The sequence below is a fragment of the Cupressus sempervirens genome, chromosome 3 (assembly GCF_028749045.1).
Source record: "Cupressus sempervirens isolate cs-2001-9-10 chromosome 3, ASM2874904v1, whole genome shotgun sequence".
In the NCBI taxonomy this organism is placed as follows: Eukaryota; Viridiplantae; Streptophyta; class Pinopsida; order Cupressales; family Cupressaceae; genus Cupressus; species Cupressus sempervirens.
The window spans coordinates 885372919-885517097 of record NC_143120.1 but is presented as its reverse complement, the minus strand read 5'-3'; the positions used below and the strand labels follow the sequence as shown (position 1 = coordinate 885517097).

At 32.2% G+C, this 144179-nt stretch overlaps 1 pseudogene; it reads right to left on the bottom strand.

Moving 5' to 3' along the window:
• Positions 1–98362: 98362 nt before the first annotated feature.
• On the bottom strand, positions 98363–129349 carry LOC149569633 (cell division cycle 20.2, cofactor of APC complex-like; annotated as a pseudogene).
• Positions 129350–144179: the final 14830 nt, after the last annotated feature.

The window sequence follows — 144179 nt, the reverse complement described above, 5'->3', positions numbered from 1 at the left end:
CCAAAAGGATACTAACAAGAATACTAACAAGACTATTCATCTTTCTTTTCAAATCCTCTTCATCAATCATTCTCCCATTGATTTACCTCAATGTGCTTTATGTAGAACTGTCATTTCATGTTGTACTTCTTTCAAATATTCTATACTTGTTCTTTCTTGTCTTCTCCTCATGATGTTCTCATGATGTTTTTCATGCCAAACTTCTTTGCCATTGACATCAATATCAAAGGTTTCAGCAACCATCAACATTCAACAACAATTGGTTCTTACTAGCTCAAGTGTCCAAAGACACTGTTCAAAACAAAATTCAACAAGAGTCATAGATGAATTTGTCTATCATAGATACTCCCCCATATAGGGAGCATTAGCATCAATCCAAACAAAAATGGTTGTCTATTACACTAGACTGATGCACTCTTGCATCTTCTACTCTGATGTGGGAAGGGGCATAATCCCTAGCATACCTCACAAACACTCAAAAGTCTCTATAGGAAGAGGCTTGGTAAATATATCTACAATATACTCTTTAGTGCTCACATATTTCAATCTAATTTCCTTCTTTATAACTTTCTCTCTCAACATGTGATACTTAATACAAATATGCTTGGTCTTCAAATACAACACTAGATTATTAGACATATTTATTGTGCTTCTGTTGTCATGATGTATGAAAATAGGTTCATTTATTTCTATCCTTATATCATTTAGCATCTGCTTCATCCAAACAAATTGGTTGCAATTGTTCGTTGCTACAAAATATTATGCTTTTGTTGTACTTTGTAATATACAATCCTACTTCTTTCTTAGCCAAGAAACTAATCTTCCTCCAAGAAAGAAAGCTCCACCACTAGTGATCTTTATGTCATCCATACTACCTACCCAATCAGCATCAATATAAGCACTTAGAGTAAAATCATTAGATTTGTCATACCACAATCTGAATTCTAATGTTCCTTTCAGATATTTAAATATCCTTTTGACTGCTACATAATGTGCTTCTCTAGGATCAAATTGAAATCTTGTAACAATTTCAATTACATTTTCTATATCTGGCCTTGTGTGAGTCAAATATTGCAATCCTCCAATCATAGATATATACTTCTACTCAACGATTGGTGTCTCATCCTTTATAGATAACTTGTTTCTAGTTATCATAGGTGTTCCAATAGGTTTACATGTTTCCAAACCAAAAAAATTTAGTAAATCCTTCAAATACTTAGTCATAGAAATAAATATTCCTTCTTTATTCTATACAATCTATAATCCTAGAAAATATTTCATTTCTCCTATCATACTCATCTCAATTTTTTCCTTCATCTCTTCAGCAAACATGTCACTTTCATCATCATTTCCTCGAAATATGATATCATCAAAAAATATTACCAAAATCATCAAACCATCATCAATTTCTTTCCAATAGAGATTAGTATCTACCATACCTTTGCTATATCCAAGCTTTGTTAATGCTTCTCTGATCTTGCATCCCAAGTTTTGGGTGCTTGCTTCAAGCCATACAATGTTTTCTTCAGTTTGCATACTATGTCCTTATCATCTGTCAAAGGACAACCTTCAGGCTTCTCAATGTACACTTCTTCTTCAAGTTCTCCATTCAAAAATGTTGACTCGACATCCATCTGATATACTTTGAATTTCTTTTATGCCGCATAAGCTAAAAATAATCTTACTACTTCTATTCTATCCATAGGAGCATAGGTCTCATCATATTCTATTCCTTCTTTTTGTGAGTAACCTATACATACCAATCTTTCCTTGTTCCTTACAAATTTTCCTTTCTCATTCATCTTGTTCCTAAATATCCATTTAGTTCCTATCACATTCTTGTCTGCTGGTCTAGGGACCAATTCCCATCTCTCATTCTTTACTATTTGATCCAATTCCTCTTTCATAGCATGTTTCCAATAATCATCTTTATATGCTTCATCTACATTCTTAGGTTCAACTTGAGATATCAAACATAGTTCCTCGTTGACTTTGCTTCTTGTTATCACACCTTTATCTTTGCTTCCGATGATCTGCTCAGATGGGTGATTCTTTATCATATTCTTTCTCAAAGTAGGAGTTTCTATCTCAACTCTTGGATCTACTAAAGGTTCCGAGCTTTGTTCCTTCGTTAGCTCTCCTTCATTCTAAAAATCATTATTAGTCTCAAGAAATACCTCATCATTCCTTGGTTTAGTAACAACATCATCATTAGAATTATAATCAATTATTCTCTCTTGTATCCTTAATTTCTCATCAATTCTCACATTTGGACTTTCCATAATGGTCTTAGTTCTTAGATTATAAAATCTATAAGCTCACTTTTCTATTAATAACCAAGAAACATACCTTCATTAGTTCTAGCATCAGATTTATCAATATCATCATCTCTTTTTATATAACAATTACTCCCAGAAATTTTGAAATACTTAATTGTAGGTGAGTGATCAAACCATAGTTCATAAGAGGTCTTGTTTGTGTCTTTCTTGACTTGTACTCTATTCATAGTGTAGAATTTTTTATTCATAGCTTCTCTCCAAAACATCTTGGATACATCATTCTCTACTAACATAGCTCTCATCACTTCTATAATTGACATGTTCCTTCTCTCTACAATTTCATTTTGTTAAGCAGTTCTCAAAGTTGATAATTGTCCTTTGATTCCATTTTCTTCACAAAACATGTTAAACTCATTTTAATTAAACTCTCCTCCTCTATCTAATATTAAACATTTAATCTTCATACCAAATGCATTCTCAACTCTATTCTTGAATATCTTGAACTTATCAAATGCCTCAAATTTCTCTTTAAGAAATGCAACCCACATCATTCTAGAAAAATCATCAACTAGAATCATAAAATACCTTCTACGTGTACAATCTCCAATTTTGTTGTAGTGGTAAACTTCTTGTAGGGAAAAGAAGTTCTGTTATGCTTTGCCAACACACATTCCTTACAAATTATGTTAGTAGGCTGTACAATCTTAAGAAAATATCTAGCTACAAACATGCTACTAGTCTTCAAAATACTATCAAAGTTTATATGAAAAAATCCCTTATGTCATAACCAACTATTATCTACATTTACAACCAAACATGTCATTTTAGTACGATTCAACTAAAATACATTACCTCTAGATCTAGTTCCTATTCCACTTACCTTTCCATCTTTGTCTCTGATCATGCACATGTTTTCTCTGTGAACTGCAACTCATAACCTTTGTCCACTAGTTTTCCAACACTCAAAATATTGTGCTCCAAACCATTAAAAAAAATATACATCCTCAATAATAGTTTTACCATCAAGAGTTATAGATCCAATACCTTTAACTTGGCATTATGCATTGTTTCCAACTCTAGCAATGCCTCCATCCTGACTTTTGAAGTCAACAAACTTGTTCATATCAAAAATCATATGATGTGAACATCCACTATCAATTATTCATTCATATTTATTTTCAACCTGTGACACTAAAGCTACTTTCTCTAGAATTTCTTCTTTAATTGTCACAAATCCAATTTCATCATTGGTACCACTTACTTCTTGTTCATCAGAATCATTTTCTTCATTTGTATACAAACACTCTTTATCTTTTCTAGTTTTGTAATTTCCTTTATAGCTTTTCTTTCTTTTAGGACAATTAGATGCATAATGACCATATTTATCACAAGTCCAACATTTAAATATTTTCTTACCTCCTTTTTCTCTTCTTACCAGAAGGGCTACTCCTTCAATCTTCCTATCCTCCTCAGATTTGTTGCTACTAGAAAAATCTCCTCTAGCATTTGTGCTCCTTGATTAACTAGGTCAAATATTCAAGGCACTAAAAATTATCTCTATTCTGATTAATTCTTCAGACTATCTAAGCTCATTCTAAACTACTTCAAGTCTTCCAAGCAATGTCTCCTTTGTAAAATATTTGGTACAAGATATCAATAACTGCATCATTTGAACTGCTATCTTAAATGGTGGTGTTAAGCTCTTCAATATCTTCCATATAACCTCATCATCTTCTTTGGTTTCTCCTTGAGATCTATTACCTACATTAATTTTTTATATTCTGCCTACAAATGTTCTTACAGATTCATCTTCCATCATTTTACCATCTTGAAATGTATAAATCCAACTTTGTAATCTCAAGTTCTTAGAATGTTCATCACCTTCAAGACTAGTTTACAAAGCTTTCCAAATCAAATGTGAAGTAAAAAGTAACTTTACCTAATTGTATTCAATTTAAGGAAGTGTAGTCAACAGGGCTTCTCTAGCTCTCATGTCACACATAAAAAGATCTCTTTCTGCCTCTATACAAGTTTCCAAATCCTTTTCATCAATGATTGTCTTCATTGATTTTGTGAAGACCCAATATCTTGGACCCATACACAATATATTTGTCTTCATTTTTTCTTTCCAACTATCCTAATTCGTCCCATCAAACTTTAGACTATCTTTCTTGAAGATGCTTTCCATGGATCTCCTGAACTTTTTTAACTTTATCTTCAAGGACCTAATACTCTAATACCAATTGTTAGAAACAAAAGTCCACCAAGGTAATTGGAGGGGGGTTGAATTAGTTATCCAATAGCTAAAACATTTATCTTCTTTAAATAAACTTAACCATTCAACCAAAGTAGACAAAAATCATAATAAGATGTGCATAGACAATTACACTAGATTTGTTAATTAGGGAAACCCTTGATCAGAGGGAAAACTCTAATGGGAATGATGCTCACATGATGATATATTGATATATAAGTTCCTTGTTAGAGGATAGACCTTTCTAGGAGTCTATTACAACATTCAATACATATGAGTCCCTGTTAGGAGACTTTGAATCCCTATTAGGATATTCCAACCCTATTAGGAGGTGTAGTACAATGTATACAAGAAGAGCCCACTGCCCAAACATGCAATTTCAACTACAAGAAGAGCTCACTGCTCAAACATGCAATTTATTGTTATGTTCTTCTTTCCTTTGTTCTGTCAATTGAACTAAACACTATTAGACCTTATAGACTAGGCCACAAACCTCAAATCCAAATATCAAACCTCAGATCACTCAGCAAAACCTTTACAATGAAGTTTCCTTCACTTTGCTCTGCTCTGCTCAACTCTGCATTTTGCTCTCTTTTGCTTACAATCACTTTATCATCTGCATAACTTTTATGATAAAGGAAAATGTCCTTCCTCTATAGTAAGTCCATAAAACAATTCCTTGAGTTTTCTGCTTGACCTTCTAAATTAATTATTATAGGACCACATTAAGAACATGTTACACTTAGCGATAACATTAATCATCCACCTTGCAAATTAAATATCTTTCTGTACACATAATATTATGATGAAAAAACTTAGCCACATCATCACCAACATATCTTCTCTGTATCCTCAACCTCCATTCTCAGAATAAGAATTCTACGAAGAGATATAACAAGTTTACCAAAACATGCTTCTATAAACTCTATCTCAGAACAAACATTACCAAAACTTACATAACTTCTTCTAGACTTATCATTTCTTCATCCAACATTAACTGCATATACTATCTATACTCAGAAGTATCTCTCATAACCTATGATAGTGAGAATACTCAACTAGCCATCCATACCAACTTGTCTTTCTATAGTTCTTATGTTAGATACCACAGGAAATTGCTATGTTGACATCAATGAAAAACTCAATCATGAATGTAAAATATCATCATAGTAACATATCTATAATACTCCCCCATCGGAATATCATCAACATTCATGCTTCCAACAATTATAGTCTACTTAAATTTTCATAGAGTGATGATATATTTTAAACTTGTAATACCCTATTTTCTTCAAACCGCTTTGAAGAACATATCACCCATTGGTTTACTGAAGATCATGATTATTTTTCTAATGGATTTGTCATTTAAACATGAAACAAAAGACATGGTAGTTATAGTGGGTCCTAAGAAGATAGAAATAGAGATAATGTATGAATTGTTCTATTGGTGTATAGGAATTATGTGGTCTTCTCTGTATGCTAAGAAGTATCTTATTTCAAAAATAATTCCTTGGAGTGTATTGGACAATAGTTCTTTTTGATCTAATCAGCGTAAATGTATATAGATGATGAGGCCCTCCATTTTAAATGCAACTTAAATCCTAATATCTACTTTTATGTTTTGGAAACCATAATTTTGGTTATTTATTTTGATGTACCCTAAAATAAATTTAACTAGTTTCAATGGCCAATTGTGGATGTTGTGCTAGCTTGTAGGTGGGAAAGTTCATCTTATGCCCATTTTCCATTGATGCACTAATGACATGGTATGATGGAAACATCACATCTCATATCTACCATGGGACCATTATACATCTTCCATGATCTGATGCATACAAAATATGATAAAACCCAAAGTAGATCACTGCCTATATATGCTAATATTGGATATCTAATGAACTAATATTTTATGAGAGGATAAAGGTGTCATGAAATTGAAATATTTCTAGAAACATGCAATATCTAGATCGCAAAGCTAGAGGAAGAGGTGGAGAATGGGCAAATAAAAGTAGAGGAACCTTTGAAGGGACTAGAAAAGATATTCCATGATCTGATGCATACAAAATATGATAAATCCCAAAGTAGATCACTGCCTATATATGCTAATATTGGATATCTAAAGAACTAATATTTTATGAGAGGATGAAGGTGTCATGAAATTGAAATATTTCTAGGAACATGCAATATCTAGATCTGAAAGCTAGAGGAAGAGGTAGAGAATGGGAAAAATAAAGTAGAGGAACCTTTGAAGGGACTAGAAAAGATGCTTGACCAACATATGTTTGTAAAAATTCAACTAAATGTAAGAAAAATGCATATAATCAATTATGTTCCTAGAGATGAGATGGAGAACATCTCTTGATAGTTCTTTATTTCGACCTTTGTCATTTTGTACATCCCTTCATTGATTCTGTGCCTACATCAAGTTTTCCATATGGCATTGCATTTTTACTATGATCAATTCTAGACTAGTTCACATTCTCTTGGCCCTATCCGACCACCACACATCATCATCTATATAAGTCTTCTAGGCATTTGCTAATAGGAATTTTGAACTTCTACACAAGTTTTAATCCCCATATACTCATGTCTTGTTATGTGGAATGCCAAGCAAGTTGTAGTTTGCAAACATGTATCACAAAGTAACCCATGATTTATGTTGACCATTGTGATCTTTAGGTGTTTTGTAGTTGTTACAAACCATGGTTGCTAGTGATATCATATATTATACTTATTCTTATTGGACTTCAAATATAAAAACAATTGTTCGGCAATTATTCATAAGTTTACTATTATATTAATGAAGAGGTTGAGATCATTGTATGTAGTAAGAAATGCAACATAAAGACATTAATTGGGTTTCTTACAATTGAGTCTTAGGGCGGTGACATGAAGTTTTCCATTCACCAATAAAAAGATTTTTAATAGTTTCCTTATCAATATGATAAAATCCTTTACAAATGACATAATATTCATCTCATAAGTAAGCTTCTTACACATGTTTAAGTCTTTATGAGAATTTCATTAATACAAAAGGTTGCAACCAAACCATATACAATACGGAAGAAAATTGCAAACAAAGACCTGCAAATAAGATAATTGGAAATTTCTCCACTATTATGTCAACAAACTTTGGAATATTGGCAATTAAGTTTTTCAACATGGTTTGGAATTAGATATGTATTGTCTCGAAATGACGGACATTTGACATATTAAATATGATCTCATGCATGACGATGAATACAGAAATATGAGAAATTGTGAACGAACCAGCACTCACGAATAAAAAAGGAAAATTTAGTACCCATCTATTTTTTTCAATTGTTAAAATTGACTGCAATTGGGCGCATGAAACGAATCTTCACGAATCTACAACGTGAACGACCATAATTTTAGGTCAAAGAAATTTTAATCCGGCATAATCATTATGAAGATTGAATTCGTTTGACTCTTCGAATATTTAAAACTTTCAAAAATGATAATTAGGATATAATTGTGTAGAAAGAATTGGGATCTAAAATTTTGGCTAGTGCGTTGGTATTTAGTAGTGGAGCTAAGTCAAGGTCTAAAATTAATTTATTTCTTCTTAATATTGACCCACTTAATTCGTTGGACTCTCTGAATTTAAAACTTTCAAAAATGCTAATTAGGATATAATTGCATGGAAAAAATTTGGATCTAAAATTTTGGCTAGTGCGTTGGTATCTAGTAGTGGAGCTAAGTCAAGGTCTAAAATTAATTTATTTCTTCCCAATATTGACCCACTTAATAACACTACAAGGAAATTGAGATTAAATTCGACTCTTTTATTATTTAAAACTTTCACAAATGATAATTAGGATATAATTGTGTGGAAAGAATTTGGATCGAAAATTTTGCCTAGTGCATTGGTATCTAGTAGTGGAGCTAAGTCAAGGTCTAAAATTAATTTATTTCTTCCCAATATTGACCCACTTAATTACACTACAAGGAAATTGAGATTGAATTCGTTTGACTCTTTGATTATTTAAAACTATTAAAAATGATAATTAGGATATAACTGCGTGGAAAGAATTTGGATCTAAAATTTTGGCTAGTGCATTGGTATCTAGTAGTGGAGCTAAGTCAAGGTCTACAATTAATTTATTTCTTCTCAATATTGACCCACTTAGTTACACTACAAGGAAATTGAGATTGATTTTATTTGACTCTTTGATTATTTAAAACTTTCAAAAATGATAATTAGGATATAATTGAATGGAAAGAATTTGGATCTAAAATTTTGGCTAGTGCATTGGTATCTAGTAGTGGAGCTAAGTCAAGGTCTAAAATTAATTTATTTCTTCCCAATATTGACCCACTTAATTACACTACAAGGAAATTGAGATTGAATTCATTTGACTCTTTGATTATTTAAAACTTTCAAAATGATAATTAGGATATAACTGCGTGGAAATAATTTGGATCTAAAATTTTGGCTAATGCATTGGTATATATTAATGGAGCTAAGTCAAGGTCGAAAATTAATTTATTTCTTCCTAATATTGACCCACTTAATTACACTAGAAGGAAATTGAGAACTTATGCCCTCTAAGTCAATCAAATAAGAGAGAGAATTGTGTCATTTTTCATGTCCTAATGTAGCTTCTTCTTTCTTTAGAAGATATATACATACAAGTCATTGCTCTAAGCAACTCGCAAAGCTAACAAAAATTCCAAGTAGTACAGAAACTATAAATGTATGCTCATTGAATTATCTTTAAAAGAATAGTCTTTCCATTTTTTCTTTTTTTCTTTTTTTTTGAATATTACAAGATAATTTATGCACCCCCTTCACACAGGAGAAGTTGAACTAAATTTTGATAGATTGTCTATTGGAAAACCTTTATTAGTTGGCAGGAGGTGGTCTCATTAGAGATATCAAAAGGGAAAATGTTTGTCGCATATGCAACTAATTTGGGACAACAATGCCCTCAACATTATCAACATTCTTAATGGGAAGGCTAAGCTAGGTTGGCAGGGAAGCCATGTTATCAGGAAAACCTTGGTCCTCCTTGACATGGTAGAAGACGTTAGATGCCAACACACTTTACAAGAAGATGATAAAGTTAAGTTTTAGGCATGTTGGTTTCAAAAGGAAAGTACACCAATTATTTAAAAGTTTGGGATGATCTTGAGTCAATCCCTAAGGAGGCTCATGTGGAAATCTCTCATAATATTCAAATATTTGTTTATTCCATAGGGCCACCTTTAAACATCACAAACTAAAGAAGAAAAAAAAAAAGTCAACTTTGACTATTTAACACTTTAACTTAGGAATCAAGCCTTAGTGCATGATGTTTAAACCATCTGGTCCCATAGTCATTGTAGTATACTACAACTAGAGTTGACTGGGCTGAGTCAATTCACATCTCATCCATAGAATTACAAGGGAAAATTCTCATTACACCATGACTCTCATCTTGATTATAGCTCAAATTAGAAACATAATTTTATTGTATGTTATATGTCTTTTATTGTTATTGGAGACCCAGTTGAAACACATTTATGTTGGTCTCAGATTGGTTTTGAGAATTGATTGTCAACACACTTAAGAAATTTCTAAGTTGATGCTGAGTATAATATAGATGCTGAGCTACAGTATGTGTCGAGCTAGAAATTCAACAGGTGCCAATTTATTCAGATGCCAAGTAAGTTTCAAGTGCTAAGGGACAATTGATGCCGAGTCAGTATATGTGCTGAGTAAAGTATAGGTGTCAAGCAAAATTGAATTACTATAGGAACTGAGCAAGACTGAATTACTATAGGAGCGAGCAAGACAAAATTCCTATAGATGTCGAACAAGACAGAATTCCTATGTGTGTCGAGCATCAGTAATCAGTAAGTGCCAAGTAACATAGAATCAACATAAGAGTTTGTGCCCTCACAAACTCATATGTAAACTATTTTTGAGCCAACTCAAGATGAATCTCAAAGGATCTAAAAGATAAGATCGAATCTTTTTTATTCCCTATGAAATCAACATGCAACCAATTAGAAAAATGGAAAGAATTGAATGGGAAAGATGGATGAATCTCAATCATAGATTCATACCTAACCCTAAGTCTCAAAACCTTTTTAAGGAGGTTGAAACCCTATAATTTAGTATTGTATGGAATGCATGAGAGAATGCTAGCAAAGTTTGAAGGGAAGTGAAAGTGGAGAGAAGACTTAGAAGAAGGACAACATTGAAGAATCAATTGATGAGAACAAAGCATCAACACTTCAAATAGAGTCATATCAGATTAAGAAGGATTAGATCAGATTAGATAGAACAAGGATCTAAAATCAGCAATTGAAGATTGTAAGTCATCAGGTCAACACAATCTACAATACTTTCTAGCCAGAGAATAAAAATCCTATGAAGATAGGTTGGTTTAACAACCATAATGTAAATCCTTTAACAGGGTGACATTCCAAGTGAGTGTTTGTAAATCCTTTAGACAAGTCACATTTAAAAATGTGTTGGAGACTTTAACAAGGTAGGCCTTTCACAAGGCAGACCATTGATGATGGTCAAACTTCGTAACCTTAACCAATTAAATATTGTTGCAGTGATAAGTTGTGGGTGTCATCCCCATCCTAGTTTTACCTTCTCATTTTGGAGGGTTTCTGGGTGATCAAATCTTGTGTTATCTATTTTCATGCATGTCTTTACTTTCATCTAAATTAGATGTGTTACATGCATGTGATTGATTTCAGTTAAAAGTTTTATAGCTTAAAATTTGGTACTTCTAATTCACCCACACACCCCCCCCCCCCCACACCCCCCCCCTTCAAAAGTAAATCTTCCCACTTGTGAATTCCAACAATTGGTATTGCAGCTAAGTTCTCACAAGGAGAAGCCTTATAGCTTGGAGAAAAAGATTTGGAAATGAAAATCTACAAACTAGGGAAGATCAAAGAGAACTAGGAGATTGAGATACATCTCATTCTAGATTCTCTAGAAGAAGCAAGGGAAGAATTGACGAAATCCTTAAAAAGAAGAGAGATTTCCATAACTGAGAGTGATACACAGTACAAGGAGATTGACACCTCAAAAGTGTTTGCTAATGGAGATTCAAAGGAGTTTGATACAACAATAGAAGACTTGATCGAGAAGAATAGAGCTCAAGCAAAAGAGATTAGAACTCTCAAGATTTAACAAGGATCACAAGCCATGATGCTTTGTGAAGTGGCTGAACAAAAGAAAAGAGCCATTGAAGATAAAGCTATGATAAAAGATGATAAGAGAAACCTTTCCAACAGATTGGAGGAAAAATTAATTAAGCTTGCAAGAATTTCCAACATGCAAGTAGACACCCTAAGCCACATGATGAATGCACATCATGAGCTGAATGTCAAGGACATTGAGATCTCCACATTGAAGATGCAAAATGAACTACTACAAAATGACTTGAGAAGAGAGAAGGAAATTGTAGAAAGCTTCAACAAAACTAATGAAGCCATCAAGTATTTTGAATAGCTACTAAAATCATCAAGATGCAATAATGACACTTTAAGATTAGGATACACCAGCACTGAAAAAAGAGAGTCATCTAAGACTATAGAAGAAAGAAGTGACAAAGGTAAGAACACTAAACCCACTTGTCATTTTTGTGGTAAAAAGGGACATACCTCTAATGTGTGTAGGAGCAAGAATGCTAATCAGCATGACAAACCTAAGAATATGGGTCACTATCACAAGTGCAATAATAAAGTTCATCAAGCACATGACTGCAAGACCAAAACCATTAGAGCATGAAGATTTGAAGGTCACTACTATAATTGCAAGAAGTATGGACATAGAGGTTTTGAGTGCAGATCAAAGCCTATGTGGACATCTAACCAACCAGCAAAGACCAAAATTCATGGACATCACTACAATTGGGACTACAACACCAGGAAAAGTTGTTACTACTGTCAAGAGTATGGACACATTCCTAAAAACTACATAAGAACACATTTTAGTGGCAACTACAATAGATGGTTGAGCCAAACTACATGCTTTAGTTGCTTAAAGACTGGTCATATCAACAAGTATTGCCCAACAAGATCAAAGGCACCCAACTTAGAGTTTAACAAAGGAAAAGGAGAAATGAATAAAACATGGAAGAAGAAAGAAGGAGGTAGCACATCCAATGGATGGATCACTTCACCCAAAGGGTCAAGTGGTCACACTTCATCCAACTTAGCAAAAGATGGTATGTGGAACTAATATACAATGCTTTATCATACATTAGTTCAAAGACAAGTAAGTATTGAAAAGGATAGGTTAGCATGAATAAAGATGCAAAGTTAAAAATTTTGTAGTGTTGTCAAGTAAGGAAAGTTTCCTTTAGATGCCGAGTAAAATCCTAGAATATGCCAAGTTGTCTATCAAAGTCAGTAGAAGTCAAGTGGTTAGTTGTTGTCAAGTAAAATTGTGCTAGTTAAAGTTGAGTAAGTGAAACTCCAGTGTATGCCAATTGATTGGGAAATTAGTGGAAGCTGAGTAAAGTAAAATTGCTTAAGGAGCCGAGTGGATAGATGTAGAAGCACTAAGCATTAAATGCTATGAAATGAAGGGTATATTGTCGTGTTTTCGATCATTTGTCATTATCGCGAATACAAAGCAAGAGCAAGAAGACTATAGAAATGGTTACCAAGCATAGATTCAAGAAGATTCCAACACAAACTGGACACCATTTCATCAATTTTAAGGTATTCACACTTGTGTCGAGCTACGTAGTTTCTCTATTTCTATGTGTTAAAACCCTAGATTGGATAAATGGCCTCTAGCTCTAAGAACCAAAAGAAAAAGAGTTGTTTGAGGTTCAGTTAGTGAGTAATAAAGTCAAGCAACCTAACTTTAGACCAATCCCTAATATTGCATACAAAAATGACCCTACCGAAGCTTTATTTGTGATTCCAGCTAAAGTGGTGATGGTCCAAGATGTGTGAAGATGTTACAATTACAAGATTGGTGCAATAGGTGATGTGGAAATCAAGGAGGCATATGAAAAATTGTGTGAGATTAGAGTTTTGAAGGAGGAATTTCAAATTGTTGAAAGGAAGGGCTTAACCCGTGCCCCAGTTTTTCCAACAGCATTCAAGATAGAATGGGTTAGAATTGTATCGAGTTGAATTCATGATGGAAGCCTTTGGTTGGAAGATGGACATGTTAAAATATCCAAAAGAATTATACATAGGGTGACCAGGTATCCAACCCTAGAATGGCCTAAAACCATAAGGAGTGACTCTAAAGAAGCTATAAGAAGAACACTGGTGCAAAATGGAACAAGAGAGGGATGACCATTGACACCATCAAGGATCCTCTTATTGAATTTTTAGTTAGATTCATATCCCATAAATTTTACCAATCAAGTGTACTCAATAGTGTTCCCTTTATTGTAGTAGATGTTGACTACAAACTTTTCAAAAAGGATCATACTTATGATCTAGTTGAACTACAACTACAATAGATTATGGAAAATTTGCGAGCTATAAGAAGAACAATGGGATCCCAATGCAAATTTGGAGAAATTTTTATATGTTTATTCTTTTATGTTCAAAACAAATTCCCTTCTTTCGGAAAGGTAAGCTGGAAGACAAATAGGTCAATGAATACATAGAGCAGATGGGGGAAAATTTTGAGACCATAATGACTAGCTACTTTGAAGACTTCAAGAAGTCTATGAAACAGAGACTCTGGATACCTATTTCATTAGTTGAGCAATACATTAATGACATATGTTTTCTAGTGGACATTGATTATACATACATCCAAGCAATAGTACCAAGGGTAAGATGGCTAAGGCCACTTGGATATGAAATCAACATAGATGAAGCATCTATAACAATCATTGCTCTGCTTGCAGAGGAAGTAGATAAAAGTGTCGAACCCTTTGGCACTTATCATGTTGTAAGATCCAAGGTGAACATGGAATTGAAGACTACCTCAACCCTCAAGAAAAAGGATAGACTAGTGAAGAAACTAAAAGCTAGATTTGGAGAAGGGGTTGCAGAAGCAGAGGAAGAAGAAGAAGATATGTGGCACCTCCTAAATCAAACAAAGAAAGAACAGATTCTGGTGACAATGGACAATTTAGAGTGGTATGTCACACCACTAAATCTGATTTAGAAAATATTTGTGATAATATTAGAGATAATGCAAATTTATCAAGCTTACAAAGCATTGACTTTAATTAGTTAAGTAGAGAAGAACAAAACATGGTGGAAGAGTCAGTCTACACCATGATGGCAAAGTTGAAGAATACTCCACTTGAACTTGAGAATACAATGCCTAAGGAGTTATATTCAATTATAGAGAATAAATGACATTATTGCCTGAATATGGAAAAGGAAATAAGAGAGTCAACATTGGCTCATGTTATGCCTAAACTTACAAAAGGGAAAATAAGTAAGGCAAATAAGAAGCATGGGAGAAAATTTGAACCGAAGTATAGAGCCTTCAATATACTTCAAAATAAAATTGAAGATGTTGTGAAAAATTCCACACAAATGTGGAAATTGATTTATGGGCTAACAAAAGTGAAAGAAGGAGAAGTAGATCCCTTTGAGGGAAGAAACAATGATGAAGAAGAAGAGTAAAATGATAAGGAAGAAGAAGGAGAAAAAGAAAAAGAAAATGTTATAGTGGAGAAAGAACCACAAAAGGCTAATATGGCAACTATTGAGGAGCAACAACAAAAATAGAGTGTGCAAGATGCACAAATGCCACCACCAAGTCCTCCACATGTAACTCCCACACTTGCAGATAGAGTAATTGTATAGGATGTTCCTGACAACTCTATTCAAAACCTCAATCCACTAACTACAAAGGACCTTAAAAAGATCCTTCACCAAACTACTTTGCAATCATAGTTATGTACTAACCCAGTCTTGGTGAGTGTGGAAGGACTACAGAAAGCTATGGTTGATATCAAAAACAAGAATGTGAATCCATAGGAACCACCTTCACATATCCAAATAGAGACAAGTGGACAACTCTAAGAAAAAGTTGCATAAGAGACACTAACTAGGTTTGACTCCACAGTTACATTCACAACAACTGGCAAGGAGCAAGAATAAAGTTCAAATAGGATAGAAGGATACCTCTATTACTACTACACAATGACAAGGTGCACCACCTCAGATCAAAATAATTGATCAAGGTAGGAAAAAAGAGGAGACCCCTAAGGAGAAAGAATAGGAGGCAATAAAAACAGTGATAAACTTGCCTACAATAGGGACTCCTACAATGCCTCAAAAGCCTAGCACTGTTGCCATGCCATTGCAAATATCTGCATTAGGCTTGAGCTCTATAAGAGTTGCAAGGGTACTTCACTATGGAGACCGTACATTAGATGAGAACATAGTCATTCCAAAATATGACTATGAAAATATGAACATAGATAAGATAAATGAAGTGCAAGAGGCACTCGAGAGGAAGAAAAAGCAAAAGATACTTAGAAATGAGTATAAACAAAGGTAAGCTTTGATTGAGATTAAGGACATCTTTTTAGATGCATTTAGCTTGTAGGTACCTAATAGAACCAAGCCAATTATGGAGCAATTAACCAATATAGTGGACCAAGTACAAAATGAAGACCTTGATATTAATGCCAAATTGTTAGAATGGTCTAAAAAGAAGTTCCAAATGAAAGTAAATGAATGAATATCAAGTGAGATAGCACTATCTCGGGTGGAGCTGGCAAAGAAGGTTGAAGAGGTAAAAGTAATACTTGAGAACATATCTTGATTGTACTCCAAACTATGTGATCCATCAATTTTCACACAAGAGACCAGCCAAAGGATAATGAACTTGGAGAGGAACTTGAAAATATCAAGCATACAACTATCCAAGGATCTAGCTCAGAGTGAGAAGCATTTTTCTACTATGCTTCACACTTAGAAGGAATGAGCTATACTTATAGCAAATGAGGCAAACATCAAAGCCAAGATAATACAAATTCAATCTGCCATCACCCCTCACATGGAAGTTTTGTAGAAGGAATTGACCTATGTTGAGAATGTTTTAAAGAAAGACCCCAATCTTTCTACATTGGAAGGCCTAGTTCACCTTGTAACTAAAATAGTCATCAAACTTAAATCACTAGAAATTGCACTAGACAATTGTGATGCTACTCTAAAGATTTTTATGGAGGTAAATAAAACCTTTTTGGAAAAGTATTTAGTTAATGTTCAGCACCCTTTGACATAAGTATCAAAAAAGGGGGAGATTATAAAATAAAGGGGGAACTAACATTTAGGGGGAGATAAGAAGATAAATTTTGAGAAGCCAAAAGGATACAATAACTACATGGAAAAATGTGTGAAAGGGGGGGCTAAAATAGAGTAGATAGAATAGGAAAGATAAGGTAGAATGATAAGGCAAAGCATAATCAACATGAGAGAAATTTAGCATGAGAAGTTTTGGGTACAACAAAGGCACATCAGCTCAGGGGGAGATACAAATTTTGAAGTATCTTCACAAAATTTTGAACAATTTTGAAGTTTTTTACATATGCCAAACAAGATGTATATTATACTCATAGAGATCAAATTCATAATGTTTAGTTTAGTGTTTTTGACACTCATGTGAAAGGGGGAGATTGTTGGTCTCAGATTGGCTTTGACAATTGGGTGTCAACACACTTAAGAAATTTCTAAGTCGATGCCGAATATAATATGGATGTTGAGCTATAGTATGTGCTGAGCTAGAAATTTAATAGGTGCCAAGTTATTTAGATGCCAAGAAAGTTTCAAGTGCCGAGTGACAATTGATGTCGAGCCAGTATATGTGCCAAGTAAAGTATAGGTGTCAAGAAAGACTGAATTACTATAGGAGCTAAGCAAGATTGAATTACTATAGGAGCCGAGCAAGACAAAATTCCTATAGATGTCGAGCAAGATAGAATTCCTATATGTGTCAAGCATCAGTAATCAGTAAGTGCCGAGTAACATAGAATCAACATAAGAGTTTATGCCCTCAAAAACTCAGATGTAAACTATTTTTGAGCTCACTCAAGATGAATCTTGAAAAATCTAAAAAATAAGATCGAATATTTTTTATTCCTTATGAAATAAACATGCAACCAATCAAAAAAATGGAAAGAATTGAGCAGGAAAGATGGATGAATCTCAATCTTATATTCATACTTGACCCTAAGTCTCGAAACCTTTTTAAGGAGGTTGAAACCCCATAATTCAGTATTGTATGGAATGCATGAGAGAATTCTAGCAAAGTTTGAAGGGAAGTGAAAGGGGAGAGAAGACTTAGAAAAAAGACAACATTGAAGAATCAGTTGATGAGAATAAAGCATCAACACTTTGAATAGAGTCATATTAGATCAAGAAGGATTAGATCAGATTGGATAGAACAAGGATCTAAAATCAGCAATTGAAGATTGTAAGTCATCTGTTTAACACATTCTATAATAATTTCTAGCCATTGTATTAGGAGAATGAAAATTCTATGAAGATAGGTTGGTTTAACAACCATATTATAAATCCTTTAATAGGATGACATTCCAAGTGAGTGTTTGTAAATCATTTAGACAGGTCACATTTAACAGTGTGTTAGAGCCTTTAATAGGGCAGGCCTTTCCAAGTGTAGACCATTGATGATGGTCAAACTTTGTAACCTTAACTAGTTACATATTGCTGCAGTGATAAGTTATGGGTTTCATCCCCATCGCTGTTTTACCTTCTCATTTTGGAGGGTTTCTAGGTGATCAAATCTTGTGTTATCTATTTTCATGCATGTCTTTATTTTCATGTAAATTAGATGTGTTACGTGCCTGTGATTAATTTTAGTTAAAAGTTTTATAGCTTAAAATTTGGTACTTCTAATTCACCCCCCCCCCAACCTCAAAAGTAAATCTTCCCACTTGTAAATTCCAACAGTTTATGCATGGAAGCTTCAAAAATTGAAAATTTTCTCATTTCATCAAGTTGTGTGTATAGCATATGTTGTGATTGGTGGTTCATAGTGTTATAATTTGGGAGGTCTATTGTGGCATCTAGTTATTTTCCACAAAGGTCATGGTTTTCTATTTGGAGTCTTGGCATCTTTATTTTCTTCAATGGATTTTGAATGAGATGATATTGAAGTTTTGGAAGAGGGGTGTGGATGTTAATACAAATGAATCTTAAGGCATGAACTCTATGCATAAAAAAATCCTACAGACATATTTTATTTGGGTGAAAGCTCCATAAAATAAATGTCACCTATCAAGTGGAATTCCAACAATGTTCTTGATGTCATCTATATACTTTTCTTTTAAAAGAGTTTCAATGGAAAATGAAAGATTTATTATATCTCAATGAGATACTAAAAACTTTTTGTATGGAAAACTCAAGACTAGTTGAAATCCTACGGCTACAAGACATAAACTTTCAAACAATGATGATTGTAAAGAGGCAAACAAGATATTGCACAGGTCAATGATTAGAAAACTACAGTATACAACTCATAGTAGACCTAACATTGCATTAGTAGTTGGAATAGTTGCAAGATTTTCTACTAGTCCTAAAGAGAATCACATGATGACTATGAAATTGATACTAAGATATCTAAAAGAAATAGAAGAATATGGCCTATGGTATAAGAAGAATGATAAATTTGAGCTGAAAGTTTATACTTGTGTAGATTGGGATGACAATGTTGATGATGGAAAAAGCACTAGTGGAGGTGTTTTCTTTCTTGGAAAGAGACTAATTTTATGAATAAGCAAGAAGAAGAACTGGATATCTCAATCCACAACAAAAGTTGTGTATGTTGTTGAAATAATTAATTATTGTAACATTATTTGGATCAAGCAATTGTTGAAAGGTATGAAGTAATAGATTACTAATCATGGAGTAATTTATTGTGATAATAGAAGTACTATAAACATTTCAAAGAATCTTATGATGCATACTACGACAAAACATATTGAGATCAAGCATTGTAAGAATTTGGTATAGCTCTGATACCATGTAAGAATTTCTCTAAGGAAAGAATAAAATGCCAAGATCTAGAAGCTCAAGAGCTAGCACAAGGGAGACAAGATATGATCAAATAAGAATGGATTAATAAGATAATTGGATATTTATCATAAAAATGCCTTTCATATAAAGGCAACTAATATTTCTAGGAGTTATACAAGAGATAAGAATGATAACTAAGCACATGTCCACCAAGAGTGGATTATCCTCCATTGTGCATGAATGTACATGCAAAAATGAGAGGATAAGAATACAAAGGTATATCTCATAAAGAGATGTAGTAGACAACATGTGCTCAATTGGAGTGCAAAATACTATGTTGTCAACATGACAACTCATATGAATATGCAAACTCCTAGGTGTCTACATGACAACTAATATGAATATTCATTAACCTAAATAAACTTAAGTAAAGTGTAAATCATAAATACTTATTTACACCATCACCTCCCCTTAAGTGCAACTTAGGAAAATTTACTTAAGCTCAAAAAAGCTAGATAATAATGCAAGATGGGTCCCAGCTACTAGGCCATATTAGGTACCAATGTACAAACTACAAGTGCAAAAGATATGGCATGCAATCTCTTATAAAGTGGACAGAGAGGGAAAACCACATGAAAAACCCTCCCCTAAAAAGAGAGAAGAAAAATAAAGTAAGATGCATGTATGGTTGGAGTAAACAAGATCCCCCTATTATGACATATATCATTCATATACAACAGAGAATCCCTCCATAAGAAAGAAATAAGGAGAAATGAAATCCCCCCATAGTGAATGATCTCCTACAAGAATGATGAGTTCTTGAAGACAATATAAAATCTAATGCCTACAAACAACATTTCTCCCTTTGGGAAGAAAACACACAAAATACAAATGCAAGAAAGCTTCCCATTGTTGATAGGAAGATGGAAGGGGAATCCATATGTAGTATGTTATCTCTAAAGTTTGAAGATGTGTCATCATGTCCTTAAATAATGAAGATGTCACAAACCAATTAAGATCAAGTCTAATATAAGAAGGTGACAAACAAGGAACCAATGGCAACTACTTCGTATAGGAATGTGGATCAAAATCCAAAGACCAAGATGCCTCCTCAAAAGAAGTAGGAAGAGAAACAAAGAAGCCCCCTCTTAATGTATAAACTACACCCATGAAATATGTTCCTGGATCAATGTAGAAGTTTCACCATGAAAATTGAATGATATTTCTCACTTGAGGAAGAAATGGTGTCATGGGTATACAAAAGAATCCTCCCCAATCAATACAAAGAATTCTTAGAATGTAATTTGTCTCAAGAAACTAAATAGGAATCTACAACACATGAGTATGATTAACAATACAATCTAACATCTCAAGTAAAGTTTGAGATTCATGTAAAGCAATGTCCAAAGAATCAAATGTCTTCTGTAAAGTGAAAGGGACCTCCTGCAAATATTGTAGGAAAGTATCCACAATCATGTCAAACTCAAAAGAAAGATCAAGTGGACAATCATGAGGGTTAGAGTGTTCCCTTGCAACAATTGAAGAAGGATCATCCTCAATCAAGAGAAGATGTATATCATCAATAGTGTCTCCCATATCCTCAATGTAGGACTCCACAAACAAACCTACAATGTTTGTCAAGAAGTCACCCCAAGGAACTAAGTCTAGAAGACAATGAATATCTTGTTGCATTGAATTACGTGAATCTACAACTATGTAAATACAAGCATCATCAAGAGTAATCGTTAATGTAGTGATATCAAATAGAGAGGATGTAGCTACAACTAGAGGTAAAAGATATTTTGGAAATGGAGGAACATGTAGATCTCCATAAATCTCCCAAAGTTAGATCCAAATATCATAAAAATCAATTGAATTCATCTCATCAAGTGAATCCATAACCTCTATATCCATAGGTAGATAGTGTGCATGAAAAATTATTGTAATAGTGCCACCATTGTATGAAAGTCCTTTCACATATAGAAATGCATTATGCTCACTAAGATAAGTGAGAACTAATTCACTTTATTGTTTATACTTTTGCATTGTCAAGGTAATTAAATTATCCTCATCCATGATGTACTAATCAATGCAACCCCCAACCCTAACCCAACCACCCCCCCCCCCCCCCCCCCCCCCAACCCCAAGATAGATTTTTGGCACTTTATAATAAGTGTGTGTACAATTGGCACTTGTCAAAATGAACCAAAGTGGACTTCTAATATTGATAGTTACAATAGAAAATATGAAGCTATATATGACTCATAAAGATAAGACACAAGGTCTCTCAAGTATCTAATTAATTACAAGTGCCAAAATAGGCCAAAAATGACCAAATATTGAAAGTACTATGTCTACTCAAAATTACTCCAAACTAATACCAGATCTGGAAAATATACAAAAAAATAGACACTTTCAAAAAAACTAACACCTGAAAATGTGTCCATATGAGCCTAAATGAAGTCTCAAAATTTGTAAAATTTGGTATTTTCTATTTGTAGAAAACTTCATGAATAGAGATCACAAACAACTTACACTAATGTGTAGATCACAAAATTCTACCCCAAAACAAAACAAAACAAAAAATTCTTAGAAAAAGGAGTTTGTATGAGGGAGATATCATTGTTTCAAAATAACCTCTATAATTATTTTTCCTGAATTGTTGTCGCCACACCTCTAAAAATCAAATGACTCTAGGTTTTTCCTTAGATGTGTGGTCTTGATGAAACAAAAGTCAAATTGGGGGCTTTTTGACTTTTAACTATGATTCCAACATCTAATTTGCACCAACAAGCTCCAACCTTTGACCTATCAAAAAAATCTCTCCAATGGCTATGCAATGAAACTCCTAAGGTTCTAATACCATGTAAGTATTTGCCTAAGGCAAGAATAAAATGGCAAGATCTAGAAGCTCAAGAAATAGCACAAGAGAGACAAAATATGATCAAATAAGAATGGGTTAATCAAATAATTGGATGAATACATCATAAAAGTGCCTTGTATATAAAGGCAACTGATATGTCTAGGAGTCATACAAGAGATTAGCATGACAACTAAGCACATGCCCACCAAGAGGGGATTATCCTCGATTGTGCATGAATGTATGTACAAAAATGGGAGGATAAGAATACAAAGGTGTATCTCATAAAGAGATGTAGTAGACAACATGTGCTCAATTGGATTGTAAACTACTATGTTGTCAACATGAAAACTCATATGAATATGAAAACTCCTAGGTGTCTACATGACAACTAATATGAATATGCATTAACCTAAGTAAACTTAAGTAAAGTGTAAATAGTAAATACTTATTTACACCAAAAAGTATCATTACTTGAGAGAGTTGGTACAAGACAAAGAACTGAGGCTTGAATATGTGAACACAAAGGGACAAATCACTAACATATTTACTAAGGCATTACCTAAGGAAGAACATGATTACTTGAGAGATAATTTAGGGTTTTTTCCCCTCTGAAGCTAACTAAGGAGAAATGTGGCATTGCATAAAATGTTATTATCATAATATCATACACATTGATATAGAAAATCACACTTTAGGATATGCCTAAAGGTGTGAAATGATCTGAAGAGATGATCTTGAAGATAAAACTAATGATAGAGGGAGAAAATCTACAAGTGGGACTATTGATATCTATATGGACAAGATGTATGATAGTGTACTTGATGTTTTTATGGTCATTGAGATGCCTTTGGCATTGTTGTCAAAGAGGGAGATAATGAAGATAGTAGACAATTATCATAGAGGGAGATGAAGATAGTCTGGATGACAATCAGAATGAAGCTAAGGATACTACTAAAGATTTACCTATTATACATAGAGGGAATAGTGCTTTTGAATACTTAAGGTGTTGTATTATTTTTGGATTGCATAGTAACTTGAAGGTTTTGTCATCAATGCCAAAGAGGGAGATTGTTGGAGCTACAATTGTTGAGAGTCTAATTAGAACAATTGTTATATTGTCATTATGTCAAACCTATTAGTAATACAAGTGTCAAACACACTCAAGAGATATTTATTAACAATGTAGAGTGCCATATCATTTGATTGATGAAGAGGATTTGAAAATAAGAAATCATGAGATGACCTAGTGAAAGGTTGATTTGAGATGTGCTAGAAAGATGGCATTAGAATGGGCACTTGATAAGTTAGAGATAATGTGTTGTTCATTCATTAAGAAAAAGATTAGTTGAAGAAAAAAGGAGATCGATATTGTAGACTTTATTATAATCTTGACTGAGTATTAGTTTTGCATGGTCAATAAGGAGTTGAAGCAGAAGATTGAGCATTTCTGAGAAGAACAGTACTGGCCGAGTATCCATGTTGGACGAGTAATAGAGATTGTTGAGTGATAAATATTTTTGAGTGACAAAAATGACCAAGTTTAATAGTGACTACTGAGCAAGATAATTCAGTGTTAATAGAGTAATATAGTAAAGACCAAGGAGAAGAACATAGTGATGACTCAATGAAAGTAAAAGAATAGTTTATGAAATAATCAAGACATATGATAGATAGGAATATCTGAAAGAACTAATTTAATTGTTTTCATCCTTCATGATTTAGTTAACCATCTCCCTTTTTAGCTACTCATGATCTTGCCCACTTTATCTGAAATCATATCCCAAGCTTTTCTATTCTTTGCTCCTTTCTCAATTTTAATACCAATGTATTTACATGGTAATGTTCCTTTTTAGAACCCCATTATACTACACATGTCTCTTTCCATTTTCTCTTTTGTATTAATAAAAAAGATCTCTAATTTATTAGCATTTACCATCTAACTTGAGGCTTCCATGCAATTATTTATTATTTGTTTATAACTTTATATACTTCTTCCAAAAAACTTTCTCCTAGTAGTATTGTGTCATCCACAAACTATTAATGGGTTACATTTGAGATTCCATTTGCAACTTTTATACCTTTAATTTTCCTATCTGACTAGGGTTTTTTAATAGATCTTCCAAATGCCTTAGCCATTATAATGAAGAGAAATGGAGATATAGGGTCTCCTTCTCTTTAATTCCTCTAGAAGTACTAAAAAAAAATTCTAGGGAACCATTGATTAGAAGGGAGAATTTAGGAGATGAGATACAGTTAAAAATTAAATTGATCCATTGATGAGAGAAATCGAAAGCTTCTAGAGTTTTGCATAGGAATCTCCAATCAACTTTGTCCTAAGCTTTTTCAATGTCTAATTCAAATTACATGCAAGACTCCCTATTTGTTTGTACTAAATGGATAAATTCTTGAATAATGATAATACCATTGAAAATTGATCTATTTGGTACAAAACTAGTTTGTTCCTCAAATATAAGTTTAGGGAGAAATATTTTTAATCTATTGGCTAGGGATTTAAATAAGATTTTATAAATAGTATTACATAATGCAATGGGTCTAACATCTCTTGATCCCTCATAATCAGATTTTTTAGGAATTAAAGCTATGAAAGTGTTATTAATTTCAGAACGTGAGTTCCTAGTTGCTTCAATAGCCTTCCATAGATCCTCTCCTATTATATCCCAAAACTTTTGAAAGAAGAAAGGTAGAAAATTGTTTTAGCCTAAGATTTATCAAGATTGAGTTGGAAGATGACCTCTTTAATTTATTCTTAAGTAAACTTTTTATTTAGGTTATTAATTCACATTTTAACATTATATTGATCTTTTATAATGTAGGATATTTATATTTTTTATAAATATATATGATGCAATATATACTAATTACTAGAATAATTATAAGACATATAAAAATATTAAATTTCAAAATAATGTTCTTGTCAAAATGTTGGTTGCTTTTTTTTGTTAAAGAGATTTTTGTAATAGACTATTAGAAATAAAGGTATATTTAGCTTCTTTTGTACTTTGTTGTAATACTTAGCCAATAAAAAATCTACTTTGATTATTGCTTATTCCAACATTATAATTTTCTACAAAATAATTTATGTATGTATGTATATACATATATATACATACATACATTATATATATATATATATATAGCCAATAAAAAAATCTACTTTGATTATTGCTTATTCCAACATTATAATTTTCTACAAAATAATTTATGTATGTATGTATATACATATATATATATACATACATACGTTATATATATATATATATACACACACACACACACACACACACACATACATACATACATACATACATACATACATACATACATACATACATACATACATACATACATACATACATACATATATATATATATATATATATAGAGAGAGAGAGAGAGAGAGAGAACATTACGAAATTGAACAACTATAACTAAGAAGCTATTTTGTCAATTTTTTAAAAATACCTTACCAAAGATAGATTAATTAATTATTTAATAAATTATATCTTTGTTAATTAATTAAAAATCTAAATATAACATAGTTTCACTTTTAATTAATTATTAATAAATATGTTACGAATGTGTATTTGATAATTTTCTTATAAACTATTCTACAAATTTGGTGAGAAGATAGGCATGCAATAAAAAAATAAAACCTCAAATTCATCTGATTTCAATAAAGTTATGCTCATTTGAATTTCCTTAAAATTAGTTATTATTGCTCCATTTATTTTAACCAATCAAATCAAAGATAAATATTTCTATAAATTGGAAAATTTAAATATTATACATTTTACCTTATGAAATATTAAAATATGATGTAAAAAAAAAAAATGTTTGAAATTAAAAGAAAATATAGGACAAGGAAAAAGCCAAGGAGGATCAAACAACTAACAAACTTTACACCGGTCCTTAAATTTTATCACAGATCAACATTCTAAGAAGTGACTAGCAAGCAGGTTGTCTTAATATCCAACTGTGTATCATAATTTTCTTTTTTGAATTTTCTATGTAAGAGGAAAATATTGTCTTTCTTTTAATGAATTTATTTTGTGTCTGATACTTCCCTATAAATTTTATTTCATATTATTTATTTTTATGTTGGACATTTTGTATATGGATTGGGTTTGTATTTAGATTTGAATTTTCAAAAATTTGAGCAGTAGAAAGAGAAATGGGTATGACTACATAATTTACATCTCTCCATTTCTTTCACAATTCTAAAGGAAACTTTAAGCACCGCATAGTAAAAGAAAATTGATTTTTTTAAAAGTAAGTTAATTTTGATTATTTACTACTTTTAACTTAGGAATCAAGTCTTAGTATGCAATGTTTAAGTCGTTTATCAAATTATCCCTTGTTTCTTCCTATATATGAATTTAAATATTCATGCTTATTGCACTCAAGATGACTTGTACTATAAATCCTCATGTTCATCCACTTCATTGGTAGGTCAAAGGTTTGAAACCCTTTTGGCCAAATTGATCGAGTAGTCAATGTCCTCAATAATAATTATAGATCTCTCATTCCTTTGTATAAAAGGATCATGGATGCCCTATAAATAAAGAAAGAAATAATGACTCCCTATTTCGATGGTCATGGGTGCATTTACTATCGAAGATTCAAAGTTTACAATATTTGGAGAAGATTGAAAGAGAGTAATTTGTTTGTTGGAGAAGACCACAAAATCTAGAGATCCAAAAGAGATCTCTGATTTACATGCATAAAGAGATTATAAAGAAGTCGCTCATGTAGTATATGAGGATTTAAAAAGAGAACTGCAAATTGCATAAAGTTATCATATTTTGAGGATAAAATGAATATCATGTCAAGGCAACTATAAGTTTGAATTTGAGTTAATTTCAAAGTTCCTTTTGTTGAAGTGAGATCACCATCATGTGTAAAGAAGTATCTATGTTTGTTGATATCATAATATTTTGTGTGCATTATTTTTAGCTATTTATTTTTTCTATTTTTAAAAATTTACAAAAGAAGTTTTCTTGTTTGAATTAGTAGGTCAATGAGTTTGAGTCAAAACTACATATTCGAATCTTGATATTAATGTAAAAATAAAGAAATTTCTCCATTTTAAGTTCCTCTACAATCTGATTTTTTTTCACAAGTTTAAGTTATACAACATAGAAGAAAAATAGGAATTTAATTAAATTCCATGTTTGAAACCACACAATCAAACTACAAATATAAATGGTGAAATATAAAGCAATATTTCTAGAGGATAATACCAAAAACATAGAATCAGTAAATTCAACCATAATAATTGTTTCCCTTTCAATAATTCCCACTAAATATATATCTTTCTAGTTATGAATGGCAGACATGTATTGCCTAATTGTAAATTTCCTTCAATATTGTTTACTAAATTTAGTTGATGGTCACATTATATCTACCCCTATGTTTTTATATTTTGTTCTATTTCTTTTTACCCTGGTGTATATTGGCTTTGGTATGGGTTTCCAGCTTAAATGATTAAGACTAGTTCATTATTTATGAGATGGTCTTTGTATGAAAATGATCATTGTAGTTGCTAAGATTTAAGATTCAAGCAGGTAGATGATAGGATAGTTGATTGATGTTAGATTATGAATTAGATGATTTGACTAGATACTATTTCATTTGATAGGATTAGTTAAATGTTTTGATGATAGGAGGATAATTAGATGTCCTCGTAAGTTAAAATTAGGGTCATGTAGAAGAATATGGGCATATTCTATTGTAGTTGCAAATATTGGTACATGTGATGAACAAAGTTAGTTTGTCCCTATTTGATTTGATGCAAAAATTTTATATCCTTATGTAGCATTGAGCACTTGATGCATCAAACATGTGACAATGTACTTTGGTTATGGGATAAGTGCACCAAGATGGCATGCAATAAAGGAGATATAAGTAGGCACTCTTTTTTTTCAAAATAAGGTAAATGTAAACTTCAAAGAGAAATTTGAGGGTCCATATGCAATAAAAATTAGAATTTGTGTGAGAATAAGAATTGTGTTAATTTGACTATATTTCTAAACTATTAATGACATTTTATATAAATGGATAAGATTAAGAGGGTCAAACCTACCATACATAAAAAACTATTCTTAGTTTTTCTAGAAAAATATAACATAGTTGTTTCTATGCACTTCAATATAAAAAATATATAGTTAGATCTTGTATTTTGTAAAATCATTTGGTAGGATGATAGGTGAGAGTTAGATCTAGATGATGTGTATTTTTTTATAATTTTCTATTGAGTAATTTTTAATATAATATTTTGAAGTGACCACATGTTGAAATTTTGTGACATGTTCATGCACTAGGAATAACTTGCATCAAAAGAATAAAAAATGTAATTTTTTTTTAATAGTACATAGAATCAAGTGTAGAACAATGATATACTTTTTTTTTTTGTAAAATTTGTAAATTATATAAAAAATTATTGAGAAAATGGAACATATATATCTTAGAGGACTATCAAGTCACATGTAAACAAAATTATAGTTTACTATGCTAATGTTGTCCAAAAATTTCTTCACATTCAACTTCAACTTCAATAAGATACTCTTCTTCTTTCTCTAGTTCCATTATGCTTAGTTTGATCATCTATTTATTAGGATTCTCCACTCAAATAATTTTGTCAACCTTTTGTTTGTCTTGAAAGAAGGTCTTGTCTTAAATCAAGTATTTCTTTGATGTATTCTAACATTAAGACATGTTCTATAAATTCATTGTCTTGTTTTAATGTCAACTTTCATCTAGCCTCTACTTTATATCATATAGTGATGTCAGTATTTGGCCTTGTAAAAGATATTACAAAGCCTCTAAGGATACTATTTTGAGTAGTGATTTCAACTTAATTGGGAATCTGATATTTCAATTACAAGGGTGTTTATGTAGAAATACATGGATCTAATCTCTAAAGCTATATGTAAAGAAATATTATTGGAATATATTTTCATCTTGGTCTTTAATTCCTTAAAGCATTAAGTTCTCTGCTTCCTAGCAATATCTTGTAGTCTTTTCCATATTTTATCTCTAATTGTTCGATTGTAATGTTGTATGATCTTAAAGATTAAAGTATTCTCATGATTTTCCAATACAAATAAGGCTTTTAGGTTTGGGGAAAATCTAGGAGTATGAAATATCATCAAGATTAATAGGTAGAATTTTGAAAAAAATCAAGACTTTATTTACATTGTAGAAGAAGAAAGTGGAATCTAATAACAATCTTAGTTGGATGGTTTAGAAGATTTAATAGGTAATATAAAAGATCTCATTATGAAGACTTGTGCAAATAAGTACAAAGATCACTACCTTCAACAAACATGTTATTCTTAGAAAAGGATTAGAAAATATGAATACTTTCTCAATATTAACAACTAAAACTTAGTTGTAAGGCTATTTCTTAATTTGGATATGTAAGAGGCCTTAAACCTTAAACTTATAGCACTTATTAAAAGTGGATTATATAGTTAATGTACTTGTGAGCTAAATTGATTATTTCTAGGAAAGAATCTATGTTTTCTTTGCTCTATTCACTACTACATAAAGGGAAATTTAAAGACATTTATTCAAGACAAAATTAATATTTTGTCTAAAATATACAAATTATTATTTTAAATAAAAAATGGAAATCATTCTTATGATCTTCATTTGAAAATTAAGATAGATAACATGTATTTTCAATATTAGGCACCCAATAAATAGTAGAGAAAGGTACAGGGGTAGAAGAAGGGTACATGAGGTAATTTTTCTCATAAAATATTGGAGATTTTTGAATTAAAAAATATTTTTAAATCATGTGAGCACTATTTCTTGGGCTTCTTCTACTGTAACATTGACTATGAGGTCTATGTATTCCCTTTTTCTTTTGTTCTTGTTCTTCTATATTTTATTTTCACTTATAAAATACAAATAATTTAGTTTCATTTGTTTGTCTGCTATTGTGAAAACCCTAAGCAACATTTACTTTTTTTAATACCATTTTATTACATATCCCAATCTCCAACTCTATTGTTTTGATGGTAGATTTTGGCTTTAAGAATAGGGAAGACAATGGTTAGACTTGAAAATGTCACTTTTTGTAAACATTTGAAACACCCATGGTTGAAAACTTCTAAATATATGACTCCAAGGCTTTGATAAATTTAGGGTTTCTCCACAAATCCTAAATCCTTATAAGCATTATTAAATATTATATTTTTAAATAAATAACAACATTATCTCAAGGATCTGATTTAATCTTTACAACTATTTCTATAGATCTTTAAACCCTAGAGTACATTTTCATCAGACCCCATTACAAACTTTGCAAATAAATTGTAGAAAAGCTATTTACTAACCCTAAAAAAAAGTGAAATATAAAACCATTGTCCAAATATTAGAAAAGACTCCAACCTCACATGAAATAGAAGTGATTGACATTATAAACCCCAAATAATTTCTTAAGATGAATTTAAATGAGAGAGATGAATACTAGGGCCATGAGATAATATCATTAGAAAATAAATTTAAAATACTTTCAAGGCAAGATATTTCTAAAACTATCAATATTTTTCTGTTTCTACAAGTGGATGGACTAGATGAAAGCTAAAAAATAGCCAAACTTAAAGATCATCCCTCCATCCTTGCATCATTTAGATCTTTGTTTGATCACTAAACCAAACCCCAAAAGTAAAGTTGGGGAATATTTGTAGTTAACAACATTATCCTTTGAAAAATATGATTACAATAAATACAACTATGAGGAAGAGCTTTCCTATAGGGTATGGTAAAGTCTCTTTTGATGCCATATTTTTTGGGTAGTACTAGAAGACATTTTCTATAAACAAGTTTGAAAATATTCATACCAGTCTATTTTGTAGGGGCAAAATCAGATCCAAAGCTTTATTCAACATTGGCATTTCCTATGCATTAATTCGAGGTATGAAATAGTGCATGGAATAGCAAGTCCCATAGTTAAATGACTTGGCAAATTTTTATGTACAATGTTGATGTACATTAACTTTTGATAAAATGCCTTGGAGAATTGTGATCTCAAGGAATGCTTTGAGCGCAAGATTATAGAGAATGGTTTTGTTGGAAAGGATTCAAAATCCTCATGCAAATGTTTCTTGAAGGCTTGGAGACAAATTTCACAACCCTTTCCAACTGCCGATCTCTAAGCCCAACTTTCCTATTAGTGTCTAACACTTAGACATTTTCAAGGCAATGTTGGACATCCATCACTAAGACTAAGCTATCTAGAAAAGGCTAAGCTATAATGAACTTGTTTATATTTTATCATATTTCAAGCAAGTCAAATATTACATGCACCCTAGTAGAGATTGAATCAGCATACATGCTGAGTAACATAGAAGAGACCAAGCATTTAGAAATTCAATTAATCCTAAGTGATTCAATTTATGTTGAGCGTATAGAAGCTAAGTGGTTGCATGAATTTTAGTTATGACCAAGCATCAAAACATTCAAGTGTTGAGTAAACTAGTTTTGACATATGAGTTTTTAATTGCACTAAAACTTATGTAAATCATTTTTAGCCAACTTCTACACAACATTTAAAGATTGTAGAGATATTTAAGGAGAAGACTACATGTTTTTTCAGAAGGCATTAATCCTAAGAAAACAAGATTAACCAATCAAAAAATCAAAAGGGTAAAATGACAAAAGGATGAAATATGGAGCATTGATCCTAATCTAGGACCTTCTATTATTATCTATTTAAGAAAGGTTCCAATCCTAGGATCATAATGAATGAAGAATGAATGAGTAATGAATGATGAATGATGAAGTGTGAAGGATGAACGAGTTCAACAAGTTAATTATAGAGTGAAGGAAAGCTAAGTCTGAAAGGAGATCAGAATGAAAAGCCTAGCAATGAAGGACACAACATAGCATATCTAATAAGGATACTAGATTGAGATTTTGAAGAGAGGAGATCCATAATTAGCTTTTAGAGAAAATTGAAAGATTAGATATTGAATCAGTTTTGAAAGATTGAGTCAAGGAAAATCTATTAATAGACGGGTTTTAACAGACCTATATAAATATCCTAAAAAAATCCTTACTTTATTATAAGTGTAAAATCATTTAATAGGGTAAGACTTAACAATATTAAACACTTTTAATAGAGTAGACCCCTCATAGGGTAGGTCATTAGAAGTGATCAAATTGTAGCCCTAAGAGGTGAAATTTGTTGTTGTAATAGTAAAAAATTTTGGGTTTCATCCCCACCCTAGTTTTACCTTCAACTTGAAGTGTATCTGGGTTACCAAAATAATTGTGTTATGAGTTTATGTTTTCATGGATGTTATGCATGGACAGATTTTGTTTCAGCATTACAAGTTCATGATTGTATGGTATCAGATCTAAGATATGGGATAGATTAGGTGTCAATATAGCTAATTGTTTTATGAGTGAAAAAAATTATAGATCCTTATTTAGCCCCCACTCCCCACCCTGCCCTCTTAATATCTTATATCCCATTAAGATTTCCAATAATTGGTATCCAATCCTAGTTCTCTTGAATTATGTTTAACATCTTGAGAGCACAAGATCTTGAAATTGAGGAATACAAAATTAGAAAAATCATTGAGAACCAGATTATTGAAATTCGGATCATATTGCAACAACTTGAAGAAGCAAAAGATAAGTAAATCCTTAAAGAAAAGGAAAGATATGGATATTCAATAGAATGTCACACTATAAAATGAAGTTAATTTCAAAGGATTTCTTAACAGTACAAATAGTGATGAAAGTGATGTAGAAATAGCAAATCTACTGGAGAAGAACAACATTCTAAATAAAGAAGTCAAAGAACTTAAAAGAAAATAGGAATTCAATCAATAAGATTATGTGAAGTTACTAAGGAAAAGAAGAAAGTTGAAGAAGCCAAAATCATGGATGAAGAGGATAAAAGACAAATTACTACCAAAATTGAAGAAAGATCATTTGATGTGGAAAAGATTACAAACAATTAGTTGGACACGATGAACTAGCTGTTAATTGCAAATCAGGAGCTAAACAAAAAGGACATGGAGATCACAAATATGAGATTACAGAGTGACCAAACAAGGAATGAGTTGAGATATGAGAAACAATTTATGACGAGAATGAACAAACCAAGTGAAGCTATCAAGTACTATTAGCCATATTTTCTTTCTTGCCAAAAATTGAGATTTTTCCTGTCAAGCATGGCCAACAGTCATATCTATTCAAATATTCAAATAATTCAAATGACATGAGGATATATTTAAACTTTGGCTTATCCCTTATTTTCCTAATTTCAAGTTTTTCATGATTTACCCCCTTTGGAGTTCTTAGTCGTGACCATGCGATTATCCTTCATTGCCTAGTCACTATAGTTTATGGCTTAACCATCAAGAGAACTACAAATGTGTGACATAATATTTTCAATGGGTAGCATGGCTTCATAGTTTAGGTGGCTAACATCTAGTTATGAGTGGCAATGTAGTACTTTCACTTTATTGCTCGATTGTAGGGTTATGATCTTGACTCAAGATTTAAGTTCCAATGTCATGACCCTTCCTCATTCACATAATCACCAAGAGTTAAGTGTTAACCATGGTTAGGATGGAAAATTCATGAATCACCTTGTGTGCATGGTCACTGGGGTTAGTGATGGATTAAAGAATCAAGTTGTAAAGCAATGATAACATGAAATGTGTAGATCAAATGGTCATTGTAGCTTCACTAGAGTTATGGCTTTAACCATAGTTATTACTACGATCATGCATCTCTTCCTATTCGCATAGTCTTGATGAGTTAAAGATAACCTCAGATTAAAGTTGTGGCATAGCACCATATGGACTCTGATGATGTGGCAACATTGAATTGGTCAAAAGCTCTGACAAGGGTGGTAAATTATGGTTTTACCTTGGTTTTCTAATCTCCCAAGATCAATGCTTGTCATTATGTCTCTAAGAAAAAGTTTACAACAAAAATACATAGCGAGATAGCAATAGTGTGACACATGTCTCAGTGGGCCTTGGTGGAAAGTAAGAAGTGGTGATTAAGTCCACACTTTCATTGGGTCACAATTATTTTATGTTATATCAATTTCAAGTTGACCAAGGAATTTTAGTGACCTCACATCGTCATAGGGTTAGAAAACTGTTAGGCCTAAACCACAATGACAATGCAAAGGGATAGGATCATGTAGTTGTCGAGTCACAATAGTTAATGAAAAATGGTGAAGAAAATATATGAAGAATTGATATATATTCAGTCATAGTTTTGCAAGGAATAATAACTAATGAAGGAAGGTAATTGTGAAAGTGTGATCATGGGTGGTCAATAGGTCAGCATAAGATGGAAGAATGAATGCATGGCAAAATGATAGAATATGATTGGTTCACATGGTGAAGCTCAAAAATTGACTCAAGTTTACTAATGGCATGGCTAACTTGGCATGTTGATAACAAAGGAAGAAACTCTTTAATTGTGAATCTAATCTTTTCGATCTCCTTCAACCTATTTCATCATTCTCCATGCTTGATAAATACAAAGGACACTCCATCACTGCCTGGTTATCCATCTACCTAGTCTAAGTGTTAATGGCCATTGTTTCTATCTTCTCAAGGTCTTTTTTGGTGAATAATATGGCTTTCCTACATTTGGATGTGTGCCATGATCATATCTTTCCTAGATTTGTAGTGATTGTTCTCTGCGACCATAAATGCAGTTGTTGAGTTTTGCCTTAGGGTAGAAGTTATCTAAGTTATGCTTGCACTATAAAATTAGATATTGTAACCCTTCTTAGGATCAATCTTTTCTCTAATTCTCTAGCATTATATGTCTATGCATTGCTACTATAATTTCCTTTGCCTCTAATTTAATACACTCCTATATCGTATATCTTTCAACTATTAATATACTATGCAATATATTCTTTCCTTTGTGTTAATGTATTGTCTTTATTTCTCAATTGTATGCTTGTATCCACTTGGATTTTCAAATGATATAAAGTGAAGTCTCTTCCTTATAGCATTCTTTTGGTTTCTAATCTACATATGGTTGTTGGAATTAAGAAAGGATTGAATTTGTATACTTTGAGGTTATATTGATGAACTATGCATTCTTGGGTAGAGATAAGGTTCAACATATTATTTGGTGTATCACCTCCTCTTAGATTAGATTAAATAGTTTTCTTTCATGTATTGCTTCTCCCTTTTCCTCCCAAGAAATAGTTAGGTGCATCTTGATAGTAATGAAGCCATCCTTCTCCAGAGGCTCAATCTCAAGTCACAAAGTCCCACACTTTCAAGATTGTTTCAATGTTACACAAGGTTTCCTTTAGGTAAGACTTTAAGAAAAGGTGAAAGCTTTTGTGTCAATAGTTTTTGGCATGCCCAGTGGGACTAACATTTGAAGTATTATAAGTTCATTGGTGTCAAAAAAGAAAAGATCCAATACATGATGAGAAGAAAGTGATGCTCTTAGTATTTTTAGGCCTTCAAGAGGCTCGTTTGCAAGTACTTGGTGACTCTATTCTACAATACATCTATTTTCTAGAGCATGTTGTTGTGATTTATGCCCAAAGATATCACAAGGGCATCTTCTAGAGGTAATTTTCAATACACTAAGCTTTCATTTTCAAACTCTAGAATAAAGAGAAGTATATTATCTCTATCGCTAGTTAGGAGTGTAGTAGTAGTGCATACACCTACAAGATCTTTATCCACTCATCATGTTGATAGATCAAAACCTAGGTTGCCATCTTTTTATCTAAATAGATCATTTTTCCATATGACACAACCTAGAGCACGTGCACTTTCCACCTTTTATGGTGGAATTCATCTCATATTGGCTCAAAGACATGATATTCTAGTATCAGCTCTCAAAAGTATACCTAATTTCATTGGTGAAACTTCCATCTCTCCTATAGATTATAATGTCTTCAATATAAATGGTATTACAAAGGATGTTGTTTTTGTTAGGCTTCTAGCTTCATCCTTAAAGGGAAAAGCATTACAATGGTATAGAGTTTTTCCTTATACCTCTATTACTAATTGGGATGTGTTAGGAGTAGGGATTTGTATAAGGTATTTTGAGGACAAGAGTGATCACCTATCAGTTTTGGAGTAGTTGACAACTATCAAGAGAGAGCCCCATGAATATATGATAGATTTTAATTATAGATTTTAGAAGACATGGGATAGAATACCTACTGTAGTAAAGACTTCCCTTGATAATGCATTCTTGTATTACCTTAGAGCCTTTAATAGTGATATGCTACTGCTCCGTAATCTATGGTAGGAGATACTTTGCCTAATGCCTATGAATTTGACATAAAGGAAGAAAACATATTGATACAAGGAGGAAAGTTATTTCCAAGGCCCCCAATGCCTTTGTTTCTTGACATGCCCAATCATCAGCCAATTGTAACCCCTATCCCCACCACATCAACAAGTCAACCCCTTGCTATTGTCCCTTTAGCCTCCACATCTTCAAATGGAATAGATGAAATTAAAGATATGATGTAGTCTATGATGCAAAATATAGACAAGAAGTTTCAAGATCAAAAGAAGAAGCTATAGGATAGCTTCTCAATGATACAAAAGATGAGTAACAAGGTGGTGACCCTAGAAAGGAAACAAGCTCAAAAAAATAAGCCTCCCCAACTTCAGTATCAAGGTCCCATACATAACAAACCCCCAAACTAGAGTCATATCCCCTACAACCATAATAGACCTATTGATAATTCCCCTACTATGAATGCCAACCTAATTTCACTTAGCACTAACTACACAAGAACAAGTAGTGGAGCAGCAACACAATCCTAATTAGCCTACTAATGCTTCTCATCTACAATGGCAAGGTAATTATTCTTTCATGAACCATCATCCAAAGGAGCACTTCCATGCTAATCATGATGCTATAGCTCATAATACTAGAAGTAAAATAAGAGTGATTGAGGATATTTTTCCTCCATTGATTCAAGCTTGAACTTCAAAAGTTGCTTTTCATATACCAGTGATGAATTCACAATCCAATGTTACTGCTCAATAGAGATAAGATACGAGCAACAAGAAGTCTACTGAATCTTTGACTTCTCAAATTCAGCCACCTATCCATGTAGTTCTTAAAGCTTCAATAAAAGCAGATAATATTCCTTTAAAAGTGGTAGATCAAATGAAAAAGACTAATATTAATATCTCTCTATAGCATGTTATTGCTAGTATACTATCATAGAAAAAGCTACTGCATCAAGAGCTAGAGAGCATAGAAGTGAAAGACCAGCCACCTAGAGAGGAAAATGCAACAAGCTTGATGCAACCAATAAAAGGAGAAACAAGTAAGAAAAGTAGGCCTCTTCTTTTCTATCTTTTTAATCATAGGAGATAAACTAGTCCATAATTGTATAATTGAATTAGGGGCTAGTAGTTCTGTAATGCCTAAGTGTGTAGCCTACCTCATGGGTATTAAATATAAACCAATGGTTAGGGATGTGCTCCAATTAGATGTTAGCTCTATCAAGATTGTAGAAGTCTTCAAAAATATAGAGATAGCATTGCATGCATTCCTTGGTTGTACTGTTACACAAGATATATTAGTAACTAAGGTTAAAGCCCATTTTTCTATCTATATTTCCAAAGACTTCACTGCACAAATAAGTGACTATATTTCATCTGACTAGTCTTACATATTTTTTAGAACAAGATATGAAAAAAAAGCTTCCATAAGGGTAGAGCCTCTAGCTCTCAATCATATAGAGGCCTATACTCCAAGTCCCATAAACATGAATTGCACTATCTTTGAAGAATAGGATAAGGACATAGCAAAGGATCTTGCTACTTCTTTAACAGAGGTTCCTAACTACCTTTTGGATGAATGGACCACTACTTATCACTTTGATCGGATACAAGATGTTCTAGAGATAGGCCTTGGAACATATTGCATACTTGAGAAAGAGGCCCCTACTCCTAATCTCATGAAAACAAAAGAAAACATAAGTGTGTTGTGGAGTTTGTACTTTAACAGCTCAAGGAATAAAATGGCTCATGCTCATTTCCCCTGAATTGGAAAAGTAGTATTTCTCTTATAGGATGCAATTCAACTACACCAATAATGTAGCAGAGTATGAAGCATTGATTCAAGGTCTCCAACTTACACAAAGGAGAGGAATCTAGGCTCTAAGGGTCTTTGGAGATAATGATTTGGTTGTTTGTCAAGTTAAAAATTAGAATGCTACAAAGAACAACCTTCTCAAAACATACAAGCATAGGATTTGAGATTTACTTGAGGGCTTCCAAGCATTCAACATCTAGAGCATCCATAGGAGAGAAAATAAACATGCTGACATGCTTGTAGCAATTGGTGCTTCTTATGATATACCAGAGCATGTTGCTGATGAAAGGAAGCAATAGATCAAAAAAATTGTAAGGCCTGATATTCCTAATAATTGCACAAATCGATAGGTTTTTGACTCTGATGTGCAGATTGTCAATTTCTTGCAAAATAAAGTAGAGTTTTCTACTAAAAATTAATATAAGCTCCAAATTCGGTATGGGGATCAGATTTTCAGCTTGAACTCCAAAAAATTGTCTAAAGTTCTAGTCACCTTGGAGGGCATTTTCAACTCTAGTGATCAAGAAAAGGGCAAGGGTTCAAATCTAATTGCAAGCAAGGATGATCACACGCTTGTCATTATTGATAATGGAAGGACTCTCAACCTAGGAAAGGTATGCACTAATATTGAACAAGAGGTCTTCATTAAATTATGTCAAGAATTCATTGATGTTATTACTTGGACATATGAAGACTTAAAGGGTTTTGACCCAAAATTATCTCAACACACCATAGATTTAGATGATAACTCCAAGCTTGTTAGGCAGAAGTAGAAGCTAGTTAACCCTAAGATTGAACCACTAATGAGAAAAGAATTGTAAAAGCTCTAGAGGCCAATATTATTTTTCCTATCAAGCCTCATGGGTGGCTAACCTTATTCCTATTAGAAATAAGAGTGGAGAGATTAGACTCTATGTAGACTTTAGAGACCTTAATAGGGCTTCTCTTAAGGATCACCATCCCCTTTAGTCTATGGAACAAATCCTATATAAGATTAGTGGTTCAAAAAGGTTTTCTTTCTTAGATGGTTTTTTAGGCTATAATCACGTGTTAGTTTAGGAGTCAAATAAACATAAGAGAGTATTCACCACTAACTTGGACACCTATGCTTATTGTAAGATGCCTTTTGGACTAACCAATGTAGGTGCCACATTTCAAAAGGTAATGGAGATGGCCTTCAAGGGTGTGTTGGGAAAGTTTGTGATAGTGTATTTGGACATGATATAATGGTCTTTTCAAAGCATGAAATAGATCATTTTGATCATCTGAGATAGGTATTTCAAAGATGCATAGAGTATGGTGTTTCCTTGAACCCCAAGACGTGTGTATTTTCTACTAACCAAGGAAAGCTCTTAGGGCATATTGTGGCAAGAAATGGGTTAACAATAGATCTAGAGAGGATAGAATCAATTCTTTCTCTCCCACTTCCCACCCATAAGAAAGGATTGTAGAGTTTCTTTGGTGGAATCAACTTAGTAAGGAGGTTCATCCCTGATCTTGCTTCCATGGTAAAGCCTCTCATAGCTATGTTAAAGAAAACCCTAGTGTTCACTTGGACCAAAGAGGGAAAGGCTAGTTTTGAAGAAATCAAGCAATCAATTGCATCAGCCCCTACTCTTTTCAACCCCAATTTCAATAGAGATTTCATCCTCTACTCCCTTATAGGAAAGTCAAGCATTTCAGCAATTCTTACAAAGTTAAATGATGAAAATTTGGAACAACCCATTGCTTTCTTTAGCAAAGGGTTTAATGATTATGATGAAAGATATAGTTATGTAGAGAAATAGGTCCTTTCTATTGTGAGGGTTCTCAAAAAAATTAGACATCTCTTGTCTCACAATAAAGTGTAGCTTTTAGTTCCACATGCAAGTGTAAAGGATTTCCTCTTGAAGAAGGATATTAATGAGAAGAAAGTTGGATGGATTACCAAAGTCATGAAATATGATATTGATATTAAGATCACCAAGTTGGTAAGAGGTAAATGAATGTGTGAGTAGATGGTTTCATCTTTTGAAACACACGCAGAGGCTACCCTCTTGATCCAAAATGAGCAACTAGTGGAGAATGAAGATTAGATTGATTGGTTATAGGACATGACTGCCTTCTTGATAGAAGGAAGATACCCCCAAGGCCCAGATAGAGCCAAGAGGAGATAGTTCACATTGTAGGCTATTCCTTATGTCTTGGTGGATGGATTATTATTGAGAAAGGATTTTGATGGAGTCCTACTAAGGTGTATATAGACTTATCAGAGTTCAGCAAGTTGCTGAAGGAATTTTATGATGACCTTGTTGGTGGTCATTTCTTAGCCAGAGTCACTGTAATGAAGATAATGAGGGCTGACTATGATTGACCAGCCCTATTTAATGACTACCGTAAGTGGGTAAGGAAGTGTGATAAATGTGCTTTCTTCTCAAGAAAGAAAAGATTGGCTTCTCTTCCCCTCCATCCCATTCAAGTTTACCAACCTTTTACCCAATGGAGTTTAGATTTCATTGGTCCAATAAATCCACCCTCCAGTGCTAGTCATTAATGGATCTTGGTAGCCACAGACTATTTCACAAGATGGACTAAGGCAATGGCTTTAAAGGATGCAACAAAGGCTTCAGTAGTTGAATTCCTTAATGAAATTGTGAAAAAAATTGGTGTTCCCTCAACTATCATATCTGATAATGCCAAATCTTTTGTTGGAGCTCATATATATTCTTAGGTTCTAGAATATGGGATATATTTGAGCTCTTCCTCAAATTATTATCCCCAAGGGAATGGCTTGGCTGAATCCTATAACAAGAACCTCATCAAGATCATGAGGAGAACAATTAAAGACAATCAGAGGAGTTGGCATGCAAGTTGAAGACAACCCTTTAGGCTAACAAAATCACATCTAAGAAAGTAGCTGGGAACTTTCCTTTCATGTTGGTCAATGGAAGGGATGCCAAACTCCCTATTTCCCTTTAGTTCCCCTCCCTTGAATTATCTCATCAATTGGAGAAAGTTGAACATGATGCCATGGCTATCAAGATGGAAGAATTAATGGAACTAGAAGAAAAGAGGCAACAAGCTATGTAAGCATTTGAACTTCATCAAAAATAGGTCAAAAAGAGCTTTGCAAAAGAAGGCCAAAGGTAGGGTTTTCAAAAAGGGAGACCTTGTCCTTAACTGGGGTGCAGATAGAGCCAAACTAGGCAAGCACTCTAAATTTGATGCTATTTGGAGTGTACCTTATGTTATGACCAGTTGCAAGTAGACCAATCCTTTCTAGCTATTCGGGCCCAATGGTGATGTTCTACTCATTCCAATTAATGGGATGTACCTAAAACCCTACTTCTAGAGAGGGTTAGGGTTTTTTTGTATATATTAGAATAGTTTCTAGTTTTCCAAGAATTTTTGAGCACAAGTTATCTCTATATAAGATAACCAAGTTTTGAAGTTTTGTAGTTTCAGAGAAGTCAAACGTAGAGTTATGGTTTCATAATGCACAAGATCTTAGTTTTTTATGACTCCATAGCCCAATGGATGCTTAAGGTCACTAGTCATATACTTAGTAGGCTAGTATCCCCTCTAAGTCACCAAAATTGTAAGCCATATTTGTCCTCCCACCAAAAAATTGATTTTTTTCCTATCAAGCATGGCCAACGGTCATATCTATTCAAATATTAAAATAATTCAAATGACATAAGGATATATTTAAACTTTATCTTATCCCTTGTTTTCCCAAGTTCAAGATTTTCATGCTTTACCCCCTTTGGAGTTCTTAGTCATGACCATGTGGTTATCCTTCATCACCTAGTCACTATAGTTTATGGCTTAATTGTCAAGAGAGTTGCAAATGTGTAACATGGTATTTTTAGTGGTTAGCATAGCTTTGTAGTTTAGGAGGCTAACATATAGTTATGAGTGGATACATAGTGATTTATCTTTATTGCTTAGTCACAGGGTGATGATCTTGATTTAGGATTTAAGTTGTGATGTCATGACCATTCCTCATTTGTATAATTTCTAGGAGTTTAGTATTAACCATGGTCAGGATGGTGAAGTCATAAATCACCTTGTTTGCATGGTCACTAGGATCAGTGATGGATTAAAAAATCAAACTGCAAAGTAATGATAACATGAAATGAGTAGACCACATGGTCATCACAACTTCACTGGAGTTATGGCTTGAACCACAATTAGTATTGCAATCATGCATCTCTTCCTATTCACATGATCATGATGAGTTAAAGATAACCTTAGATTAAAGTTGTGGCATAGTGGCATATGGACTTTGATGATGTGATAACATTGAATTGGTCAAAAGCTCTGACATGGGTGGTAAACTATGGTTTTCCCTCAGCCATCCAATCTCCTAAGATCAATTCTTTTCACTAAGAAAAAATGTATGAAAAATATACATAGCAAGATAGCATTAATGTGACACATGTCTCAATGGGCTTAGATGAAAAGTAAGTAGTGGTGGTTAAGTTCATAGTTTCATTGGGTCGTAGGTATTTTATCTTATATCAATTCTAAGATGAGTAAGGCATTTTAGTGACCTTGCATCATTGCATGGTTAGAATATTATTAGGCATAAACCACAGTGATGGTGAAAAAGGATAAGATCATGTAGTCATCAGGTTGCAAAAGTTAGTGGAAAATGTTGAAGACAAGCTACAAATCATCAATAGATAATCATTCATGGTTTCATAAGGAATAACAACTAATGAAGGAAGGTGGTTGCAAAGCCATGATCGTGGGTAGTCAACAGGTCAACATAAATTGGATGAATGGTCAAGTGATGGAATGATAGAATATGATTGGTCCACATGGAAAAGCTCAAATATTGAATCTAGTTGACTGATGACATGGTTGACTTGGCATGATGATAACAAAGGAGGAAACTCTTTAATGGTGGATCTGATCTTTTCAATCTTCTTCAACCACTTTCATTGTTCTCCATGCTTGATAAATGTGAAGGACACTCCATCACCACCTGGTTATCCATCTACCTAGTTAGAATGTTAATGGTCATCATTTCTATCTTCTCAAGGTTTTGTTTGGTGATTAATATGACTTTCCTATGTCTGGATGTGTGCCATGATCAGATCTTTCCCAAATTTGCAGTGATTGTTCTCTACAACCTTAAATATAGTTCTTCAGTTTTGCCTTAGGGTAGAATCTATCTAAGTTATTCTTGAACTATAAAATAATATTTTGTAACCCTTCTTAGGGTCAATCTTTTGTCTGATTCTATAGCATTGTGTGCCTATGCTCTGCTACTATAATTTATTTTTCCTCTAAGTTAATATACACTCCTTTGTTGTATCTCTTTCTTCTATTAATTTACTATGCAATACCTTCTTGCCTTTGTGTTAATTTATTGTCTTCATTTCTAAACTATATGATTGTATCCACTTGGCTTTTTGAACGATATAAAGTGAAGTCTTTTCCTTATAGCATTCTTTTGGTTTCTGATCTTTATACAATTATTGGGATTAATCAAGGATTGAATTTGTATACTTTGAGGTTATATTGATGAAATGTGCATTCTTTGATAGAGATAAGGTTGAACATACTATTTGGTGTATCACCTCCTCTTAGATTAGATTAGAGAGTTTTCTTTTATGCATTCCTTCTCCCTTTTCCTCTCAAAAAATAGTTAGGTGGATCCTAATAGTGAGGAAGTTGACCTTCTTTGAAGACTCAATCTTAAGTCACAAATTCCCACACTTTTTAGACTTTTTCCATGTTACATGAGGCTTCCTTTAGGTAAGACTAAAGGAAAGGGTGTAAGCTTTTGTCTCAACAAGTACTTTGAAGAGTTGATGAGATCACCAAGGTCATCCAATGATACTTTTGGTCTAGGACATGTCAAGAACTCTTCATCTACTAAGGAAGAAGTGTCATCAAAGAGTGGTGAGAAAAGAAATGCAAAATCCAAAGTCAAACCTACTTTTCATCATTGGGGTAAACTTGGACACACTGCTAACATATGTAGATGAAAAAATGGTATGCAAAATGCTAAACCTAAGTTTACTAGTAATTTTTTTAATTGAAAGAAACAAGGAGACCAAGCACATGAATGTAGGTCAAAGAAAAGTGATGCACCTACTTCACCTAGATTTAAAGGATGTCATTATAATTGTTACAAATATTGACATAGAGCTCATGAATGCAGATCTAAGGAAAAATCTAACTTGACATATAAAAAGCAAACACATGCACCTAAGTAGGGTAACTATTACAATTGGGATTACAACACATGGTATAATTCTCATTATTGTGGAGAGTATTGGAACATTATAGAGAATTTTATTAAGACACAATTTAGAGGTAACTATAAGAAATGGTTAAATGGAAACCTAGTTTATTTTAGTTGTCTTAAGGTTGGACATGTTAGTAAGAATTGTAGGACCTGAGCACCAGCCCCAAATAGTGAAAGAAATAATGGAAAAGGAAAAGTTGAGATGAAAAAAACATGGAAAGAGATAGTAGAAGATGGAAGTGGTGGAGAAAGAAAAGCTAGGATCACCCAATCTAATGGATCAGGTGATCATATTACATCCAACTAAAAAAAAGGGTATGTGAGGGAGTATACAATTAAATGTAATATCAAACATCAGTTCTCGATAAGAAAAGTGGTTAAAAATCCATATCAGTATGAATCAAGATGCATTAGGACAAATTCGAGAGAAGTATTGGGAAAAGGAATATGTTTCACTATCAAGTGTTGTGCATCAGTAAACATAGTTTGTATTGACCAAGGATTGTAATATAGACCGAGAGCTTACATTAACTGAGGTAATCTATTAGCCAAACAAATTGGTATTGACCAAGCAAGGTGATAATGACCATGTATGTGAATGAAATGAAGCATGAACACAACTTGTGAAGACCAAGATAGTTGTTGTGCACCTACTTAAGTATAAATGCATTTGTTATAGACCTAAATGGATAGATTGAAGGTATATATCAAATTTTGGCATTCATTTTCATTTTACAAAGAAATCTTCAGATCGCAAGTGATGTAAAGGTGATTTCAACAATATAGAAAATGAATCATAACATGCTTTTGGAAAATTGAAGGATCACAGTAAGTTAAGTTTTTAGTGCTGAGTAAGTTTTTTTCAAAGTTATTGATGTAAATTTGTTTGAACCCTACATCTACATCTACATCTACAAAAGAAATGTTGAAGGAGAGAAATGCATAGATTGTGAAGAGCAATTAGTTTCCCCCACCAAATATTAAGGAATATCCAAACATTGCATTGAATGGTGATGAATTTGGCACCTTCTTGTCAATTCTAGCAAGGCTATTAATGGCTCATGATGTACAGTCATGTTATATGTGTAAAGTGGGATAAACTAGAGACTATGAAATTTATGCATCATATGATAGATTATGTGATAATGGAGTGTTGAAGGATGAGCACAAGGTATTTTCAAAGAAAGGGTTGATCCATGCCCTAACATTTTCAAAGGTTTTCAAAGTGAAATAGATAAAGATTGTGTTGATTCATGTACATTCCATGAAGATATGGTTAGAAGATGGACCAATTAAGATTAACAAGGCCATCATATGTCAAGTTACTAGTTATCCTACTCTGGATAGACCTAAGTCAATAAGAAGTGTCACAAGGGATGTTGTTGAGAAACAAACAAAGGTAAAGTGGAATGGTTATGGTATGTCAATCAATATGATGGATAAACCTATTATTGATTTTGTAGTTCATGTGATTGCACACAAGTTCTATTATTTGAGCTGATTGAATAGCATACTTTGCATTGCAATGGACCTCAAATACAAAAATGTGAAGAAAGATCATAGTTATGATCTTGTCGAGATGCAATTGCAACACTTGTTAGAGAATCTTGGAGCAATAAGGAAAGCAAAGAATACATCTTGTAATTTTGGTTCCCTACTTGTTTGCATATTATTATATGTACAAAATTGATTTCCTGCCATTAGCACCATAGCATGGGATAGGAATAGACCCAAAATAGAATAGATAAGTGACTTGATAAGTTAATTAGGAGAAAATTTTGAGGCAATAATTAATAACTATTTTTAGGAGTTCAAGAATAAGATGAAGAACCAAATGAGGATACCCAAGTTAGTTGTAGATAACCATTTTGATGAAATATGCTTTATGGTAGATATAGATGTTATATATATATATATATATATATATATATATATATATATATATATATATATATATACATGCAGTAATATCGAGGGTTGCATGGCTAAGGTCAATGCAATATGAAGTGAATATTGATGAAGTGACAACAACAATGACTGCACTCCTATCTAAAGAGATTAATGTAAATGTCAAGCCATTCGATACATATGACACATTCAAGAGTAGAATGATGTTAGAAACAAAAGTGTGCAAGATAGATAGGAAAAGAAAGAAGGATCTTGAGGGAAAACTTGGTGAAAGTAAACTTTATATCACTGAAGGAAAAAGGAGAGGATGAGAAATCTAATTATGAAGTTGAAGGTGAGTCATCAAAGGGCAAAGAGCTAGTTGTTTCTGAGCCCAAGGAAACAAAGCACAAGAAAATAGCGATTGTCAATCTAAAAGTAAAAGAGGGTCTAAAGAAAGCTTTAAAGAATGTTTTTACACCACCTAATCTAGAGCCATAGTGCATGTGTCCTATAGTGTGTACACACTATTGGACATCACATAAAAAAAAATCAACCCCTATTCTCTCTCTCTCCCAATCACAATCCCACCCTCTCCTATGCCCTACCTATGTCCCTCTCTCTCTTTCTATTCATCCTATCCCATTTACTCTTTGAACCCCCATCCTGTACTCCCTATGAATCTTTCCCTCTCTCTCTCCTATCCACTACTTTCTCTCTCTCCCTCTCCCCCCTCCCTCTCCCCCCTCTCTCTCTCTCTATCTCTCTCTCCCTTCTTCTCCTTCTCTACCCCCCTCTCTCTATATGCTTATCCCAATCCCACCCTCTCCTATTCCCTACTCTTTGTCCCTATCTCTCTCTTTCTATGCATCCTATCCCATGTACTCTTTGAACCCCTATCCCCTACTCCCCCCCTCTCTCTCTCCATTTATATATATATATATATATCCCTCTCTCTCCCTCTCCTCTCTCTCTCCCTCCCCCACTCTATATATCTCCTATCTCTCTCCCTGTCCCTATCCCACCCTCTCCCATCCCCTACTCTGTGTCACTCTCTCTTTGTATGCATCATATCCCATGTACTCTTTGAACCCCATCCTATACTCTCTCTCTTCCCCTCTCTCCCTCCATCTCTCTCTCTACCTACCTCTCCTTTTCTCTCTCCCTCTCCCATCCCCTACTCTATGTCTCTCTCTCTCTTTTTATTTCTCTCACTCTCCTTACTTTCTCCCTCCCTCCCTCCCTCTCTACCCCATCCTTTCTCTCATTCTTTCCATCCTCTCTCTCTCTCTCTCTCTCTCTCTCTCTCTCTCTCTCTCTCTCTCTCTATCTCTATTTGTCTCACTGTCCTCCATTTCTCCCTATCTATTCCTTACTCTCTCTTACTATCTCACTCAACCTTAATCCTCTCTCTCTCTCTCTCTCTCTCTCTCTCTCTCTCTCTCTCTCTCTCCTTAATATCCCCTACTCTCTCCCTCTACATAATATCCCCTACTCTCTCCCCATCCTCTACTTTGTCTCACTCTCTACCCTCTCTCTTTCTCCCTCTCTATCTTTCCCTCTATCTTTATCCATCTTCTCTATTGAAACCTTACAAACTTTGTGTGCACTATTTAAGCCTTGAATTAAAAAAATCTTTAAATAGTGTGCACATACTATAGTGCATACATGCTATTGCACACACACACTATCTAAAGCATTGGATATCACCAATCCTAATGCTTGGATTTTCCTTGAGGATTCAACCCAAAGGTTTGGAGGCTCTAAACTGGTCTGAAACATGTTTTGCAGCAAGCATACACAAAAATGTTTGATTTTTCTTCTATGCTCTCCTTCTAGTTTTCCTATGGTTAAGAATCAATAAAATTAGGTTACATGATATTATAGGTATTTGTGTTAGCTATATAACCATATAGTTTATTTCAAATTCATATTATTTCAAGCCTTTCAACTATAATTTCTTTTGAATTTATGTTAATTTCTGTCAAAAACCAACATGTACTAATTGGGGTGTAGATTTTAGCTCGTCCATCAAATTTTGCATCAAGCTAGTCTTTTAGATACTAGACTCCATTCTACACACTTTGAAAAAAATAAGTTTTGATTTTGGATTAGTTTTCAATAATTTCTAGGGGAAGCACATATATAATTCATGTTTTTGGGATGTGTACACTTACAAAATTCATTAAAAAAACTACACATTATAAAATTACCCTAAATTTTTGGGATAAACTATATGGTGTTAGGTAACTTTTGACTAGAGCAATTTAATTATTTTTTTTTAAAGTTAAAATTTAAGGGGGGTCACACTCTACACTATGTTATGTTTTTTTTCTTAAAAAATAGTACCACTTTCTGTGGGCCCCTTTTTTGAGGGCCTAAAACTAAATAATTTTGAAAAACAATTAGCAGTTTAGAAACTAGATTCAAAGGACTACTGCTTTTTCTTGGTCATATCTTAAAATTTTAAAGGTAACAACCTTCAAGTTCTTGTTGAAATTCAGAAATTACTGATTTCAAAAAAAATGTGGCCACTTATAGCCCCCTTTTTGGTACCACAACTTTGTGCACTTACCCTACAAGTACAAGGCTATCAATGGATTGAGAGTGAAAATACTAAACATTTTAATGTTACATCAATTACAATGGTTTCTGACATGAGTGTCAAGAAATAGGGCAAGGCAATAATTGTGCTTCCACAATTCACACATGTCATAGATGTCAAAACATATGAGAGTAAGGTAGAAGTAGAGAAGGGGGCAAAAAAGAAAGAAAAATCTAAACAATAAGAGACTAGATCAAGTTCTTATACAACTATCAGGTGTCACATGTACATAGATCTTAAATGTTACACTTGTAGAATAGGTTAAATCAACTCAACAATAGAAGACACTTGGATTGAGTGCAAAGGAAAAACAACTGTACATATCACTACCTATTGATAGCACCCCTCGATCTCAAATGATGGATCATGAAGATGATACAACAAAGTAAATAGTGAGTTTAGGCAAAGTCATACATTGTATGTGTATGAATTGAACAACATGACATTGGAACAAATGGAAGAATTGAAAACCTTGTTGGGTTGCAAGACAAAGCAAGAAAAATTGAGAAGAGAACACAAAAATAAGTAGGTATTGCATAACATAAAGGATAATTTTGTTTATGCATTTGATATTTCTAATGCTAATATGCAACATCCAATTTTGGATCAATTCGTGTACATAGTTAATAAAGTTCAAGCTAAGGATATACAAAGGAATGATAAATTGATAAGATGGTCTAAGAATAAATTTTTTCACAAATTTTTGTAGAAAGTTTCAATAGAATTTGCAATTAGGCAAGTTAAACTTTTTAACCTTAGCACTCAGTTGAAAGGAATTTTGAAGACCATTCATTCTTTGTATATGAAACTTTGTGATGTTGAGTTCTTCATGTTGAGAATCAATGATCTATTGATAAGATACAAGAAGATATGAAGCCATGTACACATTCTTTGAGTAAGAACACAATTTTAAGTTCACCTTGGTATAATAAGTTGACATAAATCAATAGAGATTAGCCAAGTTAATGGCTAGAGAGAGTGGCATAAGAAATAAATTGATTCCAATTCAATTCATGCTACAACCCCACTTGGAGATAATTTAGAGGGAATTATCTATAGCTTAGAATTTCACAAAGAAAGATACACGTCTTTCTACTATAGAGAGCTTAATTGATCTAGTGGCTTAGCTAGATATTCATATTCAAGTCATAGAATCAATAAGAGATAGATGGAATGAAGGACTTGAAGAAATTTTGACATGTCATCAAATATTTTTGGATAAATACAAGCTAACCCCTACAAATCCCTAGCCATAAGTGACAAAAATAAGGGGGAAATATTTTCATGACATACATTACAAGGGGAGAAATAAAAATTAGAGACAACATTATCAGATGAACTAGCAACATTAGAAGTTATAGACATGTATACACTGTATAGAAGAGATTAAGTTTTTAAGACTATATTACAGTCTCAGAGGGAGTATTATTTTTGCATGGAAAGCTAGTCATGACAAAGTGTTTTTTTCACTAATTTCAAAGGAGGATATTTTTTATCTCTGAGCCTAAGTTTCCTATTAGTGTCTAACACTTATTCCATTTCCAAGCCAGAATTCAAAGATCATCACTATGACCAAAATATCTAGAGAAGGCCAAGCTACAGAGGACTTGTTTATATTTTATCATATGTTGAGCAAGTCAAAGGTTGTTAAGCACCCTAGTAGAGACCAAGTTAGCATACATGTAGAGTAATACAGAAGAGATTAAGCATTTAGAAAGTTATTTAATGCCAAGTAAGTTGGAATATGTCAAGCATATAGAAGCCAAGTGACATCATGAATGTTAGTTATGATCGAGCATCAAAATATTCAAGTGCTGAGTAATCCAATTTTGACATACGAGTTTGTAATTGCACAAACACTTATGTAAATCATTTTTACCCAACTTCTACATGACATTTAAAGATTCTAGTAACATTTAAGGAAAATATTACGCAATTTTCAAAAGGCATTAATGCCAACAAAAATAGATTAACCAATCAGAAAATCAAAAGGGTAAAATGGCAAAAGGATGAAATATGGATCATTGATCCTAATCTAGAACTTTCTATGATTATATATTTAAGAATGGTCCCAACCCTAGTATTACAAAAAATTAATAATGAATGAGTAATGAATGAGGAATGAGGAAGTGTGAAGCATGATGGAGCAAGCAAGCTAAGTACAGAGCAAAGGAAGGCTTAGTCTAAAAGGAGATCAGGTAGAGAAACCTAGTAGTAAAGAACATAACAAAGCATATCGGATAAGGAGATCATATTGAGATTTTTAAAAGAGGATATTCATAATTATTTTTCAACAAAAAAAAAAGGATTAGGTACTGAATCAGTTTTGACAGAATGAGTCAAGGGAAATCTCTTAATAGAGTGGTTCTAATAGACCTATTTAAATACCCTAATAGAGTCCTTACTTTATTGTAAGTGTAAAATCTTACAATAGGGTAAGACCTAATAGTCTTAAACACTTTGAAGAGAGAATACCCCTCATAGGGTAGATCATCAAAAGTGATCAAATTGTAGCCCTAACAGGCAAACTTTGTTGTTGCAATAGTAAAGATTTATAGGTTTCATCCCCACCCCACTTTTACATTCAACTTGAAGTGTTTCTAGGTTACTAAAATTGTTGTGTTATGATTTTATGTTTTCATGGATGATATGCTTGGATAGGTTTCATTTTAGCATTATAATTTTATGATTGTATGGTATGAGATGGATTAGGTGTGAATACAATTAATTTTTTTATTAGTGAAAATTTTTAAAGATCCTAATTCACCAACCCTGCTTTCCCCCACCACCCTTCCCCCTCTCAATATATTTTTCCCCATTAAGATTTCCAATAGCCAACATCTTGGTTTTCCTATGAAAAATTTAAGGTTGAAAAGGAGTATAAACAACAAAAGTGCACTACTTGATATTGAAAATACATTTTTTAGAGTATGGAACTTATCATGGTTCAATCATTATTTTATCAATGATGTCAAACCTGTTACTTGCTGGTGAGACAATTGCTTTTTGGTTTGAATGCTATCACTTGTTTGATTGAAGAAGAGGATTTGAAAAGGAAGGATAATAAGAGTACCTAGAGAAAGGCTGAGTTGTATGTAGTATAAAAGGAGCACTAAGACCAAGTAACAAGGAAAACAAAATGAGTTTGTTAAGCTTTGACCAAATGATCAGTTGGAGTCAAGCGATGTTATTTCAAGTTGAGTATAAAATTAGATAGTGCTAACAAAAGTGAAGAAATAGTATATGTCAAGGGAATTTAGTATGTGTTGAGTGATGGTAAAAATATAGTAAGTGCCAATTAAATTTTAGTGGATGGCAAGCAACCCAGTGAATATCAAGCATCAAAAGCTAGTTGTTGCTAAGTGACAACAATAAGAGTTTGATCAAAGATTCACTAAATATGGGCAAAAAAATTTGATTTCTTGGATTATGTAAAGTATGTGGAAGATAAGCTTGATGAGTTGGTGGCACAAAATTCAAGATAACCCATTTTGAGGCAATTTAAAAGAGGATTGTAGAAGAAGTTTCTAGAGGGAACAAAATGGAAAGAGGGAAGATTCAATGAACCTGACCTAGCCCTAAAATGGATGATTATAGTTGAATGAAAAATGACCTAAATTCTCTTTATAAGAAAATACAAGGTGGTAAGAAACTTTTGTCATGTGCAAGAACCTAAGCAAGACAAGAATTCCCTAGTGTTGCTTCATATGATGGCCAAATAGAAGAGTCTATGATTGGCATACATAGAAAGAAGGCTTAAGAGGATGAATTCTTGAAGGGTGAACAAACTATCAAGGATGAAGAGTATGAATTCCAAGTAGAATGGAGGACTGAAACAAAGATCTATAATCTATGAGTGAGTCGTGATTTGTTATTAGATCAAGTCTTACTCTTACTTTCTAATCATTGTATCAATTTGAATAAATCCTTTGGATTAAGGTTGACTTAACAGTCATTTGTAAATCCTTTAACAAGGTGACATTCTAATAGAATGTTCTAAAGTCCTCTAAGAAGGATCACCCCTAATAAGGTGATTGAAATCATTTAACCAGGTCGCATTTAATAGTGTATATTGTAACCTTTAACAAGGTTTTCCTTTCATAGGGTATCATTTCATAAGAGTGAAAATTAGTAGCATGTTACTAGTGGTTTTTCATAAATTAGGTTTTCACATAAAATCCTTGTGTCAAAATGTGTGAATGATTTTGTAGTGTTTAATGTTTACATTTTTTGCAATGTGATTTTGACCTAGGATAGTGATCTACTAAGTTATGGAATTATTAGATGCATGCATGATACATGATAAGGAGATATATGGATATGAATTCGTTAAGTGCTAAAAAGTTTTATCTAGACATTTGGACCTTGGATAAATTATTCACTCCCCAGTTATTCTAAAGTATTCCAACAATTGTTATCAGATCAGTGGTGCTTCTTAGGAATAGTTTGAAGGTACTAGAAGCTAAAGATCAAGATGTCCAAAAGAGAGGTACCCAAGCTTAACAAGGAGAAATTCCTTGCATGAAAGAGTTTGATGAAGCTACATCTAGGAGGACTTGGATACTATGCACAATCTATCATTATGACTAAGCATGTTGACCCTGTTGGAACCCCTACTACTGATGATTTGAAAAAGAAGAAAGAACGCAATCAAACAATGTTGGAGATTTCATCTTCCCTAAGCTACATTGAGTTTAATGACATCAAAGGATGTGATTATTCTAAGAAGATCTGGGATGCTATAGAAAATATTTATGGAGGAGATAAGAATTTGTTGAGATACAAATATGAAAGTCTCAAAGGTGATGAAATGAGAATGCAAGAAGGTGAGAACATAGTCTAGTATTGTGCTAGAGTAAAAGAAGTTGTTAATGCTATCAAAGGAGCAACTAGTATTATAGAAGATGAAACTATGATTAGAAAATTATTGAGAACCATGTTGTCTATCTATGTTATTAGAGTCTCTTCCAGACAAGAACTAAGATGTACACTTGGTAATTATCTAACCCTTGAAGGATTGATGGGTAGACTCACTGCTTTTGAGCTTTAAAATTTTGACAATTTTAAAACTAAAAATATTGAATCTAGTTTCATAGCTAAATTGTCACTAAAAGAATCTAAAGGAAAGAAAAAGAAAAAGGTCAAACATATTTCTAGTGATAGTAATACAGATGATGATGATGTAGAGGATCTTCAAGTATTGTTGGCTAAGAGATTTCACAGAGGCAAAGGAAAATACAAAGGTAAGTTACCTATCATATGCTTAAATTGTAATGAGGTTGGTCATGAACATTGCTACAAGGTGTTTTCAGAAGAAGAACAATAGTCCAGTGGGGACAGATATAAAGATAAAAGAGATGAGAGTAGAAAAGACTATAAGGATAAAGGAAATAATGTCTACTACATTGATGAAGAATCTAATGATCATGATGATGAAGTTGTCTATGTTGCACTGAAGGATGATTCTAATGAAAATGAGGCAACTACATTGGTGTCTTATGTAAACAATAGTGACAAATAGATAATTGACACTAGTTTTTTTAATCACATGAATTGAGATAAAAGTAAGTTTAATTCTCTTATGCATTATGATGGTAATAGTATTAGGTTTGCTAATGATGCAGCATGTCTAATCAAAGGAAAATGATCAATAAAATTCACATATAAGATCATATGTGACAATGCTTACTATCTAGAAGAACTTAACTATAATCTATTATGTGTCTCATAATTGAATAATTCTAGATGTAAGGTTGAATTTGAAAATAGAAAAGGTAAGATTTATGATGTTGATGGAGAACTAATTGGAAATGGTGATCAAACTAGAGGTAGTCTATTTTTCCTTAACATGAATGATGCTACTTGTCTTGTAGTAAAATTTGATGATGTGTGGCTATGGCACAAAAGACTATGTCATGTAAATTTTGATAATCTAGTTAGTATGAGTAAGATGAAGAGCGTCATAGGTTTGGCAAAACTAAAGAAACCAGATAAGGTAATTTCTAAACAATGTCAATTAGGTAAGATGGAAAAATCTAAGTTTAAAAATAGGATTTGCTCCTTGAAAAAAATTTTGGACTTAGTTCATATTATTTTATGTGTACCAATTAATGTAAAAAGCTATAAAGGTGACAAGTACATTATCCTATTTGTTGATGATTGTTTTAGGATGATGATAGTTATGTTTTTAAAACAAAAATTTGATGCATTTAAAATGTTTATGTGATATCTAACAAGAATTAAGAAGGAAATTTGAAAGAGCTTGAAATGTTTGAGATCTGATAGAGGTGGGTAATTTACATCAAATGAGTTTGAAATATTCTATAATGATAGAGGAATCAAGAGATGAAATTCTACACCTAAGACCCCTCCACAAAATGGGATTGTTTAAAGGAGGAACATATCTATAATGGATTGTGCTAGAACATTGATGATGGAGAAGAATATTTGTTTAAAATACTGGAGAAAAGTTGTCAATATAGTTGTCTATACCTTGAACCAAATACAAGTCAAGAAAGGTGTGAATTCCACAGCTTTTGAACTATGGTATGGATACTCACCAAATGTAAAATATTTTAAGATATTAGGAAGAAATTTTTACATTCTCAAGGACAAAAAAAAATAGAAATTGATGCTAAAAGTGAAGAATGTATATTCCTAGGCTATTCCACAAGAAGTAAAGTTTATAAGTGTTTAGATACTAAGACTAAAAAAGTTGTGGAAGGTGCATGAATTTGAACCTATGGAGGAACCTGAAGGCTACAAAAATTTTGTATACTTATGTGAAGACATGACTGATGATGAAGTTGTGAACCAAGTTGTTAATCAACAACAAGTTTTAGTGACTGTTGAGTCACATATAATGAATGTTGAGTTGCATTTAGAAGTTGAATTGCATCTAGAAGCCAAGGTAAATTCTAATACTAAGATTAGTTCATATAAAAGGAATGTTGAGTTACCTAATAGAGAAGTGTACAATGATTTTAAAGTTGAAAGATCCATTATAGAAAGTAGAGCAAAACCAAGATTGTCAAAGTATGTCAAAAGACATCACCCTATTAAACAAATTATTGGAGACAAAGAAGCTAGACTAATGACAAGGAACAAGTTAGAAGTGATAAATTTTTTCTAAGAATGCATGAGCCTAAGTTAGTTAAGGATGCATTAGAAAATGATGACTAGATTCAAGCCATAATAGAAGAGATTGATCATATTAAGAAGAACAAAACCTGGTCACTTGTACCTAGACCATAGAACAAGAATGTTGTTGGAACCAAGTGGGTATACAGACACAAACCGGATGAGAATGATGAAGTCACATGGAATAAGGAAAGATTATTTTGCAAGGGGTGTGCTCAAGAAGAAGGAAGTGATTGTAGAGAATCATTTTCCCCTGTTGCAAGATTGGAAGGATTAATAACTCTACTTGCTTACTCTAGATACAAAGGTTTCAAAGTTTATCAGATGGATGTGAAATTTGTATTTCTGAATGGCATATTGGAAGAGAAAGTCTACATTGAACAACCTAAAATATTTTTTCATCCAAACAACAAGAACATGGTGTGTAGATTACACAAAGCTTTATATGGTTTAAAGCAAGCTCCAAGAGCATGATCTAAGAGGCTTCACAACTATCTTGTGAAGATTGGTTTTAAGAATATTGATGATAATAGAAATCTATACTTGAAGACTAAAGGAGATAAAGGTATTTTACTAGCTGAAATTTTTTTTAATGACATCGTATTTGGAGGACAAAATGCATTGTGTAAGAAATTTTTTGATTAAATGAGGAAATAATTTGAGATGTCCATGTTTGGAGAGATTATATTCTTTGTTGGTTTGCAAGCGTATCAAATGAAGTATAATATTTACATTACTCAGTCCAAGTATGTGAAGGAAATATTGAAATTTTTTGGTATGGATGATTCAAAACTAGTTAGCACACCTATGGTCATAGGACACAAACTATCAAAGATTGATGCTTTTGCTGAAGAAAACCAAACATTGTATAGGTCTATGATTGGAAAATTACAATATGTAGTTCATAGCATACCTAACACTACATTAGTTATTGGGATTATTGCAAGATTTTCTACAAATCCTAAGGAGAATCATTTGATGGGTGTCAAGAGGATTATGAGATGTCTTAAAAGGACATAAGACTATGGTTTACACTGCAAGAAAAATGATAAATTTGAATTAAGAGCCTATATAGATGCTAATTGTGCTAGAAATATTGATGACATAAAATGTACAAGTGGTAGAGCATTTTTCTTATGAAAAAGACTAGTCTCATGGACTAGTAAGAAACAAAATTGTATATCACAATCTACTACTAAAGATGAATATGTGGTTGTTGTAGTAAATTGTAAAAATGTGGTATGGATCAAACATCTACTCAAAGGCATGAAGGAGGAAATTATTGAACTTGTGATACTCTATTGCGACAATACAAGTGCTATACACATACCTAAGAACCCTATGGTGCATAAAAGGACAAAGCACATTGTAATCAAGTATCGTTACTTGAGAAAGCTAGTTCAAGATAAAGAAGTGGTAATGGAGTATGTGAATACAAAAGAATAGCTAGCTAATATATTCACAAAATCTTTACCGTAGGATGTTCATGAGTGTCTAAGAGGTAAAATAGGGGTGATACCCTTGTCCAAAGCTACTTAAGATGAAAGAGTAGTGCCCTACATCAACTAAGCTGATTGTAATATTCTAAAATCTGATGTAGTGGATCTTACTTTAGGAGCTTCCTAAAGTAATCAAGGAGTTGGAACAAAGGATCAGTCACAAGCAAGGTGAGAGAGGAAAAACTTGAATTATTCATATCTACATGTTGAGATGACAAGTCTTTGGCATTATTTTTGAAGAGTTAGAGATAACCTAAAGAGGGAGTAAGTTAGAAAGTCAAAGGGAGATAGTCAAGGAAAGATTGACAAAACTCATATTACCCTATGTAGAGGAAGGACACATATAGATAGAGGGAGAGATTTCAATTCAAGGTATTAATTTTATTTTTGGTATTGTTGTTGGTATTGATTTTCCATCAATTCCAACAAGGGAGATTGTTGAAAATAGATTATTTGAAGTATGGAATTTATTAGGGAACAATCATTATTTTGTATTTGATTTCAAACCTACTACTTTCTAGTGAGACAATTGCTTTTTGGTCTAAATGCTATCATTCATTTGATTGATGAAGAAGATTTGAAAAGGAAGGATAGCAAGAGTACCTAGAGAAAGGTTGACTTATATGGTGAATAAAAGGAGCACTAAGACCAAGTAAGACATGGATGATATTATGTATTATTTATCTACTCAAAACTAAAGTTGATGGATATACTAGCTAAGTCTAGAAGAAGGAAAACAAAATGTGTCTGTTAAGCTTAACCGAGTGACCAGTTGGAGCCAAACAATGTTAGTCCAAGCCGAGTAGAAAATTAGTTAGTGCTAAGCAAAGTGAAGAAATATTGTATTCCAAGTAAATTTAGTATGTGTCAAGTGACAGTAAAATGACAATAAGTGTTGAGTAAATTTTAGTGGATGTCGAGCAACCCAATGTGTCCCGAGTATCAAAAGCTAGTTGTTACTAAGTGACAACAATAAGGGTTTGATCAAAGATTCCCTAAATCTAGGCTAACAAAGTTGATTTCATAGATTATGTAAAGCATGTGGAAGATAAGATTGATGAGATGGTGTTACAAAATTCAAGATAAACCATTTTGAGGCAAATTCAAAGAGGATTGTAGAAGAAGTTTCTAGAGCAAACAAAATGGAAAAAGGGAAAATTCAATGAATCTGGCCTAACCCTAAAATGGATGAAATTGTAGTTGAATGGAAAGAAACCTAAATTCTCTTTATAAGGGGATATAAGGCCATAAGAAATTTTTGTCATGTGTGAGAACTTGAGGAAGACAAGAAGTCTATGGTTTTGCTTCATATGGTGGCCAAAAAGAAGAGTCTGCAATTGGCATACAAAGCAAAAAGGCTTAATAGAATGAATGCTTGAAGGGTGAACAAGCTATCAAAGAAGAAGAGTATGAATGCCAAGTAGAACGGAGGATTGAAATAGATTTTTGTAATCTATAAGTGAGTTGTGATTTTTTATCAAATCAAGTCCCACTATTACTTTCTAATCATTGTATCAGTTTGGATAAATCCTTTGGATTAAGGTTGACCTAATAGTCTTTTGTAAATATTTAAACCAGGTGACATTCAAATGGAATGTTCTAAAGTCCTCTAACAAGGTTCACTCCTAACAGAGTGATTGAAATCCTTTAAGTAGGTCACATTTAACAATGTGTATTGTAACCTTTAATAGGGTTGGCCTTTCACAGGGCATCATTTCATAAGAGTGAAAATTAGTAGCATGTTACTGGTGGTTCACTGGTGGTTTCTCCAAATTAGGTTTCCACATAAAATCCCTATGTCAAAATATGTGAATTATTTTGTAGTTATTAATGTTTACATTTCTACAAAGTGATTCTAACCTAGCACAATGACCTACTAAGTTTTGGAATTATTAGATGCATGCATGATACATAATAAGGATATATATATATATATATATATATATATATATATATATATATATATATATATATATATATATATATATATATATATATATATATATATATATATATATATATATATATATTTTAAGTGTTGAAAATTTTTATTAGGACATTTAGACCTTGGATAATTGACTCCCCCTCCCTCATTTCTTCTAAATTATTCTAACACTTGATAAAATGCTTCATAAATAGATCAGTTCAAAGAATGAAATAAAAGTATTGTCGATGTTACAAACACATAAGTGTATTAAAATTTTAGTGAATGAATGATGCAGGAGTATCCTGGGAAGGACAATCTCACATCACCCAAAAATATTTTATTTTTAGTCTTTTCTATTTTAATAAGGACTAGTGGACAAGGTGGTTACTATTTATGGGAACTTACTATTTTTAGTAAGTTTTTCATACAAGCTCAAAATGTTCTCACTTTCTACTGAAAAGTTCATTTTAGAGTTATAAGCCTACCATAAAAATCTCATTTCTCAAGAATTAGTATTAGAGAAGTTATTGAATTTTTTGGTGGAGAAATTTGCATAAAAATCTTTAGGTTCACTATTGGATGCCTTAGAGTGCCCAGATGAGGTCCAAAAACTCAACAAAAGGGTGCTAGTGCAATTATGAGGTTGTAGATCAGGAGCTGGCGTTTCTAAAAAGTGGTTACAATAGCCAATCGGAGCAACGGTTTGTGAGTTATGGCATTCAAAAATTGGGCTACAAAAATTTATAAGATAATTTGTCAAAGATGTATTTCACTAACTCTATGTGTATTGTTAGGGTTTGTCAGCCCTAGGTACTAAATTTGAGCATCTAAAACCTTCCCAGGCAGCATAAAACTGCCTATTTAAGAAAGGCCCAAACATTGTCTAGGACAGTTCTGGGTGATAGTTTGTAGCTTGTCTTACAAATTAATACACTGAAGGCACCCATGTGGGTTAGCATATTGTACTTATGAATTCTATAATTCTACATTTGTGGTGCAAATAAGATGTCTATATTATGTTCTTGCATTTTCTATTGTTTCTATGTTTTTGTTATGAGTTATGGTATTAAGGGGAGTTCCCTACAAGTGGTATTAGAGCTAGAGTTTTTGAGTGTGTGGATAGATCACCAACTATGAGGTAGTTCACACCAGGACCATGGTTTGGGCTAAGCATGTAGATAGATCATTGACTATGAGATAGTTTGCACTAGAATTTTAGCGGAAGAACAAAAATGCCTCCATGAAGAGAGCATGGCGGAAGAGCTATAGGTGTTACACCTAAGGGTTTTTGAGCCCTCCAAAGACAAATGCAAGCATTGGAAGAACAAATGTGTAGAGGAATGAATCTTCCCATAGGAGATGAAAGTGAGGATGAGGATGAAGTCGAAGAAAATGCCAAAGCAGAGGAAGCTCTAAATCCAGAGGAAGAGAGGATTTTTAGGGCCATCTCCAAGATTGGAAAAGACCTAAGTTTGAGGTTCCCACATTTTCAAGAAATCTTAACCTAAAGGAGATAATCAATTGGATCAATGAACTAGAGGAGTACCTTGAGCATGAAGATATTGATGATCCTAATAGGGTCAAGTTTGTGAAGGCAAAACTAAAGGGACATACGAAGATCTAGTGGCAAGAGGTTCAGTTGGAGAAAAATAGAAAGGGAAAGCACAAAATCACCAGATGGAATCAAATTAAAGATAAATTAAAGCAAAAATTCATTCCCGTGGATTATGAGCTTGATTTGTTGAAGAAAATACAAGGGTTAAAGCAAATAGGAAAATCTATTCAAGAGTATAATGAAGAATTCTATTGAGTTCTCATTAGAATTGGTCATGTAGAAATTGATAAGGAGAAAGTCACTAGTTATCTTAATGGGTTAAGGTCAAGCATTTAGGATGAGCTAAGTCTAGTTCGAAAGAGTAGTATTGAGAAGGCATACTGGTTTTCCCTAAGAGTTGAGGAGAAACTAAGCAAGAAGTTTGATAATAAAAATAGTAGAAGAGGTCGTGGTGGAAGAACTGGTGGACGATCTTATGGTGGTCATAATGATGATCAAAAGAATAAGGATGAGGTAGGAAGCAGTAGTTAGAACTAGAGGGGAAAAAATTTCAATTATTTCCATGATCAGAACAATAGAGATTAGAGAAGAAGAGGCAGAGGACAAGGATCTAGAAGAGGAGGCTTCCATGGAAAATGTTTTCACTACAGAGAAGAAGGGCATAGAGCATTTGAATGTACCCAACACCAAGGAAGGTAGATCAAAGAACAAAAGGTTAGGAAAGAGTTGCACATGTTGATGAAGATGCTAAATCCTCACATTCTAAAGATGCTAAAATAGGAGAAGTCCTAGTAAATTGAAGAGTCTTGCTAAGTGGTGAGAATGAACCTGAATAAAGAAGGAGCTTGTTTCACACAAGGTGTAGATGTGAAGATAAGTGTTGTGATGTGATCATTGATAGTGTAAGTCTTGCCAATCTAGTGTCAAAAATGATGGTCACCAAGTTGAAGTTGAAAAGGAAAAAATACCTGCATTCATACCATATTGCTTGGGTGATAGATGACCATAAGGTCATGGTCAATGAGAAGTGCTCAGTGAAGTTCAAGATTGGAAGATACCAAGATGAGGTACAATGTGATATCATACCTATGGACATATGTCATATGTAGTTGGGCAAGTCGTGGTAGTTTTACAGGCATGTTGTACATGTTGGGCAAGAAAATACCTACACTCTAACAGAGGATGGAGTGAAACATAAGTTGAAGTTGTTGAAGGATAAAGAAGAAAATGTATGTAGTGCTACTAGAATATGTTTTTTTGATGGAAAAGAGTTTCTTAAAGGTATGAAGCATGAGCATATATGTTTTTCTATAATTCCTAAAGATAGTAAAGAAGAAGTGGAGGAGGTAACTATAGAAGTTGCAGATATGTTGAGAGAGCTTTTTGATATAGTATCAAATAATGTACCTGAAGGATTGCTCCCAATAAGGAAGATTATTCACTAGAAAGATTTGGTTCCAGAAGCTAGTTTGTCAAACAAGCCAGCGCACAGAATGACAACAACAGAGAGTGTAGAGTTGAACAAGCAAGTTCAAGAGTTTTTTTAGAAGGGGTTGATTCAAGAGAGTCTAAGTCCATGTGTTGTACCAGTAGTATTAGCACCAAAGAAGAATGGAGAATAGTAGATGTGCACAAATTCTCATGCTATCAACAAGATTAAATAAAGTATAGATTTCCATTGCCAAGGATGGATGATATTATGGACTATTTCAGTGGAGCTAAGTATTTCACAAAGATAGATTTAAAGAGTGGGTACCATTAGATTCATATCAGAGAAGGTGATGAATGGAAGACTACTTTCAAGACAAGGAAAGGACTATATGAGTGGTTAGTTATGCCTTTAGGGCTAACCAATGCACCAAGCACTTTCATGAGGCTCATGAATGAGGTACTAAAGGATTTTCTAGTTAAGTTCATCATTGTTCACTTAGATAATATATTGATCTTTAGTAAGACATTAGAGGATCATTTGATTCATATTCACAAGGTGTTTGATAAGTTGAGGGAAGAAAAGTTGTTGACAAACCTGAAGAAGTGCAATTTTGTAAAGAAAGAGTTGGTGTACCTAGGATTTGTAGTCTTAGGAGAAGGTCTAAAAATGGACCTAGAGAAAGTGAAGGCTATCCTTGAATGACCTACTTCAAGGAGTGTGATAGAGGTAAGATCTTTTCATGGATTGGCTACATTTTACAAAAATTTCATAAGAAGTTTTAGTAGTAGTTGTGAACCCTTGACTGAAACAATGAGAGGGGATAGGAAAGAGTTTAAGTGGAATTTAGGAGTAGATAAGAATTTTTAATCTATTGAAATAGAAAGTTACTAAGCAACCTATTTTAGCACTTCCTAATTTTAACAAGGTGTTTCAAGTAGACAGTGATGCTAGTGGTACTACAATAGGAGCGGTTTTGAGCCAGGAAGGTAGATTTGTTGCTTATTTTAGTGAGAAGTTGAATGATGCAAAAAGAAAATATTCTATTTATGATAAGGAATTTTAGGCTATAGTTCAAGCATTGAAGAAGTGGACACACTATCTTCTTCCTAAGGAGTTTGTTTTGTATATTGATTATCAAGCTTTGTAATATTTTAATAGTCAAGAAAAATTGAACCAAAGGCATTTAAAGTGGGTTGAGTTTTTGTAGAGTTATACATTTTTTTTGAAACATAGGAGTGGTAAGTCTAACAAAGTTGTAGATGCTCTTAGTTGAAGACAACTGTTGCTGACAAAAATGCAGATAGAGGTAGTTGGGTTCAAGAAACTCATCACATTGTTGATCCTAATTTTGCAGATAGAGGTAGTTGGGTTCAAGAAACTCATCACATTGTTGATCCTAATTTTGATGAAGCATGGAAGGCTTGTACAGAACCTGTTACACTTGATAGGAAAAAGTGGTTGGATTTCATGATCAAGGATAATATGTTTTTCAAAAGAAGCTAGTTGTGCATTCCCAGAAGTTCAATGAGAGAGAATCTCATCAAGGAGAAGCATAGTGAAGGATTGGTTGGACATTTTGATAGAGATAAAACCATAGCTTTGGTTGCTAAAAATTATTACTGGCCACAGTTGTAGCAAGATGTGATGAAATTTGTACAAAGTGGCAAAGTATGTCAAATGGCAAAAGGAGTGAAGTAGAATACAAGGTTGTATCAGCCATTACCTATACTAGAGAAGTTATGGGAGGATATCAGCATGGATTCTGTTCTTGGATTACGAAGGACATAGCATGGGCATGATTTTATTTTTGTGGTGGTTGAAAGGTTTTCAAAGATGGCACATTTTATTCTTTTCAAGAAGACTAGTGATGTTGTTCATGTAGTAGAGTTATTTTTCAAAGAAGGGGTGAGATTACATGGTTTGCCAAAGAGTAAAGTTTCAGATCGAGATACAAATTTTTTTGGGTATTTCTGGTGTACGTCATGGAAGAAGTTGAAGACAAATTTGAATTTCAGTTCATCACATCATCCACAAACTAATGGATAGACAAAAGCTATGAATCGTGGTTTGGGAAACTTGTCAAGATGCTTGGTTAGAGATCAACCAAAAGGATGGGATATGATTATACCACAAGCAAATTTGCATATAATAATTCTATCAATAAGAGTACTTGTAAATCACCATTCCAGATTGTATATGGGAGTAGTCCTAGATATGCTTCTGAACTGAAGCAATTGGATAAAGGAGAGATAAGTAGTGCTGAAGTAGAAGATTTTGTTGAACATTTGAAGAACATCCATGAGGAGGTGAGGGAACACATCATAAAGATAAATATACAGTATAAGGCTAAGGCAGATGTGAAAAGGAGATATAAGGAATTTTAGATTGGAGATGAAGTCATGGTTCATTTGAGAAAGGAGCATTTTTTAGTGGCTACATATAATAAGTTGAAGATGAAAAAGTTTGGACCATGCAAGATAGTGAAGAAGCATGATTCTGGAAATGTGTATGAAGTGGAGTTGCCTACTGAATTGAATATTTCACCAATATTTAATATTTTAGGCTTGACAAAGTATTGTGAAGGAGGTGATGGAGATTAAGTTGCAAAAGCGCAGTGGAACATTCTAGCAACTAGTTCGGCTACAAAAGAGATTGAGGAGATACTAGATAGTCATGTTGGAAAAAGTACCAAAAATAGAACTTATGAGGAATATCTGGTCAAATGGAAAGGGAGACCAATGGAGGATTCATCATGGCTAGCAAAGGAGGAGGTTAATTGTCTTAGTTTTTCTTTGAACATGTGAGACATGATGGGGTCACTTCTCAAATTATCACCCAAAAATATTTTATTTTTAATCTTTTCTATTTTAATAAGGACTAGTAGACAAGGTGGTTACTATTTATGGGAACTTGCTATTTTTAGTAAGTTTATCATACAAGCTCTAAATGTTCTCATTTTCTATAGGAAGGTTCATTTTAGAGTTGTAAGCCTACCATAAAAATCTCATTGCTCAAGCATTAGTATCAAAGAAGTTATTACAAATTTTTGACGAAGAAATTTGTAGAAAAATCTTCAAGCTCATCATTGGAGGCCTTAGATTTCCCAAATGAGGTTCCAAAAATTGATAGAAGGGTGCTAGCACAGTTTTAGGCCTATAGATTAGGAGCTAACATTTCTAAAAAGTGGTTATAATAGCCAATTGAAGAAACGGTTCATGAGTTATGGCCTTTAGAAGTCAGCTACCAAAATTTCTAAGATTATTTGTCAAAGATGTATTTATCCAAGTCTATGTGTATTGTTAGAGTCTATAGGCCCTAGGTATTAAGTTTGAGCATCTAGAACCTTCCTGAGCAACACAAACTACCTATTTAAGAAAGGCTTGAACATTGTCTAGGACAACTCTAGGTGATAGTTTGTAACTTGTCTTGCAAATTAATGTACTAAAGGCACCCTTGTGGGTTAGCATATTGTACTTATGAATTCTATAATTCCACATTTATGGTGCAAATAAGAAGTTCATACTTTGTTCTCGCATTTTATGTTGTTTCTATGTTTTTATTATGAGTTATGGTATTAAGGGGAGCTCCCTACATCAATGAAAAAAATAAAAATTGAGGACTTCTATTGTTACACAAGTTTTTGTGGTTTGTGCAAATTTCGGTCAAATATGATAGGATGAAATGCTTAGTAAAAGTATATACAAAACATGGAAGAATACTCAAGCACATAGACTATATGATAGAATGCACCACACTCTTGCTTCATAGAATATAATGACCAAATATTAGGGCACAAAATATATTAAATAAGGGATTTTAAAAAATTCTAAAATGCAAGTAGTGAGGTTATTTTTTGTTCAAGGTTATAAAATTCAAAATCTCTAAGATCTTATTAATTATAAGGGTAGGTACTATGTTTTTGCAAATCAAAATAGATCATAAGTAGAATGATTATTTCAAAATGTAAAGTGTAAAGTGCAATAATATATTTTTGCAGACTAAAAAAATCATTTCACAAGGATGTTATATAAGTGGAAAAGAGAAAGGCTTAGTAAAATGAATGTGAACAATTTTCTTACAGAGAAAAAAAAATCATTGCAAAATGCAAAGTAGGAAATAACTTAATAGTGAGAATGAAAAACAAATCCAAATTTTGCATTGGCTCATCGTGACTGAAAATTACAATAAATAATGTGATTTTGGGCTGGTTTAGATGTCATTTCTTAGTTATTTTCATGAGTAATAAATTATAAAGAAGATGATAAGGAGCTGAGAGCTTTCTTTTGAAAATTTTAATTTGCTTTCTTTAATGATATATACATCATAAGAAATATCTTGTCATATAGACTTAATGTGATTGCTAGCTTTATGTATAAGTGCTCCATTAGTTTATTTTCAATGTTTGCACAAAATATAACTAATTTTTTTTATTGTATACATAAAATGGATTCAAAATATCTTCAAGGAATAATTCAATTTGAAGTTTTATATGTATCTTAGATGATTTTGGTTTGATTAGGAATTCCATAAAATAACCACTAGTCTCCTTATCTTTAAGTTATTTTCATATCACATTTCATGATGTAGCACCTAGATTGGAGAATTGTAAAATGTCTAAAATGTTTTTTTTTAAACAAGGACTCACCCATTCAAATAATAGAGCATGGGTGTGACAATTTTCTCTCTAGAACAATTCTTTCATTCTGATAATAGATTGACTTAAATTTTGATGCATATAACAATTAAATTATAATTAATTTTGAAATAAAATAAAATATGGCAATTATTGTAAAGCACTGTCAAATTCCCATCAATAAGCATTTTCTTTTTCTATAATTGTTCTATATAATTAGATTAATGTCATCAAAACTAACATGGTTGGAGTCAATTATAGGATTAGATTTTTTTTCAATTTTCTACAATTCATAAATGTATCATATAGCTACTTTTGAATTTGATTATCTATATTTTATTGTTTTAATATTTCAATTTAAGTTATGACCTCTCATCAAGTTGTTAGAGAATGTGAGGAAATGTAGGTATACAAGGGTAGATGAATATCTTGTGGTAATTAAGTCATTATGGTTGTCATTCACTCAAAAAAGAAAATAGTCATCCATAAGTTCTCTAGGTGAATCTGACTTGGAGCTATTATGTCACAATGACTCTCTATAGCATCATTTTTCATGTTCAAGTTAAAGTGAATACGACTACTATGTCACAATGACTTGCCATTGTCTATCTTTGAATCCACACAAATAATGTACATGCCTTTATGTATGTGTGAATACCACCAAAGATATTTGGTAAACATTTTCATAGCCTAAACCTTTCATTCTGATATATGTAGATGTCATTTCACACTATACTCCATATTTGCATTCAGTATGCCACACACACTTCTCTTGATTGCATTTATCACCCTCTTAAATCTTCATTGCATCCCCATTAAAAGCCTCCAATTTGAAATGAAAGATAGAAGACACCAACTACATCAACCAATGCTAATTAAAAACCTAGATAATAATGAGTACCAGTCTTAATCAATGGGGTTGTTTATTATCATGGCTAGAAAATTTATGTCAGCCTTATGTACTAATAATTGCAACTTTAGTCTTTGAGACTCATTCTAGGGTTCTTTATACTCATTATTAAAATTATGATTTATATCATTCAAAGGTTGATGAAATAAACATTTAAAATTTTCTGATTCTAAATTCTAGAACAACAAATTATATTCTTCATTCTTAATTAAATTTCTAACAATCTTGAACATTTACAAATTATTTGTTATAAAGTTGTTGCAAAAGTGTGATAAATGGTGTTGTGACTGGGGATTATAGTGTGAACTCCATTGAGTAATTGGGATGTGCTTCATTCCATCATCACGGGCTCATTATATAAAAATATGCATCAATGGAGACTCTAAAAATCAAGGTTCCATCAAGGTGATTGGTGGAAAATCATGACATGTTCTTTGATGAAGGTAATCTAATTATCCTTCGTTTCATATAATTGGAAATCTGGGTTGTTGTTTTGCAATGTAATTATTGAGTTATTGGTGCAACCATTTTTTTAGGTAGACCAAATTGGTTTTGGGATTGAGAGTATTGAAGCTATAAAAAAACATGCATGCACTTGCAGATTGAGAAGTACTGAGAAGTCATTACAGGTATTGATTGAAATGTTCTCTTATGTTTTCATTGTTTGTTTTTTGTAAAATGGAAAATTTCTTCATTTAAAAAAATTTTAATTATGTTCAAGGAATCATTTTTTTATTGTGTTCGTTATAAAATGGAACAAGTTAGAGCTAAGCAATACAATTCTCTCAAAGAGATGCACTTCAGATATTATATACCAGACTTGTTTGGATATTTCTTCAAATGCATTTTCAATGCTCTTCTTTATGCGTTAGTTTTTTAATTTAATGTGAATGATCTATATCTTTCCCTAATTTTTAAAACTTATAAAAATTGCCCACTTATAATTAATTTGTGTTTGCTAATAATTAATTTGTTTCTGTTAATTAAACTTTGTATTGAATAGAGTGCTTTGAAAAATTAGAGATAAGTAGATTAACATTTATTGTAATTTTATAGAGTCTCAAATGGGAGTCCAAGAAATTCATGGGAAGTTATGGAAACTAATAAAGTGCAACAATGACATCTTTTATCACATGGGTATTTTTCTTATAGTATTCTCAATTCACTATGAATTTTTTGTACTATTGTTAGTTTATTTTGTATGCTATGCAAATTAGCTTTCTATTATTTTATATTATTATTCATTTAGGAGTGGGTTGTGTTATAACTCATTTCTAGAAGTTCTTTAATTTTAGGATATTTTGTTAAAGTTTAGAGACATGCTTCACAATTATTGTAACTCTTTTTTATGTGAATCCCTTTATCATTGGCTTAAATTATGTGACTTAAAACTTGTTCAACAAATCAATTAAGATGTCTAAAATTCTTTGGTAGTAAAAGCTTCAACTGTAGGAGAGGTAAGTGTATTCATTTGTTGGAGACCATAAATATGTATTTTTAAGATATTTCTTGACTCCCCAATAATTTTTTATGGTTTTGGTAAATGTGTGTAGGGCATAGTAAATGAGAACATTAATCCAGTGGGTGTGGATTATAGAGAGAACCCAGCCTATAAACAATGAGATACATTGTGTCATGCCTAAAATATTGGGGCAAAAACACAGATTTTTTTTTAAAGATATTTAATTAATCTACTATGTTAAAACAAGTCATCTAAAAAGGTTATGAGAAAGTTAGAAATGAACTCCAATTGTGATTCAACACCATGCAGATTTGACATCTCAGTTAGAGAGTGATATCATAATTGGGCAAAGCATTAGGTTCCTAAGTTCTTGGTTCATAGTTGAGTTAATATGCTCGACTAATTACCTAACTCACATTAGGTTCTAACATGATTCCAAGTATTCATTTTTCAAGTTAAAACTATAGGTGTGTTGAAAAGCATACATAAGTTTCCCTAGCAATACCTTAACACTTTATCCTAGTTTATAACTAATCAAGTAGGATTAAATCATTACATTTAAATATTTGCTTATTTAATCAATTTTGACATCTATTTGTATAACATTAAAACCTATACCACTTTCATTTATTTAAAATAATAATTAAATATACAAACCTAAACTAACATTAAACATATCTAAAACATTTCCTACCTACTAATTACTAATCTTAATTAGTTGATTGCTAAACCATAACATAATATATTCCTCCAAAAATAAAATTTAATATATTATAATCTATTTATATAAAACTAAAATAAAATCAACTAATACTAATTATAAATCTAAAACTTTATCTAACACCAACTACTACAACTAACCCTTACTAACTAAACACCCTAACTAGTTCAATACTTATATGACATAAACACATATTAACTAAATTAAATTAAACTAAAACATTACTAATTAAAAATGCTAAAAAGTTATTTCTAAACTAAACAAATCCTAACTATTACTAACACCAATCAAATCACAACCACTTTCACCTAACCTTACCCTTGCCCCTTACTCTAACTCCATCCCTAACTAACCATCCAACCCCTACCCCTAACCTCCCTTCACGTCCTTTCATCCTCACATGAGCCAAGACCCAACCATGATTTTGGCTACCCAAGAAAACAACATACTAGCAAGATGACATGTAGGTTAGTCTTGGGGAAGGAATAAGGTGTTTGCAAACAAGACTATAAAACATTCCAAACCTACTTTATTTCACTTGGCCACTTGGCCACCGATCTCATTAACTAAAGGTCTTAGGGCAGCCTCCAAGACCGTTCCACACTTCCCAAGATGCAGCTCATTGCTCAAAGCATTAACCTTGTTCTCCCTCCCCCCAACCCCCCCTTCTTGAAATGCATGGATCATTAAATGGGGTTTGTGTTAAATTCTTTCTTTTTGGGATAAAGGTGGGGGGTATATGCTATGTTAGTTATAATCATGACATTGCTTCCCCCAAGTCAATGTATCTTATCCTATTGACCCATAACACATGGCAAAGAGGGGGCTGTGATGTGGGCGTGACATCAGTACTAGAGGATGTGTTGGGTGCATGAACCAAAGATAATGTGAGTGACTCGCAAGGGAGTTGAAGGAGGATGTTTTGGGAGGTTTATGCTTCCCCAAGTCAATGTGCTAGCAAGTTGTCCCTTATTACAAGGAAAGTAGTGTGTCCATCCAACGTATGGAATAAAGAGGATTGCACTTAGGTAAGGAGGTTTACGAGATAAAGTTCTATTGGTGGGCTTAGAATATGATTGATTTAGATTTATTTAAGTGTTTATAAATTTCAAAATTTTATATATTTATAATTTAAAATGTTGCAAGAAGATTTTAAAAGGGAATCTTCTAAGAATATTTCTTGTTACCAAAAGGCAATTAAATATTTATAGACAAAGGTATAGAGCATTTTTTTCTCTAAAAGGATAAATTCTTAAAGATCACTTTTTTCTCACCAAGTGTTGAGTTTTCTCATACAATTTTAACATGGCATATATATTACTAATATTTTTTTGTTTATTTTCTAGGATAAATTATAGTATAGATTTTTTATGTTGTATTTATGCATTTGAGTAGGAGTGTTTTTTTTCATTAATTACTAACAATGAAAAATGAAGCAACAACCATATAAATCGATTTTCTTCTAACAACTAATCACATTCAAATTGCATAACTTCATGTAAAGTCATTGTATCTAATCATAATTGATCATATGCATACAAAATGAATTATAAAGAATTCCATAAGAAAGGAATTTCTCTTTTTTTCAACATACAAGAGCTAGCCACTTCATATTTATTTTATTGAAAAACTCAATTCAAGGACTCAACTGGGAAAGAATCAGGGAAGAAAAGCCGATATTGTTGTCATTACAAATATAAAATTAACAATGAGTTTTACATCAAGATCATTATCATGAGAAGTCTCCATAAATTTTGAATCAGGAATACCAAAACTCTAAATCTAGTTTGGCTCCATATCAAGGTATCAACTATGCAATCTACAAATTTACATCAAGATAACCATGGAGAATCGAAACTGACTGGGTCAAAATTAGATTCAACACATAGACACATTCAAACAACTAATCTCATCCTAGGTTTGCACAACAGGTTCCTTATCAAACCAAGACTAAGAAGGTGGATTTTTCTAGGGTAGGAAATTTCAATCACAAAACCAAAACACATGCCTCTTCTAAGGCTAATAATCAAAAGAACTTTTGTTCTTTCACTCCTTATCCCCCTGAACACAAAACAGTTTGCATTGACAAATAGGGGCCCATAACCCCCTACTTTCTCCCTCTCCTCATTATGAGAAGAGAATTTGCACTAATCCATAATCTAACTAAGGCCCTCCTCTCGTACATAGCCACTTTTTCCCTATCTGAGGGTGAGTAATACCAACACAACCCTTATAGTTTTTCCCACAAAAAAAAATATAAAACATAAAAGAAAAATAATAAGAAACCCACAATAACCCATCCCTCACATGTTTCATCACACATACGAAACACACACACATGAAAAAGGCCTACTTAAGCAAATGAAAACACAACATGAAGAACAAGGCCATGAAGGATTCCTACCTTTACAAATGGTTATGACAAATAGAATTTTTGAGAGCAGTTAATCCTTTTTCCTCCTTCAATCCTAGCTTGACACTCTCTAAATGTAGAGAATGGGTGAACACCCTTCAACCCTCAAATTGGAAACTAAATAGGCTTCTAAACTCACCCACCTAAAATTGCAATAACTCCATACTTGACTAAGGCTTTCTAGGGGCTTCCAACTTGATCCTATCATTAAGAAAACTTTTTTGGTAGAGTTTAAACTTGGAAAACTCATGGAGAAGTTCAATTTTCGCACTAAAGGGAAAATGAGATATTTAGGAGGTCATAAAAGTCAACAGAAGGATCTAGAAGGGTGGAAAATGTCTCCAACCTATACACATACCACCTAGCACTTGGATTTCATTAATTTTGGCCTCTAGGATCATTTTAGGACCTATTAATTTGGCTTGAAATATTTGAACTTTCAAAAAAAAAACCTAGAAATGTAAACTTACCACTAAACCCTAATTTTCATGTTGATACACATATATGAATTATGAGTGCCAAGTGATGCCATAAGATTCACCGTTACGTAGCATTAAACACCTTACCATTACATAATGGTACACACATTCAGATTATAATACAAATAAAATATGAAACAATGAGATTTGCATCACTTTATTAGACTCAACCCTGGGTTTCACAAATTGTACATAGGGTCAATTTTTTATTCTCTATTAGATTTCATGGTCAATAATCATGCACACTCAATTCACACATTAGTAGCTCAAGAAAAATTACATGTATATATTTCGAACTCATTTGGATAATTAGATTAATCAAAACATCAAACTTTTATTTAAATAACCTTTATATAATCTGTACACACATATTTACTAGTTACAAATTGCATAATTAAAGTATTAATCATATTCCTAGAATCCTGAATTCATTTATTGTAATACACCATCATTATGCATGCTTATAAAACATCAAATAACATGATTAATCATTTTAAAATAAATCGTCACATGAGATAAAATAATATAATAATGTCTACTCCATCAGATAATGTCTTGGCATATCAATTCATAATTTATCAAAATAAAAATGTAGGAGATGTGCTATGATGGATTGGGGCGAGGCCTCACACATTGACATCTACCATTGTAGGTTGCTCTACCATACCCTTTCTTCATCTACAACTACCCCAAATAATCCTCAATGCTCATAATCTATAATTTGGAAATAAAAGTAAAATTCTTGTAGTGGGATGGTTGGTATGGAATGCTTCATACTTTGGGGGTCCTTATTACTTATTTATATTGTAAATTGAAAACTCAAATTGAATAATATCTGGAATCATGTTATTTCTTATATGGGTTGTATCAGTACACTGTAGGTTGCTAAAGATGGTGGTGAGAACTAGAAATCTCTATCAGAAGAGATTTTCACCTAGGCTGACATATGGTTGGTAGAATGTGTAAATTTATTATCAATTGTGCAAGACATTGATGGTTTGTGTTCTAGATGGTTTAAGGAGAAGAAGAAATATAGTAATAGATTTTATAATTTGAAGGCAAAGTATGAGAAGGCCATGGCTAAGTAACAAAAGGTATTTAATCTCAAAAGTTGGACTAACATTATCTATATATTAGATATGACACCTTACTAAAACTTTAGCATACAATTTACAAGGTTAGCATTATTTAAGGAAGATGATGATCAAGAGATGGTTAGTTTGACTACTATTTGGTTGTGTATTGTTCACTTTATTTCTCTTTATTCAAGTATAAAATGGTTGAAATGATTGTGTTGTAGGATGGTGAGGCAAATAGATTTGGAGCAAAGGAAAGTAAATGTGATGTCTCAAATCTCACATTACTTGAGTTTTTGCATAATAAAGTGATGTTAGTACTACATTGCATGAAGGAGGTTGGATTTTGCATTAAGAGATCAAGGAAAATTCATGGAAACTAAGAAGGATTGTGAATGGCTTTGATGATAAGGAATGGATCCTAGAATTAGATGCTCACCTCAAGAATGATGGTTATGTTATTTATTCTATTGAAATGCTTAAAATTGGCAAGTCTATGGGCTCTAATGTGCCATTGATAGGCTTCATTAGCAATTTAGACCATCAAAAAGGTATATATCTAGGACTACGTATGGTATCTTTCTACTTCTAATTTGTTAACTATGAGGATTTTTCCCAAAAGACTTTTTTTTTTTTTGTACATCTCCATGAAGTGGTTTGTGACATTATTTTGATGAATAGCTAACATGAAATTAATGGAATGCAGGCACTTGAATTTCTTCATGAAGGAAAGCATTTGGATATTGTAAATCCAAAATTGAGAGATAATTATTGTGTAGAAGAGGTTTTGAGAGTTATTCAAGAGGCCCTTTTGTGCACTCAAGGAATGAGCTCTTCCCAAGCATAAATGAGCTTGACACTTTCAATGCTATTAGGGGAGGCTTCCACTGAGGATGTATGCAAAACAAGCCTTGAAGATTTTGTAGCTAGAGTTTCACTACACACATCAAGTATAAAATCCTTTTGGACCACTAGTACTTACTTCAACTCTTATGGTTCTTTAATCACTTGTCAAAAATATGGTGGGCCCTATGGTTCTTCAGTCACTTGTCACCCATTTTATCTCATTAGGGAAAAGAATGATCGACTCTTTTTGCACGTACATAAATATGCAACTGCAAGTGTTTAATGCCATGTTCATGTTATGAACTCCTTTTCTTGTGGATTAACTCCCACATTATTTTGTAAGACAACATTGATAATAAATGAAATAAATATGATTTTTTGATTCAAGTTAATTTTATATTATTTTGTTAATTGCTTTGCAAGAATAAAATATTGGAAATAATTATAGTGAATATTCTATTATTATTATTTGTTGATAGGCATGTACTATTGTAATTAGTTTGCTTTAACTAGTTATTAATCAAACCAGTTTCAACCAATTAAAACTTTTTATTTTTATTTTTAAAAGTAACATGTACAAATTTTAAATAGTAAAATAATGAAATTGATTTAACTTCACTCTTATTGGATAATATATTTGAGATCTTATACATGAATTTCACTGAAAGAACTCTATTTTTTTGGGCAATTTGTTCGCATCCACTACCTCTCACTTAAGAAAAGTATAGAAATTTTATATGTCATTAATTTTTTTTTATCAATCAATTAATATAAAAATTCATTGAGCTGAAATTTTCAATTTCAATATTTCAATATTAAGATGAGATTTTTGTGTAAATAAACCAACATATACATTAAAATTATGCAAAATTAATTGTTTGTATACTACTTTTATAATTTAAATAGATATATAGTTTTCTAGTATTATTAAAAAAATTAATTTTTATTTATAATTTACACTTAAGTTAATAATAAATAATTAATTTTATTTTAAAATTAGATTAATAAATTTATTATAGTTAAATCATATGTAATTGAATATTATAACAATAGTTATAGTGAATATTTTAATTATAAATATATTAATAGTTAAATCATATGTAATTGAACATTATAACAATAGTTTGCATTCCCAAGGGGAAGGGAGGGCTTGGGCTTTAGAGGATTTCTTTTATGAATGAACTTTTATTGGCTAAACTTCTTTGGAGATGGCATAAGGAAGAGGGGGAATGGAGGAATATTTGGGATTATGAATATAATTGGAATAACTTTGATTTTCAGCATTTCCTTCTTTCTGATTCTGATCAAGGGGGATCTTAGATTTCGAAGAATGCTCAGAAATTTAAACACATTTTAAGGAAAGGAGTCAAATGGAAGGCTGGAAATGGTTTGAAGATACTTTTTTGGAAAGATATTTGGATTTTGGATTACCCCCTCTATGAGGATCCAAGATGGAATGGGTTTATGGAGCAATGCAAGACTCAGTTTGGTACTCTGGTTAGTGATTACTGGAAGAATGACTCATGGGTGAATCTTCTTAGCGTGGATTTGAATCTTGCTAAGCTTGCTAAATGCTTGAATTCTTATTCTCTGAACCATGAAGATGATGTTCTAATTTGGAAAAATAATCCTAGTGGTGTGTACTCTACTTTGTTAGCTTTTGCTAATTCTTTTGAAGATTATGAGGTTCCCTGCTGGGCAATGGCTTGGGTAAAAGGTATGACTCCTAAAATTAATATCTTCTTTTGGATCCTTTTGCAAAAAAAAAATTTAACCCTTGATAATCTCAAGAAGAGAGGATTCATCATTTTTAATTGGTTTTTTCTTTGTAAGAATGATGAGGAATCGATGGATCATTTAATGCTCCATTTCCCCTTTACTACTAAAGTTTGGGATAAATTTTGGGACTTAATGAATATGGACTGGGTCCCTCATGCTACTATCCAGTTGTTCTTTTGTCTTGGAAAACTCCTTCTAAGAACCCTTTGATTATTAAATTGTGGGATTTTATACTTCCTTATCTTTGCTAGGGGGTCTGGAAAGAATGTAATGATAGGATCTCCAAAGGAGTGGAATCCAACTCTATTCAGGTTTTCCATAAAATCAAGGTCCTTTTGCATGAAAATATCAAAATTTGTAGTAAGGGACAACAACCTTCTAATGATTGGGATGTGGGGGTGATGAATAATTGGAATATAAGGAGCCTAATTCTGGATCCAAAGGATCCTAACCCAAGGGAATTTTCTAGATGGGATTGTCCTCCAACTAATTGGTTTAAGTTAAACTTCGATGGGGCCTCAAAAGGGAACTTGGGCACTGCTAGCTATGGAGTGGTGATTAGAAATTCTAATGGTGATTTTGTTGGTGGTATGGCTACACCTTTGGGGTGTCAAACCTGTTATGTTGTGGAAGCCTTAGCTGCTCTTTATGGTCTTATGTATGCCAAAGACTTGAATCTGGTAAATATTTGGATTGAAGGTGATTCCCTCAACATTATAAATTTCTTAAACAAGATATACCCACCATCATGGAACATTAGTAACATTATATCTAAGGCTAGGGATATTATTAATTCTTTTCAAAATTGCATTATTTCTCATTATTATAGGGAAGCAAATGGCTTAGCCGATTGGGCTTCCAATGTGGCGTGTTATAATGATCAAAAAATCATATGGGATTCATATGCCACTTTACCTACTGATGGCAACGAGTTTGTCAAGCATGACAAATGGAAATCCCAACAAAGATATTTTAATAATGACGTTGTCAGGGAATCATGATTTTTAACTCTTTGTAGTGAAGTGGGCAATTATTTTTGGAAAGGTGGGCAGCTCGCACAGATTATGGGTTACTTCTTTCTATCAGTGTTTAGGTTGTGGTGATTGCAAGGTGATTGGGGTTCTTCAGTGTGAGGAAATCATAGCCTCATCTTACAGAGATTTTGGGGTTTCTCGGTCAAAGCAATTTAGGGTGTTTGTTGTAGAGATTATGGGGGGAAAGCAAAAATGGGTCAAACCACCTAGTTGTGCGAAATGGAAGAATAAACTAGAGGTTTGTGATATCCTTAGGTGTGGCAATTTTACCAGCTACATAGAGAGACTTAAAGGAAATAATCCTGCTATCACACACCAGTTTGTAAAATCTTGGAAGGATGGCTCGATTTTGGTCGAGAATCAGAGGATGGAGGTCACAGTTGAGACCATTGTGGAGGCTACTGGGTTGGATTTGGATGGGATGAATATATACAAGGAAAGGAAGATATCAGAGAAGGAAATTGATGATTTTGTTGAGACCGAATAGGAAAGAAACCATCTGGTTAAGATAGGTACTTCTTACTTTAACCTGGCTTCTGTGTCTCGTCTGTGGTGGTTTATTTTCTTTGTCATTATGGAATATTTAACTTTGGATGGTAGATATACCAAATTGTATGGTTATCACTTTGTGCTTGCAAACCATTTTCGACATAATATTAAGGTGAATTTTCCTTCCTACCTATTGCAATCTCTGGCCATTTCTACTCAAGCCATTCAGCGTGACCCAACTGGGGAACATGTATGTCATGAAGGGCTTATGCTTTTGATCATGAATGTGCTCAAATCTTAAAAAATCCAAAAACCAAGGAATTTTAAAGTGGAAGATCAAGATATTGAAGGGAGTATCAAAGAAAAAGGCTATGACTTTGATACACAAGATGAGGCTGAAGGAGGTCTAGCTAGCCCTAAAATTGGTTCTGGTGGTATCAATAAGAAAAAGAAGAAGAATACTAAGAAGGAGGATTCTGACCAAGAGAGGGAAAGTGATTTTGTTGAAGAAATTGTTCGCGAGCACATCAAAAATAGGGGAGGTAGTAAAGGTATAGGTAAGAGTTGTCTAGATGAGAGAGTGTCTATGCATTCTAATGATGAGCCTTTGGCTCAACGCTTGGAGAGGAAAAGGAAGCCTGTGCAGTATCAGGTCAATAAAAATGCTAAGAAAGTTAAAGATGATTCTGATGATGATATTGATGAGCAAGGATCTAAATCTAAAGGGGGTGATAGTGGGTTAGGGTTTTCTAAAGGTATGTTTGGCAACTCGGGCTCTATTCGGAAGGAGATTGACATCTTAAAGCATAAAATGTTTCTGCTAAACAAGGAAATTGAACAATTTTCCAAAACGGAAAGAGGGGAAAGAACCCTAGGACAACATATTGACAAGCTCTCGGAGGTCATAGGAAATGTTGAAGAAGTTAAAAATTTGATACATAAGATTCCTATGTTTGAAGCTAAATAAAGGGTTATGGACAAGGATATTAGTAGTGTCCAAGGGAAGGTGTCAAAACTTGAATCCAAACTGGGCAACATGGACAAACAACTTAAGTACATGGTGGAAAATTTTTCTACCTTCCTGAAGAAGAATGAGGCAGGTAAAGACCAGGATTCTCCCTTGGGGGCTGATTCTCAAGGACAAAGTATGCATACCCAATCCCATTCGAAGAAGATTGAGGAAACCAGTAGGAAAGACGAGGTCAAAGTTGTTGTTAAAACCATGCATTCTCTAGTGGACTAGGCTGTGAATCTGATCAATACTCCTGAGTTGGTCGGTTTCTATTCGTTTGCTGGACTTTTGCTATTTTTTCCAGCACTATCCTCTGTGACCTCGTTTTGTTGTCTGAGGTTTGTTTCATGCTTGGTCTTGGTTTCTTTTCTCTATAGTTCTTTTCTCTTGCTTGTTTCTAGAACTCTATTGTTGTATAGGTTTCGGGTCCTTTAAAACCTTCTTTTACTTAATCAAAACATTATAACAATAGTTATAATGAATATTTTCATTGTAAATATATTAATTATTTTAACTATAATCAATTATTCGGCAAATACTAGCCACTACATGGCACGTGTTGATATTTTGAAACATTAAATGTTAAAATTTATATTAAAATTAAATTGTTTATTTTTTATTGCATTTGTTCATATAGGTGATATTTAAAAATATATTGTTTCTCTATAGACAATAGCTAAGTCTCTACAATTAAAGAATTATTGTCTCTAGATAAAGACACAAGTGAAAGATAATAAATACCTTAGTTTTATATCGTCTTTAAGAGACAATAATCAAAGATGATAATTAAAGGTTTTTATATCATCTTCAAAAGACAATAATTAATGTCAATAATTAAAGACAATTAACTCAATAGTTGTCTCTAATCAAAGATGATAATTAAAGGTTTTTATATCATCTTCAAAAGACAATAATTAACATCAATAATTAAAGACAATTAACTCAATAGTTGTCTCTATAATCACCTTTTACGCCATCTCTATATAGTAGTGATTCTCTTCTACCCATGTCTACACAGAATGAAACAAACACATAATATTTTTTTAATTAATAAAGTTTATGACAAAAATATTTTACCCATTAAAAAAAAATTACTAACTATTTCCTATTTTTCATCTATTATTTAAATGGAGAGCCATCCTAAGGTGCGAGTTGTTGTAGTTATTATATGCTATTGAAGTGGTCTGCTTGATTAAAATTGCATTATCTTTTGTGAGATGGTGGAGAATCGCACATTACGTGGCATATTGTCATAAATGCCTAACAATCTAAATAAAGCTTGCTAATACTTTTATGGAGACACTACATTACGTTGTTTTTTTCCCTTTTTCTTAAGATTTATTTTATTAGTTATAATTCTACCTAAATGCGTGGAGTAGGTTACAGTGGGTACATGAGTGGTCCCTAATTAGTTATGTTTTATAGATGAATGCATTACAATTGTTTGACTTGGATGTTGAATGTATATGAAATTGTAACAATCTTCATAAATTGTCAAATGTGAAGTAGAATAAGTTTTATGAAATGTAAACTTGAACAAGTGCCATCTAGTGGCTAAGTACTTGTCTTTTGTTTTAGTTAATTATAATTTCTATTTTATATCTAGATTTATAATTTGGTGACTATTATTATAAGTATAAAATATATTAATTGATTAATTATCATGATATTTTAAAAAATTATAGTAGATAGTTGAAATTTTATGTACAAAAACCTAATAATATCCTAAAAGTATTTATGTGACCCTTTAAACCATTATTCTAATTTTAATTAAATACATATTAATTGTATTATTTAATAATCTTAATTGTAGTTTACTCTTGTATTTTTATAGTGTTTTTGTAAAAAGCATGTATAAGAGGCTAAATGCTTTTAGCCAATGAGATAGGTATAAATCAGTTTTTTTCATTTCTATAAAAAAATTGCATCTTCACTAGATACAATATATTAATTTTATAAGAAAATATAAAAATAATTGATTTTCATTTGTGGAAGTAAAGAGTTTTAACCACTACTTAAGGTAAGAACTCAAAAAGTGATACAATAGTACTTAGCCTATCAGAAAGTACTGATAAGAACTATATATTAGTAGTTACAAATAATGGAACATAAATTTTGATAACAAAATTTATAGAATTATATGAAAAGCATGATCATAAAAAATTGTAATTTGTGTATTCTATTTTGATGATTCTATTTTTAATTCATTATTCTTCATAGCTAAATGCAATACATTTGTTAAACTTGGATGTTGAATGTATAAGAAACTATAACAATCTTACAATAGATTGTCAAAAGTAAAGTAGAATAAGTTTTATGAAATTTGAAATTGAATAAGAATTGGTATCTCTAATAGTTACAAATAATGGGACATAAATTCTTGTAACAAGATGTACATTAATAAAGTAGAAGCAATATGTTTTTTTAATGAAATGTGCATTAATGAAGTAGAATCAATACTTATTTATAGTGGCATGACACAAGATTAAGGTAAAGTCAAAGTCATAACTAAATGCATAATGACTTATTATGTATAAACTATTACAAAGAGGGGGGTTAAAGATAATTTTTTAGATGAGTTTTTAATAAATTGTCTTTATTTAAGACAAAATAAAAGTTGCATATGTCTCAAATATCTCTTTGAGTGGGGTCTTAATATATTGTCTAAAAAGATTGTCTCTATAAGAAAATATGGAAGAGAAGTATTTTTGTCTTACAAAGACAGTTATTTAAGACAATATATTAAGATGCTATGTTAAAGACATATAATGATTCACAACTTCATTTTTATCTAAAATGAAGTCAATTCATTACCAGATAGTTTAAACTTTTCCTAACCATGTCTAGAGTATATTAAATCCAATCTTCGTCATGGAAAAAAAATTCTCACTTTACAAGAATATATGTACTTGTTGAATATCAAACCAATTGTGTGATAAGAAGAATGTTTCTTCTCTTCTCACTTGATATATCCTTCACTTTTGTGCCTTGAACACTCATGGAAGATCCAAAGTTGTTCTTGGCTAGAGAATTAGTCATTTTCTCCCCTTGCAAATGCTACCCTTAGAAGAAGAGAATAAATACATGTTTATTCCTAAATTTAGATACATATACACCTAGCTTATGTGGTCTCTATTTCCTCCTTCAATTAGTTAAGAGATACAAAGAATCTCAAAGCTTGTGCAAATGTCTACACATGAAAGGAATGTGATCATACAAAGCACGGGTAGTGTAAGCACAAAATGTGGTCATTGATGCAACATAATAAACTATGCTATGTGTCATGCCCAAAAACACCAAGAAGTTATGTTTTAATATTTAAAAGTGATAATAGGATTAAATGTAATAAACAAGTATTCAAATAAATTCACTTAACTTCCTCACACACATGTATAATTATAAAACTTAAACACAACTCAAATGTAGATTTTCTTAACATATTTTAAACTTAAAATTGCATAGCTAAGTATATATATCAACATGTTATCTGATTAATCTAATTTAAATGAATGTGATTACCAATCATAAAAAAAAAAATGTAGTAAGTTAACATCATCACATCTAATTTTTAAATTACATATGCAAAACTGAAAACAAAGCTATAAGACTCAATGCAAGCATATTTACTCAATCTCATTTTTCTATTAAACTACCTGGTTCAAAGGCTCCAAAATTCAAACATAAACATGAAAGGAAAGAATTCAAAAAAACATGGTTTTAAAATCTTCCCAACATACTCAACATACATACAAGCATTCAAACAATAACAAGGTAGCATAAGCATGAAACAAGCATGAAAATCTGAACAAGGGAGATGAAGAACTCCTACCTTCACAAAGCGTTAACGGCAATGAACAAATTTGAGTAGAGCTTTTCTCTTCCTTGCTTCAATCTTCCAAGACTCCTCTCTAAATGTAGAGATTGGGTAACAAACTCTACTACTCCAAGAAGGGCCTCTAAATAAGCCTCAAACTCAACCACCAAAAAGAGCAATAACTACTTCCACCCACCTACCAATCTAGAAGTTCCTAACTCAACTCATACTATGGTTAACCACTAAGTGGAAGTGGGGTGATGCAACTCATGGTAGCCATAGTCAATTTTCACACAAAGGCAAAAAGAGACTTTTTGAGTGATCTCAAAAGTCAATAAAAGGGGCTTAGGGGTTGGAAAAGACCCCCAACCCATACCCATACCCCTTGGGTATAATTATTTCATGTTTTAAAGCCTTAGGAATAGGTTTGGAACCACACAAAAGCTAGGAATTAATTAGGACCAACTAACAACTCTAAAATGTAGATTAAGAAATAACCTAGATTAGGGATGACTAAACTTGATTAAGAACCAAATTAGCAAAAAGACACTAACTTAAACTGACTTAGGTCCAAAGGTTACATAGTTAACCCTAATAAGCATGCTGAAGATCACAAACAATTCACAAGTGTCGAGCGACACTAAAAAAAAATAGTTACGAATATTAACATTTACTGATCACAGAAAGACACATTCACACATCTCAAAATAAAATACTTGAATTACGAACAACAAGGTTTCCACAATGAGTACATAGGGATCAGTTATGTTCCTTAGTCAAGTTTCTCGGCTAAAATATCTGCAAACTCATTGCACACATCAGTAGTCCCGTAAAATCAAATGTACATATGTATATACGTATCAAAAATTCACATAAATTGAAACATACATCAATCAGGGTTTCTTTCATCCTACTTATATCCTTAATCATAAAGATTCCAAAATCAATGTGTTAATCCTACATTTTACTTAATTCATCAACATACATATACATAAAACCTTAAATGACGAATATCAAATATCTGAAAGTAACATCTCACAACATGAAATAATAAAATATGTTCAAGCATCAGATAATGTCTCGACATCTCGAGTCGTGAGTATCAAAATAATAGTAATGTATCACTATGCTATGATGGATCGAGGCGAACTCAAAACATAATTCTTCAATTACTTAACTATTTAATTCATTTCTACTCACATTTAATCATCAGTAATTACATAATCAATATGACATATAACTTACTCATTAATTCAGATTAAATACGAGAATAATCATTGTTAGGCATGCATATACCTAAATGTCATAACATCACCAATAGTGAATATTGAACTATCCAAATGCATAGAATCCTAATCATTGAGGTAAAAAAATCAATAACATCATCATTGAGTGAAACACCTTGTATTATTGTTAGTGCAAATTAATGTTTAAATTGTCAAGACAACATAGTCGTTCTCTAATCTTTAAGTATTAAAGCATGGATGTATCTGTTGTTCTCAATTTTCATTAGGACATCTAAAAACCTACAACATTACTCCATATCCATTCAAATCTCCTAAAACAGATTTGATAGAGAAATTCATATTTAATAAGTACATGCAAGGAGGGACCTTACATCCTCCCCCACTAGCCTTTGACTTCCTCCCAAAAGTCACACAACTAAAATGTTCGTTCTATGCTAGCCCTTATCTAGACTTATTCCAAGATTTACTCTTATTAAAAGAATGATTACTAATTAACATACATATAGAAGGAGGTAACATATTTATCTGACTACCACGTTAAAAGAGAAGTTCAATCCAAAATTCTGATGTGGTTACATTTTCCAAGGTCAATTATTCCTTAAAACATATCAGTCATATATAAACAACATTTTAATCTCTTATAAAATACTTATGAAGTCTCTAATAATAATAACAAAAATAAGGTATTTCGAATTCCACGTACCCACTCATAGAGTAACAGTTGTACGAGATTCCCTCAAACAAGGTTTCATAATAAGCAACTTGTCCCTTTATTCAAGGTTAAACATTGTTAGTTTAGAGTTTCCACAACGTACTGATTTCTCGATAGGATACTAAACAACCCATTGCTACACCTGCACCTTTTCATCTAGAAGATCATTTAATTCACTTATAACTTTTAACCATATTAATGTTGGGGTGCCATCTATCACTCATAATAGTTAACAAAAATTCATTGCACTAAATCTCGAAGTCTTGGGAAAGGGTGGGGCATGACTACTCTTACTGATAACCCCATACCCTAGTGTTACACATCCACTTAATTGTCATGAATCCCTCTAGTAGGCCCATTATATGTCACTTTTGCCAACAACATTTAGAAGAAAGTGCCTCAAAATTTAAATTCAACATCAAGGATGAAACATCCAACACAAAAAGTTTGAAATCAAAGAAATAAAGAGTGGCCACAATAGTGAAATTTTAATCAAGAAATAAAGACATAACCAAGAGGCATTTGAAATAGAATTATCAATAATACATTTGGCTAACAGCCCCACATCACACTGTTGGCAAAAAGAAAAGAGCATTAAATATCAAAAATCTGAAATCAGACAAATATGGAAATAAATCCAATTACTTACAAAATTGACATTATTGATATAATGCTGCCATACCAAGATCTCTAAGGAAAATGAGGAATCTTAGGTCTCCCAAATTCATTGTAGGGATCTTGAGTTGATCGATTAACATTTAGGTTCAAACACAAAGGTATGACTTCCAATTCAAATTACATTTTAGGGTTTCCAAGTTCACATGTCAACTATGATGCTATCCCTTTAATACTATACTAGATCAATTCTTAAGGGGAATCTAATTTGGCATTAAAAAGTTAATCTATCATACTAAAATTGAATTCCACATATTATAATAACCTATTTTAATCGAATTCAAGGCATTAGATATTTGTCATTAAAACAATTACAACATATTACTTAGCAAAAATAACCCTATGCTACCATCAAGTTAGTTACACAAAAACCCTTTGATAACCCCCTTTTTAAAATGATACTATGTTAATCCCTATATTCTTTCTAAAATCTAAAAAAAAAGCAAGAGAATACATCTATATTCTAACTAACAATCGATTTTATAAATAAAGCTTGCATTCATAATTTAGTTCAAAACTATTTAATAAAACTTGAAACAATAATAATTAAATCTCGTTATTGTTTAACCACTTTAAACTTTTATTAAATCCTAACACTAAGCATACTTAATACAACATAAAACTTACCTCATAAAACTTACCTCAATATTTCTATCTCCAAAATTTTAACATTCATATTTTTATTTTTATTTTTTTTAAAATCATTTTCATCTAAAATCTAATTATTAATTTTCAAAATAATAATCATCATTATTTACTAACATTAAAAAGTAACAACGAAATTTATTTTTATTTTTTTTTAACTTGCTACAAATAATTAAAATCTAATAGTAGTTATTCTAAGACAAAACCCCTAGCAATCCTTACCACTACTTAACTTTAAAATAACTTAACATTTAACAATAAATCTTAATCTCAAACTTTAACATAATCTCAATAAATCAACTAGCCAACTAATTTTAATATCTAACTTTAACACCTTTGAATTAAGACCAATTATTAATGACTAAAATATTAATATAAAATAGAACTAACTAACAAAATACTAAAATTACTTACTAATCCACAATAACAACTAAATACACTTTAACTCCAAACTAAACTAAATTAAAAATATTTAAAATATACTAATTACTATTATCATAAAACAACTAAAATCTAAAACTACAAATAAACTTACTAAACTAACAAAAATAATAATAATAATAAAACATCAACATAACTCCTAACTACTTCCTAACTACTCCCTACATCCTTATAATTCCTCTCAATTTAAACTTTACCATTAATTTAAACTAGCAATCGCACCTTAGTGTGCAATAGGTACGCCGTAATAATTTGTAATATATCAATTTTTTTCTTATAGTATTCAATATAATTTTTTTTGTAAAAGTATTGATTGTCACTTTTATAGATTTGAGACAATTATTCAAATGATTTTAGTAATTTATTATTATTATTAAATAATATATATTGAAGATGTTAGGTAGAATAGATTTGGAAATCCATTGTTGTATACATAGAGGTATATTTGTATTTGCAAACTAAATTTCATAAAAATTCCATAAAATGCATTTATACAAGTGTTACATCTATTGTTTTCATTAACTTTCATATTAGTTGCACAAGCTAGAATTGTAGAAGTGATACATCTTTGGACTACATCAAATTTTAATTTGTACAATTATGTCATCAATCACCCAATTTCGCATGGTATACTTTGTAATCAACAATCATAGTTGGATAGCCAATTTTGTGTTTGGTATACAAAAGGTTTGAACCCTACATAGAACTAAGCTTTTCAATCAATACATGTATTGTCTTTATCAACTTTGAATTGTTAACTTTGAATTTTTTATATAATTTATAGAAAAAAATTAATTTTGAAACACACTTGTAGTAGTTGTAGTCAACTTATTGTTATTGAGAGGAACACTATTTGACAATGTTATCAAACGGGTCTCCTCTTCTTTTCGATGAGAAACAAATGGGTTTTGTTGCATGTGTGCATACCTTTCAACTGTGAATATTGGTTATATTCAAAGGTCTGCAAGTTCACAAACTCTCGATATTGTTGTGAATGTTAGTCCTTATTAGTCCTTGTTAGGGCTCATGTCATTTTTAATGAGATTTGACAATGGCTTATTGGTGTCACAGGAACATATTTTGGGTTATCATGGTCCCATTGTGGACCAATGTAATTTTTAAATTCAAAAATGAAAAAAAAGGGAGATGAGGTGGGTGCAGTGATAAATTTATTATAACATGAAACTTAAATGGAATGACCTTATAAAAAGTCAAAAGTTTTTAATGAAAATGAGCCTTAGAAAATGATTATCCACCATTACATCATTAAAGCTATCCCTAAAAATAAACCATTACCAGCAGGAACTTCGCCTCAAAGACATAATAGGCTCATTTATTATTTCTCCTAAGGGTTCAAATATCTTTAGAACTATTGAGAAATCTTGGGAATTGTTGGGTGCACAATCATGGTGGTTTTCAACTACACAAAGAAATTAAAAATGATCATAAAAATCAAAGTCATGTATAGTCACATAAAAGAATTGAGTCTGACCCAATGAGTGGCATGTAAAGTGGCAAGGAAAATGAGCATCAACACCTTATTATTAATGGTATAATTACAAGAATTACAAAGGAGACATTGAATACTTTTTTTAAAGGCTTAAAAAATCAAATTGGGTAAAAAAAATTCAAATAATAATGATACAATCAAACTTTAATCTAGTTTTAAAATTATAAATGTAAGTTAAATCCATAATCCATAAAATAATATATTAGATTTTTGGATTTGTACACAACCAAATCTAGAAATCTAAAGCATTATTCAATCGTTTCACTTTGTGTATACTACAATGGTTGTGAAATTATGATTATATTTCACGAAATGTATTTCTAAGATATTTCCACTTTGTAACATAATATAATCTATTTACATGAACTTTGCATTTGTATGAATTTTTTTAATATATTTTTAAAATTTGAAATATTGCATTTTATTTTTAACTTTTTAGCTTTGTTTTTTAATTGAGATTTGTAATCTAAAAACTTAAATTTGAACATTAAAAAATTCAAAACTTCTATTTCTATGTATATATTTATAAAAATATATTCTTAATCATAATTATTAATTTAAATTTATCAAACATTATTAATTAATAAAATTATCATAATATAAATTTAAAAATATTAATTAGAAAAAATATTTCTTTCATTATGTTAAAATAAATTAAAATTTTAAAATGTATTATATTACCAAGACAAAAAATATTATAATAATTATTTTTTAAATGAAAAAATCAAATCTATACAAAAGTAAGAAAACAAATAATTAAAGATTCTTAAAATAATATTTTAAAAATATGATCTATATAACTAATCTATATTTTTATTTAAAAATAATTATAATGGCCTGGTTATCATGTGATGAACATTTTTTATGCTTTAAATTTTACAGTTTCAAATTTCAAATTTGGAGGTACATGGTTAGATTATCTTCCCTTCACTGTAGGCTTGCGCTGAAATAGGTGTTGTTCCTTTATGAATCGTGCTAGCATCCTTATGCCATACGATGATGAGTGTCTTTCTCAAGTGGAGGTTGGAATTCGATACCCATCATTGCCTGCTAAATTGATTTTTCAATCCCCCTAAATGTTCAATCTTCCAATTGTGTTTCATTGTATGGTGTAAACCAAGTTCATAGGGGCTCAATTTCAATTTATACATTAAATATCAATAGACATTGTATATGCACTTAAGTTTCAGAGGCTTCTAAATTCAAAGAAATTCAAGAAACTTCGAAGCACATTGGAAAAGAAAGATGCTACAACTAAGTAAATGGTGTATGGGATGAGATGCGGCAGTGGAAGGTCATGACTTGTAAACACCTTTTCCAATGTCATGGACAACAAAACAAGTTTGATCTTTAATGGGTCAAATTTATTAGATGGTCATCCAATCGTATCTATGCTTTTTGACCTTTGATCTTAAAAAGTAGGGCCTTCACTTCATATGGGAAATGCCTACAATGTAATTAGGCTGAAGGCATTTTCATATATGAGATGAATAATCTCAAATGAGAGATCAATGATTGAGACTCTAGCAGAGACATGGACGACCATGTAATTCATTGCAAGTGTACATCTATACATTCTTGTTTGTGGAAAAGGTGGAATCAAAATATCATCGCCCATATTTCAATTTCTGTTCCCAGCTAGTGGTTGGCCTAGCATACACATCATTGTTCTATGGGTCCACTTCTTTAGCCAATGATCATTCCTTTAAAACTTTAATCACAATTATCATTCAAATACAAAGTCTACTCCCTCGCAGGAGGATATCATAGTTGTTCAAATTCAAGCTTTATTATTGTGGACATCATAGATGTCTATAAGTTTTCTATCATACAAAATATTGTTGTGTACTAGTTTTTGTGGATGACATATTGCCTATAGAAAATAGAGTTGTGTAGGAGCAAATGAAAATTCAAAGAAGACGTTCTACTATGTATGGAGAATTAGATAAACCAAATTTAGGTGAGATCAAAAGAGGAGATGAAAGAGGGATAGCAAGTAAATGGTTTGTTTTCTAGTATATTTTACTGCAGTCTTCAACATCAAGCATCTCTCTATGAACTCACATACTACCCTCACACTTTGTTAAAAGCATAGATGATACACATTATTTTTTTCATTGATTGCTTCAAAAAAATGCAGTATCAAGGAACATTGGGATTATTTCACATGGTCAAAACATGTTTCTAAAAATATGTTTCAAAGAACTCAATCTTATGTATTTATCTTGTGTAAATCCAGCGTTGAAAATCTTTTCCAAAATATAGTGGTTTTGACATTCATGACAAGATAAGGGAAAGAAGAATCATGCCAGATGCTTTTGTTGCAACTAACCTTGTAGACATATACAAAATATGGAAGCATAGACAAGGGATCTAAACTATTTTCTAGAATGGTTCCCAAAAACATTATACAAACTACAATGATTGGAGGACATTAAAAATTTGAAAATATAGATAGGGCACTGGAATCATGGGAGAAAATGCATCAAAAGAATGTCTTTTATGATTGTCTATATTTTAGAATATTAACCAAAAAAATGTTGAAAATGCTTAACAAACTTTTGACCAAATGCCAACATCCTCCAAGCTTGTGTGCAATGGGGGCTTTTGAATTGGGAATTTTGTTAGTGCTGATTGCAAGTGCTTGAATTCCTAGCTTCAAAAAAAAGTTAAAGAAAGTTAACTACTAAAACATTGGACATGTAAATTTTGTGAATAATTAACTACTTTTTGAATACTTAAGTACTTTTTTCGGAGTGCATTTCTTAAAAATATATTTCCTTTTAAAAAATGTTATTATTTTGTGAAATATATCATATGCTTCACACATTGTGGCAAGTGGGAGAAAGGAAAGGCAACAAAGAGGGCCTAGGCTTAATTGAAACACTCGAAGTGTTGATCACTTTAGTCGCTAGTGTGGGCCTCTTCGCTCCGTTTGGTTCACCATGTTAAAGTTTTGTATTTGTAGGAGATATTTGTGTATCTATGATTGAATCAACTATATATTAGAGATATTTGTTGATGTATAATTAATCCTTTATTATATGATTTGGTCTTTCATATGAAAGCCATGCATTTTGAAAATCATGAAGAGTTGTCAATGTTGGCTAATGAAGAGACTATGCATAGACAATGAAGAGTCAAACCAACAAAGAGTTAACACAAGGGAGGAGTTTTCACTTTGTAACTACAAAACAATAAAGGGTCTAGGGAATTTTATATATTCTTTAGGAGGAATCAATATGTGATAGAGATTGATATATCTTTTTCATGAATATTACTTCAGATTGAGCCTTATATTTGGGCATAGTGCATTTTAAAATTCTACTTATTCATTAATGAAATAATTTTATTGTGGCACTAGGTTTTCTTCCCTCAAGTAGGAAGATTTTCCTAGGATAAATAGTTGTCTTAATGTTCATTATTTGTTTATGCTCTTTATTGACAGTGTTGTTCTAATTTTGAATGTTCTTATACCATTTTCTCTCACTCACACCTTTATCGTATCTACATGCATCAAACAAGTTATCTATACAAATATTTTTCATGGATACTCCTACCCTCTATCAAAGTGGGACCTTACAATAGGGTATGGATGCCCATCATTGCTACTAAAAAGATAGTACACATGTGTGGGAGCATCGGAACAAAACATGGACATTTGTGACAAAAGGAATTATTACTAAATAAATAATTGCATTCAATATACTTGTGTTTAATGACTAGTAAAGCAATGAAAAATAAGCAAATGTTTGTCTACCTCCTTACTCCTCTCTCTCATTCCTCCCCTCTTTGTCTCTCTTTCTTTGTTTCCTATATCTCTCAATCTTCCCTCTCTCTCACTCTATTCTTATTGGAAACACAACATAAATCTATTAATAATGACACATGATTATGTCCTTCATTGAGAGGTTATGTTTCACTGATGTTTGGATCTATGTAAATAGATAGATAGTTAAATTGTGACCCCTGCAAATTTGAATCGAGCTCCTCACCGTGGGAACTCGTATGCAGGAGATCTTTGGCAAAATTCAATCCCGTCCACAAAAAATACAATGATGGAATATATCCCAAGCAACTGCGATGACCCTCTATCTCTTATCTGTATGAATCAATCAGTCCCCGCTTCAAACTCAGGAAAATCGATACTCCAAGATAAGTAGATAATAGAAGATAAATAACTTTTTTTGATACTATATATTATATTGAGCAAGAAGAAAATGTGACATAGAGAAGTAATAGAGAGAGGTGGATATACTATGAGAGATAGAGGGATAAAGGAAGTAGTGTGCATGTTGGGAGAGAGAATATTACACAAATGGGTAAAAAAGACCAAATTTTTCCTTGCAAATCTTTTTTTGCCCTCTCACACCTCTTTGACGTACTCATGGCACATTAAGATAGGATTGCTAGCATAAAAAGAATTGAAAAACAAGTTAAATTCTCTTACATGCGTTTTAGTTTGTTGTTTAGACGTTGCCGCTAATCCCTGGACTCAAAGAATAGTCAGAAAGATCTGCCCATTGTCTTCATCCCTCACTTCACCGTGAGGAGCTCGGTTAAAGAGGTCGTGTCTTGCAGTACATGGTTTTGTTTATCACTGTCAGTAGCTCTCTTAGACTAGTCGTTGCCGAGGGAGGTATGACAAAGTCTTAATCTTACGTGGACGATACCTAATGTGAAAACCTTAATCTTTTAAATATCTCCACACCATGCCTCTCAAGTCAGCAAGTTGCCCACTGCACTGATTTGGTCATCCTCTTGCACAGACTTCTCACTTCTGTCTCGTACGTGGACGAATCAAATCTGTGCCTAGCGTCTTACACGGTAGCACCAAACCCGCACAAGTCCATCTAACTTATCACGATGCACAAAGTGATGGGGGCATTGCAATTATGAATGACATCTTCTGGAGTAACTTCCATTCGATTTAATGGCTGTGATGTACTCAATGGTCGTCCAGCCGTTCCCCGTATTTTTGATCGTCGATTAAAAAAACAGAATCTTCACTTCATATAGTGAACGCCTACGGCGTAATAATCCCTTGCTTATATCCTTTTAATAAAAATAAAGCATTTCTAAACATGATTCAATCCCTACTCAAATAAACCCAAAAATAACAAAAGATCTCATTATGCAATTCCTTATAATTGAATTATATTCTAATAAGTAAATAGAATAACACTTTATTACTTTAGCATAACAACGTATCTCACTTGGGGTTTGATATCAAAGATTTCATTCTTCTTATTTTAATAATTCCTCTATAATCATTAGCTCTATTCTAATGGTACTTCCTAGGTCATAGCTTGGAAACTTCTTAACTCACCTAAGACTTTAAAATTTCATATTTTCTTGCTGCTCGTGCAAGACTCCTTTTCTTAGGTGTGAGTGGGGAGGAAAAGACTGAATTATTATCAAACCCCATGCCTAGGGCTAGGCACCTATGGGGAACAAGGAGCTTGTTTTTGTTTATTATTTATTATGGAGGCAAGTTGAAGTCTTTTCTTTTTAAACATTTAAACCTACATCTACCCTCCTCCATGGTCGCCTTAGCCTTTGTTTGCTGCTCACATGGTTTGTCATGGACTTGATGGTATGAGACAAGTGGAAAGCTTGACAAGACAAGCCATCGACCCCATTAAATGGGATTTGCCAGTAATGAAGCGACCTGAATATGAAGGAGTCTTTAATAAGGCTTATGAATAATTGCATTTTGTTGACTTTGTGCAGTTTTATATATATGCCCTTCCACCATAGTTAATAGGTCTTTGCAGGATGTAGGCACCTAGAATATGGATTCTTTACCATGTTTTGAGGAAAATCTCATTGTATTTTTTGTTTGCAATTTAATATTTACACATCTTTTCCCAATCGACCTAGGGAAGTGGGTGGGGATGTGACCCCCCTAGTTTAAACTTAATAGATCTCTTTTGTGTTGTTTTTTTTTTTTTTTGTTTAACTTATAACCTGTCATTCCATGCATGCCCAAGTCACCCACATGGAAAGGACATAGTATATTTATATTACCTTATATCTTTTTATGTCATGACTAATGTTTATTTGCCATAATTGATGATATATTATTCTCCCATATTGTTCTATTTAATTTTTATTTAATGTCTGTAATGTTGAGAATTTTGGTGGTTTGGTTTACATACATTTTCCAGAGAATTTTAAGCACCTACAACACTTCTTTCAACTCAACTAATTAGACTACTTCTTCCATATAATTTCCATAATCAATTTAAAATGCATTAGAGATGGTCTATTATACCATTGTGGGTTTCAATTTCCTTTTCTAATGTGCAACTATGATATTTTACAACTATCAATTCTCTAACATGCATATACCTTAATTATTCAAGAGAATGGAAATAACATTATCATTCTAATACTATTACCTAATCTAACACTTCTGGTTAATTCTATTATTCCATGATAATTAGAATCAATCTGGCAATCTAAATAGAAAGGAAGAAGCACATTAACTTAAAGCACCAAGCCAACTTAGCTTCACACTCACAATATATGTTTCCCGTCGATGATTCTTCCTTTACATAAAAGGGTGGTGAGAACTCTTAAGTATGCTAATACAATGAAATACTACTCACTAACTCAGATGTTCCTCCCAATCTTCTCGGAATTGAGAAGCAATGTTGTTAAAAGTGTAAGTTTGAATATTGAATTTTTTAACAAGAACTTATAGAGAAGTCTATATATTTTTATCATTTCATCAAAGTTACACTAATAAAATATGAAAATGCGAGAGGAGGTCTAATTCATGGAGTTTTAAACGTCCACACTTTACATGGGTCCATTATTGCCCCAATGTCACAAAACCAAGCTCTGATACCAAAATGTCATGCCCAAAAACACCAACAAGTTATGTTTTAATATTTAAAAGTGATAATAGGATTAAATGTAATAAACAAGTATTCAAATAAATTCACTTAACTTCCTCACGCACATGTATAATTATAAAACTTAAACACAACTCAAATGTAGATTTTCTTAACATATTTTAAACTTAAAATTGCATAGCTAAGTATATATATCAACATGTTATTTAATTAATCTAATTTAAACAAATGTGATTACCAATCATAAAAAAAAATGCAGTAAGGTAACATCATCACATCTGATTTTTAAATTACATATGCAAAACTGAAAACAAAGCTATAAGACTCAATGCAAGCATATTTACTCAATCTTGTTTTTCTATTAAACTACCTGGTTCAAAGGCTCTGCCGGGAAAGAACCAGTAAGAAAACCTGGCTTCGTTGCCACTTCAACAGGAGTTTAAAATACATTTCTACATAGGATTCTAATCCTGAATGTAATTGAATTTCAACAATCAATAAACATTTCCATCATGGCCCTTAACAAGGGTTCCATATCAATTTCTACAACACATTTCTAAGAATCGTGGAGAGAACAAAATCTGATCAGGTATCAACAAGCATGACTAAGAGACAAATCAAACATGCATATTCATACAAGGTTTTCACAATAGGATTCACAGTGAATCAAAACTAGGGAAAGGTGGATTCTTCCAACAGGAGAAGTCAGGCACAACACTAAAATAGATGCCCAATCAGGGCTATAAACCAAGAACTTACGTTCTTCCATTTTAACATACCAAACTCATACAAGGTTTGTGCTGACAGGTAGGGGCCCATAACACCCTACCCTCTCTCCCTCTTCTCATCCTAAGAAGAGACTCTACACTAGTTGGAGTCCAACTAAAAGACCTTTCCCAAAATTGGTCACTTCTGCCCTATCCAAGGGTGAGTAATACCAAAAAAACCCATACAAGAAAACTCCAAAATTCAAACATAAACATGAAAGGAAAGAATTCAAAAAAACATGGTTTTAAAATCTTCCCAACATACCCAACATACATATAAGCATTCAAACAACAACAAGGTAGCATAAGCATGAAACAAGCATGAAAATCTGAACAAGGGAGATGAAGAACTCCTACCTTCACAAAGAGGTAATGGCAATGAACAAATTTGAATAGAGTTTTTCCCTTCCTTGCTTCAATCTTCCAAGACTCCTCTCTAAATGTAGAGATTGGGTAACAAACTCTACTACTCCAAGAAGGGCCTCTAAATAAGCCTCAAACTCAACCACCAAAAAGAGCAATAACTACTCCCACCCACCTACCAATCTAGAAGTTCCTAACTCAACTCATACTATGTTTAACCACTAAGTGGAGGTGAGGTGATGCAACTCATGGTAGCCATAGTCAATTTTCGCACAAAGGCAAAAAGAGACTTTTTGAGTGATCTCAAAAGTCAATAAAAGGGGCTTAGGGGTTGGAAAAGACCCCCAACTCATACCCATACCCCTTGGGTATAATTATTTCATGTTTTAAAGCTTTAGGAATAGGTTTGGAACCAAACAAAAGCTAGGAATTAATTAGGACCAACTAACAACTCTAAAATGCAGATTAAGCACTAACTCGAATTAGGGATGACTAAACTCGATTAAGAACCAAATTAGCAAAAAGACACTAACTTAAACCGACTTAGGTCCAAAGGTTACACAGTTAACCCTAATAAGCACACTGAAGATCACAAACAATTCACGAGTGTCAAGTGACACTAAAAAAAAATAGTTACGAACATTAACATTTACTTATCACAGAAAGACACATTCACACATCTCACAATAAAATACTTGAATTACGAACAACAAAGTTTCCACAATGAGCACATAGGGATCAGTTATGTTCCTCCATCAAGTTTCTTAGCTAAAATATCTGCACACTCATTGCACACATCAGTAGTCCCGTAAAATCAAATGTACATATGTATATATGTATCAAAAATTCACATAAATTGAAACATACATCAATCAGGGTTTCTTTCATCCTACTTATATCCTTAATCATAAAGATTCCAAAATCAATGTGTTAATCCTACATTTTAGTTAACTCATCAACATACATATACATAAAACCTTAAATGATGAATATCAAATATTTGAAAGTAACATCTCACAACATGAAATAATGAAATATGTTCAAGCATCAGATAATGTCTCAAGTTGTGAGTATCAAAATAATAGTAATGTATCACTATGCTACAATGGATTGAGGCGAACTCAGAACATAATGCTTCAATTACTTAACTATTTAATTCATTTCTACTCACATTTAATCATCAGTAATTACATAATCAATATGACATATAACTTATTCGTTAATTCAGATTAAATATGAGAATAATCATTGTTAGGCATGCATATACCTAAACATCATAACATCACCAATAGTGAATATTGAACTATCCAAATGCATAGAATCCTAATCGTTGAGGTAACAAAATCAATAACATCATCATTGAGTGAAACACCTTGTATTATTGTTAGTGAAAATTAATGTTTAAATTGTCGAGACAACATAGTCGTTCTCTAATCTTTAAGTATTAAAGCATGGATGTATCTGTTGTTCTCAATTTTCAATAGGACATCTAAAAACTTACAACATTACTCCATATCCATTCAAATCTCCTACAATAGATTTGATAGAGAAATTCATATTTAATAAGTACATGCGAGGAGGGACCTTACACTATGCACACCAATAGCCATAAAAACTATTGTAGTACCAAAAAAATTCTTACCTAAAGAATATAATAGATTCCTATAGAAGAAAAAAAAGAATCCAAGAGCATCCAAAGTTGAAAATTTTATTTTTCTATGTGATCAATAGACTACTAGAGAATATGTATAAATTTTTTTCCCAAGAATACATCCCGGCTCTTTAGTTTTGGTACTCTTTTAACTATTAGGAGTTCCACGGACTTCCCAAAATCTTAGGGTCTCATATGGTCCAACTGATGCAATAGCATACTCATATAGAATCTAAAATACAACATAGAGTTAGGGTTAATATAAATTGGTTAAACCAAGATAAGAATGCAATCCTATTCACTTTCTAGCATAATGCAATCTTATTCTAGATGTGACACCCTAGAAGTATAACCAATAAGCTCTAAAATATTTTCAATAGATGGATATTTCCATAAAATTGGTTGATTCTTGCTATACTTATGTGCACTCAAGAGCCCCTGCTCATGTTTATTCCACAATAAAGCACAAACTAAAGAGTTGTTGTTGATGGTGTTTAGGCATGCTCCAATAAGAATCTTCCAGAACTTTACTGATTAGTCTGCAAGACCTACACCAAATAGAAAAGAATTATGCTAGAAACTACACCTTGCCAAGGCTATGACTACATCATAATTATTTTCCATCCTGTAAAGATACCAATTTCTAACATTAGAGGATGACATGCTCTTTAATCCACGTACTTCGTACTCATGGCCTCTATATTCTTAACATTGGAAATATGAATGCAAATATCATGGACTATTACTTTAATAACCTAACCACCAGTTGCAAGAATAGTGTCATTCTAGAAAAGAGAGCCTACATGGTCACGATGACCTTTCAAAGATCTCAAAAACATTCAAAGGTGATAAAAATACTATGTGAATAAGGTAGCAATTAAAGCTAAGAAAATAAAATTAAGACCTAAAAGACTTCATAATCTTTACCTATCAATTAGAAAAAGAGTCTCATATTTGTATAAATAAATTAGTCAATCCAATGGTAATATTTTTCCCATTGGATGCCAAATTGAAATTGCTTATTAGTGCAACATCATTATCTACATGAAATATCTCATATTTAATGCTCATGTTTTCATCCCATAAGTAAATTTCATTGCAAATAGCTATCAAACAATTATTAATTTCAGTCCAATCCAAAAAATTCAAATGATTATCACCAACAAGATCTAAAGCATCTAGGCTACTAAATTACAAAGTATAAAAATGCAATTTCATAACTCTTATTAAGGTAGCTAGTTAAAGAGATAATTCATAGAAAAAGTATTTAAATAATGTAACTGAATCCATATCAACCTATATAATATCTTATCATAGTAAAGAATATGTCAATTCCATTGAATACAAGAACACCAAATTTGAAATCTCAACTAAATGTACAAGTTTGAAATGTCACCAAACCACTCTTTTCAAAAGAGAAAATAATATATACATTAATATAATTCTAGAAATTATGCATCAATAAACCTTAATTTAAATGCTAAATATGATAGAAATGAATTCCTACAAATACTATTTTGCATGAATGTGATTGTTGCTCATTTTCCTTCTCATCACATGTAGTTGAAGCTCCATGAAAAGATATTACTAGTTTTAGCTAAGCTTAGAAAAACCAAAAAAAGTCATGTAGAAACATTTCACTATAAAGATTAGCTAACTTTATAGTCTTTTCTAAAATATAATTTTGAGGTGACTTCAAACTAGGAGAATCCCTAGAAAGGTATACATTGAGTTTTGTACCATCACAGTCATTCCACACATACCATGGCATCTCATTGATCATACCCAAAACTCTCCTTTCTTTCACATAATATCTTAGGCAACAATTGTAACAACCCATTGTAGGCTTACAAACACTATAGAAACAAAATTTTATGTATCATTTCCTCCATTTGTGAATATTGAAATATCATAAGCAGTTTCTTGGGATGAGATAATGAAGGATATACCATATTCGACAAGAAGATTTTTATTATAGGCCAAGGAAAACACAAAGTAAGTGCTAAAATAAGACTAATTTGAAAAAAACAAGAAACTAAAATTTGAAAATAAGACATAAAATACAAATTGATTATACCAATTGAATATACTAAAACCATTAGATTTCTACAATCTATAATTTGATATACAAAATCAAATCAAAAAAACCCAACACTTTGGATCTCATCTAATGATACTTTCAACACTTTATTCCTTTCTACGGACTTTTAACATTTTGCCAAATGTGTGAAATCATTAAAAAAAATGAAAAAAATAAACAAATTGATTGTTGTGTAGCCTCAAATATTTAAAAAAATTGAGTATTTTGTACATTTTCTCTATATCAATTGTGTTTCTTGAGAATAAACATGTTCCCAACTCAATCACCCACATACAAAAATGGTGAGTCATGCATGGAAAATATTTTACTAAATCTTTAGCATATGTTGATGTGTGCATATCTCCAATAAAAAAATCTCATGTTGGACACATAACTACTCCAACAATAAATAATTAGTACAACTCAACATCTATGTACCACCATCTCAAGCTTTTTCACCATACTTAATAATACACAAAAAAATATGTCCATACCATAAAACCTCTATTACTACCAAAAAATAGTCTCATTATGTGTGCTAAAAAATGTGTGGAGTTAGTCACATTTCCATGGTCAATCTCATGTTCGCTAGGAAAAGATTTCAATGTCAAAACTAAAATGTCACATTTCGTATTGCTTTCTTATTATGTAAATGAGATTAATTCTTAACAACATCAAACATTTAACCCCAAACCAACATGAATTAATGATATTGACAAGTATCAACTAGTGAAGATGAGTGATCCTCTATATTTATTACAAAAGAAGATAAATGACCCTTATGATAAGAAACCAACTACAAAGAAGGAACTCGAATAGCATAAATTTTTAAAAAGTGATCAAGTGTAGAAAAAAAGAAACAAATGCCATTAATATCACAAGTTTGGATATATATATATATATAAAAGGAACACCAAAATACAAAATATAGACTATCTTATAATAAGTTGTTGGGAAAGAAAGACTTTGAAGTGAAATAGTATACACATAAAACTTTATACGAAACCAAAAATGGTGATAAAAGTCAATTATTTGATATAATTTCACATTAGAACAATAAAACTCAAAATTGTACAATAAACTCTTTATTTTCAGCCTCAGTGTATCTTTTGCACTAGCTTGCATTACCAATTCTAAGTAGAAAAATTCACCATTTTTTATTAATTGATCATTCTAATTTAACTATATATTTTATGAGGATAGCCAAAAGAAAACATTTCATTCTCAACATGTTGGAGCTAGCAATGACCACTTGAAGATACAATACCCCAATAATATTTCCCAAATAAACAAGGAGCATTCTATATTCTTCATGCTTCTCTAGTAGCTTGAAATAAAGACTATACAACAATTCTTAGATTAGAAGAATAATGAATTTTTTTGAAGAGGGTGACAAGAAGAATCATGAATGCAAATATAGTAGTCCTCATATGCTAATGAAAACCAATTTATTTGAAAAGAGAAACAATCCATTCATGAACAATAGATGACAAAAGTAGAAAAGAGGACTTATTATAAAGTATACTTAAGCATACTTAAATAGAAATTTAGGGAAAAAATCAAAACAATAATTTTATAACAACAAACATAAATTTTGTCTTCAAATTCAAAGAATCTTGGAGAATCCAATTTTTTATATATATTTAGTAACTTCTTACTACATACCTAGTTTTCAAATTCAACATTGTCTTTAATCCATTCTCTTCCTTTGTGTCCTCTTTCTATGAGGCATTATTGTAATTATTGGTGTAGATTGTTCATAACATTGAACACCATCCTCATTATTGTTGTTACCAACTTGTTAAAATTTGAGGATGATTTATTGTTGAGTTTTAAGAATACTAGTTGAGTTATTATGTGCATAATTTTTTTAACACGTTTCTCTATCTCCTCTTCACACTCAAAACTTAATGTGTATGATTGTTGAGCTTCCTACACACAATAAAATTTGACTAATTAAAATAGCATAATATCCCTAATTAAATCATTACATGTCATTGAATATAATAGGAATTTACCTCAAATTCAAGACTAGTGACTGATTTCTCCCCTTCATCTAGCAAGTGTTGTCAAAGGCCTTGGGAACCATGTAATAAGGCATATTTTTAGTCCTCCTTCAAAGCCTCCTTTTGAAATTGTTGGATCCATGTAAATAAATATAAGGTCAGATTTGTAAGGTACATTGACTCAAAAGATATAATCAACACACAAGTTTATCACAAATTTTTCATTAAATAGAAAATACTAAACACAAAAAAATTCATGTACCAAGCCACCATAAAATTCTATTGTACCCACTAGATCCTAATTTATGGGATCTAATACTTGAAACCTAGCTTGGGTTGCTTTTTTTTTTTGTACATCTTGAAGATGTCTTTTATATCCTTCTCGTGAAGATGGCTAATTGTTTGGATAATTTTGTACCTTCCTCTTGAATTTGGCATCTTTGATCAATTCATCCCATGTCACTTGGTCCATGATCCAAGATGGGCATGGATATCTCAAATCCTTTGTTAGCTTGGAGCTTAGATTATCTCTTTTGGAATGAATGTATTTCCTTGCAATATCCAAAATAACTTCGTAATTAAAACCAGGATTTCCAAATGCTAATATTACATCTTTAAAAAGTTGATCTTTGTTAGCATTTTCCTATTTTCTCCAATCCATTTGAATTGTATTTCCAAATAAATGCTCTGCATGATGCTAAATAAAGTGGAAAAAAATTCATACCCATTTCATCTTTCAAAACATTTCCATTAGAGGAGAGAAATATTATAACTTCTTGAGTCCATTTCATAGTGTCTAAAGATATTGCTGATGTTTTAGGTATTGAATTAGATGCCCAAGTAGGTACATGTTAGATAATTGAGATAGGGGGTGAATCATTATGTCTAATTAATTCACATCCATTTCAACATTTCATCACCATCAAAGTAACATAAGCATTAAAAATAATAGCTTCAATACATTCAATCACTCAGTAGACATATCCAACTTAAAACTTAACCCTCAAATCAACTTCTTCTCTTGAACTTTTGACAAACTATTCCTTGTATTATTGAATGTAAGTAGATTCCTAGTTATTACCTAGTGATAATTTAGTTATTACCAAGTTTTAGTAAAACTTGTAAGTCAACTTGCAATATAAATAACAGTCACATAATTTTGACATCAACATTTAACGTGGAAACCCTGTTAAGGGAAAAACATTCTAGGATTGGAAACTCAAAATTTTCATACTTTTGAAGTGGTCCCTCTCACGAAACTACCTTATCAAAGGTTGCATACACTTTTTAAAGTGATTTGTTAGATGATTTTACCAAAATATCATCTAGACCTTATCACTCCATGTCTAGGACCAAAAAGAGTGGCATGATTTAAAGGAATTACACACACCACTAATCAATATTACCATATCAGATTTCACAAACATGTTAGGTCCACTTGGTGCTTCCAATATTTTATGCTACAATGGTTAAACTCTAAACAGTATAAAGTGATCTCTAAGAATACCACTACATTTTCTTGATTATATCTTTTTTCTTGCTCTATCTTTGTCTTTTACTCGTAGTCTCATTATTGTCATCATCTATATATCTTCCATAATTCACCTTCTTGTTCTGCCTCTTAGTAGTCTTCTTACTCTTTCCACTTCCTATAGAGTCCAAACTAATGGTACACTCCTTCTCCTTAGGGTTCCCCTTCTTTACATTCTTCCTAGGCTTAAGAGATCTTCTCGTAACCACTTCAATCTTAGCATCAAAATCAATAACATTTACATCCTTCTCCATCATAATCTATTTAAGAATGTAGGAGGGGGTAGGATTGGGGATTCAGAATCAACAACCGAGCTAGTCTCTATAGAGATCTGAGGATTGAAAATGGAAGACGATGGGTTAGGAGGGAGGACCTTAACATTAATGGGTTGAGAGGAACAAAGAGTCTTACAAAAAATATAAAGGTGGAATATGAAGACTTGGTGAAAAATAATATATAACTTTCCCTCCTTCCTTTTCTTCTAAACGTTTAGAATATTATACTCCACAGAATGAAGTAGAAGGTAGGAGAATGAGATAAGGTCTTGATTCCTAATTTGATTCAAGATAGGGAAATGGTAGTAATATAAAATTTAAAATTAACCTTCAGCATGATGTAACACATGATAACATAACATACCTCACCCCAAAGAGGCAGAAGAGATTCTCTTTCAAAACCACCATGTGTACAAACCAACTCTTCATTAGGGAGGAATACTTTTCTCAAGTTAACATCATTCAAAACCCTCATTTAATTACAACATTTTTCCTTCAAGGGAGATCCCACTAGCTCTATCAGTCACTTCTTCAGTAATTTCAAATGAATCCCATTAACAGTAACATGTCAGTCATTCCAAGAGTTGAAAAATTGCATAGAGGTATTCTCATCATAGCCCTCAATATATTTCATGAAAGGAACAAGATCCCCCTCACGCACATAATTCCAAAGATGCTTCACTCTATTTTATAGAATCCTCAATATCGTTTGGCTCATTATGCATCGGGTTGCTGCCATCTCATAACTTTCCCCTAATTCTACAACCATCTCCTCTAAGGAATCTAACATAGCCCCACCTTAAATAGTGAAAAGAGCCCTAAGACTAATGGAGTGCTTCATTGTCCACTATTTATAAAGAAAATAAACCCTTAAGAAATAAAGTTTAATGGGAATGGTGCTGAGGTCACAAGTTTCTTTTGCACAAGCAAAAAGTGCAATCAATAAGGAGTAATTACTCTATTTGTTACATCATCACAAAAGGAAAGCATGCCAACTTGTTCCATAAACCAGCAACTCGTCATTATTAAATAAGTCTGTGCTTTTTTTACCAACATAATCCCTTCATATCCTTTCTTTGATATTGTACATAGATTTTTTGAATAGAAAATATAGTGATAAATATGATAGAGGGTTATCATAATTTGAACAACCTCATTCAAATCTAAAAAGTATGTTATGCCCACCCAAAAGGTGGTCATCCCTAAAGAGGCCATTGCAACATTGTCATTGCACATGAGGTGTACTAGTCCTATTGAATTAACTTTTATTGGACCTCATAAGGGTTTAAATAGAAGTCGACAAGCCCTCCACATTTCTCCAAAGTTGTAAATCCAAGGTGTCATGTCTATACACAACCAAAGTGTCTGCCACTTGGTTCCCTTCACAATAAATATACTAAATGGAAATATCTTGTCATGTTCTACTTAGAGTCTTAATGTCACTAATAATTGTAGCTACCTTCCAACAAATTTTTCTTCGACCTCTGATCCTCGTAATAATGATTTGTGACTAACCCTCCACCACTAGTTGAAGTAAACCCATTAAAATAGCACTTGTAATACCTTAGAAAAGGCCCATATCTTCAGTAGAATTGCTAGATTTCACTCTACATATTCTCGTATATGTCATTACAATTTTACCCTAATCACCCCTTTTGATTCCCCAACTATCATAACTCCTCCTTGAGTTGAAATGTCAAACTTGAGCTTGAACCAAGAGGTTGGAGTGGGTTTCCATTCAAAATTATTCCTAGAAATAGTTTTAGAATTATCATACTTGGAGACCAAAAAGAAGAGGCCCCGTCTATCTACCACAACCTAGTCTCATCAAGAGGGAGGGAGGGGAGGAGTTTTTCATTTCCAAATTGGACATCACTCCTTGATGAGATTTACCAAAACCTATAAAGTGACCACAGGGGGGGAGTCTTTTCCTCTGAAGATGTGATTATTCCTTTCCTTCCATAGGTGCCAATGGATATATGGAGGTATATATTTCTATAGGGCTCTAAGAAGAGTGTGATCAAATGGGCATTTCTAATTAGAAATAAATTGTTGGAGGTCCTAATTGAAGACCCAAGAAAGCCCAAGTCTTTGTAGGATTCCTTCCTAGACCATCTTGGCATAAGGATAGTGAATGAGGAGGTGGCCAATGGTTTCCTCATTATTACAAATAACACAAGGATTGACAAATTGGAAGTCTCTCCATTTAAGATTGTCAATAGTATGTATACTACCATGGAGAGAAGAGCACCAAAAGAAATTTATTTTCAAGATAATACAAGGATTCTAAACATATTTCCAAATGTTGCCATTGTCCTCCAACCTCATAATGGTGTGATAGGTTGATTTAACATTGAACTCACCAGAAGTATTCACACCCCAAATAGTATTATCTGCCCTTAGGAAGGCATGGATACAAATTCTCTCAATAATACCTTGAAGCCCCTCCACAAGCCTTGTAATATTTGGATCTTAGACATTATGCATAATTTATGCCATCTATCATTATTGCCCACATAATTTCTAAGTCTACAACCATATATGGCAATACAAATATTTTTGATTTGGCTAAAGTGGGTTTGAATAAGAGGGTTAGCCATTTGTCTTCCCAGAATCTAATGATATTTCCATCCCCCATAATCCATCTCACCCACTTCCTTAGAAGTTTCCAAGTTCTGGCCACATTACTCCAAATCCTTGATTTGATAGGATATCTTTCTCCACAATTTTTTTTAAATTTTGAGAGCCAAAAAATTCTATTGTCTCTTAAAAATATTGAAAATTTTGACCCATAAACTAAAGAATGTGAAGATTTGTGAAGCTTGTGTCAAAAGAAGATGTTATCGTTTCCTCTAGTACTAAATCAGGAAAGAGAGGTAGAGATTAAAACAAAAGAGTATAACACAACATAAATATAGTGTTTTATATTTTTTTAAAGATTCTTCTCAAATATATTTGATTAAAGGGGCTACAACTTTGTTCTACAGACAACACAATAACACCATTCTCTTTGCATTAAAACTTCTAGCTAAAGAGATTTAGGTCTATTTATTAACAATAACTCAAATATATATATATATATATGAATTTTTACAAACTTCTTATCACTCAATAGAAGATGAGCAATGGCGATCATTTTCATACAAAGACTACATCATAAATAATGAACTAGTTTCATTCATTGAAGGTGGAAACCCATGCTAGAGAATGTGATAGATAATGGACAGTGGTGTTATTCATCCAAACCAAGAGAACAATATTGAAGGGACTTTATGATTAAGAAATACAAGGCTCCCATTCATATATAGAAAGTTATGTATTTAGTAGAAATATTACAAGGGAAACAATCTTTAGGTTTGAAATTATAGATTCTCTGTCTTTGACATTATTGCCTAACAACATAGCTTTATGTTTCACCATTTATATTAGTTGCTTGATTTTATGGTTTTAGTACATGGAATTTAATTAAAATCCTTCAAATTTTTCTTGTTGACTATAGAATATAAAATAGTAAAAACATTTTTTCAAGTTGAAGAAAAATTAAAAATGAAAATAAAAATCTTTAATATTATGTTATTGTTGTCAAGATTCAACTATATAATTTTGAATCAAACTTTTTAACCTATTTAATCAAACAAGAAAATCTCCTTCATAAACTTTCAAACTAAAAACAAAGTTCACAAGTATTATGATATCAACAAACCTAGATTCTCCTTAGTATGATGTTGATCTGTCATCTTCATTAAAAACATAACGTTGAAATTAACTCAAATTCAAACTTATAGTTCCCTTCAAATGATCTTCCTTTCAACAACAGAATATGATAACTTTCCATGTAAATTGCAATTCTCCTTAACCCTTGTATGCTGCATGAGTGACTTCTTTATTTCTAGTATTTACAATGTTGTTTCAAGTGCCAAAGCTTTTGCCATAACTATGATAGCTCCATGTGAATCCATGTTTACCCATTTGGGATTCTTGCTGCCCCATTGGCAGTAACTTATTAAGCAGAAGAACGAAGATGATGTGATATTTTAATGGAGATGGTAGACTGGGTTTTATTTGAGTATTTAAGAACTGTCCTTAAATATGCTCAAAATGTGGTTCGAATCATCAAGTTTTGAAATGGAGGCTATAGAGAAGCTGAGACCAATGTCGAAGCCTTAAATGAAGTTAATCCCACACATACCATTTGGGTATCTTTTGTTCTTAGACAAGGGTGCTCTTTATGTTGCACCTGTAGATGTGTTTCCCATTCTATATAATTATTTGGCCATTGCTCATGACTTGGAATCTATCTCAAATCACCTTCCATCGAAACTCAAACATTGTCAGTTCAGAAAGAGACTTGATTCTTCACGAGCTGCTTGGAACATGGAATCAAGCCTCAATAATGCCATTGATGATTACGTGAGATATGTTGTTTATGATCTGGATCTCATGTAAGTGCATGAAAATACAACAATACACAGCTCCATGCACTTTTCACCTAAACGAAAGAGGAGATCTAGAATATCACGGACATTGACTACTTGCTCAATTAGGTCAAAAGGGTTTCAAACTCTTGACCTGTTTATGAAGAGGTAGGTCATTTTTAGGGGACAGACTAATCTCCATTCAAAATGTTCTAAAGACAAAACAAAGTCAAGTCTGTTTTTTTTTCTAAATTCACGAAAATGTAGTGATTTTTTCCCAAATTTTTTGTTGTTTTCGACTATAAACTATGCAGATCATGAAGATCAAACACTAAAATTTTCAGAAAAACCCATGATGTTTTCGATCTTTTGAAAATTGGTCAGCTGTATTGTCTAGATGGAGGATAGCCGCATCCCATTTCTAGGAGATTGCAATAAGTGATAAAATTAATATAATTAACATCATGAGAAGAAATGAAGATTAAGAAGAAAATTAAAATCAAACTTAATTATTCCTAACAATGTGATGTTTAAGGATAATTTATGAGGTTGTAAGAGAAGTGAAGAAGTGTAAATTATATAGCCATAATAGCATTCCCTTTCCCTTTCTACTATTAGTCCCTGCCTTGCATAAGGCAGGGTACTAATGTTTTCGCTGGTGGCCATCATTAATTTTTTACAATTCAAACTAAAAATTTCTAAAGTTCAAAAACTCATTATTTTTAAAATAATTTTAAATGAAGATTACTTATTTTCTAATTGGTCAATGCCAATTATCCCAGAGGCAAAAATATTTTTTTACTCTGAAAATTAGGAAAATAATAATCTGGAAACTTCTTTGTAATACATATGTTCCTTCCTGCCCAGCGGCCAGGTGCTCAATGTATTATTGGGTCGACAAAAAGTGATAAATCAATCGCGCACAATAAATATATAACAGGTGGCCTCTCAAAAGATAAGAAAGGGTATATTATTTCTCCAATAAGCATGCATTTCATTTTCCAAGATACACATTTGAAACAAACAAACGTTAATAGTGATATGTTATTTTGGTCTCATGATATTATAGCGGTCATTGTCTGTGGTCTTTGTCTAATTGTCTTTTTATTATATTCAATCTTGTTGTATAATTCTTTATTGCATTATCATTTTTAATAATTCTATCTTAAGTGATTTATAGAAATGATAAATTTTGAATTTATATTTTTTCTATTATTCTATTAATTATGTAATTTATTTTCTTATTAAAAAAATAAAAATATTTTTAAATAAACTATTTTATAAATATATTATTTAGAATTTTATATATAAATAGATATATTGATAAGGACTAATAAATTATGTTAAAATATTTTAAAGGTTTTATAAAAATTATCTTAAACTTATGTTCATCTCTAATAACTATAGATTTCTAAGAGCAATTACTTTATATTTTGGTACTTTTAATTGAATTTTTATTTTATTTTATTTTTACAAATATACCATGAGTAGACTAAGTTTAATCAAATGAAGTATAAAGTTGCCTTATTAGAGTACATGACAACTAGGCTAGCCTAAGAAATTTAAATGAGGCATATATCAATCTATATCCAACAATGTGAAGTACCACCTTATCAAACTAAATTTTAGAACATGATTCACAATAGAACAACCTAACAAAAAATATAATTATAGTTACAAATTTATATAGAATTTTATACTTTTGATATATAAAAAATAAGATTAGCTTTTACATTATTTTTTTAATCTTACAAGTACCCTTCCATAAGACAGGGACTGAAGCTCACTCAGAGCTCTTGTTCATTAGCTTACAAAACAATCAACTATAAATATAAATCCAATCTATATAGAAAGCTTAAATCCTTAAATAAGTAATATGAAATCAAATCTTCATGGAAATATGAGACATAAAATAAATTCTAACTCTTTAAAATGAAATAGAATATTCTCCTCTTACATGAAGAATTTGAGAAAGAAAATTACGACAAACAATTTGATATTAAGACACCCTCCTCTTAGTCGTTTATTATAATGTTGAGGAGATGTAACATTAAACGCTGACAAGGATCTTTGTGTGTATAAGGCTACGACAATAACTAGACTAGCATATTTATATTTTAACAATATTTATCATGTAAATTGTTGCACATGATTAATCAATGTGAAGACATCATTAACCTCTCTTATAAGATTTAAGGTAATTTTCCTCTTACAATAGATTAAATTATTCAAAATTTCCTTCCCAACTTTCTATATATTACTCACATATATATTTCTATGGGTGTAACCACTGCATCTTATTCGGGTACAATTGCTAGTTTTTAATATTTCAAAATGTTTAACTAAATAATGTTAATTCCTTGAATAAAGAATTGTCAATGTACTAAACATTTTACATACTAACAAATGACTATTAAACAATCGTCATAGAATATATAATAAATTTCTAACCAAATACTATTATTACTATTTACTATAGGCAATATCATTGTATTCACTTAGCATAAACTATTTCTTAGTGAACTAACTTTTCATCAATTATAAAAAAAAATTCAATCAATTTTATAAAGTTAACATTTAAATTATTTAACTTGTTAATTTATTAAAATAGTTTTTCAATGTGATTACCCAAGATTATTTTAATTTTATAGTATAAGATTTTTTAGTAATAATAGTTTTTGTGGCCTTTATATATATATATATATATATATATATATATATATATATATATATATATATATATATATATATTCAAAATAGTTAACTAAATCAAATATCGCATCATTAAAATATAAAATATAACTTAAATTAAACCAAATCTTTGAATTAGTATCAAAGAGTTGATTTTTTCTATTTTATTAGGATTTGATTTTAGAAAATTAAAATTAGAGTTAAACTATTTCATTTCAAGCATTATCACTAGTACTTTATTTCACTTTTATTATTTTTTAACATAATAAATTATTTCGATTGAAAAAAATTTTAAAAGTATTTTAAATTAATATGTAATTCTTTACCAACTATTATAAATTAATATATTAATATTAATATTATTTCTTGCAAAGTATTAATAATTTAAATTTGAAGTATTGTATATCAAATTATACATCAGATTCAAATATTTCTATTAGGATTTTATTGTAGAATTTTGAGTAAGATCCATTAACATATGTTTCATTAACGAAGTTCACAAAAACTCATCTCTTATGGGAGTGAGTAGTACACTTACCACTCATTGCATCTAGATGATTCTCATAGAGATGAGGCATTAGTTCTTCCTAAGAGATCACCCATCATAGTACTACTCCAATTCAAGTATGCTTGATCATAAATTTCCTTTCATTGGATGGTCCACTTGACTCACTACCCCATTTATAGAACCTTCAATTTTTTTTTTAACTCATGAACTATTTGTTAACTAGCCCTTCTAGCCATTAGTTGATAAGTACATATTATATTTCTTCACAACAGATCAAATTATGATCATGGTATCAACATTTAATTGTGCGATTTTTGAGTCAAATCATTTATTCATTTTTCATGCGTAGTGTTCACAAGAACACATTTCTCATGAGAATAAATGGTACACTTTCTACTCATTTCATCAAGGTGATGCTCACATAGGTGAAGAAACAATCCTTCCAAGATGGTCTCCCATCCTAGTACTACTACAACTCGAGAACAATTATGGATCTCTCTCTCTCTCTCTCTCTCTCTCTCTCTCTCTCTCTCTCTCTCTCTCTCTCTCTCTCTCACACACACACACACACACACACACATACAAAATTATACATATATGCATACACATACACACATAGATATGTGCATTAATGTGTATACACACACATACATATCCCTCTTTCTCATTTCTTTTTGTATCTCTCTCGCACTCACTCTTTCTATCCTCGTCTCTGCTCTCCTATTGGTAATATATATTAATTATTTTAATGATTCAAAGTCTTTGACTTAGTTATATTTGGAGCCTTCTAAGTTGATACATAGCTTATGTAAAGCTATCACTTAAGACTTTTATTCTATAAAAAAAAATATTTGATAAATATTAGTCTATTAACAAACTTTATTCATTGCACATATACATAAAAAAGATAAAATAAATTTATTTTAATTGAACTTCCATATCTCTTCAATATAACATTTTCACACCAAGGTGCGAGTGTTAATTAAGTTACTCTGGAATGACTTGTTTTACTCATTACAATTGTCTATCCTCTAAAGAAAGAACTTCATGCAATCTAGTGGTTTTTTGGCTTAATATTTGAAGACTAGCCTTGAGAATTGTCTAAACAAACAATCATGAGAAATCGTGAAATTATCATGTTTAAAAATTGATAGTGAGAACTAGAGAAACTATTTTAAAAAGTACATCATTTATAATCTACATAATAATTCCTCTAATATGTTAACAAATGGGTGTATTGATGTAATTGCAACGCATTATTACTATAATAAGAAGCACACATGTACTACAAAGTCCAAATATTGTTACAAAAACATTTTGAAATTATGTTATTTGAAAATATCTAATTATCTTAATGCATATATAAATTCTACTAGCCAATGTAATTATCTTAGACTTTGAGATTTTGAAAACCATAAAATTGTAAGAAGCAGGGATGTCATATTTAATGACAAAGTGTTGTATAGAGATTTATTGTAGCAGAATGAGAAGAAATTAAATATTTATGTATTGTTGGATGATACTCAAAAGGATGATATTTAATAGTCTCTCATTCTCTACAACAATAGCAACCACAAACCCCAGTGTTAGAAGGTTAACAAGGTTGAGTAGGCCTCCATAAATATTTTCTCCCTCTTTGTATTTTGTTTTATTAATAGATGCAGGTGAACCAAAATTGTGCGATGAATTTTTATAGGTGGATACAAAGATTCATTGAGAGTCTGCAATGATAGAAGAAATGGACTCGATATTAAAAACTAGATTTAGGAGTTACGTAAGTTATCTAGAGATAAAAGGGTTTTACATAATAAATGGGTTAACATGCTAAAAGAAGAGGATGGAGGTAAGAAAATATTTAAGGCCAGGCTAGTTGCAAAAGGATTTTCATAGAAAACGAGCATTGATTTGATGAGATATTTTCTCCAATTGTTGAAATGACTTCTATTCACATTGTTCTAAGTATTGTGGCTACTAAAAATTTGCATTTGGAGTAGCTTGATGTTAAAACAAATTTTATTCAAGGTGATTTGGATGAAAATATATATATGGAACAAGCATGGGGATTTTAGATCAACGGTAAGGAGAATTAGGTGTGCAGATCAAAGAAAATTTTATATGGCTTGAAACAAGAACATCGGCAATGGTATCTTAAATTTGATAGTTTTATGCATGAGCATGGCTATTCTAGGTATCATTTAGACCATTTTTTTAAATTTGAAGAGGTTTGATGATAATAGCTACATTATTTTATATTTATATGTTGATGATATGCTTGTAGCTGGATCTAAAATGAACCACATTAAGGGATTGAAAGAACAGCTAGCGCATTGTTTTCTATGAAGGATTTGGAGGTAGCAAAAAAAATCCTTTGTATGAAAATTTGTAGAGATAGAAAGATTAGGAAATTAACTTTATCTTAAGCTGATTATATTGAGAAGGTGTTACAATGTTTCTGTTATGGAGAATGCTAAAGTTGTCATCACACATTTTCCTGGTCATTTGAAATTGACTAAGGAGATGCATCCAAAGACACAAGAAGAGGAGGATAAAATGTCCAAAGTACCTTATGCTAATTGTATAACACTTAAGTATTTGTCTTGAATATGTTTTAAACAATATTGAAGGACATAAAATAAGATAATTACATGATGTTAGTCATACCATATGCTCATTATTGACATCAATGACAACAATCAAAGACCAGATACCAAGGGTTCAATAGACTCCCCCTTTAGCATTGATGTCAATACCAACTTCCACCTGTATATCCATGTGTACCTATATATTTTGTATCTATACTTGTATACCTGTATATCCATGTGTACCTATGTATTCTATATTTGTACTTGTATATCCATCATGTAGAAATCTTCTTCATTTTTCTCCCCCTTTGACATCAACAACAAAGGATATATACCAAGGTTTTAGTGTAACAAAAAGATAAGCAAAATATGCTCCCCTGAAACCTATCACTCATTTATGAACTTATGCAAGAGAAGAGAGGGATAAAACCCCCAATCTTGTTCTTAACCCTTCAAATGTGGCTCTTGAGAGAGGTTTTGTAAATATGTCAGCAAGCTGATCTGAAGAAGGAACAAATTCTAATTCAACATTACCATTCAAGACATGTTCCCTTATGAAATGATAATGAACATCAATGTTCTTGGTGTGTGAATGCATAACTAGATTCTTAGAAATGTTGATTGCACTCTGATTATCACAATAGATAGGAACTAGTTTAGACACGGTTACTTTCATATCTGATAAAGTTTGAACCATCCAAAGAACCTATTGACAACAAGAACATGTTGCTATATATTTAGGCTCTACAGTAGAAAGTCTAGTAGATTCTTGGTTTTTACTATGCCAACATACTAGCCTGTTACCCAAGAAAAATGCTACTCCTAAACTACTTTTTCTTTCATCTAGACAACCTGCCCAATTTGAGTTAGTATAAGCAATAAATTTGAAATTATCATGTTTAGGATACCAAATCCCATAGTCCAAAGTACCCTAAATATATCTGAAAAGTCTTTTAACTGGCATAACATGAGATTCTTTAGGTGAAGATCAAAATCTTGCAACCAAACATACAACATGCATCATATCAGGCCTTGAAGCTGTGAGATATAGTAAACTACCAATCATGGATCTATAAGTAGTTTGATCGACATCAAGAGAATCATCATTTTTAGTAAGTTTACATCCTATTATCATTGGTGTTCCCATAGGCTTAGAATATTCCATATAAAATTTCTTTAACATTTCTTTTGCATACTTAGTTTGGGATAAGAATATACCATTTTCCAACTGAAAAATTTGCAACCCAAGAAAATAGGATAGTTCCCCAAGCATGGACATTTCAAATTCAAATTGCATAAGCTTTGAGAAACCTTGACTTAAAGCATCATCATTGGATCAAAATACTATATCATCAACATAAACAAGAACAATGAGAACATCATCACATGTACCATATATATACAAATTGCTATCAACACCACCTCTTCTAAAGCCATTTTTTATAAGATATGATCCAACCTAGAATACCAAGCCCTCAAAGCTTGTTTCAAACCATAAAGAGCCTTTTTTAACCTGTAGACATGATTAGGATAGTATTTGTTTTCAAATCCTTTAGGTTGATCCATATAAACCTCTTCATCAAGATAACCATTAAGAAATGTTGTTTTAGCATACATTTGGCACATTTTAAAGCCCTTGAAAGCTGAATATGCAAGAAAGATTCTAATTTCTTCAATTCTAGCCACTGGTGCAAATGTTTCATCAAAGTCCACACCTATTTGTGCATAACCCTTACAAACCAATCTAGCCTTTTTCCTTGATATCTTTCCATTTTTATCAAGTTTGTTTCTAAAGACCCATTTAGCACATATTACATTTTTATCTTTAGGTCTAGGCACTAATTCCCAAGTTTTATTCTTTTCAATTTGACTTAGTTCCTCTTTCATAGCATTAACCCAAAACTCATCCATATTAGCTTCTTTATATAATTTAGGTTCAATTTGAGATAACAAACAGAGATTAGCACATTCACTAGATGTAGTTCTTGTTCTTGTTTGAATACCTACATGTTTATCCCCTATAATCTGATCTTGAGGATGATACTTCTTCAATCTTGTTCCTGTAGCCTTTGTACCTATAGGTTCTAGCATTTCTATTTGATCTTTTATCTTTTCTTCACCTTTATCAACCTTATTATCTACTTCTTTTCCTTCACCAACTTTATTGCCAACTTCTTTCAATGCTTTATCACTGTCTTGTTGTAAAGTATTATCCATTTGTATTTCCTTTTTATCCTGCACAACTTCATCCACTTTCACATGTACACTTTCAATGAGTTTATTCAACCTTTTATTAAAACATTTGTAAGCTTTACTTTGAGAAGAATATACTAAAAATATTCCTTCATCACATCTTGAATCAAAGCTTCCTATTTTACAATCAGAATTCTTAATGAAGCATCTACTTTCAAAAATTCTAAAATGCTTAACAGATGCATGATGTCCATACCATAACTCATAAGGAGCATACTTAGTTTTCACCCTTAGTTGTGCCCTATTTAAAATATATACTAATGTTTGAATTGCTTCTTTCCAATACCTGTTTGGTACTTTAGATTCATCTAACATAGTCCTTGCCATTTCTTTCATTGTTAAGTTCTTTCTCTCAACAACTCCATTTTGTTGAGTTGTCCTAGATGTTGCATATTGTCTTTTGATGCCATGTTTTTCGCAATAATCAACAAATTCATCTGAAGTAAACTCACCACCTTTATCTGATCATAAGCATTTAATCTTCATGTATGACTCATTTTCAACCATTTTCCTAAAAATCTTAAACTTGTTAAATGCCTCTAATTTATGTTTTAAGAATGTTACCCATGTCATTCTTGTATAATCATCTATAAAAAGCATAAAATACTTTTCACCATTTAACGACATTGTCCTTGTAGGACCACATAAATCAATATGTACTAATTGCAATGGTTTAGAAGAAAAATATTCTTTTGAAGGAAAAGATGCCTTTGTTTATTTACCATGTTGACACCCTTCACAAATAGCATTATCTAGCTTACTTATACATGGCATACCTCTTACTTTCTGATGCTTACTAACTTTTACCAAGTCAAAATTCAAGTGCCCAAGCCTTTTGTGCCATAACCAACTTTCATTCACCCATCCCATAAGACAAACATTTTCATGATTGCTAGTATTTGTGATATCTTTTAAATTGTATGCATTCCCTTTAGATCTTTTACCTGATGCAACCAACTACCCAGATTTTAATTTGATTTGGCAACCATGGTCATTAAAAAAAACTTCATATCCATGATCACAAATTTTACTAACACTTAGAAGATTGTACTTTAATCCATCAACATAATGCACATCATGAATGCACATTTTGTCACTAAGCATCAAAGAACCCAAACCTTTAATTTTCCATGAAGAATCATCACCAAAACTAACATTGCCACCTTTTTAGTTAATCAATTTGTTAAACTTCATTCTATCTCCTATCATGTGTCTAGAACAACCACTATCAATTATACAAAAGTCCTTTTCTTTAGAATGTAGAACCATTTGAACAAGCATAGACTTATTAATCTTAGGCCTCCATATCTTAGTCACTTTAGTATCAAATTCTTTATCAACTTGTAGAGTAGCATAAGATTGATCATTCTGAATTGACTTAGTTTTGCAATTACTCATAACATGACCAAAGAGATTGCATTTGTAACATCTTAGAAAATTCATTTTAGGAAAGGAATAACCAAAATGAAACTTTGAATACCTCCTTGACATGTATCTACAATTACTTATTCTATGTCCATAGTGATGACACATGAAGCAATACCCATCAAAGAAAGAAGTGAACCTGTTTGAGTATCTTTTACCAATAAATGAAGTGCTTGATGTAACCTGATTTTTATCATTAGAAATATGATTAAAATATGCACTTTTACCTACACTTGATGTGGTAGCATTCTAATTTGTATCCTTACTTTCAAATTTAAATATCTTGAATAAATATTTATCTTTCTTGTCACTAGAACATTGTCCAAGTTCAAAACCAATTCATGTTAGATCATCAATTGTTCTTTCTTTTCTTAAGGTATCATCCAAAGTAGTGTTCTCATACTTTTCTAACTTTCTTCTATATGATACTACTTCATTCATTAATATTGTACATTCTCGATCTTTAGAACTTAACTCTTCCTTAATGACAAAGACAATTCTCTTTTGTTCCTCAACTTGTAATTTCAATTCTATAACTTGTTGATTTAAGTCCTTATTTTCTTTTTCAAAATTCTCTTTTTCTTTTAAGAATTTATTTTCTTGAACACTTAAATTCCTTTTTAATTCCTTGATTTTTTTAAGTGCATAAAGCAACTCACATTCTAAATTAGCCTCAACAAGTTTAACATCATCATCACTATCTAATTCTTGACAAGTAGTTTCTATAGCCATGAATGAAACTTCATTTTCATCACGTTCAAAACTACTAGAGTCACTATCTGATACATCAGCAATCAAACTCTTCTTCTTCTTAAAGAACTTCTTTTTGTTATAGAATTTCTTTTTACTTGATTTCTCTTTCTCATGATGACTATTATAAGGACATTTAGATTTAAAGTGTCCTATTTTACCACAATTAAAGCATTTGAAAGGAAGTTTACCTTTGTATATACCTGCTCCTTTATTTAATTTCCTTGATAAATGTGCTTCAAGAACATCAAGATCTTCTGATTCTGAAGAGACTTGCTTCACTTTCTTTTCCACCTTGAACACTGCTTCTTTGCTTGTGGATTCTTGTTTTCCAAACTTTCTCATTTCATAAGCTACAAGTGCTCTATGAATATCTTCCATTGTATACTTGTTAATATCTCTAGGTTCTTCTATAGAACATATATTAAAATCAAATTTATCAAGAAGATATCTCAAAACTTTCTTTAAAACATCAATATCATCAATTTTTTCACCAAGTCCTCTTATGCCATTTACAATTTCATCTATCTTAAGAAGATAGTCTTCTACCTTTTCATCATTACCCATCTTAAGGTCTTCAACTCTTGATTTCAAATTTTGTATCTTGGCTTCTTTAACTCTATCATTACCATGATATGTGTTTTTCAATTTGTCACATACTTCTTTAGAAGAATTGCAATGCATTCCCCTAACAAAAACATCTTTAGATAAACTGTTAAGTATAGCAAATTTAGCTTTCATATCAGTTTCATACTTCCTCTTTTCATCAAGATCTATAGGTAAAGTATTAGGTACTTTATAACCATTAACAACCGAAGCCCCAAATATCAACATTAATAGATAACAAATATGTTTGCATCATTACTTCCCAAAAAGAATAATTTGATCCATCAAAAATAGGAACCCTTGAAGAACTATCTTGAGCCATAAAAGATAAGTATTCCACTCAACCAAAATCTACCCAAAGTTGTTAAACTTGATAGAGGGAACCTTGCTCTGATACCACTTGTTGGAATACAAACACCACTAGCGGGGGAAGGTTTGGTGAATCAGTGGTTTAAAATAGTTTTAAAAACTTGAAACAATTACAAGTTATAAAGATTTAACACATGTGCAAGATAGTTAATAAATAACAAAGTGACACAATATTTTAACGTGGAAAACCCCTTAGGGCAAAAAGCCACTTTGAATCTAAAACTTTATTGGCCTCTTGGGAAAATCTTTTAGAGCTACAACTCTGGGAAGCACCAACACCCTCACTAGTAAATTTAGGCCTAATTTGTGACGTGAAAAGGTCTCAATTTTGACAAGAGTAGGTCACTAAAGTGACCAAAGTCGTCGTCACACAAATTTGGTCAATTTTTCACCACATTCATTTCACGTCAGAATTTCAACTACATAAACGTGGATTTACTAACACAAATTTTGTCGATTTCTCTAGTCAACCTAAACTGTTATTTTCTCAATTTTGACGTAAACTTGCCCAATTTTTCGTCAAAATTTTGATCACAAACCCTTATCTTTCGACGCCGATGCTATACTCGTGACGTAAAAGGTGCCAATTTGGTGTCTCAATTGCGACGAATATTGGTCACAATTGAGACCAACATGTGTCGCAATTGAGATGCGTTGTCCCATTTTTTTTGAAAGCTTTTCTCTCATAGGAGCATTCAAAAATACACAAAACTTGATTATAAAGCCTAATTTCTTGATGCATGAGAGTCAAGGTATCATGCACATTTCTACCTCCACCCCATTGTTTTGTTCGTCAAATGATTTATTTGACAACAAAACAATGGGAAGGAGGAAGAAATGTGCATGATATCCTGTTTCCACCGAGCAATTATGCTTTACAACTCAAATTTTGTGGAGTTTAGAAGGCTCCTATGAGAGAAAAGGCTTTGCAATAATTGGCACAGCACATCTAAATTTTGGTTCCTGCAAGGAAGAATAAAATTAGGAAATAATTATTTATTAGGAATGAAAGCCAATAATTTCATCTATTTTTCAAACAGATAAACGTGACAAAAAAAACTTACAGTCCCAATCACATCATCATAAGAGTGCATATATAACTATAACTATAACTGTCTAAAACCAACATAATTTACAAATATCCACAATTCAAATATTATCCCTTGATGTTTTCTTTAATAATGCTCCAATGCCTTAGGGCATTCAGTTAGAAACTTCAAAATTAATGCTATCAAGTTAGATGTCGTTTCATAGCCACCAAGGATAAGGTCCATAATAAGATTCAATATCTCTTCATCCATAATGTATATTAATGCTATCAAGTTAGTTGTTATATTAATAAGATTCAATATCTCTTCATCAATATACCTCTGGTTCTCGATGGAGACGTGCTCCAATCAATAGGAAACATCATCATGAAGCAGGAGGTGAGGTTGAAGGATTTTATGGAGGCATTCGAAAGTTAATTACAGAGGAAGAGATTTTGGCCTGGAAGAAGTTGTGTGGCCAAAAGAATCACTAGAATGATTGATTGTTACATTAGAATTATCTTCATTTAACATTAAAGCTGCATGCATTTTGGAATGGTTGACATCATCCTTAAGTGCATTTGATGATAGCACATTTGTTTAGGATATAAATAGAGAATGTCAAGAGTGTTGTTGACAACTTTTGTATTTCTTTTGGCTTTAACATTGATGACTGTGTTCCAACTGTTTTGGGCTAATATTTGCTTCACAAATGGCTGATGCATATGAATCTTGTGCAATAGAATGACTTTTGTTGAAGTTAACCATAATGTATACATATATTTGTAATCATTATAGTCAGGATGACAACTGTTGCAGTTCACTTGCCCATTGAAGAGTTGATTTTTTTATGATGGCACAATAAAATGTTCTGAACCATAGATTGCTTATCCTAAAAATCTTTCATCATCCTCCGAAATTGATCAATAATAATGCAATATATTGTAGTATTAACTATTTAAATTATTCCTGCAAATGAGGAACTTAATATAATTTGATTGAGCAACCTTACATTTTGTACGCCGCCATTTTTTATTATACCTCAAACAAAAAAATGATGGTGCCATGTGATCAAGACAGCAAAAATCTCTATGGAATGTACAAACCTTGGCACTAGACTTCTTCTCCATCTACGAGGCATTCAATGTTGGAGACAGAACCTTGTATCTACTCCACAAATAATGTGCTTACTAAAGTTGTTGCGGCAGAAAGTTCTCATAGGTTAGTTCTAATCAGGTCTGGTGAATAATATGTGAAAATATCAATACAGTCTAGGCACTAATTTTGCCCCATTTTCCTCATGTATGAGAGCCTTGAAGAGAAGCTAGGATAAAAAGAAATTATTCGTATGGATTGACTTAATAGTAGCAAAACTGAAGAGAAAAATTATTGGCGGTGAACTACTTAAGCTGTAAATACAAGAAAAAGACTGGTCGCAATGTATGGGCTATCCTAAGTGGTAAAAATGGTCATCATAAAGTGAAGTTCACAGTTTCAATTAATCTAATTTGTAATTAAAAAGAAATTTCACTGTATGGAAATATGAGGGCTTCTTTTACAAACTTTTTTTCATTTATAAGAATTTTAAGAAACTTTTTTTGTCAAATTTTAAACCAAAAGGATTGCATTGAGCTAATGTTTGAAACTCTACCAAGAGGAAATTGAACTAAGGCATCCAAATCTTAATACACTATATTATAACAATTTCATAGTTAAGAGTTGTGCTTGTAGACAACATCCAAATCTTATCTGGTGGGTGCCTCTCATATTAAATTTTAAAATTATTTTTTTCTAGTTCAACATGGAATGACCTTTCATGTTGGTTAGTCTACTAACCCTAACTCATCTCGTCTAGGTCATATCAGATCTTGATAAAGGCTAGTTTGCAACAATGTAACTTCTAATAGCTAGTTTGTAAAAGTAGTTAACATAACTTGTCAATAATACAATTATCTTCATAAGGAGGTCTAATTTGCATTCTCAGTACAACACTCACCCAAATATGCTTTCAAAAGGTATTTAAACAACAATTAGATCTTGACAAAATTAGATATGAAAGTGGAAATGATAATCAGGTCATGTACCTCTTCTTCATCTCGTTTGCGCTTGTTTTCCTTAACCTTTTCGTGAAGATTTGCAATGTACTTATCAAATATCTCCTGACAGAAGCTTTCATCACTAATTGCCCTAAATATTCATATCCAATATATTTATAGCTACTACTAGTGTAAGGTACATGATAACTACCTTTAATTACTCACAATAAGATTAATTCCTGATAGTGGCTCTTTTACCTGTATGCTTCCGCATCTTTGAGAAAAGGTATGCAATCCTCCCATTCTGAGGAAGCAACAATTTCTTGAAATGGAAAAACAATATATAACTAATTTATTGTTACATAGATAGAAATTTGTTTATGATAAGAATATAAATTCATTCATATTCAAGATTTTTAATGTACAAAACTCTATTAAATTTTACTCCAGGTGTAAAAGTAGTAGAGGAAAAAGAGACTGCATTAGAAGGATTTTTTCCAAAATGAATAATGTAAACCTTCAGAGAATAAAGCAAAGCCGTGAAATCATCTGTCAGCCTTTCCCTCCTTTTTGCTTCTTTCTCTTCCTTTTCCTTTACTTGTTCAATCACTTCTTCAAACACAAGCTGCAAGCAATACACAGGATGTCAGTAAGACCTAAAAAAATCATATATCCCAAAACAACTTGCATTACTTTCAACATTTGCAATTGTTTCAGTTTAACCTTTAATAAAAATCCATTATCCACTAATGAGAACAGACTAATGCATTTGTGATAGCAATTCACTTCCAGCAACTACTTACCAGTGCAAATGAGTCAAAACATAATATAGCTAATGCAATGATCAAATCAGTTAGGAACCAAAGTCATATGGAACATAAGGATAAGATCCTTGTTTGTATAAATAGTAGTTACTAGGAACATAGCAATATGTGACAACATTGTTCAAAGGCAAATACCAAATACTTTTATTGTGAAGTCTTTTGTAGCTGAGACAAAAAATCTAGAAATGTAAACAGAACAAACCTTAAGATTTGTTTCAGATGCAGCAGCCAAATCATATAGTTCCCCAATGGAGGCTTTGAACTTTTCAAGAGTCCATGCTGATGTTACTGCGAGCTGCAATCATTACATCAAAAACATTACAATATATTTTACATCCAATGGAAAATCTTAAAGCACAAAAGGCACACCTTTCTTGACTCCATAGCATCTTTTATGTTTGATTTGTCCTCCTGGTACTGCCAAAGATACATATTCAAAAAATGGTTACATCAAAGTAATCAAACATACATTGCCTTGACTAATAATGATTGCAAGCCTAATTGTGAAAGTGCAATCAAATCATTAAAATACATGCAACTTTCTTACCTTCTTTTTCATCCCTTCTACAACATCTTCAAACAAATCCTTGGGTGGTGAACCAGATGTATTTGAAGTAGGCTCTTTTCTTTATGATCCTCCATTTCTTTGCTTTATCAAAGAACTAGAGGATCATAAAGCAAAGAGCCTGCTTCAAATGAAGTGTGTCTTTGCTGTAAGCAGGCCAGTTACTTTATGATCCTCCAGCAATCTTCAAAATTCATCTCAATTTTTACGTTCTTTTTGGCGCAGTTCTTCCTGCATTTAAAAATATTCAAGTCATTCCAATATACAAAAATAAGACAGATGAAAACTATGGAAGCACACTACTCTCTCATTCTAGACAACCTTTTGAATTGTTTGTACTTCTTTCTCCTCCAAATCAGATATAACACGTCAAAATTTTAGGATGTTCTCGGGTCATTAGGTATGACAGCTTTTGGAAAGATAAGATGCCCGTAACCAAAGCCATTATCCACATAATGACAACAAACTATTCATTAATCAAGATAAAAACTAAATAGCTTTCCAAACACAGGCATTTCACAGCTATGGCATCTCTAGCACACCTTCTAAATTCGAGTACAAGAATATGGGTTCTAAGATTACACCAAAAGCAAGTCCAAAGAGAAAGTCAAATAAATTCGCAGGTTAACATGTGTATTCAACACAAGATCACAATTTCCTACAGGCAAGACTTTAAGATAGAAAAAAAAGAATGTGAATTTGAGATTTGGTGGGATACCTTGCAAAGTCATTACAATTTCAGAGATTCTTCACTTTAGAATTCATAAAAGAAATGGAATAATGTTTTAAGGAAGATCAATTGGGGTTATAAAACCCAAGCATGAAATTGAGGAATAGGACAAAGAATGAAATGTCATTAGTTTATCAATCTAATTTCGTGTTCATGTTTTCTACTCACTATAACCTTCCCAAAATGGTAATAAGTGCTTAGTGGTATCCCCAAAACAAGCACCATGCCTGAAAACAAACAAGACTTTTAAACACCTATTTGTTGACAAGAAGCCTTAAATCGTCAATCATTTATGAAATGTTAATCACTCAGGCTTTATGAAATGTTAAGCTTTTAGACCATCACAATAGCTAATGCAGATAAAACATATATTTCCCACCCAAAGATTTATCAAAGAAAACTGCTGAAACTTAAGCACAAACGAAATCCCCTTAAGCAGGGCATGCAAATCTCACAAGCTGTGTAAACCAGATAAAGAAGACTCCAAATGCAATTTTGGAATGCTTTACAAATACCTGAATTTCCCAATGACCAGGAATAGATTGAGAATCATAAGAATAAAAAATCTCATGATTAGGGATATAAAATCGTGTGTATAGGACCTGTTAGAGGTCATCCCTTCCAAATTACTCGTCGCTAATAGTTAAGACAGAACAAGAAATCTCTTCCAAGCAAAGTGGAGGAAAGAAAAAAAAATAGGGATCCCTTCATATTTGATTAAGTCAAATTTGAGATAGGGTTAATCCTCCAAATGACAGCCGATCAACCAGTTAATGAGGCCGTCTTATCTTACACTAGACATGAGCAGTTATCGAATGCAATTGAATAATCTTTTATTAAATGCAATAAATCATTGCCAAAGAAATGAGTTTAAGTCTCAATAATAGTTTTATGGAGGATTCCTAGAATCAAATCTCAAAATGACACCCACTTCTGAATGTCGCATACCTTAACGTATACCAAAAGATTCTTGATATAAAGAATAATGCTAGAGGAGTCTTATACAAATCTTGTAGAAAAGGTTAACTAGCAGTTAGGGGTGTATGTGTGGATGACAAGATAAGTCTCAACTACATGAAAAATTCAAGGGCTGCAAGACTTCATAATAAGAGATAATTATCTCATAATAGAGTCAGATACTTTTGGAAGGTACGAGCAATTGTTATCCAATTTGTCTAATGTCTAGGATGCACCAATATACAATTAACTTTTATACACCAAATTTATATGTTGGGTGCTTCCTATTTCAATAAATGACCCACTCTTCCTACCCATCTCAAATATTATAATGTGAGAAAATGCTGAAAACTCATCTTGGTTGAGTGACTTGTCCACCCTTTTGATTCCCTCCATTATTGAAAGAACTAAAATATATCAACAAATTAAGTGTTAGTGAAACTACTTGAACAAATGAAAGGGAAAAGTTAACAAATTTTGTACAATCTAAGGGATTTATTGTGAATTAAGTAGACTTCGAGATCATTTGATTTCTAACATATGATAATAGATCACACTATTGAAACATTGATATAACAAGCATACAATATATTAAAAAATAACAACAAAAAGCATTACATATTGTAAAAATAATAATATGTACCAAAGATGCAAGGGTTGAGGACGCCATCTCCTATAACCATACAAGTCCCCACAAGGGCTAGTATTAACAAACATCTCTTGGCAAAGTTACTTTGTTCAAGAGCTTCCTTTATCCTAATGGCTCTATTGGGCTGTCTACCTGCAACTTCAAGTGTATATGAGGAGAGTTTCATGTCTTCTTCCTGGTGATTGGGTACCATGCTGACATTTGCATGATGGAAAATCAAAGAATAAAGAGAAAAAATTCCACCTGCAAAAGAAATCGTCCCTTTAAACTTAGAACACATGTTTTCACATCAAAAAGATCAAACTTTGACCTAAAAAAAAAGTGAAACTAGAGCTGTTATAATCTTACCATCTCCATTATCATTGGCCCACAATACAATGAAGACATATTTGATGAGGGGCAAAAGAGTAAGATAATATATGATCAAAGACAAAGCCCCAAGAACGTCATCAGGATGTTTGATGCCATCAGGAAAAGTACTCGCATACACATAAAGTGGTGATGTTCCTATGTCCCCATAAACCACACCAATACTCTGAAATGCCAATTGCACAACTGCAGCCATGCTCAACATCTGAGAAACAAGATTTTTCATAAAGCGATGTTAGAATAGTTACTAAAATGGTCATAAATTATGTTGTTATCATAAAAGAATACTTTAACTTAAGAGAAAAAAACTATACAATATTAAAACATGATATCATGCTTTAAAAACTAAAAAGGTACCTGTAACGAAGAACTTCATTTCGACTTGCTAATTGGTTGTCACTATTAACTATAAGCTTATCTTTAAAGTTTGAGCTTCACTTGGTTTCGAGAATAGTTAAATATTCTCTACTTAATAGGGCCAACCACATGAAGGTGGAAGCTCATTTGGCCCCTCCCCCCCCCCTTAACATCACTCTAAATTCCCCATTAACATTTAATAACATTCAATTCATCCATTTTTGAAATAGAACATTCAATCATTATAATCACATGATAACATTCATTAACACATAAAATTCATAAACACACAACATTCATGAATAATTCATTAACACAATATTCATTAACAATATTCAAGAGTAAGTCATTCATGAATAATCATATCTTTTTTGCTTTCTTGCCGTTTCTTTTTTCATAAAATTTCTAAGAGGAATATCAATGTCCTCGTCATCCCCATTAACATTTAATAACATTCAATTCATCCATTTTTGAAATATAAAATTTAATCATTATAATCACATGATAACATTCATTAACACATAAAATTCATAAACACACAACATTCACAAATAATTCATTAACACGCAACATTCAAGAGTAAGTCATTCATGAATAATTCATTAACACAATATTCATTAACAATATTCAAGAGTAAGTCATTCATGAATAATCATGTCTTTTTTACTTTCTTGCCGTTTCTTTTTTTCATAAAATTTCTAAGAGGAATATCAATGTCCTCGATAGGATCCCCCTCCTCTACTAGTTCTAACACATGTCTCCCCCTCATCCGTTCAGGAACACCATGAGGCCGCTACACCAAAGGGGGGTCCACTGCAATAACAAGTACTTCATGAGGTTAAATTCCCACCATTTTATATTAGTGAATTGCGATTTTTTATTTAAGTAAAAGAACTATAAATCAAAAAATTAATTTAAAAGAACAAAACATAGATTTTCTTTAGCTGAATGTGCCACATGATCTACCTGCTGATCAATCTGAACATCCTCTGGCACTTGTTCAGCACAACATGATTCTATATCCTCAACACAAAAAGGTTACACCAAGTTCAATTAAAGATGTTAAATTGTATTAATAATTACATAATTAGTTTTAAATAACAAATGAGCACCTCCATCGACGGTACGATGGACATCAGGGGCTTCATGATGCTGCGTATGATTTGTGCCAGGATTAACAGGCTGCATTGCAATGTCATGCACATTATTATCAAATAAATTGTTGCTCAAGTATTCAATTTCTAATATATTTTTTGGCATATTTACCAGTGCACATGATGTAGGAGACTGTTCGGTTGGGGCAATGGAAGCTTGTCGTAGGCATTCAGCCACCGCTGCATAGCCTCGCTTGAAGGCAATTTTTTTGTGTTCTTTTGTGGCCTCCAGATTAAAATCAACACCCTGCATTTTTTATTAATTAACAAAATTATTTTCATTTTATAAATAATTTTTCTTTGCAATTCATTTATTGCTACTTACAACGCGTGCTTTGATTTTTGAATATCCCCCAGAGCCAAGTTTGTGTTGCCCAACCTTTTCCAACCTCGCCTTTGTTGTGTTTGATGTGTCCTGCAACCTATGAAAAGTTTGAAATATGTTAGATGATATAAAGAGAATACTAGAATCATTGTGGAAACATTTACTTCACTTGGGTTTGATGTCTTTGGAGGAAAAAATGTGCCATATGTATGGGTTCGATTTCCTGGTCAAAATTCATGGGATATTTTTACTGAGATCCTTGAGAAAGCACATATAGTTACAACTCTAGGAAGTGGGTTTGGACCCACAGGTGAAGGTTTTATAAGGGTGAGTGTCTTTGGTCATAGAGAGAACATATTAGAAGCTTCATTTGTCAATATATCTTATGTAGGATTTATGACTAGATTGATAGTGAGATTTATAAGCAATTGTGTCAGCATAGTTACAAATTCTGAATAGGTGGTGGAATTAAAGATTTCTCCAGATAAAATGACAAGAATTAGATGGCAGGTTTCAAGGATTAATACAAGCCGCCCACGTTGCAGCCCTATATGATTGCTTTCACAACCTGCCATCTCCGTGCATTTTTTCTATATGTATGCTAATTTGATTTAAGGAACTATCAAGCTATGTAATTGTATGATTTGATCATGAGAAAAACTTTGTGGAATAATGAAATATGATAAAAGAAACAAGGAATATGCACTATGTTTCAATGAATTTTTAAAAATGTCAAGGTTGATTTTGCAAGATGAGCATCATAGAACTTTACAAAATTATGAAGACAAGGCAGATTTTGTGTTGCTCAACAAGAAAGCATATTTCTAACTGAAGTATTGACATAAAAAGTTTAGTAACTATCTTAGAAAGTAATCTTGACAAAAGAGAGCATATTCTTAAATTAATGACTTGGTAGAAATCCATTAAAAGTGTCCATTAAAAAACACAATACAGCCTGAATATGTCAGTATATGGCAGAGAGTTTTACATGGCATTCCTGGGATAAATAGAATAGTAGTCAAGCCCTATTCAAGAATGAAAAAGCTTGTTATTTTCCAAGGAGAGGACTTCTATCAAGATGAATCATTAAATGTGGAGTGCACTTTGTAATAGACACAAAAGATTGCATGAAAGTTGTGAAAGGGGTGCAGAAGATGCTCACTTTTTCCTTGCAAAGTAACAAGTAGTTGGTGTTGTTGTTTCTATTAGTGTGAATTATGCAAAGTAGCCAATTGCATTTGATAAGAAACTCAGTGTCAATTCAGACGACATCCATTTCAAAGGAAGAAGACCTGATAAAGATAAGGCTCTTCAAGCTGTAAGGAGATCAAAAGTGTTCAAAATTCTAGAGCCCTACACAGTCGAGAGAAGATAGAGTGTGCAGAGTTTCCCCTAATATTTGAGATCATGAACATAATCCAAATAGGCAGTTCGTGGAAATTCGCATAGTATGAGTGAAGAATCTAATGAGATGATACACTGCATATCATAAAAAGGATGCCCCAAAAAAGAGTTACAGACTACAATCCTTATCCCTAATTATGTAATCTGATCTATGCCGGAAGCTAATCATGTCACTAAACATCTCTTTGACTCCCTAAAATCTCTACCCTTAGTTTCACCATTTTAAGATTTATGTATTCACCCATGTTTTATACAATTTTTTAAATTTTTTTGTGCAATTTTCTAATCATTCACTAAATAGACATACCCGTAGTATACAGTAATAAGTTGAAAGATTGACCATATGATGACCGTTTTGATTGTGATGTTAAACGATGTCTTGCATGGGCTATATAACTGAGATATTGAATAAGTTTCAGGAAGGTCCATTTTTATTATGGTGTGTGATGTGGTCTTTTTGAATAAAAGATTTGGAAAAAGATGTGCAGTGTAAATGGCATTCAACTATGAGTGTTGTGGCCTGCCACCCAACTCATTTTTTCCCCAATACTATGAGAAGCAATCTCTTCAAATATTTATGTAATGTTGTTTGGCTTCCTATAAATGCCTATGCAACCATCTAATTCAAGTAAAATATTGGAAATTCAAAGATTAGAGCTGTTTCTTTGAAAAGTCATTGTTCTGAATGACCCACTGACCATTTTTATCACTATCTGATATAAATGGTTAGTGATAAAAATGGTACTGTGATCGGTTGGAGTTCCTTCACAAATGAGAATAAGTGGAATGTTATGCCTATACAAATCAAAACATTGAGCCAACTTTAATTTTATACAATAACCAATTAATATGAATGCAAACTATCATAAACCCATCAACTGATGTCAAAGCATAATGCAGTAGACTGTTTGAAAGCAATTTCAAATGGAAATAGAAATGAAATGCACCCAAACAGATATTCCTAATTAGAAATTAGGAATCCAATAACCACTGCTCCAAACCACAAACATGGTAATATAAATAGAAAACCAAACTAAATGACAACACTCATTAGCCTTTTAGTTATTGAAATATAGGAAATAGTAAGATTGTAGACCCACCAAAACTCATTTCATTCAGCTAAATTCAATAATAATAAATATAATGACTTTTGTCCTTGAGTAAGTAGCATGGTAAAATGAATAGTATAAAAAAATGCACCTGATATAATATATAAGTATATGTGCGATTGAATTTAACCATTTTACGATCATGCGACGGTACCCAATACATTATTTTAAAGGCACATTGCAATGGTTTTCATAAATTAGTTAAAGATACAACTTTCTCCTAAAACATATTAGTTCCTACTGTGGGCAGGATACTAATGGAATCACATGGAACTCCTCAAATTTCAGACGTGCCCTCAAAATTTCTACAATCAAACGCACCAGATCAGACATGCCCTCACGCCAAGACATGCCCTCGCACCAATGTTGATGGAGACCCTCGCACCAATGTTGATGACCCTCATGCCAGTGTTGATGGAGACCCTCACGCCAAAGCCAGATGAAAATGATCTATAGCAAAGCCAATGTTGATGGAGACCCTCGCTCGCGCCAAAGCCAAATGAACCTCACGCAAAAGCCAAATGAAATGGTTTGCCCTTTTTTTTTTGTTTTATGCTTCCCTGTGTGTCACAATTTTGACAAAACTAATTGGTCGCAATTGCAACCAACACGGGCTAGTTATTAAAAAAAACAAAAAATTGCCCATTTAAAAAACTTGGTTGCAATTTTTGGTCGCAAAATGACCTCAAATGCTTAAGTCCCTATTTTAGAAACACCAATTTTAAGGAACACCAATCCCTTACACCTGAAGCACCAAATTCCAAAATGAAAAATGAGATAAAAAATTAGAGGATCATCTCTGTTACAACACAAATCATGAATCACTAGTTTCAACTTCTTGTTGAAAACACAATGTAGGATATACTTCTATTCTCCTCAAAACATCCAATATCCAAATATATTTTATTTTTCTATTAAAATATCTAATCAAATACTGATATGAATGAATGAAGCGGCAATATATAACCCTTCTTCTACCTCTGATAAACTTCTTCAATAAAAATCAAATCACAAATATGAGAATAGAAACATAAAGCATTACCCTCTTCTTTGTTGTTAAAAATTTGCCTACAAACTGTTCAGTCTACAAGGAATTCCACACCAATTCTAAAACTTCTATCAAAACCACCTGTTGGATGTTTTAGAGGAATATATCCTCTACTTATAAACCAAGAAAGTCAAAAATTTTGAGGCAGTTACTGTTGGAAATGATTGAAAGGATCATGAATGAAGAATAATAGAATGGGTAAAGAATGTTTTCAATCATTATTTTTTCATTAATGTCAAACTTGCTATTTGCAGGAATGATAATTGCTTAAGTGATCCAAGTACTATCAATTGGTTGATTGATAAGGAGGAGGCAATCAATAAGATATAACTAGAGCACCTAGAGAAAGGTTGAAGTTATGATGTTGTAAAGAAGTATAAGGATCAACTAAGCCATTGATGAAATAGTGTATTGATAACATAATTTGAGACACAGAGAATGGACACACTGAGACACATCAACAATGTAAGGTTTAACTAAGTCATTTGTAAAGCCTAACTAAGTTCATTAGAGAGAGCCGAACAAGCTAGTTAATGTCGAGCAAGTTCTACTTTAGTGTGTGTCGAGCAATCCTTCAGATGCCTAGTAACACAGGATTGTTTAGGTGCTGAGCATCAGAAAAAGGTAATGGATACTGAGTAAGTCTTCAAGTACCAAGCAAAGCAGAAATGCTATAGGTACCGAGCACTAGTAAAACAATAGTAGGAGCCAAGTAACACAGAAGGTGTCAAGCATCCGTAAACCAATAATGCCAAGTTGCTGCATTATTTGTTAAGTAAAAGATTCGATAGATCAGTGAGGATAAGTTTTTTATATCAAATTTTGTGAATTAGTTGGATGATAAGGATGATGAGTAGATGTCACAGAATTTTATGTAAACCATGTAAACCAATTCAAGGTGAATGCTAATGGATTTATCATGAAGTTTCTAGAAGAAGCAATTTGGAGGAAAAACAATACCATTTTCTCAAGATCAAATTAAGATTTGAGCAGGAAATGAAGAACAGAACTTCTTTATAAGGAGTTAAAGGTCAGAGATCAAGTGTGTGCGTGCAAGGGAGTTGGTTAGAAGAGTGGTCGTGCGAAGAAGCCAAGAGAAGGCTAGTGTGAAGTGTCGAGAAGAGGACACAGTGAGGAGTAAGGACAGAGCATCAAGAATCTGAGTTGATCAAGTGACCATAGAGTGCATTGGCATAACGAGTGGAAGAACTCAAGGAGACAGATCTTGAAGGGTGAACAAGCTGTCAGCACTGCAAGGAAGAAAAGTCAAGAAAAGAAAAGAACTAAAGAGTGATCTAAAATCTACACGGTTAGGGTTGCAATATTTATCAGGTCAAAACCTTTCTAATACTTTCTTACCATTGTATTAGATATTAAAATCCTACATTGCTAGGTTAGCTTAACAGCTAGGTGGATAAGCCTCAGGAAAAAGATAGAAAGATCCCCAAGAGAAGGATAAAGAGATCCTTAGGAGAAGGATAAAGAGATCCTTAGGAGAAGGATAGGAGATCCTTATGAGGAGGATAGGAGATCCTTAGAGAGGGTTAAAAGATTCTTTTGACAAGGTAACTATAAATCCCATGGACTTGGGTGGGCCTAACAACTCTATGTAAATCCTTTAACAGGGTGGCATTCTAAGTTGAATGTTTTAAGTCCTCTAACAGGGCACACTCCTAATAGGGTGTAGAAATCCTTTAATAGGGTCACATTTAACAGTGTGTTATAGCCTTTAATAGGGTAGGCCTTTAACAGGGCAGACCATTAGAAGTGGTTTAAAACAATTGCGCAATTATTTTGTGGGTGTCATCCCCACCCCAGTTTTACCTTCTTATTCTTGGAGGGTTTTTGGGTCACCAAAATCCTTCGTGTTATGGTGTGATTCATGTTTACTTTTCATGTTTAATTGTATGCATACTAAGAAAGTCAAAAGGATAGTACTTCTGATTCACTCTTGTTTTATTAGAAAGTTTGAATTGGACATTATTGGACCTTGAATAACTGATTCACCTTCTTCTCAGTTATTCTAAAGAATTCTAACAGTCACACACCCCAAACTTCCATTAGACCAAAACTGCTCAAAACTACCAAAATTGTCATAAAAATTCGGTACATGTTTCTGATAAATAGACCTTTTCTCCTTTAGTACATGTGTTATGCAAAAACTAATGAAGACCCATTTTAGCTAACTCTGAGACCTTTTGAAAAAGGTATGATAGCTAGGGTCTATCTAATAAAAAATCTTGTCGACTTTCTAATAGACCAAAACTTTTTTTATATATCTGTTTTCAAAAACAATGTGAACATTAAGTGCTAATTGCATAACACTTAAGTATTTGTCTTGAAAATGTTTTGAACAATATTGAAGGACATCAAATAAGATAATTACATGATGTTAGCCATACCATATGCTCATTATTGACATCAATGACAACAATCAAAGACCAAATACCAAGGGTTTAACAAATATAATATTGGACCCATTGTTTGGTGGATATAAACTAAGGATTGGGTGAACCACGTTAAATCTTTGTGTCTTTTGTTCTCTTCTGTGTGCTTTATTATTTTTTGATATTGGTTATATTGGTGTATAATTATTATTTGTGTTTCGTTAATCCTAACACAGGGCATGATACATGTGGATTAATGCTTTGAAAGCATCCATGGTTGTATTGTGCCTACCAACATCTACCTCCAAAAGGATGTGCCTCAGCCACCTCAAAGGAAATGGGAAAAAGAAAAGAAAATTTGCAAAGAACACCTTACCCAACACATAGCCATAAGGTAAGATCCTACCTCAATATGGGTAACTTCTACCTCCATAATGATCTTATGAGAAAGAACCCAACCTAAGAAAAAGATCCCTCCACATAGAAAGATATCAAAAAGTTCAAGTCATAAGGATTCCAAAGAGGTAGGAGACATGACCCATTAGCATAAGTCAAATAGATAAAACATTGAAGAGTACAAGGCCCAAAAGAGGCTATAAGAGATCCAAAAACAAAAGAACCGCACTCCAAAAAAATAGATCTTAATAACATGGGAGAAAACAAAATAAAACCACAAAACAAGGCCAAAGGATAGAGAAAGCTAGAGAGGGAGAGACCTATACACAAAATATCATCCATCGTAGAATAGGTGGGTGGTGGGAAAAAAATAAATTAACCCTCAACCAATAAAAACCACCACATACAAAGCAACAAAGCACCACTATTCCATACTATCTCTTGAATGGAATTGCAAGAAAATTAGATGTGTTCCCCAGATGGGGTGTAACAAAGCCACAATCACCACCAAATGCACCCCAAACAAAAACCCCTGCCACTCCAAGTCCACAAGATCATTCACACCATGAAAAATAACCCACATTTTTTGGTACCAGAGAGGCTCCTTCAAACATCAAGAGGATGTAGAAGAGAATTTTTCAAACACATGCTAAACTAACTAAAAGAGTCCTTGATGGTGCCACCCATAGGTTGGGAAGCACTCTATAGAAAAGTTTATAGGAACCACAACCTATGTGAAACCAAGACCATGAATGACTAATTTAAATTCCTCCTCACAATTATCACCTACATGATAGTAGCATTTACATACCACCAACCTCTTCAAAAATCACTTTAGTGTGCACAGTCATATATAAATGTTTCTTGGGAATCTTAATTCCATTTTTGTTCATTTCATTTATGTTGTGATTCTCACAGGCATTTTCAATTGTACATATGTACATGTCCAACAACAATATAGAAATATGGTGCATCCATTGGGTCTCAGTCAAATACAATGAATGAAGTAGTAAGATATATTATTAGTAAGTTTCTTGGTGTCAAATGTGTTTTTCTTATTTGATATAATATAAGTTTGTAATCTATGTAAATATAGATTCAAATTATATTTAGATTATTTTTTGAATATAATAAGTTAAAATAATTTAGTATTAAAATATGTTTATTCTAGAGTTAAAATAAGATTAAGATTAGGTTGATCTATTTTAATTATTGTGACAAAATGCAGGTAATAGTATGAAACATTTTCAAGCTTAGTGTCACATTTCTCTAAGTTTAGTTCATTATTTAATTGGTTAGTATTGATCAACAAATCAATTCCAATTAATATAATAAATCTTTTTAGTAAAGGCTTTCATCAAGTCTTTTTTGTTTTTCTTTTTGTCGAGCCTTTGCTTGATTTTTGAAGCCTTCATCATCTTTGTCTTTGATTTTGAGTTTGCATTTATGGCTTTCAATTTTCCCTTTGATTTGGTCTAACTTAGAGCATAATCAAAGTTGTCAATCAAGAGATATGGTTATTTTAGTACCTCAAAAGTGGACCTCTCTGATGCAACAACACAAATTAAAAATATCGTTTTATAATTTTAATTTGGCATTCACTTTTTGAAAAATATAACTTAAATTCAATTTATGTTATGTTTTTAAGTTACTTTATCATTTAAATTTTCACTTAAAGTAACTATAGTGCACTCTATGTTATAATTTTAAGTTGAGTTACTTTTTTATTTTTCACTTAAAGTGACTATATAAAATATATATATTTTCAATTTAATTTTTGACATTTAAGTCAAATGCTCATTTAAATGTTACTTTTTGAATTATATTTATGTGTTATATTCTTAATATGATATATAAATATATTGTGTCCCATTAAAGTAACATTTTAATAAAATTAAATTGATATATGTTTACTAAATGACTTTAAGTTATCAAAAGTGGATATTTTATATGCCATTATAGGTATAATCCTTCAAAAGTGGACCTTTTTGGTGCCATTACACAAAAAATGTGATTTTTCACTTGAAATGTGTCATTGCATCAAAAATATGAACTTTAACTTAAAGTATGCAATCCTCCCTAAAAGGTTTTCTTTTAACCAAGTGCATATTTTAAAACATGTCATGCCTCCCAAAAGGTATGATTTGGAAGAACACATGCAATGAGCCTCCAAAAACCCAATTTTGAAGATTGTGAGAGATTTACTTGATGGTTTTGCATGAGATCTTCTCCAACAGGGTCATTTTTGCTTGGCAATGGATTTTATAACATTGAAAATAGATATATCTTGCTAAAAAATGTTATTTCAAACTCCTTCCAAGGGCACATTTTTGGAAAAATCTCCAAATAAATCCATTTTTTGCCCATGTTTTTGCCTAAGTAGGAATCAATTTGGCATTTGAAGTGTTTGTCATTGCATTGTGATACACATTTTCAACTGTAGAAGCCAAAATGTTTTTGTTTCATGCCTTTTTCGAATAACGTTTTTGCTAAAAACTCCCAAAAAAATGGGGTTCTAATCCACTTTTATGCATTTTGATGTCACTTTTTTACATTTGGATCCATGTATATGCATTTAGGGATGTAGATTTGCATTCACAAGTCAAAAATGACTTTTAAAATGCATTTTTGGGTCACGTTTTTGCAAAAAACGGCCCAGATTTTTGCATTAAAAAATCATGTTTTTGTTCAAAAACTAAAAAAATGGTATTTATAGCCCATAACTTTGATCAAAAGAGATTTTTTTAGTTTTAAATGCATGATATTGTCTTTGGAGGCCATGTATTTGGCACTTTCATGTCAAATTCAACCTTCATTGCTCATTAATATTTTTTAAATGCAAGTACAGAAAAAGTTAAAAAGTTGTTCAAAAATATGGATTTGAGGAAGAGTTAATCTTCAAATTCTATGATTCTTGTTATTTTGGCTCTTTGATCATCATGTAAGTGGACTTATTCTAATTTTCTATTTAATTTGTGCTTATCTTGTTGGTTTTATGGACATTTTTGCTTAATGATTGCCACTTGTTGAAATTGATGCCATGGAAAATGCATTTTTCTTTTAAAAATGAAAAAATTGTTCATTTTCATGTTTTTGGTTTTTCCCCAAACTCCAAATTTGAATTTGTGTATTGAAGTGTTTTGCATCTTAACATGTTTGAGTCACTTTATAAAGGTACACTTTTCTTTTGAGTTTTGGGTGCTTGCTTTCTAATATTCTCCACTTTGTTGAAGTTACAAGAACTTGTTTTTGTTTCATTTTATGCAAAAGCATCATCATATTGCACTTCCGTCTTCCATGTCACAACACTTCACATCTCATCCGACAAATACAATTACATGTTTTATATCTCATTCACCATCCACACATGCATGTAATCCTATTTTCTGCTTCCATTTTCACTCATCTCACTTTCCACATCCACTCTCATGACACGATTACACAAAAAATCTTTACGTGTAATAGCACCTCAATACCCCGACTTAAAGTCACTTTTTGAAAAGTCAAAAAGATGTCATTTTTATTTTTCATGTACTTTGACTTCATCTTTTCACCAAAGATGACTATAAAACTCATTATCTTTCTTTCATTTTCCATTTTCATCTCTCCATATGCATTCGCACCTTCATGAGCAAATACATATTTCCACATCTTTCTATGCTTTGCACCTCATCCCATCACCTGCACTTACATGTAAAGTGCATCCTTCATTTGCATTTGCATGTCATCTCGCTTTCCATTCCTCATTACATGTTGCATTTACATGTAATCCATTTCCATGCAATGGCATCTTGAAAGCCCAAGTCACTTTTTAAAAGTCAAAAGTTCTCATTTGCATGCATTCTCATACACTAAGCACTTTACTTCAAAAAAAAAGTGTTAAAGGTGTTGATGGAAAGTCATTTCAAGTTTACATCCAATCATTGTCAAGAAGGTTTTCAAAGTGTTAGAGAATCTTGAATGTGTCAATCTACAAAGGAGAATTTACGACAACTTAAGTGAGAAAAGCTTGATCGCATCAAGTTTTCAAATGCCAACAGACAATTCAGCAAAGAGAGTCAAGCTATCAAAAGATGTAACACAGTTATTATCAAGGTGAATGCAGTGGCACAAAATACAGGAGCTCCCAATCATGTTATCATCCGAGATAGCAGCGCCAAATACAAGGCCTTTCAGGAAAATCCCTAGGATTGTTTCAATTCTCATCTTTCTTCTTCTTATTCTTCTTTCATGTTTGTAATTGAAGAGGATGTGTTACATGAAGATGTGTAATTACATGTAATGCAAGTTGTATGTACATAAGAAGGTGTAATGCAAGTTGCACGTGTAGAGACTAGGTCAAAGTTGGTTGAGTTCTCCCACTTTTTTCTCCACCTTTTTCTCAACTCCTATGCCTATATGAAGGAGTATCCCCTCATTGTAAAATCATATATATCTTTATACAAGAGAGCTCTAGACAAATTGTGCCAACAAAACTTTGTTTGTGTAGCACTATTTTGAGAGAAAAGTGAATACACATGAGCATTTAAGACTTAACTTTGATTAAGTGAGATTGTTAATTGTGTGAGTTATAAGCTTTTTCTATAAATCATCTAAGTTATCTTTGATTCATGTTATCTTGTGTTCTTGGTAATTGTATCTTTTGAATTGAATATAAAAGAGTTAAGAAGCAAAGAGTTAAGAAGCAACTGGAGCTAGAGCTTTGACCAAGAGCAATTGTGGAAATATATAGCTAGAAGCTTTGTCTATATCTTATACTTCTTTCTTAATTTGCAAAATATTTGAGTTACTAGACTTAGATCCAAACTAGTACATTTTCAGCTAGCCTTTGAGTTAGTGAAGATTTATCGACATCACTATTTCTAGCTCTTGATAGAAGTGTAGTTAGAGATTCACCCTGCCCATTACTCACTCCACGAGTAAGTGGATTCTTTTTTGAAACTTAAGAAGAAAGGATATTGGTAACACCCTTTTTCCAAAATCTCTTGACATCTTTCTTATCTTGAGTTGATCCAAGGAGTAGCAAGAAGGAGGAGACTTCCCTTTAAGGTAGGAGAGACTCTATCTCACACACTATGGTTGGTCATCCTATTTTTTGACTAAACTTTTACCCAAAACTATCAGTTCTAAAATATCCACCCAACATTAACTTTCAAAAATGATAACAAAGTACCAAATTAAATTAAGATGGCAAGGATAACAAAGAGAGAGTGAGTGAGTGAGTGTGTGTGTGTGTGTGTGAGATATATATATATTATAGGATAAAGAGATGAAGAGGGAAATAGAAAGGGATAGAGAGGGAGAAAGAGAGAGGAAGGACATAGATGCATAGTAAGAGAAGCATCTAGATGAATGTGCGAGACAAATATATGTAGAAACTAAAGAGAAAGGGAGGTCTGTAGCAATTGTGTGTGTGTGTGTGTGTGTGTGTGTGTGTGTGTGTGTGTGTGTGTGTGTGTGTGTGTGTGTGTGTGTGTGTGTGTAAGTAAGAGAGAGAGAGGCAAGTAGTGTTGACCTCATTTTGGTTTTGACAAAGCAATGACAAAACACTTAAGTCATATTCTAGTAGAATTATAGTGCATGTTGAGTGTAAAGAGTAAGTCAAGCATAAGTTGTCAAACAATGCATGCTGAGCAATATACTTAGTTAGTGTTGAGCACTAGTATGTGTCGAGCAGATGGTATGTGCCAAGTCACTCAAGTGTCGAGAAATTTTATACATGCTAAGTGATTCAGGTGCTAAGTAAATAGTGTATGCTAAGCCATTCAAAAGCCAAGTTACAAAATTGAAGATATAGTGATGGCCAAGCATCAAAGTCTTCAAGTGCCAAGTGGACAATTTTTGGCATAGTTGTTTGTAATGGAAAGAACTTCTATGTAAACCATTTTAGGGCCAACCTAATGATTATTTTACAATTCTAGAAGATAAGTATGAATGTATATTGTGAATCCATATGCATGACATGCAACCAATCAAAAAAAGGGATGCTTTAAATGGTAATATGGATCAACCATAGCTATTGATTCTAACTTAACCCTAGTCAACATATGTTTACTTAAGGAGACAAACCCTAAACAGTTTGTATGTGTGTATGTGAGGAGAGAAGGTGTGAGAGATGAATGTTAAGTGCAGAGAGAGCATTCAAGGTGACTAAGGAGGTTATGATAGAGTTATGAATTGCAAAATTAGTTAGAGAGAACATATTAGAGCAGAGGAAGGATAGAGGAGACATATTTGATTAGAAAGATCAAGGATTCATCAAGGAAGAGAAGATTTGACATCTAGCACTAAGGTGCTAACCAAAGGATCATGGTGTTGAGTCATTCTAATAGGTGATACAAAGAAAATATCCTAATAGAGTAGTCCTAACAAGTTTTGAGTTCTAACATGCTCTTGTAAATCTCTTAACATAGTGCTTATTTCATTGTAAGTTAAAATCATCTAACAAGGTGAGACCTAATAGTCTTTGTAGCCTTTGACATGGTATATCCCTCACAGGATAGATCATAGTTTATGATCAAATAGTTGTAACCATAATTGGGTACACTTTACAACTACAGTAATGAATACTTGTGGGTGTCATCCCCACCCCAGTAGTACCTTCTCTTTGGAGGGTTTCTGGGTAACCAATATCTTGTGTCAAATGTTATTTTCTTTGTGTTATGTATGAAATTCATGGTTAACTATTTTAGTTTACATATTATATTATGAGATGGATGTGTGGTGAATATATTATGGTTGAATTTTTGAAGTGTTGATTCATACCCTCTCCCTCATAATTCACTTTCTAATTGTTATTTTCAATAATTGGTATCAAAGCACTAGTTCTCTTGAAGGAAAGCCTAACAACTTTGGAGGTATGATCTTGAAGATGGAAGTCTACAAATTGGGAAAGGTTAGTGATAACCAAAAGATTGAAATACAACTCATCCTACATCAATTGAATAAATAAAAAGATGTGTTAGAATAGTCATTAAAGAAGGAAAAATAATTAGCCAAGAAACAGAATGACGCACAATACAAAGAGGTTGACACCACTGGATTATTTGCAAAAGGAAATTCTTGAGATTTTCATGAAGCCATTGCAGATTTGATGGAAAAGAATGATGAAAGTCGAAAATATTAAAAGGGAACAAGAAGCATAATCAATATTGTTGTCTGAGACAACTAAATTGAAAAAGAAGGATGAAGAAGATAGAGCCATGATTGAAGAAAAAAAAAGACTTCTAGCCAACAGACTAGAAGACAAGACATTAGATGTGCAAAAGCTTGAAAACATGTAATTAGATACAATAAACCAATTGATGATTGCAAATCAAGAATTGAATAGGAAAGACATTGAGATTTCTACTTTGGAAACACAAAATTCCCTACTACAAAATGAATTAAGGTCAAAAAGAAAAAATCTTAACAAGCCAGGTGAAACCATAAGGTATTTTGAGAAATTGATGGAATCGCCAAGACCTAAAAATGATACTATTGGATTGGGATACACCTTTACTAAAGAAGGAGAATAATCTAGGAGTGGTGAACAAAGGAGTAACAAAGGTAAGAATGAAAAACTCACTTGCCATAATTGTGGAAAATTAGGTGACACGGCTAATGTTTATAGGAGCAAAATTGCAAATCAAAACCCTAAGCAGAAATTCAAGGGTTAGTGTTGCAAGTGCAATAAACAATGACATTAGGCACATGACTATAAGATCAAGACTATCAACACACAAATATTTGAAGGCTATTGTTACAATTGTCAAAAATATGGACACAAGGCATATGAATGTAGATCTAACTCCAAGTGGACATCAAACAAGAAAACAAAGGGAAACCAAAATGAAAATTCATATGATTGGGATTACAACACAAGGTATAGTTGTCACTATTGTCAAGAGTATGGTCATGTTCCTAAGAACTGCATTAGAACACATTTCAGAGGCAACTACAGTAAATGGCTGAATGGAATTGTATGCTTTAGTTGTTTGAAGATTGGTCATGTTAACAAAAACTATCCAACAAGGTCACCTATGCCAAGCAAAAAATCCAACAAAGAAAAAGAGAAGGTTGATGTTGAAAAGATAAAGGTATAGATGAGAAAGACATGGAAGAAGAAAGAAGATTGCAACACATCAAGTCAAGATGAGGTCACTCATCCAATGGATTAGGTGATCACATCACCCCCAACTAGGAAATCAAAAGGTATGTGTGGGACTAATATTTCAAATTTATATTATGCATTAGCTCTAAGAATCTAAGATCTAAAAAAATTACATATGCATGAAGTAAGATGCAATGGTGTGATCAGAACCTAGAGAAAATATTTAGTTTTTTTGTTTTTGATGTTGTTGTCAAGCATGGAAAGTTTCTCAATTGATGTTGAGCGTGAATGGAATTTTAGTTGTTGTTGAGTGATGGAATTATGTTAGTATTGGTTGATTTCACTATGTGAGCCAAGTATAGTGGAAATCATGTGTAAGCCGAGTGAATTGAAAGTCCTATGATAGTTGAACTTACAATTGTGTAAGCATTAAGCATTTATTGCCAAATACCAAGGGTTAAATAGTTAATTTTTGACTCATTTGCATTCATCAATGATCGAAGAGAGCATGAAGAGCATGAAGGAAAATTGGAAAAGGAGATTCTAGCATTTGTGAATTGAATTTGACTGCTACTTGACAGAATTCATCAGACTAAATGGTATTTCTCTAGTATCGAGTTACGTTGTTTAAATTTTTGCAAACCTTAAGTTGTCAAGATAGCATCTAGCTCTTCTTGAAGTGTTAGGAAGGAAGGAAAGGAAATTTTTAATGTCCAACTAATAAGAAATGATGTGAGACAATCACCTTTTCAAGCAATACCTAAAATTGCATATTAAGGAGATCCATCTAGTGTGGTATCAATGATACCACCAAAAGTTCTCATGATTCAAGATGTTAGGTGTTATTATGCTTGTAAAGTTGGAAGTATAGGATTTATGGAGATAAGAGAAATATACAGTAAACTTTGTGAAAATGGAGTCTCGAGGGAATAAAATAAAATTGTAGAGAAGAAAGGGCCAACCTGTGCC